At 44.2% G+C, this 140,726-nt stretch overlaps 1 protein-coding gene across 2 annotated transcripts; it reads right to left on the minus strand.

Moving 5' to 3' along the window:
- Window positions 1-18,387: 18,387 nt before the first annotated feature.
- ets1 (v-ets avian erythroblastosis virus E26 oncogene homolog 1) lies at window positions 18,388-119,796 on the minus strand. 2 transcript variants are annotated; one of them, XM_078530833.1, is made up of 10 exons: window positions 119,526-119,796; window positions 118,333-118,414; window positions 107,546-107,684; window positions 52,731-52,850; window positions 49,075-49,275; window positions 46,820-46,906; window positions 44,782-45,024; window positions 37,934-38,194; window positions 23,890-24,008; window positions 18,388-19,416 (listed from the first exon to the last, which is right to left on the minus strand). In XM_078530833.1, the coding sequence occupies exons 2-10, from the start codon at window positions 118,399-118,401 to the stop codon at window positions 19,201-19,203; spliced, it is 1,455 nt and encodes a 484-aa protein (XP_078386959.1). In that variant the 5' UTR covers window positions 118,402-118,414; window positions 119,526-119,796; the 3' UTR covers window positions 18,388-19,200. The 2 variants fall into 2 exon arrangements, with proteins under 2 accessions (XP_078386959.1, XP_078386967.1); XM_078530841.1 differs by lacking the exons at window positions 107,546-107,684; window positions 118,333-118,414; window positions 119,526-119,796 and adding an exon at window positions 87,528-90,663.
- Between the last annotated feature and the right edge of the window lie 20,930 nt (window positions 119,797-140,726).

Raw genomic sequence — 140,726 nt, forward strand, 5'->3', positions numbered from 1 at the left:
TGAGAGAGAGCGTGGGCATGTGTATGTGTGTGTGTGAGAGAGAGAGTGTGAGTGTGTGAGAAAAAGAGAGGTAATGTGTGAGAGTGAGAGAGAGTGAGTGTGGGAGAGAGTGAGTGAATGTGTGAGAGAAAGTGAGCACGGGAGAGAATGTATGTGAGTGACAGAGTGAGTGTGTGTGTATGAGAGAGTGAGTGTATGAGAGGAAGTGAGTGTGTGACAGAGTGTGTGTAAGAGAGAATGTGTGTGTGTGTGTGTGTGTGTGTGTGGCTCAGTAATCCCAGCCTCAGAATTCTCACTCACCCTCATCCCACATACTGACAGATATCCACACCCACTCACTGTGCGTGAGGGTGAGTCAATGAGCACCATGAGAATGGGAGTGAGCCAGACACATACACACACACTCTCATACTCTCACACTCTAATGGTCAACTTTATTAATTACTTTGTTAAAAATTATCAATTTATTGCTTTGACATTGCTTTATTTTGCTTAGCACGTTGTTTATTTTCTTCATACTCAACTTTTTTTGAAATTCGTGTATCTTTCCAAAATTTGCTCATTGGACCCTTGAGTGAGACAAAAATGGAAATGTGACCTCCTATGCAAAAAGAGTAGACACGCCTGCACTAGGCAATAGAGATCACAACATAATATATCATCCCTAGATTTAAAAAGTGGGATAGAACAAACTAAGCGATGTAAAGGCCAGTTAGCTTCAGGTGGTAGGAGAGATAATGGAACCCTGACTCAAACATGGAATAGCAAAACATCTAGAAACTGAAAATATAATAAAGAGTGATCATCACAGATTGCAAGGGATCTTGCCAGAGATGGAGTCAGACTGACAGTGGCTTCATGCCCAGTAGATGTCTGACAGTGGCCTCCCAGTGGCAAGCTAGGGAGCTATCAATGCCCCCTTTAAATTTCCCTATCCCAGAAGCAGATTCCCACTCCACAACGATGGCTTTACAGCTGTAGCAAAACTTAATATTTAAAATTGCAGAAGCACATGAAGACGGCCTCGCAGTCTGCTACTTACATCGGCAGCGCCCACATCTCCTTGGGGGCTTCAGTTATCCACAGCATCGAGTGGCCCTCCCACCTGCACAGCTTGCTCACCATCCCCCCATTGGACACCAAACACAGGGATGGACTCTCAACTGTCTGCAGCTGGGAAAATCCCCCTCACACTCCTCACCCTCCTCACTTTTCTCACACTCACCCTCCTCACTCTCCTCACCCTCCAGTCTCTCTCCTCTCCAGCAGCTGGTGCTGCTCTGCCTAGCCTCAGCCTCATCTCCATTCCTCTTCCAGACCAGGAGCAAGATGTCTATCACCGAGGTGGATGGAACTCAGGCAGGCTTGGGGTCAGGACACAGAAATCTTCCCAATGCCTGAGAATCTTTCGAGTCCAGAACATTCCACCCTTTTTGTGTCTGTGATGTCTCCCCTGGTTGAAGATCTGTGAGGTGTGTCTGAGATGTAAGTAGTTACTGTGAAGAATGCGATAATTGTCATTTGTGAGATTATCCACGAGTGTCAACATTCCAAGTTGCAAAATATAAAGTTTTCCTTGACTACAAAGTTGGTGATACGCAGGGTGTGGTTTCCCCAGGCAGGAGAAAGTGGGACACCTATTTGTTGAGAACCTTTCCTAGCCAACTCCCCATTTGGAGTGAGCAGGGGGTATCCTGAAGAGGACTGCGCAGTCACAGATGCTGCTGCCCAAAGACTCTGTCCCAACACCAGTGCCCAATGACCTCATGCGTCTGTCACTCGTGTGCAGACTCTTGACCAGGGACTCCCGGGTTCATAGCCCTGTCCCTGTCACCAATTCTCCATCTCCACAGGACTTGGCAAATGGACCCTGGTGGGAGCCTGCGGGTGACTTTGTTTACACAACTACTTTTTAATTCTACCCCTCTGGTAGCCTGTGTCACTTCTTTTAATGATTTGTACCCCCAGATCACGTTCACAACCTTCTTAGTAAAACGCAGCCTCCTCATGCATTGGTCTGGGGTCTTGTGAATGGGGGAGCTCCCTGCAGACCCTGCTGGATAGAGCCTCCTCACCCTCCACAACCCTCCTCCCTTTCCTCACCCTCCTCACCCTCCACACCCTCCTCCCTCTCCTCACCCTCCTCACCCTCCACACCCTCCACACCCTCCTCCCTCTCCTCACACTCTTCACCCTCCTCCCTCTCCTCCCTCTCCTCACTCTCTTCACCGTCCTCACCCTCCTCCCTCTCCTCACACTCTTCACCCTCCTCACTCTCCTCCCTCTCCTCACTCTCCTCACCGTCCTCACTCTCCTCCCTCTCCTCACACTCTTCAGCCTCCTCCCTCTCCTCCCTCTCCTCACTCTCCTCACCGTCCTCACCCTCCTCCCTCTCCTCACACTCTTCACCCTCCTCACTCTCCACACCCTCCTCCCTCTCCTCACCCTCCTCACCCTCCACACCCTCCTCCCTCTCCTCACTCTCCTCACCCTCCTCACCCTCCTCACCCTCCTCACCCTCCTCCCTCTCTTCATCCTCCTCCCTTTCCTCACTCTCCTCACCCTCCTCATCCTCTTCACCCTCCTCCCTCTCCTCAGCTTTCTCACTTTCCTCACCCTCCTCACTATCCTCATTCTTCTCACTCTCCTCACCCTCCTCACTATCCTCATCCTCCTCACTCTCCTTACCCACCTCACCCTCCTTACTCTCCTCACCCTCCTCTCCCTCCTCACTCTCCTCACCCTCCTCACCCTCCTCACCCTCCTCACTATCCTCATCCTCCTCACTCTCCTTACCCATCTCACCCTCCTTACTCTCCTCACCCTCCTCACCCTCCTCACTATCCTCATCCTCCTCACTCTCCTCACCCTCCTCACTCACCTCACCCTCCTCACTCTCCTCACCCTCCTCATCCTCCTCACCCTCCTCACCCACCTCACTCTCATCACCCTCCTCACCCTCCACACCCTCCTCCCTCTCGTCAGCCTCCTCACCCTCCTCACCTTCCTCCCTCTCCTCAGCCTCCTCACCCTCCTCACTCTCCTCACCCTCCTCAGCCTCCTCACTCTCCTCACCCTCCTCACCCTCCTCACTGTCCTCAGCCTCCTCACCCTCCTCATTCTCCTCACCCTCCTCACCCTCCTCACCCTCCTTACTCTCCTCACCCTCCTCACTCTCCCCAGCCTCCTCACTCCCCTCACCCACCTCCCCCTCCTCACCCTCCTCGCTCCACACCCTCCTCACCCTCCTCACTCTCCTTACCCACCTCATCCTCATCAAGATCCTCACCCTCCTCACCCTCCTCACCCTCGCCACCTTCCTCACACTCCTCACGCTCCTCACCTGCCTCCCCCTCCTCCCCTCACCCTCCTCCCCACCTCCCCCTCACTCTCCTTACCCACCTCACCCTCCTCATCCTCCTCACCCTTCTTACTTTCCTCATCCTCCTCACCCTCCTCACTCTCCCCACCCTCCTCACTCTCTTCACCCTCCTTTCTCTTCACTCTCTCTTCTCCCTCCTCACACTTCTCACCCTCCTCTCCTTCCACACCCTCATTACTCTCCTCTCCCTCCTCATTGTCCTCTCCCTCCTCACCCTCCTCTTCCACCTCAGCCACCTCACTCTCCTCTTCACACTCACCCTCCTCTGCCTCTTCACCTTCATCACCCTCCTTACTTTCCTCATCCTCCACTCCCTATTCACCCTCCTCACCCTCCCTTCCCTCCCCTCCCTCTTCATTCTCCTCACTCTCCTCTCCCTCCTCACCATCCTTAGCCTCCTCATTCTCCTAACCCTCACCCTCCTCAGTCTCCTCACCCTCCAGTCTCTCTCCTCCAACAACTGGTGCCAAGCTTCATCTCCATTCCTCCTCCAGACCAAGACTATGATGTCAATCACTAAGCACACCCTTTCTTCTGACGATTCCTGTAAGGCCTCCATTAAGGTGCATTACTGCAGCACGAGCTCTGCGTCCTCAAAGCGCATCTGCAAAAACTGTTGACTGAGTATTGGCAAAGTCTTGACCAGGTACCCTAGAAAGCCTCCCAATGTGTTCCAAAGGGTTCTCTTTAAACTCAGTGCAGTCTATCAATCCGCAGCGATATGACCAGTGAAAGCTGAGTGTGGTTTTCAATGGTGCTCACAATCTTCATTAATAACTTCTTTATTCATGTTCAGCTGCTCATTGCTAGGAGAGATTAATGACAGTCCTAGCCAGCAAAATGGCAGTCAGCCTCTTTAACCAGTGTTATGAGCCAATTTAATTAGTTGGGTCGATCTTTACTAGTGGGCACTCAAATTGTTTTGCCAAGAGATGTCATCTTACGCTCAAGGCTTGGCAACCAGGTCCAGCTCAGGACCCCATCTTTTCCACCTCAGAGGCCTTTAGAACCTAAACTCTCAGTGTCACAACAGCTAAACTAAACCCCAAAGATCCAGCTGGCCTTGCTGCCATCACAGTTAGAGTGCAGAACCGAAGACTGCACTCTTAACCAGAGTGGACTCTATGCCAGGAATCCATTGTCAGGTACAAAATAAACATGAATTTGGAAAGACAAGGGTTAATCAGGGGAGCTAGCATCAATTTGACAAAGACAGTCTGTCTAACTAACTTTATTGACTTCTTTAATGATGTAGCAGAGAAGGTTGATCAAGGCATATCCATGTGTATATGGACTTTCAGAAAGCATTCGCCAAAGAGTTACACAAGAGGCTTATTCAGAATATGGAAGGCCATCGAATTAAAGGGAAATTGATGGTGTGGATAGAAAATCTGCTCAGAAACAGAGGATGGTGGAGGGATGATTTTCCAACTGGGAAGTGGTTTGCAGTGGTCAGTTTTATCAGTTTCCCAAGCTTCAGTTTTATGTCTATTGCTCTTGCTAATCTTTATAACAGAGACAGAACTAAGGGTGGGCGATCTATCTGCTTGCAGGAAGCGGGTTGATCACTTAAATATTATAATGAGGCAGGCTGCCTTCATTTTAACCATGCTGCATTTGTTGCCTATGTTGTGTGCGCAGTTCTAGTGTTTTACTCCGTTATGTCACTGTGAGCGACAGAGCAGGCAGCTACCAGGAGCAAACATCGCGCTGATCAGAGCATCACGGCTGTGTTTTAGCGCGTCCTTTATTCCTAATTGAAGCAGATTGGCCGGACCGCCTGTCACTCATGGAAAGGGAATCAGTTTTCCGGGTCAGGGCCTCAGTCACGCTCAGGCCTCAAAGAGTGGATTTGGTCCAAGCTGGAGCCTGGCGAGGATTCACAGAGTAGTGGGGTGTTGGGGGTGAAGGGAAGGAAGGGGATGAGGGTGAGGAGGAGCAGGATGGGTGTGAGGAGAGCGGGATGGGTGTGAGGAGGAGCGGGATAGTTGTGAGGAGGAGGATGGCATACATGCATGGTGATTTCATTGGCGCATGCATAGAGGGTACTGGCAGGCTGGGTGACATCATTGGCTTTCTCCCCATGCACAGATGGGTATCAGTGGCCATCTTGTGTGCCTATTGGCAAAGACAAAGTGTTTTAACAATCATTCCACTTGGAACCCATTTCAGCCAGTTCTGAGGCCTCGGGATACCAGGCAGATGCAAGGAGGGGACAAAAGGTGAATACATATAGCAAGTGCCTTTATATCACTGCTTGTGCGCCAGGAGGAGCAGCAGTTTTTCCTCCAGGCCCAACCAGCTATCCAGGAAACCCACTTGTTCCCCCCAACTCCTCATGCATTGGACCCCCACGACTAACATATGCCATCCAACCACCATCAGACTTCAACCAGAGAACTCGGGGCCACCCCCTGCTTTCAGGATCCCTCTCGAAAATGGCACCCCTCTGCATGCTCTCTCTGACCTCCACTCCCCCTCTAACCCCCCACTGCGTCTACGTGATCTTGAGTGCCTTGTGAAACAGGCTTTCTGCCTAAAAGGCCTCTAGCCTGTCAGTCAGACAGCTTGTGTGTGGGATTCTGACAGAAAAATTCGAAAGGAGCCCTGTCGTTAAAAACTGTAGGACATTCACTGAACGTCTTCCTCCTGGTTTCTTGATCTTACAACAGCTCGCCCACACAGAACTGGCCTCTGGAATAACATGCAGGTTAGAGTAATAAGGCTTTTCGAAATACAATTCTCCAGTAGTTTCTTTCCCAGGCTATGAGTTGGGGAAAGGCCAATAATCCTCAAAGTGTCAAACCCAACCTCGAAAGAGAAGAAAAGAATCTCATTTTTGGATTTGGCAATTTACAACTTTCTGATCTCCAAACCTGAATTCAATTTTATAAGCATTGCTCCCATTTTACAGACAACAGCTGCTGGTAATTATTCAGTTGTTGTCATTTGCACCTTGTCTAGACTCACTCTTTTTTCATTTGACTCATTTAAAAAAAATCATTCATAGGATGTGGGCGTCGTTGGCTAGGTCAGCAATTATTGCCCATCCCTAAGTGCCCTTGAGAAGGTGGTGGTGAGCTGCCTTCTTGAACCGCTGCAGTCCATGTGCTGTAGGTACACCCACAGCGTTATTAGGGAGGGAGATCCAGGATTTTGGCCCAGCAACAGGGAAGGAACAGCGATATACTTCCAAGTCAGGATAGTGAGTGACTTGGAGGGGAATGTGAAGGTGATGATGTTCCCACATGTCTGAAGTCCTTGTTCTTTAAGATTATAGAGGTTGCGGGTTTGGAAGCTGCTGTCGAAGGAGCCTTGGCTATTTGCTGCAGTGCATCTTGTAGATGGTACACGCTGCTGCCACTACACATTGGTCTTTGTGGGAGTAAATGTTTGGTGGTGGCAGATGGGTTGCCGATCAAGTGAGTTGCTTTCTTCTGGATGGCGTTGAGCTTCTTGAATGTTGGCGCCACACTCAACCAGGCAAGTGGAGAGTATTCAATCATACCCCTGACTTGTGGATGGTGTACAGCCTTATGGGGAGTGAAGAGGTGAGCTATTCACTGCAGAATTCCTAGCCTCTGACTGCTCTTATAGCCACAGCATTTATATGGCTGACCATTAGGATTTTGGTCAATGGTGACCTCCAGGATATTGATGTTGTATATTCAGTGATGCCAATGCTATTGAATGTCAATGGGAGATGGTTAGACATTCTCTTGTTGGAAATGGTCATTGCCTGGCACTTGTGTCATGACCACAGATCTTCTCCCCACATTTCTAATGGACATATTGAATTTTTAAGTAAGACATATGTTTTTTTTAAAGGATGTACAAGCAAATGCTGGCTGAGGCTGTAAGGTAACCACTTGCTGGAAAATTCCTACGTGAATTACTTGACCAACTAATTCAGAGAGAACAGAATGTCGCACCTAAATGTGTGACATGGCCTATTTCAGACAGAGGCACTTCAATGGAAAAGATACAGTGCAAACTGAACTGTAATCTCCTGTGGTTGTGGAGATAATGGGAAATGATTACCATCTCAGCCTAAACCACCTCCTGTTGAGAACAGGGTCGAAGATTTAAAAGACCATGAGAAGGGACAAGACTGAGAATGAAGTCGGGAGTTAAAAGAGCGCGAGAAGGGGCGAGGCTGAGATAAATACAGTAAATTGTGGTATACATCCAAATTATTCTAAACTAAGATAATAATTAAATTAGCAAATACTTTCTGCACTGGAGTGCTACTTTGGGCTGTATTAGAGTGCTTCAGCTGGAGTTTGGTGAGAGAGGGATTTTTAAGTGTTAATTTCTAAGTCTAATCTTTCTTTAATTTAGCGACTATCTAAACGTTTCTCTTTGGGTTTGGAGAAGGTGAGTTTTAGTCCAGCTTCAAAACAGGGGTTATACAGGCTCTGCTTGCGGCTGCAGCTGCAGCTAGTTAATTAGTTAATTGGTTTAAATAGGTTTCCAGAAGCTAGATTCAGACAGCATAAAAGCAAGACATCTACAGTGCTGCTTTTGTCTGCACTGAAGTGCTGCTTTGGACTGCATTAGAGTGCTTAATTTGGAGTTTGGAGAGAGAGGGAAACAGGTGATCCTTTTATTTTCTACCATTCCTCAGAAAGAAGAGCAGTGGCCTTGGTAAGTAGGACCTGGTAATTATTTATTCTGACCTTAATATTCTTTAAACTATAGGAAGTAAAAGGAGTAATTTAAGAGTAAGTCACGGCAGGTCAGCTCGGCCAAGTGGAATGCTCCTCCTGTGCAATGTGGGAAGACAGGGATACTTCCAGTGTCCAGGATGACCATGTGTGCAGAAAGTGTCTCCAGCTGCAGGTACTCGAAATCAGTATTTCAGGGCTGGAGCTGTGCCTGGAGTCACTGTGGAGCATCCGCAAGGATGAGATCCTCGTGGATAGTACACACGGTGAGGTGGTCACACTGCAGGTAAAGTGTACACAGAAAGAAAGGGAATGGGTGACCACCAGACAGAGTAAAAGCACTAGTGAGGTAATACAGAAGTCACATGAGCCCATCTCCGTCTCTAACAGATTTTCCATTTTGGATACTGCTGGGGGAGATAGTTTCTCAGGGGAATGCAGCAAGAGCCAAGCCCATGGCACCACCAGTGGCTCAGGGGCATGGCAGGATTTGGGGGGGGGGTGCGGTAAGAGAGGGACAGCAATAGTGAGCAAGGATTCTGGGGAACAAATAGACTCTATTAATTGGCCAGCCAGCATGAAATTGTTGTTGGGGGCTTATCACAGGCCACGGGCCATTTCACGGCCGTTCCCAGGCCTGCCCATCACACCAGCCAGATGACCGGGAAATCCTGCCCATCATGTAGGAGAGAAGGATTTTGATTCCTGAGGCATTAGGAGCGATAATGGGGAAGATAGGACCTGTACAAGGTGGACGGGCTGCACCCCAGCAGGACCAGGACCGATATCATCGCAGGGGTATTTGCTAGTAATGTGAGTAGCAATAAATGGGTCTTTTTTGGAATGGCAGGTGGTCACTAGTGGAGTACCACAAGGGTCAGTGCTTGGGCTCTGGCTATTCACAAAATATAACAATGATTTGGATGAGGGAACCAAATGTAATATTTCCAAGTTTGCTGACAACACGAAACTTGGTGGGAATATGAGCGGTGAGGAGTATGTTAAGAGGCTTCAAGGCAATTTAGACAAGTTGAGTGAATGGGTAAGTACATGGCAGATGCACTATAACATGGATAAGAGTGAAGTTATCCATTTGAGTAGAAAAAACAGAATGGCAGAGTATTATTTAAATGGTGATAGATTGGGAAATGTTGATGTACAAAGGGACCTGGGTGTCCTTGTACACCAATCACTGAAAACAAGAGTGCAGGTGCAGCAAGCAGTTAAGGAGGCAATTGGTATGTTGGCCTTCATTGTGAGAGGATTTGAGTACAGGAGCAAGGATGTCTTACTTGCAGCTGTACAGGGCATTGGTGAGACCACACCTGGAGTATTGTGTGCAGTTCTGGCCTCCTTACTTAAGAAAGGATATACTTGCCATAGAGGAAGTGCCATGAAGGTTCATCAGGAAGAAGGGGTCACAGTCTCAGGATATGGGGTAGACCATTTAGATGAGGAGAAACCACTTCACTCAGAGGGTGGTGAGCCTATGGAATTCTCTACCACAGAAGTTTGTGGAGGCTAAGTCACTGAATATATTTATGAAGGAAATAGATTTCTGGACTCTAAAGGCCTCAAGGGGTATGGGGAGAGTGTAGAATTATGGTGTTGAGATAGAGGATTGGCCATGATCATATCAAATAGTGGATCAGACTCAAAGGGTCAAATGACCTACTCCTGCTCCTATTTTCTATGTTTCTATATTACAGATTGTGAACATAAACTGAGTTGAAAAGAAAACAGATCTCAGCAAAGACATGTTTGTTTTTTTTCTCTTCCAGGAATACACAGGGAATGGGGTTTAAAAAAGCCAACTGCAACCCTAGTTCTGTTTGCTAGTCTGGCATTCAGTTCTGGTTTGTGTGTGTGCTGTGAAGGTCATAGCTGAAGAACACCAACTAGGCATCCCTGCAGTTGCAGGTAAAAAGTCTCTCTCTTTCCAATTGCTGGAAGTAAGTCACAGGTCAGCAAAGCCACAGTCAGAAAGGAAACAGGACAACTCCTTTCAGCTAACTTGCAGAACCAAGATTCTCCAACTCAACTGCTCAACTGCCAAAGACAGCTCTACCAGAATCACAACAACTTAACAGCCACAATATTTCACTACCTACCCCTCACGGAAAAGCTAAAGGACCGACTCGTATATGTTTTAAACATTTTTTGGACTTAATTACTAATTTCTAATCTGCGTGTATGTGTGTCACGTTTCTATTATTTTTCTCATGTTTAGTAACTAATAAACTCAATCTTTCTTTGACTCAAGACAGCCTGGTTAAATTGGTTCCTTTTAACACCATAAATATATTTGGACTGGGAAAAGGTGTCCACGAGGGAAGGGATCCCTTTTAAATTAACCTTATCGCAACCAACTGAGGGGACTTAATAAAGAAAGGGAGCCAGTTCTCCCCTCCTCAGCCAGGAGCAATTTGTTGTACCTCACCCGGGATCACAAAAGATTGGGGAAATCTCATCCAGGGACTGGTCGCAACAAATGTGTGGCACAAGTGTTACTTGCCACTTATCTCCCCAAGCCTGAATGTTGTCCAGGTCTTGCTGCATATGGACATGAACTGCTTCATTATCTGAGGAGTTGTGAGTGGAACTGAATACCGTTATTATCAACAAACATCCCCACTTCTGACCTTATGCTGGAGGGAAAGTCATTGATGAAACAGCTGAAGATGGTTGGGCTGAGGACAATACCCTGAGGAACTCCTGCAGTGATGTCCTGGAGCTGAGATGATTGACCTCCAACAATCACAACCATCTTCCTTTGTGCTGGGTATGACACCAACCAGCAGAGAGCTTTCCCCTTGATTCCCAATGACTTAAATTTTATTAGGGGTCCTTGGTGCCAAACTCATTTAATTTTTAAAAAATTCTTTCATGGCACATTGATTTCACCAGCAAGGCCACTATTTGTTGCCCATCCCTAATTTCCCTTGAGAAAATGGTGGCGAGCAGCCTTGATGTCAAGGGCGGTCACTCCCACCTCACCTTTGAAATTCAACCCTTTTGTCTATGTTTGGGCCAAGGCTGTAATGAGGTCAGGAGCTGAGTGGCCCTGGCGGAATCCAAACTGAGCGTCAGTGAGCAGGTTATTGCTGAGTAAGTGCTGCTTGATAACATTGTCGACGACACCTTCCATTACTTGACTGATGATTGACCAGAGGTTGATGGGGTGGTATTTAGCCAAATTTGGATTTGTGCTGCTTTTTGTGGACAGGGCATATCTGGATAATTTTCCACCTGATTGGGTAGAAGCTGGTGTTGTAGCTATACTGTTCCAGGGAGCTTTGTTCAGGAAGTGGCCCTCTTGTATCCTAGTTCTCTTGATATAAAGGACAGCATTCTATTTGCTTTTTTGATTATTTTCTGTAACTGTTTTAATGATCTATATACCTGGACCCCTAAGTTTCTTTGAACCACCACTGTTTCAAGATTTTCAACATTTAGGAAGGAACCTGTCTCTCCTATTTGGGCCCAAAATAGATGACCTTGCATTTGCCTACATTGAAATTTATTTACTAGAGTTATATTCATTCAGTTTGTCTGTCAATATCTTTTAGTAATTCAATTCTTCCGTGTACACTGCTTAAAATGCTGTCTAACTTTATAGCATCAGCTATTTGGATATGTATTCTTCTGTCCCATAATCTAAGTCAAATAAATATAGTGGGCTGAATTTTGCTGTTGGCAAGAAGGGGGTGGAGCCCGCTTGCCGACGTGTAAAATGACACAGGATGACATCAGGGGGAACCTCCTACATCACCCCGCCCCATTTAAATCTTCAGGAAGGTGGGTCCGCAGCAAAATCAGCTGCAGGCCCACCGACCTATCAATGGCCAATTGGGGCCATTGACAGGATCATTAAAACAATTAAAGGACCTGCCCATCCAACCTTAATGTTGGCGGGCAGGCCAGGAGCCCCGGCGGCAAATAGAGAAAACATGAAACCTCATCCAGCGGCGGGATGAAGTTTCATGTGGGGATTTAAAAAGTTTAATAAAGTTTTAGTGTAAATTATAAACATGTCCCATCTCGTGTGACATTGTCACATGAGGGGGACATGTTAAGGATTTTTTTTCTATTTCTAATGTTTCTAGAACTGTCATCGATCTCCCTGAGGCAGCACTTAGCCTCAGGGAGATGTGCGCTCTGTCGTGCGCATGCGCGAAAGAGCGCACTCTCGCTTTTGGGGAATCCCCCCCCCCCCCCAGTACAGGAAGCGCATAGCGTGATTTAGCGGTGAATCTCGAGGCCCCGAGACTGGGGAGGGGTGTGGAGTTTATACCCTGAGACTGGGGGAGGGGTGTGGAGTTTATACCCTGAGACTGGGGGAGGGGTGTGGAGTTTATACCCTGAAACTGGGGGAGGGGTGTGGAGTTTATACGCTGAGACTGCGGGAGGGATGTGGAGTTTGTACCCTGAGACTGGGGGAGGGGTGTGGCGTTTATACCCTGAGACTGGGGGAGGGATGTGGAGTTTATACGCTGAGACTGGGGGAGGGATGTGGAGTTTATACCCTGAGGCTGGGGGAGAGGGTGTGTAGATCCTGAGACTGGGGGAGAGGGTGTGTAGATCCTGAGACTGGGGGAGAGGGTGTGTAGATCCTGAGACTGGCAGGGAGTGGACAGGGTGGATGTAGGATGGGGTAGTTGAGGATAGACCCTGAGGTTAAAATGAATTAAAAGCTGATGGGAATCTAGTGGTGCTCTCAAGCATACATAATGGAAAGATATTTTGGACTAAATGAAAAACGGAATAAATTCAAGTATTATTAAAACAATTAACGTTCTTGTATTTTTCAATGCAGATTGCTGAGGAGCTCATTTGACAGCTTTAAGTGTATTTGATAGCTTCAAGCGCACTCACTACCTTTGAGTGCCTTTTACCATTTGATCGCATTTGATGTCAAATGTAGCAGAGTGCTGCTCACTGTATGCAAAACTAATTCCAAGCTGGAAACTTTGATGTCAAATTATGGCTGGTTATTTTTGAGCACATTTAAACACAAAAATAATGTCAAAGTTTTCGGGTAGCAGCAGCTCAGCCAATTTCCTAAACAGGCGAGTAATTTGCCTTCAATTCCATGGGTTTCAATTTTAGTTAAGTTTCTTGCGAGGGATTTTGTCAAATGCTTTCTGGAAGTCCGTATAAATAACATCCATAGATACTCCTCTGTCCACTACTTCAGCCACCATTTCAAAAAATCCAATTAGGTTCACCAGGCATGACATACCTGTTACAAATCAATGCTGCTTCTCTCTGGTTGGCTGAAATATTTCAAGATGTTCAGTCCCTCTATCCTTATTTATAGAATCTAGTAATTCCCTGATAACAGATGAAGTGGACCAATTCCATTCTGATGTCTGGTGAAGTGGAAATAGTGCTAAATGAAATTGTGAATGAGGTGGTCCTTCCTCCCATTGCAGGGCACCCTACAGGACCACACTGCATGATGCCTGGAAGGCAATGATGGCAGAGAACTTGAGGGCACAGCTGACAGTTACTGTCCTGGTGGCACCAACCTTGTGTTACATGGTAGCTACAGTTGTCCTTACAACAGATGGTACACTCTGTCCTGTTGTTGTGGTGACTCCCAAACATCTACACACGCAGAGGTGCTCTCTGATCAAGGCACAGGAGTGCCCTGACTGTAACCGTGAGTGAGGATGCTGTCACCTGGGTACATTGACTTGTGTTGTGGCATGACCAGCATGACATCCCCACCTTTATCCTTCATCCAGAAGTACTTCCCATAAAGCAGCTCTTTGTGTCAACATTAGGAAATACTAGCAAAAAATAGGAGTGCTAAAACATGTGACACAAAACTTCTAGAGTATCGAACAAGAAAAAGATCTAAAAGTTAGACCAAAAAAGACTCAACCTAAAGCAAGCTCTTCTCATAACATAGTTCTGCAAATGATCCTGCTAATTTTATGTGGGCAGGTTCTGGAATACTGTGCTGGTTGTTAAGCAAGGCCTCATATAAATTTTACAACTGGTGCTTCCAAACCTGATTAGAACATTATTGAGCTTTAAATAGTTGGGGTCCAAAGTTAAATTTCCTAGATTTCCAAATAATTGCACCCATCTTATGCTCACTTATTGGGCTGACTAACTGTACCATGTCACTCTCCACACTTTGATTGGTTGATACAGAATTCAGATGCAGTGAAAGATCAACTGATAACCATATAACTCAAATCATTTATTTTATTAGGATGGACTTCTGATGATTCATGGTTTATTGATCTGTAAAGCACAGCTCCATGTAATCCCCAAGCTAAATATCTTTACTCCGAATCAATCCAAGTTTAATGCCACTTGTTAAAAATTATTCATCCCAATTTAACCAAAATAAATTTTAGTCTCTGGACTGATTTTGTTTTTATGCAAAATATGCTTTGAGATATTCTTGAACACTTAAATCAGTTGCTGAATTAATGGGGAGAATGCGGCAACATCAGGCTGAGTTGATGCTTCATCATAACACCTCCTGCTAATTAACAGTTTGACGAGACAATCTATTTCAGAAATAATAAACTACTGCCATTAGAAAATGGTTTCACGAAGAGTTCCTCCTGTTTAGGGGCAATTGAATCTGACCAGCAATTGGTGGAGTCACAATCCAGAATGATTGCGAGAGCACCATCACGAGAGCTGCAGTTGATTCAAGGAGAAGGTGCACATTCAGGTTCAAAAGGTCACTTGAGATGGATAACAAATACAGCCTTGTCAGAGTTGTCCATTTTCTAGGAAAAACAACAGAGAATTGGAGCCAATTAAAAAAAAAAAATCAAAAGCCAAATGAAAGGACACAGAAGGTCACAATGATTTAGGAAACAACAGTATAGGCTCTTATTGAGTCATATCTTCTCATCAGGAAACCCCAGGATTCATGCTGATGTAGGGATGTACAAACAGAGGACATAAGGGGGTAATGCAATGTTGCCATCAGAATGCTAACTCAACGTGGAATTATGCAAACTAATTCCAGCTAAAATTTTTTAAATGTTGAAAATCAGGGAGCGTACACTCAGATACCAACACATGACACGCAGGCGGTTAATTTCTCCGCAAGGCAACAACATTGGTTTGTTTCAAAGCCCAAGTGGCAAATGACAATAATTGTTGATTACTGGTCTGTATGTTCAGATTATTTTATCATCCATCGATTAAGTCACTCAGAAGTAGACTGAAAACCATGGCGACCATGCCTGTCAGCCCAGGAAAACTGCAATCACACAGTCAACAGTAGCAGGGCCATTTGAGACTTCAGTGGGTGGTTGTCTCTGCCCTTTCACGATTCACCCCAGGGCCAGGTAAGGGTCCCATGCTCAGGGTCATGAGCCATGGCCAATGGCAGAATCAGTGAATTTTCAGTGGTCTTGGCAAAAGAATTAGAACTTCGAGGGAGCATACCGTTCACAGGTGGAGGACCCTTCGGGAAGAGAACTTATGGTTCCTTTAAGAACACGTGAGGAAGGCAATGGGAAACCACCTCATGCATTCTTTTCCCTAGCCATACTGCTCATTGTTCAAAGTTGAAAATGGGAGGGTCTTACAAGCAACTGAAAAGAAAGCACAGGACCAGGAAGCGTGGAGAAATGAGCAGAGGACCACTCCTTAGCACAGTCCTTAGGCAGGTCACCACTACATATTCAGGGTAAAAATAATTGGAGGTAGAAAGACCAGAGAGAATTGTAAAGAATAAGCATTTCTTTTATTGAAATAGCTCTTAATAAGCTTCATAAAAACAGAGTCTTCAGTTCCATCTCAAATGGATATGGAGGCAATAGCAGCCTTACATTCAGGCCGTAGAGGGCAGAGTTTGGATTGGAGCTACAGGAGGTAGATTCTAACAATTTTGATGTAAAAATCATAGAATAACATTGGCACTGGTATTACATTGGAGTCAAAAATAATCCAAATTTCACAGCTCATTTCTTTTTATGAAGCATTTCCACAATTTGTAACAAAGAGTACAGTTATATAAAATATCTCCAGCAACATGATGTGCCAGCATCAGCAACTAAACTTACAGGAATCTTCACTCTGCTCCAATGAGATTGCTACCTCAGTTTACAAAGCACCAGCTTTCTTTTTGCGTTTTTGTCCTTTTAAAAAATATAAATTATTCTTAAAAAAGCTAAAAAATAAGTCTTGAACAAAATACATAAAATATCTTTTTATATCTACTATTTTAGACTTTAAACCTACAGTAAGAAACTATTTATTCTGTTGAGGCAATTATTTGGATTAGATCTAAAGATCACAGAGCCAATGGACATACAGTGGGTTAATACCTGGTCACAGCAACTCTGAAGCAGTGATCTGTGCTTTTGGATTCACACATACAATATATAATACGTGAGGACATTTAGAGGTTGTCCTCTAAAGCACTTTCCACATACTTGCAACATTCCAACTCCTTGCTCACACTACCAGTGAGACACACAAATGTGTTTAGAAGCATTTTTTTCCTTAACCAAATGAATGATGAACTGCGCTGTATTTAGTAGCAAAGAGGCTATGCTCACATGATGCAGTCAATCCAGGCAAACACTTTTGAGAGTTGGGTTCCAGTGGTAAGTCTTATATTCACTATTGGATAATCCCGAGCAACCTTATTCAAAAACCCAGGCATCACCCTTGAAATGGCTATGGAAAGTGGACAAATTGTGAACTACCTTTCCCCTAGTGCAGTAACACTTGTCATACATCCATGGGGTCATTTGTAGCCTGTCCTCCTTCACCTATTGCCCTAAGAAGGCTTGCTACATCATGTGCCTCTGGGCACCATTCACAACCAATTTATGTAATGTTGACCAAGCTGAGAATCAGTTCTGATCCCTCTCCCTTTTGTGTTCTCAAGGTAAACAATAGTAAGCACTCTATTCGGTAGCCTGTCTATCTCAGCTTTATACAGTAAGTGGAGAGCCTTCCTAAGTAGGATGACTAGCCCTGTGGTTTCTCCCTCTTTCTCTTGGAAATTGAACTGAAAGTTAGAGCTCAACATGTGGGAGAAATTATAGATGCAGATCCATGTCCAGGTCAATATTTATCATTCAGCCAACACCTAAAAAGCAGATTATCTGATCCTTGTCACATTGCTGTTTGTGTGACTGCTGTGTTACCTACAATTAAACAGTGACTACACTTCAAAGTATGCATTGGGACATTCTGAGGTTGTGAAAGGGGCTAATTAAATGCAAGTATTTTTTCATTTATGTTCTATCACTCCATCGTATTTTGTTTCCCAACATTTCTGACAGGGATGGTGCTATTGAGAATAGTTGGTAACAAAGCACAACTTGATTGTGAAATTCACACCTTTTGCCATTCCGCCAAAATTCATTTGCCCATTGCCCCCATTTTCGTCATGTTTTATTAGAGCTGCAAATGCTCATTGGGAAGGTAACATGTCCTGCGGGCCAAGTAACCATGAATCGACCAGCTGATACCTTACAGTGCAACACCTCAGTTCTTCACTGGCAGATACTTAGTACAGTCAGACTGAGCTACTTAGGTTTGTAAGCAAACTGCATGAGACGGTGCCCCATTGGCATTTCATGGATGGTATAACATCACTTACTATGGCTGGCAGAAACACCTCTCTAGCAATGTGGCTAGGAAAAGAGAGCAGAAACATGAAGTGAAGTTACGCAGTGCATTCCAGACAATGTCCAGGCACCCTGGTCAAAAATTTTAGAATAAAATTATACAACAGTCTTTGGCTCATTAAAGATGGCAAAGAACAGCCATCTTCATTTTGTATCCAGTGACCATACTTAAAGTCTCCCTTGCTCAGTAGTGACACAAAGTCACCAGTAAGACTGGCCTTTCCTTGCTTCGCCTTAACAATGGAATTTTTCCTTAACTTCAGGCAACTCTCCAATCAGGTGAATTTCCTGTCTACCTCATTTATTCCAGACTCTTTGAAAGTTCGAAATGTCCATTAATTTAAGGACACACCTGTCCTTTGAACTCTTGTGCCTGCAGATTAGACAAAGACTGCCTCAACTCAGTTCATCTGTGAGATTTCAGAGCTGTGAGGCCTCAGAAAGGACCTAGGTCTACCTCTACCTCTAGTTGGATCAATCTGGAGATCTAATTTAGAATCATATCTATCTCATTGTTTACCCATCTCTTTGGATCTCCCTGGCATAACACTAGGACCAGTGTTCAATCAACTTATCCATGTAGCTTTTTAAAAACACATTCCCAGAAGTGGCCTCGTTGCACAGAATATATCATAATACAGATTCCATATATATATATATATATATATATATATATATATACACACACATGTATATATATATATATATATATATATATATACACACACACACATATACATATATATATAGTTGTGTTACATAGTATCAGATAACAACCATAGTGCTTCAGAGCATCTCATTTCCTGTCTCTTTGTAGTTCATTATTGTCTATGTAAGAAAATAAAATGTTGTAATGGACCACACTGATTGTCACACTGGACAAAGGACAAGACACAGATTCCAACAGGCTTGACGTCATGTGATGTTTTTCAGTACTTCACTCTATTGCAGCCCCCTTTCAGGTTCTTAATGAATCATTCTTGATCTGGTCTTCCCACCTTCAACACTTGATCAGATCAGAGCTGGTAAGGTTCCTACACAATACTGTAAATACTGAGACCAATTTAGATATGAGCTTAAAACAAAAATACTGGCAAATAAGTAACATAGTAAACTACCTAATACATTAATTTCAGTCCACCAATGTGGCCAAGGCTGCCAATGGACAAGTTGCCTAAGACAGTCATGCAACTGCCCTTCAATGGCGATGATTTTCCTTTCAGGCAGCGTGTCTGTGCCCGTATCCTACAATGCTTTAGGTCTTCACAATCCTTGCACAGTCCGTTTGTTGCACTAGTATGGCAAGAAAAACGAGAGGGTACAAAACCGAAAACACAAATAAAAATGATTTTTTTTAAGAAGAAACTGGTTTTGTTTGCCTTGTAGAGCTGTGCATTGTTTTGAAATGTCTATCTTCAAAGCGATGATTCTCGGCTTTCTCTACGAAGCTTAAGCAAACAAACCATATACAAGTTCTGTGTGTGAGCACCGCTTGGAATCCAGTCCCACAAGCAGGTACTCCTTATTCATCAGCATCTGGTTTAACATCGAGCATGGCGTGTAGTTCCTCTGGTGTGTACCCCAGCAGGCTCTGAAGGTCACAAACAAACCGGTACACATAACGCTTGCCCGCTGTTTTGTGAATGATGTTCTTGTCATAATAATAACGCAGGCCTCGGCTCAGCTTCTCATAGTTCATCTTTGGCTTATTTTTCCTCTTCCCCCATCGTCTGGCAACCTGAAAAAGGAGGAGGCATTCATGGAATTACATGGTACAGGAACATGCCATTCAGCCCAAATGGTCTATAGGAAGAGGTGAGCCTCTTCCCACTTTACTTCATCTCACCCAATCAACATAGGCTTCAATTCTTTTCTCCCTTATGCTTCTCCTTGAATGCATCTAGCTGTTTGTCTCAATTACTCCATATGGTAGCAAGTTAAACATTCAAAGCACACTCTAGATAAAAAAAATCTCCTGAGTCCATCACTGCATTAATTAGGGGTTATTTTATCACCTATAATTTTCATCTCCCCACAAGTGGAAACATCTTCTTACATCTACCCATGAAGCTTTTTCATAATTTTAAAGACCTCTACCAGGTCACTATTTAGGCTCTCCAGACAGTTGTGACCACTCAGTTCCGGTATTAGTCTTGAAAATATTTTTTGCATCTTCTCCAGCGGCCCTAAATCTTTAAAACAACATGAAAACTGTACACACTACTCCAAGTGTGGTATAACCAAGAAGTTTAACATTTGCTGAGAAGATGACCTTTTAATACCAAGAAATAGTCACCTTCCTGCATTGAATTGGGTTCAGTACATAGACATTATGATGACCTAATTCACTCCTAAATGGTTTTCAATTGTCTTTCTATTGCATTTCATAAACACTTAACCATCATGAGAACTCTGCCAGGCTGTAATTATTTTTCAAAAATAATTATTTGCTGGTCTGATTGTTTCATTTATATGAAATAATTCCGTCATTTGACTTCAAATGTTGAAGAGTAAGTTGTTGCAATCTGCAGCGCATTGGAATGCTAATGGAAGCACTTTCAATAGTAACTTGCAAAAAGTAATTGGCTAAATACTTGAGAAAAAATGTTGCAGGATTATGGGAAAAGAGCAGGAGAGGGGGACTAATTTGATGGTTCTTTTAAAGTACCAGCACAAACACAATGGGCTGAATGGCCTCTTTCTGTTCTATATGATTCTATGGGTGGAATTTTACGGCCCTTCACGGTGGAGGCGGGGCCGTAAAATGCGGCGAGCCGTTCAAAGTCCATTGGTTTCGGAGGGACTATAAAATCCCGCTGGCGTAAAATTTCATCCTATGATTCTATTGTGGAGAGTACAAACAGCTACTGTACACTCTAGAATGGTAGCATCCCCAGTACCCAAGCAGAATAGAAGAACATGGACAAATGGAGTGGCCCATTCAACCCTTCAAGCCTGTTTTGTCATTCTGATCTATACCTCAGCTCCATTTATCCATGCTTGTTCCATATCCCTTGACTCCCGAATAAAAATATTTTGATAGCAGTCTTGCAAATTTCATCTGACCTATTCTTTTGAGGGAGAGAGCTCCATATTTCTACCATTCCCCTCCTGAATGGCCTAGCTTTTTTAAAGATTGTGCTGCCTTGTTCTGGACTCCCCAGCAGAGGAAATAGCTTCTCCATATATATTAAACACCTTTTAAACAATGCTATTATTTTTGCAATCTTCCAAACTCAAGGGAACCTAATCCTCACAATTTGATGCTTTTAGCCACGCTATCCTTTCAATTGGTAAGTGTACTTGTTCAATGTGGTTGAGCCATGGAGACTGGCAAGGTCCCAGTACCAGTGGTGCTCTGCGTTGCATTTGTTCATCTTGGAAGAATTCTAATCGAGTTGGAATGGAGCAACACAGAGGGAAAACAAAAACCCAGTGCTCACACTCCTCAGGAATCTACATTGGGTGAAGCTTTGTAACAGCACCACAACCATTAGGCCATCAAATATTTATGAACCAGGGTCATGCCTCTTGAGTGAGTCAGGCCACTGCTTGCCATTGAATGGAACCTTGTCCAATCACATTGCTGCTTTCAGGCTAAAGAAGGCGTGAATAACACTGCATCTACAGACCAACAATAAAGGTCGGGATCTTCCGGTCTTGTAGAAAGTCAATGGACTTTTGCCTGCCCTGCTGCATTCTCCACAGCGATTCCTGCCATGGTGGGGCCAGAAAATTCCAGCCAAATTCACTTAGGACTCCTTCTCCAGCAACTACAGCACAGAGAAAGGAGATGCTTTGATTAACTAATTAGAGTGTGGTGACTCGGAATTCTAAGCAAGTTCTTACAAGCTTTCAGAAAAGCCTAAGCAATCCACCAGCTGCACTAATACCAAGTCTGAGAGGTCCTTACCATTCCCTGGACAGCAGGAAGGCTCCTGTGGATCTGAAGTTCCAAATGCAAGATGCAAAGGAACTCCAACCACCTCAAGTGCCCAGATCTCAAATTGATCTGGGCAATTATGTAATGACAATAAATCCATATGATGGGGACATTGAGGGACAACAAGGCCAGGACTGCAGCCATTATGCTTGCAGAACACAGCAACAAGGTTAACTGACTCAAATGTTGTCTTACTGTCATGAAATACCAGGTCTAATATTATTCAGAACTAGAATGCTATCACAAAAAAGAAATAATTAAAACCTTGGCTGACAAATTAGTAGATTATTTCAAAAATTTCAAATGAAGCTCCACACTCAAGGGCAACAGAGGGTTAATCTTGAAAGTAGCATTACCATTGTTGAACGCCCCCATCCCCCAACCCCCCACACCCTCCCACTCCCTACCACTATCAACATCCTGGGGGTTACCGATGGCCAGAAACTTAACTGGACTAGCCATTGATACACTGTGGCTACAAGAGCAGGTCAGAGGCTAGGAATCCTGTGGTGAGTAACTCACCTCCTGACTCCCCAAAGCCTGTCCATCATCTACAAGGCACAAGTCAGGAGTGTTTTGGAATACTCTACCCACTTGCCTGTATGAGTGCAGCTCCAACAAAACTCGGGAGGATTGGTGCCATCCAGGACAAAGCAGCCCGCTTGATTGGCACCACATCCACCACCTTCAACATCCACTCCCTCCACCAACATTGCACAGTAGCAGTAGTGTGTACCATCTACAAGATGCACTGCAGAAATTCACCAAGCCTCCTTTGATGACACCCTCCAAACCCACGACCACTACCATCTAGAAGGACAAGGGCAACAGACTCATTGGAACACCATCACCTGCAAGTTCCCCTCCAAGTCACTCACAATCTGACTTGGAAATATATCGCTGTTCCTTCACTGTCGCTGGGTCAAAATTCTGGAACTCCCTCCCTAACAGCTCTGTGGGTGTACCTACACCACATGGACTCCAGCGGTTCAAAAGGGCAGCTTATCACCTTCCCCAGGGCAATTAGGTATGGGCAATAAATGCTGGCCCAGCCAGTGATGCCCACATCCCATGAAAGAATGAAAAAATAAGATTGACAATTATATGGATCTGTGCTGGGAACATTGTTGTTTGTTTTCTATATCAATGATTTGGATGATAATGTGGTAAATTGGATCAGCAAGTTTGCTGAAGGCACTAAGATTGGAGGCATTGTGGACAGCGAGGAAGGCTTTCAAAGCTTGCAGAGGGATCTGGACCAACTGAAAAAATGGGCCAGAAAATGGCAGATGGAATTTAATGCAGAAAAGTGTGAGGTGTTGCATTTTGGAAGGACAAACCAAGGTAGGACATACACAGTAAATGGTAGGGCACTGAGGAGTGCGGAGGAACAAAGGGATCTGGGAGTTCAGATACATAATTCCCTGAAAATGGCGTCACAGGTAGACAGGGTTGTAAAGAAAGCTTTTGGCATACTGGCCTTCATAAATCCAAGTATTGAGTATAGGAGTTGGGATGTTATGGTGAGGTTGTATAAGACATTGGTGAGGCCAACTTTAGAGTATTGTGTGCAGTTCTGGTCGCCTAACTACAGGAAGGATATCAGTAAGATTGAAAGAGTGCAGAGAAGATTTACTAGGATGTTGCCGGGTCTTAAGGAGTTGAGTTACAGGGAAAGATTAAACAGGTTAGGACTTTATTCCTTGGAGCTTAGAAGGATGTGGGGAGATTTGATAGAAGTTTACAAAATTATGAGGAGTATAGACAGAGTAAATGCGAGTAGGCTCTTTCCACTTAGATTAGGAGAGATAAACACGAGAGGACATGGCTTTAGGGTGAAAGGGGAAAGGTTTAGGGGGAATATTAGGAGCAACTTCTTCACTCAGAGAGTGGTGAGAGTGTGGAACGAGCTGCCATCTGACCTGGTAAATGCGGGCTCACTCTTAAGTTTTAAGAATAAATTGGATAGATACATGGATGGGAGAGGTCTGGAGGGTTATGGGCTGGGTGCAGGTCAATGGGATTAGCGGAATAATATTTCGGCACAGACTAGAAGGGCTGAATGGCCTGTTTTCTGTGCTGTAGTGTTCTATGGTTCCATGGTCCCAATGACTGAGCATCTGGCAGCTAGACCTCTGTCCCTGGGCTCTGTGATATGAACCTGCAGTCTGTGTAGGAATTTAAAGACATGTCACAAAACCCATGAAACCATGAAATGTTGACAATTGGCCAATGTTCATAACAAACTCAATGTCACCATGCCCTTACCTCATCAGGATCCGCAAGTTTAAACTCCCAGCCATCACCTGTCCAACTGATAAACGACTGGCAAGATTTGTCTGTCAAAAGCTCCAGCAGAAACTGCCACAACTGGATGGGTCCACTTCCTGTCAGAGAGAGAGAGTAGGATGTTCATATAAAGATCCCAGAGAGATCACAAAGTTTAGGTTCTACTTCAGTAGCCTGTACTGCTGACAGGAATGCACACACACATAAATCCTAGCCTAACTGGGTGTAAAAACTTCAGCATCTCAATCATCTTAGAGCAAAAGAAAATGCTTATATACTACTCACCACCTGCACACTTGCATCAAAGGGGGCATTTTATTGGGGAAAACTGGACGACACAGGAAAGGAGGGATGTTGCAAGAGCAGAGTGGAGGGGGAAAGACAGGAAGGGGAAATGTGGGGAGAAGGAAATGTAGGAGGGGAAAGAGGGCACATGAAACAGAACAGGTGAGAAAGAGGACAAGAGGGTATAGGAAAAGTGGGCATAAAGCAAGGTAATAGAGAAGATGGGGGGAGCTCCCAGGTAATCTCGCTAGCAGAAGAGATTCACATTACATGTTCCAACTAATGCGTCATTCAAAGGGAAATGAAACAGGGTTAATTGTGTCGATCTGCATCATGTTGAAACATAATAACTATCTAAAAAGTGTGAACACTTGCAATTGATCTGGTGTGAAAATCTATTTAAGACCTGCTGCAATTCCATGTATGCAGTGGGGCTGAGAGGCAGAGTGGAGGGTGAAGTATACGTAACATTGAAACATCAACCGCAGAAAACTGCTCTGAAAAAGAGTCAGACGGACTTGACACATGAACTCTGTTTCTTCTCTCTACAGATGTTGCCAGACCTGTTGATTTTTCCAGCATTTTCTGTTTTTATTTCAGATTTCCAGCATCCGCAGCATTTTGATTATAGCAGAAAACGGAATTCTGTCTCCTTATACGTTCAGACAGTTGGCAGAGGCCCTGCCTAGGGTCTTGGGTAAGAGAAGGTGCCCAGCTTGTGCGAAGAGATCAGCAAAAACCTCCGAGCTGAAAGGAGCTCTAACTGCAGCCCAATGGGTGATTATTGTAATCACTCATCATCGACAAACAACCTTTAAACCCACACCTCAGGCAGCTGAAATTTGGAAGTGGAACAATGAGCCCTGAAGGGGGTTCCCCTGCTCTGCTGAGCAACTTGTAGGGACAATGCCAGCAGCCTGGCTACGCATTACCATTGTTTATCCACCCATCACAGCCCATTTCTGACGTCTGATCATATCACCCTAGAGAGAGGGGCAAATTTTACACAACCGGAACTCTCAAAACCCAAACCAGGGAAACAACATTTTCCTTTGGATAAATTAGGCAGGTTTACACGGGTTAGTTTTTTTTTCAGGAGGTTGAGTGTCAAGAGGCTGACTGGGGGTAGGGGATGGAGAGGGGAAGGGGAGGCATGGGGGTGAGTTGGTGAGGGGAAGCAAATTTGCAGCATTGTCAAATTGAAAGTCAGGGCCTGTAACTCAAAGGCATTGTTCTACCCACTATACCTATGACACACATTCTCCACCAGTGCTCACTCACTAAGAAATAGAAGGCCTGATTAAAGATCTGATTGACTATCCACTAACATGGGATTTTGCACTGTACTACAAAGGAAAGACGCACTTTTCACCTTTCACCTTCTCAGGACCTGCTAAACTTGCCAAAGAGCTACACAGTCAAAGAAGTGCTTTTTGAAGTGAAATCACTATTGTAATGGAACATGGCAGCCAATTTACACAAAGCAGGTTCCCCCAAACACCAGTGAGATAATGAATAGATAATTTCTTGGTTGAGAGATAAATATTGGCCAGGACACCAGGGATAACTTCCTTGCCCTCTTTCGAAATAATGCTATGGGATCTTTTACCTTAGAAGGTAAATGGGGCCTTGGTTTAACATCTCATTCAAAGGATGGCACTTCTGATAATGCAGCACTCCCTCAGCATTGCACTGGAGTCTCTGGAGGGGGACTTGAATCCACAGCCTCTTACTCAGAGATAAGAGTGCTACCACTGGGCCAAAGTTGATACCTTAGGAAAGTATTCAAAGTCATTCACCCACTCACTCATCTCCAATAGTCAGTTAACTATGGGGAAGCCTCACAGGAGGCACACAGGCTTCACACTGCATTAACCCTGCCCTTTCCTGCGAGCAACCTAAGAATAGAGCTTACACCAGGGATCACATGCAAAAACTTTCCCACAATGAGTGCAGTGTCTGCTGAGCAAAATCCCCCTTCACCCAAAATAAAAAGTTCATGCAGAAAAATTTAAGCAGAACTCACAGATGTACGATGGCATCAGTTTATTAGAATGTGGAAACTGAGCATTAGTGTCTCTCTGCTCCCAATTGGGAACAAGGCAGAGCATTGATGGGACTGTGAAATGCAGCACAGATAATCACACACAGACACTGTCAGTGTTTCCATCTGAGATGAGGTGACAGTTCTGGACTCTTTAGGTCTCTCTATTTTTCTGCTGATTTCATTAACAAACCCTTTTATGGCAGTGATGATCCAACTTTGCAAGAATGTGAGCAAGCAGCGAGGGTAGCTCGAGGCAAGTGCCGCCAAACTTTGCAGCCAAGAAACAGTCATTGAGAGCCTTAAATCATAGGCTGCAACTCCCAGCAACACGCTCTTCAACTCCACTCATGCTCCAACCTGAAGAATGATACATCCTTATTGCTCCATCTTTAACTAAACCTGACAGCACCAGTTGTTGGGGTTGTTTTCATTAGATCAGAAGGGATTAAGTGGTTATTTGGAAGAGCTATTGCAATTTATGAAGGGCTGGTACAGAGTATATAAAAACAAACTGTTTTCAGTGATGCAGGAGTCCTGGAACATAAGGGACATACTATGTACTATTAAATGTGAGGGATTTAGGGCAGTGAGTGGGTGTGCATTACACTACCAGAGTTAGTGATTGAACCGAAACTGTGACACCATTTAAGAACAGGTTAGAAAGGTGGTTGAAGGAAAGGGGGGTGTAAAGAGAAATGAGGGCAGGGTGGGGACCTGGCATTAGGCTACTATTCGTGTGGAAGGTGAGTGTCAACATGCAATGGTTGGGTTGCAATGTCCTACTTCTATGTATTAATTTCTACTGCATTAACCCATTGATCAGGTTTATGGTCAGGGCATGGCTGACGTTCTTTTAATACCCCTCCAACTTTTGTTCTTCCATTCCTGATATTCCATGAAAGGCCCCAGTTTCAACCAGAGGCAAACCAGCAGCTTTCACATTCAAAGAAGCTGATGCAGACACTTAAGGGTTATCTTTGAGGCAACTCTGTCCTCAGCTGGTAAATACACACACATGCATGCACACACACGCACGCATGCACACGCACACACACACACAAACATGCACAAGCTCACAGATACAATGACACATATATATGCACCCTCACTCACACAGATACATACACACAAACTCAGAGAGAGAGACATGCACACACACACACCACACAAACACACACACACAAATAGGCCACCAATGGTCACCAGTTACAATGAGGGTTGAGAAGCTGGAGTGACTTTTTTGCCCCACTAGCCCATGTGGATGTGAATTTTATTAATCAACAGATTGCAACAATACAGTCAGACAAGGTCTGACTGCTAAGGCAGCTATACAGTACCACTGTGTATCAGTGTGACATTCATAGTCAAGCCATCTGGGAAATAAAACAGATGTCTAGCCATCTGTTCTAACTGCTTCTATTGATACAGTTGCCAGATGACCTCATTATGAATGCTTAGCTGATATCTAAGAACAGTTAATGCACTTTGCTGTCAACAGGCAATTGTTTGACATCTGTATTACCTTGTAATAAGTTATTCTTTCTTTAAAGAGCTTTTTGAATGCCGGTGTGTTTATTTACACAAGATTAAGATGTGTAAAGTGGATACAAGCTTTATGTCATTCATACTATTAATGATTTTGGTTGACATTTTTTGCAAGCTGTGTGAAAAGGGTTCAACTTATTCATTATGTAGCTATTCACATCTATTTAATCAGAATTGATATATTAGGAGGTCCGGGGAGTGAAAAGAATCAACAAATCTCTGCAAGCCATCTGGCCTACCGGCCTCACCATCTGCCCGCCTTCACTACCGCCTCAGGCTTTCCTCCAGAAGTGGCAGACCTGATTCCATTCCATCCCCACCCACTCCCAGAAAGAAATTATGACAGGGGCCTGCTTAGTGGAGATGGGTTTCCCATCTCCTTAGAAGCTGAAAGGCCACTTGCTCAATGAAACAAGGAAAATAGTTTATCATTTGTTACCTTCTCTGTTCCTGTTCTCTCTGGGTGCCCCTAGATGGCAATACATTAGCGGGACTGCTCCATGAAATGTTATGAAGGCTGTGCCAGTCATCGGAAGGTCTGCGGTCTGATTGCTCTCCAATTTTCTTGGGGAACCTAGTTCCACAGAGGATGCTAACTAAGCACTCTGTCTTGTTTAGCTGGTAATTTTGAGATGTATAAGCAATGGACAGTGCTGCATGTTAGCCAATGAGGTTGAAATGTGCAATCTTGGCAAGCTGGGGCGGTGCAGTAACATCCAAATGTGTTCAACCTTCTTCTTAATAGATCAGCGATTGAAAGAAATAGGGTACTATTGGTGTAAAAGGACAGATTACAAGAGGGTTGGCAATGAACCAATGGTTTATTAAATGTCCAGACACTGAGTTTGGAAATGGCACGTGAACAGACCGTAAACACGACAAGTGTCAGAGTGTAGAAGCCACTACATAAGAGATTTGTTGATTCTTTTCACTCCCCAAGCCTCCTAATATATCAATTCTGATAAAATAGATTGACCAGCTGTATAATGTAGAGTTTGAACCCATTCCACACAGCAGTTCTAATCATACCTTTCATCTCTCACAGATCCTTCAAGTGTGATACAGCAGCAGGGCTGCGGGGAGACTAAGGAATCCTCAGAGGAGACTGCACACTCTAAGGAAGCACCATAACAGGATCATGCCCACCCTTCACTTGCTCAGATACATACACCTCGGTGGGAATGCCAAGGGCGATAGTTAGGCACACATCACAAGTGAGCAGATGTTGGAGAAGCAGGCAGCATCAGAAGATGCAGGACACGCCAAGCTCTCCTCATTTAGTCACAGCTGCTGTGCCTTAGGGGTCATCCACAAAGAGAACAATTGTGGAGCACTGACAGAAAATGTGTGGGGGTTCTGTCATCATGATGCCTCCACCAATCCCTGTCCAATGCTGTGCAGTGCCTCTGCAATTTGTTTTTTAAATTCATTTACGGGATTTGAGCTTCGCTGGCTGGGCCAGCATTCATTGCCCATCCCTAACTGCCCTTGAAAAGGTGGTGGTGAGCTGCCTTCTTGAACAAGGACTGCAGCAGTTCAAGAAGGCAGCTCATCACCACCTTCTCAAGGGCAATTAGAGATGGGCGATAAATCTTAGCCTAGCCAGCGACATCCACATCCCATGAATGAGTAAAAAAATACGCTGTCAAGGTTCATGTATCCGTAGTGAGAGAAGCCTCCACAATCAGCGTCAAGATCTGTGCAATTACAATGAATATTGCTTTTCCACTTCTTCTTACTCCTGAACTGAGCAGGTCTCACTTCTAACAAACAACTTCACTCAGGGAATGAGTGGCTGAACTTTCAGGAAGTGGTTCACCAGCCAATCACTGCAGGGTATGAGGGTTAAGTTTGTATTTTAGTTTTTGTGCTTTGTAGTGCACTGGTACAACAGCAGGGAAAAACATAACAACCCAAACCAACTGTGTCAAAATAAGGGAGGGGCTAATGGTGCCTTCTGTTATTTATTGAAAAATGAAGCAACATTAACAACAGTAAATGCATGATTTAACAGGAAATTCAGACATTGCTGTGCAATAGGTTTGCAAAAATGTTACTTCACTGTCTATTCAAATACATTGAAGAGTGTGAAGTTGCTGTATTTGCACAGTCAATATAAACTAAGCTCTTGACTTGACTTATCTCAATCTAAGTCCCTTTTTAACAATGTGATAAGTCTCAATTGCTGCCAGTCAAACTCTCTGGCACTGAAAATTAACTATTACAAGTGAGGAGTCTCACTCTTTCATGTTTTAATTGTTGCTGAAGATTATTATTAAAACCTCAAATATAAAATGAAAATATTTTTGTTTTACTTTCCCCATTTTTTTCTCTCTCTCAATCTAATCTTCCTTTCCCTCTTATTTCTCTTTCTGCATTTGATTTGAAATTGAGTTCACCCATTGTAATTAACACTTGTGCTGTTAATATTCTTGGAGAGGAGAAGGTTGGGAGGAAATTTGATGAAGGTGTTCGCAATCGTGAGGGCTCTGGATAGAGTGGCTAGGAAAGAACTGTTCTCACCAGTGGAAGGATCAAGGAAAAAAGGGCACAGGTTTTAGGTAATTTAAGGAAGCAATGAAGACATGAAGAGAAGCTTTTTCACGCAGTGAGTGGTTAGGATCTGGAGTGTGCTGCCTGAGAATGTGGTGGAGGCAGGTTCAATCGAAGTATTCAAGAGGGGGTTGGGTTATTATCTGAAAAGGAACAATGTGCAGGGTTACGAGAAGAAGGCGTGGAAATAGCACCAGGTGAACTGCTCATTTAGAGAGCCAGCGCATAAGCAGTAGGCCGAATGGGCTCTTTCTGTGCTGTAATGATTCTGTGATTCTGAATCTGTGATCTGATTGGTTATATGCCCAGTATCCTCACTGCGTCATTATCAACTCACATTTTGAGCAACTTGCCATTGAAAATGTTTTTAACCTAAACATGTAAGAGTCGATCTAACTAACAGCAAATGTCATTTGATGCCCAGCCACAACGAAATATGGCCCAATACCCACTAAACAATACAGCTGTGGAGAGCATTCTGTACAGTATAGCACTGTATTGGAAAACTCACTGCACTGAACTGCACCATATCAGAGCACCCACTGTCCTGTCCAGCCTTATTTCAAAACACTCACTCTCCTGTATGGCCCTATTTTAGAACACTCTTGGTACAGTATAGCCTTATATTAGAACACTCTGCACACTACGGCCCTAAATCAAGGTGTTCATTGTACAGTATAGCCCTACATTAAAACACATTGAACAGGGTAGCTAGCAATGTATTATGTGATAATTTGGTGAAAAGCAGCCTTTAACATTGTTTCACTAAACTGAGAATGAACAAACACAGTGCCGCTCTCCTCCTGTGCATTGCACAGCTGGAAGCAGAGACAGTGATAAATGTGAAGTGAATAGAGGGTATGATATCACCGTTGTGAAATACTTTCACATTCCAATGCTGCAGAGTGGAGCGGTGCAATTGAGCAGCACACAGTATGTTCTATGCTGATGGTGTGGTTAGACATGTGTCAATACACAGCACCCTGAGCCCCAGCATAGGCCTCGCTAGAACAAGGGCAGCACCACATCTGAGAACTGGTAGGCAGCTGTACCATACACGTAACTGTGTGGGTGTGCACCATGTTGCGAGACCAAACAGTCTTTTGCATGAAGCCTTCGTGGGTGGCCTATTTACACATCAGCAAGCACAACAACCTTCGTCTTAGTCACAGTCCCAATGAAGCTCAGTAAATTGAAATTGGGTTACATAGCAGAACAGAAACAGAACATTCACCCCAACTTATACTTATATTTATGCTTCACTTGAGTCTCCTCTCATCCTTCCTCATCTACCTCTATCAGCATAACCTTCTATTCCCTTCTTCCTTATAAATTTATTCTGCTTCCCCTTCAGTATTTCTGTGCTATTCCCCTTAAGCACCCACTGTGGTAGCGAGTTTCACATTCCCACCCTGGGTAACAAAATCCCGATTGGATTTCTTGGTAATAGCAATCTTACATTGATGACCTTTCAATTTCTTTCTCACAAGTGGCAACACTCTCTCTTCAAGCCCCACAATGTGATTGAACATGCAAGCTGAGGATCAGGATGCACTCTTATACTTAATAGCTACTCTAGCCCTCAGTTGCAGTTCTGGGAATAGAAACGTTGTCCATCAGCCAGAACGCTTTGTGGCACGTCACTGGGACCTGCATGCAATTAAGGTAACTGTTGGTTGCAAATTTGAAGGAAGTGTAAATATGAACCACTCTGCCTGCTAAGCAGTGTATATAATACCGTCTCTTTAATACTTGTACACAAACACATTCACGCATACATACACACATCGGTGTGCATGAATACACTCACAGACACAGCAAATTAAACCAGAAAATAATGCCAAAACCACACAGCACGTGTTCAAATTCAATTCAGTTTGAATGAATATGCAAGAGCTTGTCTTCCAGGAAAGGATGGCTGATGCCAACTTGAAAGTACAACACTTGTTGGAAAATAAGTCCTCATGTCCTCAACTCTGGACCAGGGTTTGAATATAACTCAGAGTGATAAAATAAAAGTTTTGACACTCTCCACTGGCAATTGGAATGCTTCTCAAAATATGTTTGGGTCAGTTAATTCATTGGTGCCCCAAATTCAACACAAACTTTCTCTAAAATTAGCAATGTCAGTTCAAGTGGCTGCTCCTTGAAATAATAATCCATTCACTTCACTATTATGTGGCTGATGGAGAGGGACGGCCAACTGTGTACAGCTTAATACAGTGCAATAAGAGACTAAGAAATAGAAGCTGGAGTAGGATATTTGGCCCTTCAAGCCTGTCCTGTCATTCCAATAAAATCATGGCTAACCTCCCTCAACTGTATGATCCCACGCTATCGCCATATTCCTTAATTCTCTTAATACCCAAAAGAATTGTTTGACCTCAGTCTGAATATACTCAACAAATGAGCAACCACAGCTCGCAGGGGTACAGAATTCCAAAAATTTGATTTAAGGAATTTCTATTTCTCTCAGTCCTCCGACTCCTTAATCTGAGACTGTGGCCTCATGTTTAGATTTACCAGCCAGAGGAAACAACCGCTTAGCAATAACTCTGTCAAGCCTCAACATCTGGGTATGTCCAGCACACCCTTGATTTCAGTTAAGTAAGGTTGCCAACCCTCCAGGCATGGACTGGGATCTCCAGAAGCTGGAGATTAAACTCCAAGACACTGCCAGGAACAACTGGAGAGAAAAAGCACATTTAAATAATTGTGCTTTTTTCATTTTCTTTGAAAACTTCTTGTTTCATAGCAATAAAATATTGGAGAGGAAACAGGCTGTTGGACAGTCAAGGATCATTCAGTTTAGCAATTTGTGTTTTAATTGGATTAGGAAGGTAAAGCACCACAAGGATGCATGTGCTAGGTGACTAATGGTTGCGATGGGGGGGTGTGTGATGGAGGACAATCATGTGATGAAACATCAGGAATTCAGCCACCTGGAGTTGGGAACCAGACAGGTAGGCCACAAACACTGACAACCCAGCAGGATGGGCAGACAGGTCACTGAGTCACTCAACATGTACATGCGTGGGAATAGTGCGCATCCTGCCCTGTTGATCAGAGTGAGGTGCAGCATGCCAGTGGTGTGGGAGGGGTAAAAAGGACGATTCAGCCACCATTTTGGATAAGGAATGTTTCAAAGGGAGATTCCTTTCCATTTCTGTTCAGCTGACTGGTTGGCTGCAGATATACTCTAAAATTCATTTGTTAAAGCTAACATTAGCCAAAATATACCCTTTTGATGTATTACACTGTTTCCCATTTGCCAATCTAGAGGTCTGGCTGTACTCAGCCTATCTTCACTCAAGTTTTAATTTTACATGGACCTTCCCAAGAATCAGCCTTTAGACCAGTTCCAGAAGACCACAGTACAATGCGATCCTGCTTACCTAGACTGGCAAACACAACAATGTGCCTAAAACTAAAACAACTAAAAAGCTGCTACAATGAGGTTTGTAGCAAAAGAAGTGAGCTCACTGGCCTCTCCCCTTAACCATCCACCTAGCATTCAGTAAAACCCATGAGGACAGTAAAGGACTGACGGGGGCAGCTTTTCCTGCAGTAGTTCTCTTATCTCCTGTCGTGAAGACAATAACTCTTGGTGCTTCTAATACCTCACCCAATTGTAATGTGCTCCAGATTAATCTTCTTCTTGAGTTCTCTGTTCAAAGGCAGATTGGCTCACAGTGCCACCATCACCACCACAGGTGAGGCAAGGAGGCAGGTCTCGATTCCACCCCAGCCAAAAACAGGATCGAACACTGAGCTGTTGGCACTAATCTGATCCACACCAGCACCCCCAAGGAGTCCAAATTGCTATGGCAACATACACTTTTACATGCATGTTGTAGCGATGGAGTCCAATTTCTTTCCATCATGTGGTGGACCAGAAATCTCTCTCGCTCTTACCGTCTGCCATTGGCATATGTTGGAAGGATTTACAGGTTGATGCACAACCTGTTTGACCACACTATGAACTCACCATCAAGTCCTGGAGTGGGACTTGAACCCGGAGCTTCTAGCTCAGAGGCAGGGGTTCTACTCATTGCACCACAAGATCTCCACTGTCATATTTAATATCAGTGGCCTATTCACAGGCTGAGGGCATCCCATCTAAGCTCAACATTGACCTCATACCAGAACCACACACTTGCCCTGACTGAATTGAAGGGAGAGCTCGAGATTTCTTTCCCCCACTTCTCCAGCTCAAAGCCAAGTGCAGTTCTCTCATCACTGCTGAGATTAGCTGACAGATGATGACTGAAACTGTTCTACACCCAATGCTGCATTAACCAAACGAGTCAACAAATGAATTGAAAAAGTGTCTTCAGTCTCAATTCCAGCGAGTGGCCGTTCATCGTATTTCAGAACACAGAAAAGAGGATCAGTCAAAAATAACAGGGAGGTCTCCAAATCTAAAATATCTCTGCTGCCTTCACATTACTACAAACCCTCAACCCAGGACCACTGGTCTCTGACTCATCTGTGACAATACTGGGTTCTATTTTATTACAGATAAGATCTGGGTGACTGTTACTAGCACAGTGAAGCATGCAATCACCTGAGCTGTCATTCATTATGAAAGTATCTCAGTGCCTGTTGAACAGGCAGGGTATCGCTGTAGACCAGCAGACCCTGCACCTTTCTCTCAGTGGGATTCAGTGGCTCTTTTAACAAAGAGAGTCAGCTGGAACTGTTTTTATCTTTCTGATTTCCAGATTAAGCACAGCAGTGTCAACCCACAGTTGGCCCCAATAATGTGGTTTAACCACAGTCCAATAGCAGTGCACTGCATCACCAGTGTAACATCGCCTTGACCCACATCAACTATCTCTTGGTCTCTTTTGAGAGTGAATGCCATTTTAGTACCAGTGAGGACAGAATTATGGATCGTTTTGATAGAATCATAGAAGATTTATGGCACAGTAAGAGGCCACTTGGCCCATCGTGTCTGCACAGGCCAAAAAACGTGTCACCTAGCCTAATCCCACTTTCCAGCATTTGGTCTGTAGCCCTGTAGGTCCTGGCTCTTAAAAGGTGTCTGCATATGCACCTCAAATGAGTTGAGGATAGAGTCAATTTTAGGAACCATGTAGACGAGGGGCTAGGTTGAGGGTGTCCCAAATACATTTCACTCAGGCTCCTAACAACCAGGACTACTACCCATCCTGCCCCTCAATATAGCCTACCCTCAGCATTAGGAACAAGCTGAGAATTGATCCTGCAACTTCCCTTGGACTTAAATGTGTTCTAAATTGGCAAACGTGCTGCAGCACCCCGAAAATAAACAGAAAAATGCCTGTAAATGTGTCCATTGGGAAGGGAAAGCGTGAAGAGTAGGCAAATACACCTTCAATAGGCCAGGTATTAATGAACACCTCAGTCAGAGTCGCGACTCAGGGCAAGGCAACTTCCAAAGCAAACATATAATTCTGTGTCTTTCACTTTCTTTATTTAAAAAAAACCTTATTAGTGTGATTTTATCAGTCTCCACAAACTGACCTACTTCTACTAAAGGGTTGAGGTTTCCATGACAACCAAAGGAGGTGAGAAAAAAACAAACTAATTTTTAAATTGTCTCTTTGCAGTACACCTACTAATGTGTTATAATTGGTGGTGGGCTAAACTAGACAGGAGAATCCCAGTTTAAAAGGGAATTCAGTCTCTGGTACTTGTAGCTATGCTGGGCCCCAACATGGCCTTTGCTCCCCATCTCTAATCTCCAATCTCTCTTCACCATGGTGCTAACCACAGATGATCAATAACAAGCACACATTACCAACTGCCGCGATGTACATTAAATCTTCAGCATTTGCTCAGGTTTGACTTCAAACTATCAAAAGAAGCGCACAGCATGTGCTTGAGACTAGGTTCAAAGTCAAATCAAAAGTCAAGCAGGAGGGTTCAAGCAGGAGCAACCTTTTACTGTTTAAAATGATCAGCTCAAGATTTTTTAAGACAAAGCCTTAACCGATTGTGAACCAGGCATTAATTTATACATTACCGCATGCTTCTAAATGGATTTTTTTTCAGCTTCATGTTATTTTAAGGCTCGTTTATGTAACAACAAAGTGGTTACATTACCAGACTAGTAATCCTAAGAGTGTAAATTCAAATCCTACCATTGGCAGTTTCAGAATTTGGTTTAAAAATGAGCGGGTCAAAGTAAACGTGACCATAAAGCTGTTGGATTGTCCTAAAGACCCAATTGGTCCATTAATGTTCTTTAGGGAAATAAACCGGCCATCCTTTTACCATGATACTCGTCACACACAAATGTGGTTGACTCTTAACTGCCCTTTGAAGTGGCCTAGCAAGTTGTATCAAACCACTTGCAGTGGTTCAAGGAGTTGGTCTGACACCAGCACCTGCTCTGAGCAACTAGGGATGGGCACTAAATGTCAGCCTTGCCAGTGACACCCACTTCTTCAGAATGAATTAAAAAGTGAAGTTGCGATCAAAGGCAGCCCAGGATTCAGCTGTAATGTAAATGAGGTGGACATAGAGACCTATCAAAGGAAACAGTTGCCCAGCACTTTGAATTATAATGCTGCTTTTACCCCATTTTATCTCCATCCCAACTGGGTACTCAGCCCAACCGGAGGTTTCCTAACTCTTGATGTACAGAGGCTGGTCCAGAAATAACTACTGCGTGTCAGTTGTCTCCCGCACTGTGGAACCTCTCCGAAACATAAATTGGGCAAATCCCAAGGTAGTTCAGTTACATAATGACAGCAGCAGAGAAGGATCCACTACTCACACAATGCTGAAAGGCTAGCAAGCTGGACAGTGGGCCGTAGAACTTTACTTTCCAGCTAACCTTGTCTTAACTCAATGGTGAGAGGCTAGAAGCTCACCATTGAGTTGCTTGTGTGGACTCTTTGATACTCTGTCCAATGTCCTGCAGCACCCAACCTTATATTTCTTTTTATCTCTGTTCCCTGACCAACTCCTCAATGCTACCAATATTAGGCATGGCTCAATGGTAGCACTGTCTCTTCTGAATCAGATGGTCATAGATTTAATCCCCATTCCAGAGACTAGGGCTCAGAATCAAGGCTGACACTTCAGTACAGTACTGAGGGGGTGCTGCATTGTCAGAGGTGTCATCTTTTGAATGAAACATTAAACCGAGGCACTGTCTGAAATATGAGGTGGAAAGCAAGATCCCATGAAAGAAATGCAAGGGAATTCTGGCCAACCTTTATCCCTCAACACGCTAAAATGCTCTTATGTGATCATTACCTTATTGCTGTTTGGGGAGCTTGCTGTGTGCAAATTGACTGCTGCATATCCTACATTAAAGAGTGTCTACACTTCACAAGGGTTTTGGTATGCCCTGAGGATGTGAAATCTGCTTTATGAATGCAATTCTTTCTTTATTTCTGAAAAAAACACATATTTGTGAAAACTAGAGAACAGCATCCACTTCCAAGTATAAACCAGGACTTTGACCTGATCCACATCTCATCAAGCTATCCAGATTTGCATGCAAACATCATAATCCCTCCAGCTGGTACTCCCGTTGTTATAACATCCAGTACACAGGTCACACCTATAAGCCCAGACAGAGAGGTCAGGCCTTACCTGTATATCCAGCCAGGGCAGCAGCAGGGATCACCGGCTTGTCCTTATTTAGGTCAGTTCGTTCTCGCACATAATCCTTGAATGTCCCTTTGGGCTTGTGATTGGGCAGGTTGCTGGAGTAATCCTCTGAGTCAAAACCATCATAGGAGGGCACCCGCTGGAGGCTGCTGAAAGAGGACTGGCTGCTCCATGACTGTGTCAAGCGGTCACAGCTGTCAAAACTGTCGACACTTTCAAAGGAATCCTGACCACCAAGCTTACCTAAAGAAGCAATATGAGGACAAGTGGTCACCAGACAGTCTGAGTGCCTGGAGATGCAAATCTCTGTCTCCAATCTCAAAAAAGCAATTTTAAATTAAAGGGAATTCCCCTGTAAGTTAGCTTTCGAAATGCCTCGGTTTGGAATTAGAGGTCACAGACTTAAATTGAGAGTTAAACCATACTTGCAGGTCATGACTCAATTTGCAACATATCCTGAAAGCCTATAAGTCTCTGCTTGATTCAGTTGGCAGCACTTTGAGGCACTTTAGTTTAGGACAGATATCATGGTGATGGTATAGAAGAGATTCACTAAAATGACATTAGGATTTGAATATTGCTGAAAAGAGAGACATGTCGAAGCTTTTTGCCTTGCACTCATCAGGAACTTCGCAAGAATACCAATAGAAGGGGAATATAACAATTTATACTGTATGAGAAGAGAGTGCTGATTGGTTGGCAAGTGAACTCCAATTGGTAGAGTCGGTGCCATGGAGAATGGACCAGTGATGGTGGCTGACAGTTAACTGCCAAGCATTGTTTGAAATTTAAACCAGGCAGCTTGACCCTGATTGGTCAAGGCATTGCTCTGAGGAATGAGTCAGCGAATAGCTGTCACTTATTTTTGTTTAGTTGAAACAGGTGCAATGCGTGTGCATGCTCGTTCTGTCTGCTAAGAACAGAACCCTGTGTATTAGAGGCTTCAAGTATGAAACAAGACTCGAGACTCTTATTATTACAACATAGGAAGATTCACAGATCTGTCTGAAGTGTTCATATTATTAGGAGATTTTGATAAGATGAATGAGAAAAAATTATTTTCTCTGGCCAGTGAATCAATAACTATAGGTTAACCTAAGATCATCGGCAGAAGGATAAGACAGAGATTTAGTAGCATTTTCTTTACACAGTTTGTTAGGATATGGAATATCCAAGCAGAAATAGAAACAGTGGCGGAAACAGAACCCATAATCACTTTTATGCAGCGGGGTGGGGAGGGTGGGTAGAATATATTTAAAATAAAAAAAATTAAGAGAAAGGTCAAGGAAATGGGACCATGGGTAGACCTTCGGAGAACAAGGACATATATGATTGGCCAAATGGCCTCTTCCTGTGCTTCAAAATTCCACAATTCCCATTCATCCCAGAGTCAAGTCCAACTGTAATCATGCCAATTAGGCCAACATCTCAGTGCCACAGCAAAGACTGCTGCACTGCCAGAGATTGAGACCTTAAACTGAGGTCTCACATCTGTTCAGCTGGATGTTATAGATTGCATAATCTTCCAAAAAAGAACAGGGTTTTCTCCTAATTTCCTGCCCAACATTCCTCTCTCAATAAATGCCACCTTTCATCTCTTTGCAGCTCATAGATTTTTTTTTATTCATTCACAGGGATGTGGGTGTCGATGGCAAGGCCAACATATTTTGCCCATCCCTACATGCCCACGAGTAGGCTAGTACACAGAATGATTGTCATGTTACTCTACGGCAGAGGTGGGGAACCCCGAGCCCAGCGGCTGGATTTGGCCTGTTGCGCTTTTTCATCTGGCCCGCAGGAGATTTAAAAAAAAATATCACATGCATATGATGCTTACATCGCCACCATTTACTGAGTAAAGGTTAACACTCACTGCGGGGCTGTTATGTCAAAGTGCACAGCCAGAATGGGGGAAGTATAGCACAAACAGTTCAGGCAGGAGATTCAAGGAGGACAGTGTCCCCTTCTCTGAATAATCGATATCCGGTCTTTTAAAAAGGGTGGGCAAACCAGTCTGAGAAATGGTGTTATTGTAGTTCATATGTTGGTTATTTGATTCCTTCACTTTAAACAGAGATGCGAACTAATTTCAAAACTCCAAACCCCAGAGAACCAACCTGAGAACGGGACTGAAACCAGCAATGACACTGAGAGGCTAAAGACTGAAACTGATACAAGAGCAAAAAGTGAACCGTTTCCAGTCCAATCTCTCTTCCGTTTAAACTCCTTTCAGTGATGCTCTTGGATAGTCTTGGGTGAGAGCTGTCCCGGGATAGCCCTGTGTAGAGGCGCCCCAGTCTCTATTGCTTACTTGGGTGTGTGGCCCGCTGCTGGTTTTGTCCATGTGTAAGTGGCCCTTGATAAGAAAAAGGTTCCCCACCCCGACCTACAGGGTGACAGTGACTGCAAATAGTAATTCAAGTATGTAAGGTGCTTTGGGATATGTTGAAAAGTTCAATATGATAAAATAAAAATGAAAGCTCGTTTTGATTTCCTAAATGGTGTAAAAACAGTTCCTTGTACGTGATGGGGAGTACCAGGGGACATGAGATTAAACTGCGTAAGAGTAGGAATGGACTGGGTGTGGGGCAGCTCTTATTTTCCCAGGGGGTAATGAGCCTGTTGGATACATTGCTGCCTGATTTTCTGGGTGCTGACTATCTGCATTGTCTTCAAGAGGGAGCAGGGCAAGTTCCTGACTGAGGCAGAGATTGCATCATATAAAAAGTGAGAGGTTAAACAGATGAATTACACCTGGGCCATTTGATCTGCTGACTTGGTTTCGATCACCTAAAGGGATCAGAGAGGAATTTTCAGAACTTTTTCCCCCTTCTTGGCCCTGGGTTTCTGTCTCTCCCAGGAGTGTGGTGAAGGAAGGAAAGGGGGAAGGGGGTGCAGAGCAGACTTGATGAGCCAGCTGATCTTTCCTGCCCGTCATTTTAAAATGTAAGATAATCAGCTCATAGCCCCACTCCAGTCGAAGAATGGGGTCAAAAATACCCAGGACTCTGCCACTTTGAACAAACTGCATCTGAATTCCATGAACAAGAGAATTTAATCACGATGGGACTGGGGGCTTCCATAAGCAGACTCCCGAGTCAGGGATGTTATGTTACAGTTATACAGGGCTGGATTTTCACCGAGTTGTGAAGACTCCACGGAGCTTTAAAAATGGAGGGAAGTACCAGATCCTGGAGTCCTGCCTCCCCCCCTCCTTTCCAACAGATCCTGTTTTTGCCAGTAGGGGAAGGAGAAACAGGCCCCATTTTGGCTGTAGCCAGGCAGTGTAGGAGCTATGATGTTTTGGAGTAGATGTAAATGCCTATGAAGGACAGATAAGGTCTGTAGAACCATCAAGCTGTGAAGTTATTTAAATCCCCAGCCCTTTAAAAATGAAAAAAATAGGCTTCCTGTGACAAAATAGCCCCACAGTGACTGCTAACCTGTCACTGAGAGTTGGAAAGAAATCTGCTCTAGCAGCCAAAATTTGTTGACATTTCTCCAAGGGCTATCTTTAGGTCATAACTAATACTTGGCTCCTTTCCACATCTATGGTTAAATCAGCAGGGGGGGTTTAAATTCACAGTTTGACTGACAGCTCAAAGAGCTTATTAAAACATTAGCTATCTTTGACGTGGGGTTACAAATACAAGTCTGTTTGTTTTTATAAGGGGTTAAGTATTGAGGGGATTTAAAAGTTTTTAATAGGCTTTCATGAATGGGTGGTTTTGTTAATAGGTAAAAGCTGTAATAGTTATTTAGGCCTTTGTTTTATTTTTTCTGGGTCCTGAGGTCTGGACACTGGGTGAGTTGGCATGCAGAATGTAACGGCAAGGGTAGTGTTTGGAGAGCATGGATTGGCATTGTTATCATGGGGGCTATAAGGGGCAATGGGGGTGGCTGGGGCCATGATTGGTATGAGTTGACATGGAGGCATGGAGATGACTTGCGGGTTGGGGGGGGTAGGTGGAGGGCTTATGGTGTATAAGGGCTGAGGTCTAGAGGGCCTAAAATTTAAGAAAGCAACTGGGACAAAGTCCTATAGAACCAAGGTGGGCCTTTTGAACAGCCTGCCTCAGCATTCGGCAGCCCTGTGGCCAGATCCGATCTGCCTCCAGTGGCAGTGAGCCAGACTCCATTCACATCACCCCCACGCCACCGGCCCGGAGAGAAAATCAGGTCTGACAGGACGCTTCTGGCTGAAGCAATTGCGGTGAGGTGAGAAATTTCCTAACTCATGCTGCCTGCCTCAGGAGTGAAAATCTGGCCCACAAAGTTCTGGTTAGACCACAACTGTAATACTGTGTACAGCTTTGGAAGGGGCATTATGCAAATTCATCAGAATTGTACCAGGGATAAAAGGGTTAAATTATGAGAACAGGTTGCATAGACTTGGCTTGTATTCCATTGGTTGTTGAAGATTAAGGTGTGTTCAAATTAAGATGTTTAGGATGGTTAAAGGTTTTGATAGGGTACATAGAGAGGAACTATCTCCTCTGGTGGGGTATGCAAAACAAGCAGTCATAACCTTAACATTAGGGCAAGGCCATTTCAGGATGATGTCAGGAAGCTCTTCTTCACAGAAAGGCTAGTGGAAATTTGGAACTCTCTCCTCCAAAAACCTGATGAGGCTGAAGGACAATTAAAAATTTCAACACTGGTACTGATAGATTTTTGTTAGGCAAAGGTATTAGTGGTTACAGGACCGAGGCGAGTAAATTGATCTCAGTAAAGTTGTAACAAGCTCGAGGGTTTGAATGGTTTACTCCTGTTCCTATTTAAAACACAGTGAAGCATTCATCAGCCCATTGGAGATCTCAGATACTGTATACCATGACTTTAAAGGCACTCGAGTTTTTTGATAGGGCTCTATGATGTCAATGTTTGCAACAGTGACACGTCCTGCCAGATGGGCAGAGATAATTACTGAGAGAATTATTGACCCCATTAATCGTTAGGCTCTATATCTTAGTTGTGAAACTATAGTCAGTCGATCCTTTCCACCCAGTCTCTGGTAGTGATATGAAAGTATCTAGTCTGAAGCAAACACCTCGTCTTTCTCAATGCAGGAGAGTTCTGTGGCTTATCTCTGCACTCAACCAGTTGTCCGTGTCTGTAAATTTTCTCAATTGTCATCACAGACTTTCAATTTAAAAAAAAACAGAAGAGGCAACAAAGAAATAAAGCTGATGAGCAGAAGTGAAAAATGTAGCCCAGTGCAAGCACTCAGAGATTGGTATCACTCTTTGCTATCGCAGGAACAATTTTTGATTCAAACAAGGATTAGTAACAGGGCACAGTGCCACACTTAAGTGTTACCACCAGCCTCCAGCTATTTTCACCTTTCGCTCTGCCACAGCCTCACACAGTTTTACAGGGGCCATCAGTCCAGGTCACTTTTTCAAGGAAAGAATACATTTTACTGAATTTCAGCAAGAAGTCTCCAACCCACCACTACCCCATTCAAAAGGCAAGTCTCGGGTCACCAGCTCTTCCAGTGTCTTCCTGGGTGATACATCACATGGCCACCCACCTGGATCCGCTCTGACCCTGCACTCCTGCCATTGGTCTATCCTCTGGGAGAACCGCCTTACATGGCCAATTGGAAAGGGAACAACCTCTGTTACTCATTGAGCTCATCTTGCCTATTCTCCCTCATCGCTAATATCATCAACAGCAACAACTTATATTTAAATACAGTTACTTGGTAGTACCAAACTTGAGTATTGCTGCAAAAAGACAGGCTGCCACAACTTTTCATCTTGCACTCATCAGGGCATTTGCAAGAATACCAATAGTAAAGGAAACAGCAATTTATACTGCATAAGGAGAGAGTGCTGATTGGTTGACAAGTGGACTCTGATTGGTAGAGGCATTTATTCAGTGCCTTTAATGTACTGAAATGTCCAAAGACGTTTCACAGGTGCATTACAAAATGAAGTATGACACTGAGCCACATAAGGAGGTATTACGTCAGATAACCAAAAGTTTGGTCAAAGATTTAGGATTTAAAGGAGGCAGCTGAGAAAGAGATCCAGAGAGGTGTTGGGAGGATATTCGAGAGCTTGGGTCCTGGGTAACTGGAGGTACGACCACCAATGATGGAGAAATTATGATTGCAAATACGCAAGAGGCCAGAATTAGAGGAGCACAGATATCTCAGAGGGTTGTGGAGCTGGAGGAGATTACAGAGATAGGGAGGGGGCGAGGCCATGAAGGGATTTGAAAACAAGGATGAGAATTTGAAAACCAAGCCGTTGCTTGACTGGGAGCCAATGTAGGATTAGCGAGCACGGAGGTGGTAAGGGAACAGGACTTGCTGTGAGCTAAGGCACAGACAGCAGAGTTTATGGAGTGTAGTAAGTGGGGGACCAGCCAGGAGTGTGTTGGAATAGTCAATAGAGGTAACAAAGGCATTGATGAGGGTTTCAGCAGCAGATGAGCTGAGGCAAGGGGAAGTCAAGTGATGTTAAGAAGGTGGAAAAAAGTGGTCTGAGAGATGGCATCAATATGAGGTCGGAATCTCATCTCAGGATCAAATGTGACACAAACTAATAATTGAAAATGTTCAAAGAAAAAGGAAACAATTTTTGTTTTCTCTTCCTATAATTTTCCTCCCAGGTGTTTTTCTCAGCTGTGGTGGGGGGAGTGAATCTTTGATTTTTGGAGGCCCCATGACAATTCTGGAGAATTACACAACCTGAACCAAAGCCCAATCTCTTCTCTCAGGCACTGAAGTTTCCACAGAGTTAACCATTATCCTGGCAGGAATACCACAGGGTTCTTGGCCATCTAGTACCATGTCACCCAGTCCCACAACACCAACCTACCTCGACTGATGCGGCCCACACACATGTTGTCGGGTGACACCACCTCCTGTTTGATGTAATACTCAGTCGGCAGTGAGTCCACGGGAGGGTCACGAGTGATCACAGCCTGATAATCCGCCTCATATTTTAGAGACAGCAGCTCCTCCGAGCTGATAGGATGAAGAGTTTGGTAGGATTCCGTAATAAATCCTGGGTCAGAGTACTCAGAGGGAGGGACACACTGAGCATGCTCACTGCCGTATCCTATCGGGAGAGAGACTACAATCAATGCACATCATGGGAAATGACAATCTCAGAGAATCCAAATCAGAGCTGCGGCCTGCACAAGGATTATACAAACACAACCAAACACCTGCTTCACAGCGCTCCCAAATCACAGCCTTCCCCAGTCACGCCGCTCCCCAGTCACGCCGCTCCCCAGTCACGCCGCTCCCCAGTCACGCCGCTCCCCAGTCACGCCGCTCCCCAGTCACGCCGCTCCCCAGTCACGCCGCTCCCCAGTCACGCCGCTCCCCAGTCACGCCGCTCCCCAGTCACGCCGCTCCCCAGTCACGCCGCTCCCCAGTCACGCCGCTCCCCAGTCACGCCGCTCCCCAGTCACGCCGCTCCCCAGTCACGCCGCTCCCCAGTCACGCCGCTCCCCAGTCACGCCGCTCCCCAGTCACGCCGCTCCCCAGTCACGCCGCTCCCCAGTCACGCCGCTCCCCAGTCACGCCGCTCCCCAGTCACGCCGCTCCCCAGTCATATGACCTCTGATTCATATCTCCCAGTTTACACTATGACTGGTTAAGGCCAACGGAAAACAAAATCAGGCTCCCTGTAGACAGCACCTATTGAAATGAGGCTGACCATTCACTACGAAACCATTTGGTAGTATTAATACTGATCAATTTCATCCCTAAATTCTGCAACTCACCATTTCCTCTAATTCTTTCTGGTGCTGGTGCATAGCAGCCGCCTTACCCTAAATAAGTCATGATGGTATGAGTTGTCTGCTTATTCCACCTCAGGGGCCTGATCCTGTCCTCATGTAAATTCCACACACAACACCGTTCCCAGCACTGGGTTCCTGTTTAGTGAAGGTCAGGGTGATCTTGGCTGACTTTTCCTCCCCACAAACCAAAGGTCACTGAACTCATTCTAGCTCATTGCACTGCATGGCTGGGTTCAGCAATGTGTCATTTTCTTCCTCCACCAGTTACTCAGGAAGTCATCGACCAACGTGTGCGACACAGCCCGATGCCCACACCTGGACTGCGCCTGGCGCCCACACCTGGACTGCGCCTGGCACCCACACCTGGACTGCGCCTGGCACCCACACCTGGACTGCGCCTGGCACCCACACCTGGACTGCGCCTGGCACCCACACCTGGACTGCGCCTGGCACCCACACCTGGACTGCGCCTGGCACCCACACCTGGACTGCGCCTGGCACCCACACCTGGACTGCGCCTGGCACCCACACCTGGACTGCGCCTGGCACCCACACCTGGACTGCGCCTGGCACCCACACCTGGACTGCGCCTGGCACCCACACCTGGACTGCGCCTGGCACCCACACCTGGACTGCGCCTGGCACCCACACCTGGACTGCGCCTGGCACCCACACCTGGACTGCGCCTGGCACCCACACCTGGACTGCGCCTGGCACCCACACCTGGACTGTATCTCAAAACCACACCTAGACTGTACCTCGCACCCACACTAGACGGTACCTCGCATCCACACTAGACGGTACCTCACACCCACATCTAAACTGTATCTCACACCCACACCTAGACTGCCATATCAGATGTACTGCAGCGGTTCAAGATGACAGCTCACCACCACCTTCTCAAAGGCAATGAGGGATGGACAATAAATGCCAGTGTTGCTCACATCCCAAGAAAGAATAAAAAGAATTGTCCCCATGTACCAAGTCTGGACTGAAGCCCAGTGCGCACACGTGAGAGGAACCCTGGCACTCCCTAGGCACTGCACTCATCCTAGAGACTGGTGACCCTGGACTGACTCCTCTGGAGGTCCAACTATAACTTACCCATGGAATATGCTGTGAAGAGACTGTTCTCGGAGTAACTGGAAACCACCCCATTCACCACATAGGGCTTGATATCTTCTTGGCATTCTGTCAGAGGTGAAAGGTGGACATTCAGTAAACAACTTTTCTTAAAACAAGCTTCTGATATTTTAATCAAGTTGAGACTATGTTTATAGATGCTTGCGCTGCATAATGGAGCACTGCATTTCATGCAGCCCAGTGTCAGCATCATACACTCCCAGCCAGTTACAGCATAGCTTAATGTACAGAAAGCTCCTTCTACAGTGTCCCCATCAAACACTCCCAGAATAGGTACAGCACGGGGTTAGATACAGAGTAAAGCTCCCTCTACACTGTCCCCATCTAACACTCCCAGGGCAGGTACAGCATGGGGTTAGATACAGAGTAAAGCTCCCTCTACACTGTCCCCATCTAACACTCCCAGGACAGGTACAGCATGGGGTTAGATACAGAGTAAAGCTCCCTCTACACTGTCCCCATCAAACACTCCCAGGACAGATACAGCACGGGGTTAGATACAGAGTAAAGCTCCCTCTACACTGTCCCCATCTAACACTCCCAGGACAGATACAGCACAGGGTTAGATACAGAAGAAAGCTCCCCCTTCACTATGCAAACATCAAGTGTACTGCTTTGCTACACAAGAGTCCCACTGTTATTTTGCACATCAGCCATCTTGTACTCTTTGAGTGAGATTGTCAGTTTATTTTCCAATGTTTTCCTCTCCTTATCTGTGATGTACTGTGCAGCATTCTCCATATTAAAGGTGTGCTATAAATTAAAGTTGATGCATTCATGCTGAATCAGGGGCACTTCTGAGCCCCAGTCTATTGGCAGCTGAGTTCAGATTACCCTATTTACTCTGTGCCGAACCTTCTACAAGGCTGAAGACTGAAGTAACCTTCATCTAGCCTGGGACAGTGTGGTAAAATTATACAGAAGTTTTCACAACCAGACTCAGGTTACACTATGCACCCAGCATCCCAATATTGGTACATTTTGCCTTATGTAACCTGTGAATTACCTGCCATATCAGATGGACTGCAGCGGTTCAAGATTGCAGCTCACGGGATGGACAATAAATGCCAGTGATGCTCACATCCCAAGAAAGAATAAAAAATGCCCCCATGTACCAACATTGCACCAAACCTTGACACATCACATCAAAATAAAGTTGATTTACTGCTGATGAAACAGATGTGTGTGCGTGTGTGTCTGTGTCTATATGTGTGTCTGTGTGCGAATATATGTGTCTGTATGTGTGTTTGTGTGAATGTGAGTATATGTGCGTGTATTTATATGTGGGTGTGTGTGTGGGCTTATATGTATGCGTGTGCACGTGTGTGTAGATCTGTCTGCATGAGTATAAGCATGCATATGTGTGTGTGTGTGTGTGTGTGTGTGTGTGTGTGTCTGTGTGTGTCTGTGTGTGTCTGTGTGTGTCTGTGTGTGTCTGTGTGTGTCTGTGTGTGTGTGTGTGTGTGTGTGTGTGTCTGTCTGTGTGTGTGTCTGTGTGTGTCTGTGAGTATATGTGAGTGTGTGTTCACATTCGCACTCAAACAAATTAACTGCTCAACTTGATTGTATATTCTCCAGGTCAAATCCTACTTTCTGCTGCATAAACAAGACCAATTTTGCATACACTGTCCCACGGAATATCAGCAGACAGTGTGAGCGTAGTGTTTGGAGGAAGCCTCATCAGGGTAGGACATGCTCCCAACACCACGTGGTCAGGACAGCAAGAGGAAAAATAAATAATGTTTGAAAAGGAAATGCAAGAAACACACAGCAAGGTCTTAACAAACAAACATCTCATTATATTTAACCATGTTTATCTTTGAATACAGACGCAAGTCAGATAGGGCCTAGGAAAAATAATCATGGCAGAAATGTGCACTCCTCACCAGCAACAGTGCAGGCTAGTGCCAATGGTTTACCCTTTTTTGATCAGTGCCAACACAAAGTACGCTAACCTGCTCTTTATGGCCAATGGTCACAAAAATCTGCAGCACTAGGTCATCATAGGTGGAAACAGCTCAGTGGGATGCTGCAGGACACCCTGGGGTAGGGTCTGCAGCATAGCAGGTCAACATCCAATTGATATGCAATATATTGTAATAGAACTAACTCCATGCACTTCTATCATTTAAACTAAGTGAGAGAGCAGTTAAAAATCCCATGGGAATATCCAACACTTAGGATGGAAAGGTTAATGCCATGAATCCGTGGCTTACCTTTCTGAAGCTGCTCAAGATGTTCCCACAGGATGTCACCCACAAAGTCAGGGGCCAGCTCCAGAAAGCTGTCCCTGCCCAGGGCACACAGACTGGCCCCATTCATTCGGAACTGGTGGAAATCCACATTCTTCAAACTGAATTCATTGACAGCCCAGACTAACCAGTGAGTCACGTGCTCATCCATCCATTGCCGTGGGTCTGCGGGGAGATATAAGAAATGTGTGATGTTTCTGTATCTGATAGCAGTCCTTATGATTCTCAAAGTACAGGTTGGGCCATGGTGTGGCATTACCTATTCCCACAACACCAGAGAGTTTCACAAAAGGTTGTACTCTGGGTAGGGTTACCAGCTCTCAAGGATTGACCTGGAGTCTTCAAGAATCAAAGACCAACCTCCCAGACGCAGTCATGAGAAAACACAGGAAAGCTATATAGGGGTATTCAAAAAAAAATTGTGTTTTTTCTTTCATTTTCTTTGAACTCTTTTATTAACAGATTCGAGGGCTATTTGACTGGGTGAGGTGGTTGGAGGATTAAATGATGTGATGAAGCCTCCAGATATATATTCAACAGAGACCCTAACTTGGAACCAGGTTGCCTGCAGTAGCGCAGACACTGAACTGAGCTGTGTTGATCACTCTGAGTGATGGCTGGTTGATTCCTCCTGTCAGATAGTGTGGGCACGATTAACTAACACCATACAAACTAACTCACCGACCAAAGGTTGGGGCTGATGGGACTGCATGTGGGAAGTAGTGGCTAGTAATCCCTAAAGCTCATAGTGGACATTGGATTTTTCACGAGGGACAAAGTATTTGGGACTAAAGGCAGACAGGTCGCCAGGACCTGGTGGCCTGCACCCAAGGGTTTTAAAGGAAGTGGCTGCAGAGATAGTGGAGGCATTGGTCAAAATATTCCAGAACTCACTGGATTCCGGGAGGAGTCCCAGTGGATTGGAAAACCATTAAGGTGACGCCCCTGTTCAAGAAGGGTGGGAGACAAAAAGCAGGAAACTATAAGCCAGTCAGCCTAAAATGCTAGAGTCCATTATTAAGGAAGAAATAGCAGGACATTTAGAAAAACTTAATACAATCAAACAGAATCAACATGGTTTTAGGAAAGAAAAATCATGTTTTATAAATTTGCTAGGGTTCTTTGAGGATATAACAAGCAGAGTTGACAAAGGGAAATTGGTAGATATAGTGTATTTGGATTTCCAGAAGGCATTCAATAAGGTGCCACATGAAAGGTTATTGCACAAGATAAGAGCTCATGCTATTGGGGGTAATGTATTAGAATGGATTGAGGATTGGTTAACACACAGAAGACAAAGGCACAGGGTTAATGGGTCTTTTTCAGGTTGGAAAGACGTAACTACTGGAGTGCCACAAGGATCAGTCCTAGGGCCTCAATTATTTACTATCTGTATTAATTACTTGGAGGATGGGGGCAGAATATAATTTATCAAAATTTGCTGATGACACAAAAATAGGTGGGAGGGCATGTTGTGATGAGGACATAAGGAGTCTTCAAGGGGATATAGATAGGATGGGCAAAAACTTGGCAGATGGAGTTTAATGTAGGAAAGTGTGAGATCATGCACTTTGATAGGAAAAATCAAAAGGCAGGCTATTATTTAAATAGAGAGAGGCTCCAAAAGAGTGCAGCACAGAGGGATCTGAGTAATCTTGTGCATGAAACACAAAAAGTTAGCAAGCAGGTGCAGCAAGTAATTAAGAAGGCAAATGGGATTTTGGCCCGTATTGCTGGGGGGTTGGAGTTTAAAAATAGGGAAATCTTGTTACAACTGTACAGGATGTTGGTGAGGCCGCACCTGGAGTACTGTGTATTTGGTCTCCGTATTTAAGAAAGGATTATACTGGCATTGGAAGCAGTTCAAACGAGAGTCACTCGGCTGATTCCTGGGATGAAGGGGTTGACTTATCAAGGACGGCTAAACAGATTGGGCCTTTGTTCATTAGAGTTTAGAAGAATGAGGGGTGATCTTATTGAAACGTACAAGATTCTGAGGAGGCTTGACAGGGTAGATGTTGAGAAGATGTTTCCAGTAGCGGGGTAATCTCGAACTAAGGGAAATAGTTACAGAATAAGGGGACACTCATTTAAAACTGAGATGCGAAGGAATTTCTTCTCTCAGAGGGTAATGAATGTCTGGAATTCTCTATCCCAGAGAGTTCTGGAGGCTAAATCACTGAAAGTATTTAAAGAGGGGGTAGGTAGATTTTTCAAATATCGGGGAGCTGGCATGAAAGAGGAGCCATGATCCTATAGAATGGTGGGGCAGGAGCCCACACCTGCTCCTATTTCTTATTCTCTTATGTTCTTGTGTTCTTATGTTAATATGCTCAGTTGGTTATTAATTTAACATTGGAGGTAGCCTGTTTGTTTCAAATTGACTAAAAATAGGTCACTGCTAGCATGAAAACAAGACCAGAAATCTTAAGCTCAATAGATTGATATTTAGAAACGCAAGTTCATTTTTCCACACATGCCACTTGACTTTGAGACATGAATTAGGAATTTTCAGTTATGTCAAAAGCAACGGTCAGGACTCAAGCCAGGATTCCAGCAGCTTCATCACAATTGAAGCAATTCAGAAGGCCAGCCCGACGGCAGCCTTTTTCAGCAACATGGGATGGGCAATAAACACCAGTCTCGCCAGCTGCAACCCAAGGATCAATGAAAAAAGGCCCCTACCCACAGAAAGTTAATGTAGTGCCAAAATAGTGGAGAATTTGAATCAGAACTTCACTGATTTGATTGTCCACCTTCAGTCCACAGACAACTTCCCCCAACCCACTATCTTCATTCCAAATCCAATATCAGCTCCCAATTTTGATCCAAATCCACAATTAACAAACTTCACTGCTAGATTCAAATAGCAAGAATTTAAACAAATGGTGCAACCATAACTCATTCTCTACCTCAGAAATGATGTTCATCCACCTTTATCCTGGAAATGTCTGAGCATTATATAAGAGATGTCCCTGATTAATACACAAAGGGTCTATGTTATTTGATTTTGGAAGAGCTGGGTGCCTTTGAGGTTAAACGTAAGTATAAATGGAATATTAACAATGTCAATAACATCATTTGCTGCTTCTGAAGAGGGAACAAAGCCTCTCTGACAATGTGAGAGAACCCTTTCACAATTGCATTACCTATGCCACAACAGCTTTTGACTGGAGGATACCCAAGGTGAAATCAATATATAACCTTTAAGGTCTTGACAGGGTGGATGTGGAGAGGATGTTTCCTCTTCTGGGAGAATCTAGAACTAGGGGCCACTGTTTAAAAATAAGGGATCACTTGTTTAAGACAGAGGTGAGGAGAATTTTTTTCTCTCAGGGGGTCGTGAGTCTTTGGAACTCTCTTCCTCAAAAGGTGGTGGAAGCAGAGTCTTTGAATATTTTTAAGACAGGGCTAGATAGATTCTTGATTAACTAGGGGGTGAAAGGTTATTGGGGATAGGCGGGAATGTGGGGTTGAGGTTACAGTCAGATCAGCCATGATCTTATTGAATGGCGGAGCAGGCTCGAGTGGCCGAGTGGCATAGCCCTGTTCCTAATTCGTATGTTCGTATGTTCATATGTATAAGGAACTCCGCCATGGCAGTGAATTGTAGTGTTTACCTTTTGGGATTCCCAGTCTCTGCTGTTCCCTGGTGAATTCGCTAAATGTGGCCTTGAGGGCTTGAGACATCATTTTGTTGCTGCTGGGTGTCAGTAATGGTATATCTCCACATTCCAGATCTGAAAGGAATTTAGAAAAAAACAGACACATGTTACACTAAATCCAGAAGTCAAAACACATTCTTTTGGATGAGTGAACAGATGAAAATGTATTTGGGGGACGTACTAGTTGAGTATGGGACATGTCTGCAAGATCCACTGCCAAGCAATAAATATTTTGGGTGTGATGGTTCAATTGTGGGAAGTACTAGAAATAAACATCTGAAGACTAAGAGTTGTCATTGGCTGCTGACAGTCCATTATCTATCCAATCCACGCACATACCTGTGAGGCACCTTTAGATAGAAGTAACTGGGGAATAGGAATTGGACTTCTGCTTAGGCTGAAGACTCCGGAATCATCTAATATTTTACAATAAAACAAAAAGCAAAATACTGCGGATACTAGAAGTCTGAAGTGAAAACAGAAAATGTTGAAAACACTCAGCAGGTCAGGCAGCATCTGTGCAGAGTTAGGGACCTGAAACATTACTTCTCTTCCTCGCTCCACCAGTACTCCCTGGGTTGAGTGTTTCCAGTATTTTCTGTTTTCGTTAACATTTTACGATGCCTGCTGGCAGCCCCCCTCCACCCCAAACTTCTCTTCCGAAGGCACAGGTTGGTGCCGGGGTAGAATTTGGTGAAGATCCATTGTCCCCTCATACGTTATCCAAGTGGGATTCTTCATGTGATTATTTTTCTCTTCATTATTGGAAACTCTTGCCAGGCATGCCATTGAATTACTAATACCAATAAGATGCACACATTCTGGCACAGGTGTCCAATACCTAACTTACATCAGAGACTGTAGCTGATAACTCAACTATCAAAGGCCAGTTCTGTATTATCAGTCCATTCAAGCATGGATGGGTAAACAGGAGTAGAGCAGAAACATGGAACAGTGAGGAGCAGTATTATGTCACGCAGGAGTCAAGGGAATGGAAAGAGATAGTAAAGCTGACAAATCCTTAGTCATATCAGAATGCAGCAATAGGCAATCTGCTCCGACCTGCATTAATTCAACCACAAAACGCCCACTTTCAGTGCAGCCAGAACAGAATGAAAGCCAGAACTGAGCCATTCCAAAGTAACTCAGGTGATTTAGTCACGCACACACACCACCAACTTATAATGCAGCTTTTCAAACCTGTGGCTTACACACTAAAATAAAAGCAAAATGCAACGGGCAGAATTTTTTAGCTTGGCATGTGGGCCCGCGCCGACCTGCTTGAGTGTCACATAGCGTTGGGGTGAGCGTCCTGACGTCATCCCACGCTCGCTCGATATTTCGGTCGGCGGGCACACGCGGAAGTTGGAAGCGCACCCACCGGCAAGGGGGCAATTAAACCCATTCGACTTCCAACTGACTCCAATTTTTCGTGGTCCGTCCAGCCTTACTGTTGGCCGACGGGCGAATGTGCCAGGCGGACTTTGCATTTTTGATCAAACCTCATCCAAGGGCGGGATGAGGTTTCAATTATTAAATTTAAAAAAAATGTTTGGGAAGAATTTTCATCCCCTATATGTTCAGGTGATTGATTCTGACGCGTGGACATTTTTTTCCCTGGACTTTAAAATCTTTATTGATTGCTTTTGAATACTTCAGCTCCCTGAGGCAGCTCTCTCCTCCCGCCCTCCTCCCGCCCTCACCCCGGCAGCACTGAGCCTTTCACGCTGAATGGCCATTCCCAGGCCCTCCGATCACACGTGCCCGCCAAACTAAAAATCCTGCCCTATGGGAGTCTGAAGAAGGGTCACGTTTGAATTTAAAGTTAACTCTCTACAGATGCTTCCAGATGTGCTGAGTTTTTCCAGCACTTTCTATTTTTACACAGCTTGTACACTCTTAGCAAGGATTGGCTTGACACAGAGTATATGCTATATAGTAAGTTACACAATGTTCGAAAGCTACAATGAGTGCAGGTCAAATTCGCAGCTCTCAATGTGTTTCCCATCTGGGAGTTACGAGTAAAGTGTGGTTGAGACAGGCACAAGGCGAGCAGCTGGTCCAAGTTGAGTTGGCAGTTAATACACTTTTTTCTAAAGGCATATTTCAGTTTGTAGCAATACTATTGGTGGGCCTCACCAATATACTGATCCACAAATTAATTACACCAAAACAATGAGATGGTAATTAGAATTCTCACTTCACAATCCTCACCTCAATAGAATGAAATCCTGGAACTGACTGGCACTTGAGTCTACCCATCATCATCAGACTTGTTAGGGCTGTGTTTGGTATAAACCATTCAGTGAGTTGCTATGGATACAGACAACAGCAGACCACACTGACCCCCCTCTCCTGCTAACAATTATTAACAGCCCTAAATGAACACCAACCAACAAAAAGTTTTAAACTCACTACAAAGGGAGGAGCTTTGAAAGAGATCAAATTAGATGCCACCTTGCTGCAGGGTAATGGTTAAGGACAGAGAAGAAAGGGATGGGGTGGGAGAGGGGATAAGGGGGCAGAAGAGCAATGATGGGGAGAAGAGAAGGCCAGGGGTTGCTGGGTGAAAGATTGAAGGACGTGGAGATGAAACCAAAAGCAACCCACCAGAAAAGTTGAAAGAGCAGACCAGAATCACAAAATGTAAATTCTCTCAGCGTCAATCAATGGAAAAAAATACACAGCTCCACATTTTCATCAGGCTGTGTGTGTCTGTGTGGGTGTGTGTGTGTGTGTGTGTGTGGGTGTGTGTTGGGGTGTGTGTGTAGGGGCGTGTGTATGCTTGCGTGTGCGTCTGTGTGCGTGTGTGGGTGGGTGTGGGCTGGCGTGTGTATGTCTGGGTGTGTGGGTGTGTGGGTGTGTGTGTGTGGGTGTGTGGGTGTGTCGGTGTGTGTGTGTGTGTGTGTGTGGGTGTGGGTGTGGGTCTGTGCGTGTGGATGTGTACGGGTGTGTGTATGTGTGTGTGTGTGTGTGTTTGTGTGTGGGTGGGTGTGTGTGTGTGTGGGTGTGTGTGTGTGTGTCTGTGTGTGTGCGTGGGTGGGTGTATGGGTGTGTGGGTGTGTGTGTGTGTGTGCATGGGTGTGAGCGTGGGTGTGTGTGGGTGTCTGTGTGTGGGGGGGGGGGATGTGGGGGGGTGTGTGGGGAGGTGTGTGGCCGTGTGTGGCCGTGTGTGGCCGTGTGTGGCCGTGGGTATGTGTGGGTATGTGTGGGTATGTGTGGGTATGTGTGGGTATGTGTGGGTATGTGTGGGTATGTGTGGGTGTGGGCATGTGTGGGTGTGGGCATGTGTGGGTGTGGGTATGTGTGGGTGTGGGTATGTGTGGGTGTGGGTATGTGTGGGTATGTGTGGGTGTGGGTATGTGTGGGTGTGGGTATGTGTGGGTGTGGGTATGTGTGGGTGTGGGTATGTGTGGGTGTGGGTGTGGGTGTGGAGGGGTGTGTGTATGTGTGTGTGTGTGTGGGTGTGTTTGTGTGTGGGGGTGTGGGTGTGTGTGAGTGTGTACATGTGGTTGTGTGTGTGTGCATGGGTGTGGGAGTGGGTGTGAGCGTGGGTGTCTGTGTGTGTGTGGGGGGTGTGTGGGGGGGGTGTGTGTGTGGCTGTGTGGGTGTGGGTGGGTATGTGTGGGTGGGTATGTGTGGGTGGGTATGTGTGGGTGGGTATGTGTGTGTGGGGGTGTGTGTGGATAGGGGGTGTGTGTGGATAGGGGGTGTGTGTGTGGGGGGGGTGCGTGGGGGGGGGTGCGTGGGGGGGGGGTGTTGGGGAGGGGCGTGGGGGGGGGGCGTGTGGGAGGGGGGTGTGTGGGAGGGGGGTGTGTGGGAGGGGGGTGTGTGGGAGGGGGGTGTGTGGGAGGGGGGTGTGTGGGAGGGGGGTGTGTGGGAGGGGGGTGTGTGGGAGGGGGGTGTGTGGGAGGGGGGTGTGTGGGAGGGGGGTGTGTGGGAGGGGGGTGTGTGGGAGGGGGGTGTGTGGGAGGGGGGTGTGTGGGAGGGGGGTGTGTGGGAGGGGGGTGTGTGGGAGGGGGGTGTGTGGGAGGGGGGTGTGTGGGAGGGGGGTGTGTGGGAGGGGGGTGTGTGGGAGGGGGGTGTGTGGGAGGGGGGTGTGTGGGAAGGGGGTGTGTGGGAGGGGGGTGTGTGGGAGGGGGGTGTGTGGGAGGGGGTGTGTGGGGGGCGGTGTGTGGGGGGCGGTGTGTGGGGGGGGGTGTGTGTTGGGGGGGCGGTGTGTGTTGGGGGGGCGGTGTGTGTTGGGGGGGGTGTGTGTTGGGGGGGGTGTGTGTTGGGGGGGGTGTGTGTTGGGGGGGGTGTGTGGGGGGCTGCGGCCATAAGGAAATGCTCTAGCGACGGCCCTATCACAAGAATGAAAAAAATGACTTTGCAAAGTTCCTTAATGTCACCATTGGGAAGAACATACCACCTGATTCTCTACTTTATCATCCAGTTGACCAGCAAATGATGGACAATACTTACTGAACACATGCAACCTTTCTCGTGTTTCATCCTGTAGACTTTATTTAGAAGCAAGGTGAAGGGCCCAGACTCGAGGCCAACATCATGACTAGGTGACCTAGTGACAACAGGCTTGGGTTTTCAAGCCTGTCAATTGTCTGAAGGAGAGAATCCCAAAGCATCGCACACTTGCATGGTTCTGGCACAGAGCATGATGCAGCAAGAGTGCAATGAGTCTGGAATACTTATTAATCCAATGGAGCAATAGAAAAGCAAGTTGGATGATGTGAATCATGGGCAATTGATCTACCAACACCTCTCTGCCCTGCCAGTCTGAATTTTACACCAATGTTTTGGATCATGAACTCTGAGATTACAAAGAATAAGAGATAGTAGTGTTGGAGGACAGGAGAGAGGGGGGAGGGGGAAAGGGAGAGAAGTGGAATGGAGAATGGGGAGAGAGAGGTGGGAGGGGGAGGTTTGCACTTAAGATAATGGGGAGAAAGAAGAAAGACAGGGGGTAAAATAGAGTATACCACACAGCACATCGAGCCTGCTCTGCAATTCAATACGATCATAGCTGACCATAGACTCAGCTCCATTTTTCCGCCACTCCCTATATCCCTTAATTCCCTGAGAGACCAATAATCTATCCCAGCTTAAATGTATTCAATGATGAAACATTCACAGCTCTCGGGGTAGAGAATTCTAAAGATTCACAATCATTTGAGTGAAGTAATTTCTCCTCATCTCAATCCTAAATTATTGGCCCCTTATCCTGTGACCGTGCCTCTGTGTTTTAGATTTCCCAACCAGCAGAAACAATCTCTCAACGTCCACCCCATCAACCTCCTTCAGAATGGCCTGCTGCAATGTTCCAGTGAAGCCCAACGCAAACTGGAGGAAAGCACCTCATCTTCCGACTAGGCAATTTACAGCCTTCCGGACTTAACATTGAGTTCAACAACTTCAGACCATGAACTCTCTCCTCCGTCCTCACCCACATCTTCTAATCTTTTAGAATCTTTTAAAGTGACAGCTTTTGGTTGTCTCCGCCTATCACTGGCTGCTTGTCCCAACAAACCTCCCCCCCTCCCTTAAACCAGCTTATATTTCACCCCTTTCCTATTTTTACTTAGTTCTGTTGAAGGGTCATGAGGACTCGAAACGTCAACTGTGCTCTCCTCCGCCGATGCTGCCAGACCTGCTGAGTTTTTCCAGGTATTTCTGTTTCTGTTTTTGTTTCACATCTTCTAATCCCCTTTTTTCTACATGAGGGATGGAAATCTGCCGTCCTTACCTGGTCTGGCCTACGTATGACATCAGACCCACAGCAATGTGGTTGACTCTTAAATGCCCTCTGAACATGGAAATTAGGGATGGGTAATAAATGCTGGCCTGGCTAGCGAGCCCCACTTCCCATGAATGGGAAAATAAATTTTAAAATGCCTTCCTAATGTTTGTTGCACCTGTATGGTGGACGGGATAAAATTGTTTCCCTTGGTGGAGAATTCTAGAACCAGGGGATATAGATTCAAGATAAGTGGCAGAAGGTGTAGGAGGGACATGAGAAAGAACTTTTTTACGCAGAGGGTAGTGGGTGTCTGGAATTCACTGCCCAAGTTGGTGGTAGAGGCAGAAACTCTAAACTCTTTTAAAAAGTACCTGGATCTGCACCTTAAGTGCTGTAAGCTGCAGGTCTATGGGCCGGGTGCAGGAAGGTGGGATTAGAAAGGGCACCTGAGTGTCCTCGGGCTGGCATGGACAAGATGAGCCGAATGGCCTCCTTCTGTGCTGTAGCTTTTCTATGGTTCTATGGAATGCTAACTTTCTGCATTCCTTGTACAAGTACACCCAAGTCTCTTTGAACATCAACACTTGCAAGTTTCTGAACTTCTACAAAATATTCTGCTTTTTCATTCTTACGACCAAAGTGAATGACTTCTCACTTCCCTATATTGTATCTTGTTGCCCACTCACCTAACCCAGTCTACAGGATGGAGAGAGAAAGGAGAGCGATGGGGAAGAGTGGGATAGAGATGGAGATAGTAGAGTCATAGGAGGGAAAGAGGAAGGGAAGAGGAGAAACAGAGAGAGGGAGAGAGCTGGAAGGAAGAGAAAATGTGAAGGCAGAGAAGGAGAGAGAGGATGAAGAGAGAGAGGGAAGAGAAGAGGAAGGGGACAGAAAGAGAGCGAGAAAGAGACAGAAAGGCAGAGCGAGGGATCGAGAGGGGAATAAACATATATAAATTTTTGGCAAACAAGAATTTTTGGTTTTAATTTCTTCAGACAAGACCTCTCTCTAAAACTGGCCAATGTTTACACAATAAACTTGGGGTTAATGGCAGTTTTTGTTTTAATTGGAGAAGCAAAGACACACAGGGCAGCACTCACCAGCAAACACCATGCAAACCTCTCACTAAGCCATCATCACCAGCAGCTCTCCTTCCGACTGCAGCAATACTGCAAGCTTGGGATTTGAACTAATGTCAGCTCAGCATACACTGATTAACATTCTAACTCAGAGAGAACGCAGGCAGATGATGAGTCAGGAGACCTGGCTGCTCCAGATTGTTGAGCTGCCGGTCATTCACTACTCATCCTCAAAGCAAAATAAATCCCAAACTTGGACATAATTACACTTCAGGAATGCAGATATTATGGACTATCGTGAGCTCTGTTGCTCTGCCTGGGAATGGAGCCAGCCAGGCTAAGTCAGGGATGATGACCTCTTTCCATTATCACAGTTCAACATCCAAACTGGACATGGAACATTTGGTCCGATCACTTAGAAAAAACTTAACTGCAAATTACACAAGATTATGTTAACAATACAAGTTCATGCAGGTCTCTTGTCACAAAATCACAATATAATGCAAATTGGCCATTGGTTTGACTGCATGCAATAGCACACACTGTTCCCTCCTATAAACGTCTGGAGTTTCAACTCTGCCCAATCCTGTAGTTGGCCCTGTCCATTCTTATTGACATCTGGACCCTCAGCCCTGTCCACTTCCAATAATTTGACCGAGTGTGGCATCAAGGAGCCCCAGCAAAACTGGAGTCAATGGGAATCAGGGGGAAAACTCTCCACTGGTTAGAGTCATATCTAGCACAAAGGAAGATGGTTGTGGTTGTTGGGGGTCAGTCATCTCAGCTCAAGGATATCACTGTAGAAGTTTCTCAATGTAGTATCCAAGGCCCAACCATCTTCATCTGCTTCATCAATGATTTTGCTTCCATCATAAGGTCAGAAGTGGGGATGTTCACTGATGATTGCACAATGTTCAGCACCATTAGCGACTCCTCACATACAAAAGCAGTCTGTGTACAAATGCAGCAAGACCTGGACAACACCCAGGCTTGGGCTGACAAGTGGCAAGTAACATTTGCACCATATAAGTGCCAGGCAATAACCATCTCCAACAAGACAGAATTGAACCGTCACCCCTTGACATTCAATGACATTACCATCACTGAATCCCCCACTATCAAAATCCCAGGGGTTACCATTGACCAGAAACTGAAGTGGACTAGCCATATAAATACTGTGGCTACAAGAGCAGATCAGAGGCTAGGAATCCTGCAGCGAATAACTCACCTCCTGACTCCACAAAGATTGTCTACCATCTACAAGGCACAAGTCAGGAGTGTGTTGGAATACTCTCCACTTGTCCAGATGAATGCAGCTCCTACAACATTCAAGAAGCTTGACACCATCCAGGACAAAGTAGCCCCCTTGATTGGCACCACATCCACAAACATTCATTCCCTCCACCACCAATGGACAGTGCCAGCAGTGTGTACCATCTTCAAGATGCACTGCAAGAATTCATCAAGGCTCCTTTGAAAGCACCTTCCAAACCCATGACCACTACCACCTAGAAGGACATAGCAGCAGATAGCTGGGAACACCACCATCTTGGAAGTTCTCCTCCAAGCCATTCACCTTCCTGACTTGGAAATATATATCGCCGTTCCTTCACTGTCGCTGGGTCAAAATCGTGGAACTCCCTCCCTAACAGCTTTGTAGGTGTACCTACACCACATGGACTGCAACAGTTCAAGAAGACAGCTCACCACCACCTTCTCAAGGGCAATTAGGGATGGGCAATAAATGCTGGCCCAGTCAGCGAAGCCCACATCCCATAAATGAATTTTTAAAAATCTGGAGTTATGGCCGTGTCCACTCCAGTTAATAGCTGTAGCCCGAACAATTTTAGACATTCTGTGGTGAAAGATTGGTTTGTTTTGGTCGGAGCCCATCAATATCAAACTATCACAGACACTGATTACTTGGATGATCTGTTTCAACAGAACTCGTTTTGCTGCCAACTTGTTTGTTTGCTCAGAGCTGGACAGGTACCAAATGGTAGTGATGTGGTCAAACTGTTTCGGACATGCTCAAAGGAAGTTACTGTGAAGACAGTCTCATCAACTAAATCATCCGGCAAGTTAAACAGGGAGAGACTGATCTGACACATGTGTTAACCCCAGAGAAATATCAGTGGGTATTATTTAATGAGGGATGAATGACAGGAAGAGGGAGCCGCAATGATGGTTAATGTGCACAAACTGAACATGCCAAAGATTTCAGACTTCAAACACAAACCAGAATCTCTGCTCAAAGCACAGCCCTTCAGATCACATTCTCTCTCTTCGAGGCTATTGGGAGAAAAATGGAACACATTTCCTTCTTCCCCACTGAAACCCATCTTTTTTCACAAAACATGCAAGATTGGTCAGAGCGCCAGATGTTACTAGGAGTGAACAGGACAGAGCTACAGATGTGACAGGAGTGGACAATGCAGAATTTCAGATGTAACAGGAGTGGACATGACAAAGCTTCAGTTGTTATTGGGAGTAGATGAGACCAATCTCCAGATATTACCAGGAGTGGACAGTACAAGAGGTCCAGATGTGACAGGAGCAGACATGGCAGTGCTCCAGATGTTACTGGGAGTGGAGTGGACATGGCAGAGCTTCACATGTGACCAGACTGGGTAGTGCAGATCTCCAGATGTTACAGGATTGGACATGGCAGAGCTCCAGATGTTACAGGATTGGACATGGCAGAGCTCCAGATGTGACAGGATTAGACAGTGCAGAGCTCCAGATGTGACAGGAATAGACAGTGCAGAGCACCAGATGTGACAGGATTGGACAGTGCAGGGCTCCAAATGTCACAGGATTGGAGAGTGCAGAGCTCCAGGTGTCACCAAAGTGGATAGTGCAGAGTTCCAGATGTGACAGGATCGGACATTGCAGAGCTCCAGATGTGACAGGAGTGGATAGTGCAGAGTTCCAGATGTGACAGGATTGGATAGTGCAGAGTTCCAGATGTGACAGGATCGGACATTGCAGAGCTCCAGATGTGACAGGATTGGATAGTGCAGAGTTCCAGATGTGACAGGATTAGATAGTGCAGAGTTCCAGATGTGACAGGATTAGATAGTGCAGAGTTCCAGATGTGACAGGATTGGACAGTACACAGCTCCAGATGTGACAGGATTGGACAGTACACAGCTCCAGATGTGACAGGATTGGACAGTACACAGCTCCAGATGTGACAGGATTGGACAGTACACAGCTCCAGATGTGACAGGATTGGACAGTACACAGCTCCAGATGTGACAGGATTGGACAGTACACAGCTCCAGATGTGACAGGATTGGACAGTACACAGCTCCAGATGTGACAGGATTGGACAGTACACAGCTCCAGATGTGACAGGATTGGACATGGCAGAGCTCTAGATGTGACAGGATTGGATAGTGCAGAGCTCCAGATGTGACAGGATTGGATAGTGCAGAGTTCCAGATGTGACAGAATAGTATAGTGCAGAGCTCCAGATAGGATAGGACAGGTTCAGGCGTACACATGCTAATGGGAGTGAACAGAGCTGGAATGAGACATTAACAGGAGTGGGTAGGGCTGAGCTCTTGATGTTAACAAACTCGGGCTTGCTAAGCCAGCTTTAAATGATAATACTGTCCAAACGATCTGTTACGTGAATATTTAAGGCAGTTTGGATTAAAGGATTTGACACAAAAAATGGTTGAAATAATTTCCCTGACAGGTTTCCTGCTGTGTACTGGATATTACTTAAACTTCCCAATATAATAACTTCACAGGTACATCGCTATAAACAATTATATAAAGATATATCACTATAAATATATATTTCTAACTTCTCAGGTTTCCTGCTGTGTACTGGATATTACTTAAGAAACTTCACAGTATATCTTGCAAAGTTTCCACCTGACAGGAACAGTATCTGACCACTTCCTTTTTTGCAGTGTTGCAGTCAGACCTGTCCCAGCGTTCACTCACATCAAGCAGCATTGCAAGGTTTATCAGTATGTCATTCCCTTCTCTATCTATCACTCCTCCTGTGCACGCTTCACTGATTAAGATACTGAAATTCTTGCAGCATGATTCCTTTACGATAAACATCCTGCACATTTCTTGATACCCCAAGTGTTTTTCCTGAATCCTCGTATCTTAGGAGACCCAAGATCCATACAAGGAGGTGAGGACATGCTAGCCATAAAGAAGCACAAAGTTGTGGGTGTGGGATCGGCTACATTGGAGGGAGGGTGGGTGCAGGACTGATCTTTCTTCCCTGCAATCGATTCCTTTCGAAGAGAATAATTATTGGTTTCTGATATAAACAAGACCTGTTCTGCTGTCTCCTGCTTAAAGGGCCTTTGTTCAGCTTCACAGTATGGAGCACATCCCCACCCCAAGGGACAATCTCCCTCCCCAAACTAACACCATACCTTCGGCTAAAGAAAGAACAGTAGCTTCAGTGTAATAAGATGTGATTGAGGGCAAAACCCTTGCAGTCCCTGACCCAGGGTGACTTGGCCCTTGTAACTGAGTCAGAGACAGGCTGCAGGTCACGCTCTGATACATTGCAGGCTCTGTTTCCAGCAGCCCCCCTCGGACAGTGAGTGGCTGGTGGTTGTCCTCAGTGAATTGGGATCAAAGTGCTCCTTCTTTGAGAGCTGTATAAAATCTCTTGGAAACACAAGGCTAAAATTTCGATGCATGAACTGCATTCGTTGTGCTGCAGCAGTGTGAGTGCATACATTTTCCTCTCTCACTATCTCCCATTTCTCTTTCCCTCTATTTGTCTCCTTCCATCTCTCTCCCTTGTTTTTTCTCCCTCTTCACTTCTTCCTCTCACTCAATTTCATTCCTTTCTTTCCCTCTCTCCATGCATCACCCTCGATCTCTCTCGCCCTCTATTTCTCTCCTTTGATCTTTCCATCGCTTCCTATTTGCATTTCTCTCCCTCTCTTTCCATCTCTCTCCCTCCACTCCCTCTCTCTCTGTTCCAAACCACATCTGCCTCATCTCCAAACTCTACTTTTAATACATCATTTCTCTGTTTCCGTTTAGCAATATCTGTCCCAAAAACAGCAAAAAGAATCTTCAGGTAAAACATAAAACATTCCATTCAGAATAGCAGAAATCAGCTAGGAACTGCCCAGATTTTCAAACATTGAAATAATTGCGACTCACATCCCAACAAAGCCCTGTAAGTCCCGGCACAGCGTGTGGGTGAAGGGGCAGCGTGCGGGTGAGGGGCAGCGTGCGGGTGAAGGGGCAGCGTGCGGGTGAAGGGGCAGCGTGCGGGTGAAGGGGCAGCGTGCGGGTGAAGGGGCAGCGTGCGGGTGAAGGGGCAGCGTGCGGGTGAAGGGGCAGCGTGCGGGTGAAGGGCAGCGTGCGGGTGAAGGGCAGCGTGCGGGTGAAGGGCAGCGTGCGGGTGAAGGACAGTGTGCGGGTGAAGGACAGTGTGCGGGTGAAGGGCAGCGTGCGGGTGAAGGGCAGTGTGTGGTGGCTCGGTTGGTGAGCAGGAGTTCCATTTCCAATCCCCTGTTTCATCCGAGATGGGTGAGCTCAGTCTGGCAGTCTTTCAGAGACTATGATGATCTCTGTAGAACTGGGTTATGGAGACAAGAGGAGGGAGGGAATCCAGGATTTCAACTCCTGGTCTCTCTTTTTCTCAGTTATCCTTACTAGAAAGTAGAAAAGTGCGGCAGAGAGTGAGGATTAAAGAGAGCTCTGGTGTGATGATACATGTAGTTGAATAGGCTGCTGCCACTTAATCATTAGCCTCACACTTGGGCGATGCCAATTATGAAACTCTGTCAGAAACATTATAAATCAGCAGTATTTGCTCTGTTCGTACAGATCAGTGATTTGCTTCAAACACGCTATTGCTGTTACAAGATGGTTGAGGGACATTAATTTTTTTGCAGGAGCCTCACATGCCCCTGGCTTGAAGAGCCAGCTCTCTCTTTTTCTCTCTCCCTCTGCCTGCCTCTCTCTCCCTCTGCCTGCCTCTCTCTCCCTCTGCCTGCCTCTCTCTCCCTCTGCCTGCCTCTCTCTCCCTCTGCCTGCCTCTCTCTCCCTCTGCCTGCCTCTCTCTCCCTCTGCCTGCCTCTCTCTCCCTCTGCCTGCCTCTCTCTCCCTCTGACTGCCTCTCTCTCCCTCTGACTGCCTCTCTCTCCCTCTGACTGCCTCTCTCTCCCTCTGACTGCCTCTCTCTCCCTCTGACTGCCTCTCTCTGCCTCTCTCTCCCTCTCCACCCCTCTCTCCCTCTCTCTCTCTCTCCACCCCTCTCTCCCTCTCTCTCTCTCTCCACCCCTCTCTCTCTCTCTCTCTACCCCTCTCTCTCTGTCTCTGTCACTGCCTCTCTCTTGCTGTCGCTGTCTCTCTCTCTCTCTCTCTCTCTCTCTGCCCCTGTCTCTCTCTCTCTCTCTCTCTCTCTCTGCCCCTGTCTCTCTCTCTCTCTCTGTTGTCAACTTCCCCGCTTCCTTCTGTCAGGAGATGTGATGTATTTCAAGGTGAGAGCTCCTGAGCAATGCTCCCTTCCCATGTTTAATACATAGCTGATGTGCAGTCTAGTTAACAAACAGTGGTTGTTTCTCTCAACTGGTATACAGAATCAGGAACAGTTAACTGTTCACACTTTAGGAGATGTCTGTCCTATTTCTTAGCTGAAATTCACTCCTTTTCACTGCTCGGTTTTATTGGTTTTTTTGCTCGTAGTACAGTACAGTCAATATCCTGAAGCATGCAGATAACAGAATGTGTGCTGGATGTTAAGGTCCAGAGGCTCTTGCAGCAGGAGTGAATCTAGCTGGCAGCGCCAAACAGTTGTCCAGCTGGTTAGGAGAGACGAGTGACTGCGGTCAGTGTGACCTTCATAGAATTAACGAGTGGCTGTTTGACCCTCTGGCTTCAGCCCGAAGGAAGAAACATTGAGTTTTAATAAAATGTTGGTCCAGGTCTCTCAAGGAGTAAATAGCAGGAATAGCCCAGTGCCAACACTGTGACAGTCTGGAGCTCAACAAGTGCCTAGTTCTTTCTTCAATGCAGGGATGCCCTCAGATCCAATGCCAATCCTAAATAGTGTCTTCACCAAAGAGACAGTAACTGGTACAAAAAAAGAATGCATTGTATTATTGGCCTGTGCTGTGAGGTTAACATCATATCCACCGCCCCACAAAATCACCCGCTACTGTATTCCCTCCCCCAGTAGGCTGTTAGATCTCTGCTCAGATCGGTCTCCCTCCTACTCCAGTGTGATTTTGCACATTCAAGAAAAATTGTTCAAAAGTCAAAACAAAGACAACAAAGGGAGATTTTGCTCACCCTGAGCAGTCAGATCTCAAAGAGTGTCCACAGATAGACTCCAGTGTGAATATCAGCCAATAATTAATGGAGTCTCTCTGTGTTCCATCTCCTGCTCAGACTTAACCACCGCAAACCTGCTGGGGCAGGGTGAGCATCTCCATCAGCAAATAGCTCTGGACACAGGAAATCGCCTGAAAGGGATTCTTGGAAAGCAGTGCTGGATTGTAGTGAGAGGTGGAAAGAATCCTGTGATGGGATCCAACTTGACAACAGATCCAAGGGAACTCTGCCTTCGAAACGGCAGTGCAGTCGGAGCATAGGACTAACTTAACATCAAAGAGATTTTATGATCCAGTGTGACGCTGGGGTTAGATGTCTGATTCTCAGTTTGGACTGAGCCGCCTAATGTACCCGGACTGGGCGAGGAAAATCTGCCAGGGTTCGCGCTCTTGCTCGCTGAACTTTAAACATATGGCGTGGATAGCATAACACTTGCCTACAATGCTTTCTTCGGTAAAACAGTCTGTTCACACCCACTGGTTAAGCTCACTCATTAAGGATGACCACTTTGGTGATATGTGTAAGTGTTGCTCTTGTCTCGGGAAATTTTCCCAACAATTGGCAGCACTTGCAGAAGAAGGGTTGAAAGCTGGAATGAGCTGAGAGGCTTCTCACAGGAAGCACGGGGTAGGTGGGTGAGAAACTCTCCTCAGGTGTTCCTGCCAGAACATCATGGAGCTTTGTCACATCTCAATGGAAATAGGTAGACTTTTATCCTCAAGTTTTCTGCTCTGCTGCCGTTGCCTCTTCCTGGGTTGCAGGTTGCACAATCTCAGGGCCTGCCAGTACCCAACTCCTTTTTGCTTCATGAACCTTGACAGTGAATGTCAGCAAGCTGTTCAACCATGTTAGCATGTGATAGCTGAACCCACTTAGCTCATGGTGAAGAATGCTGAATCACCATCAGAGACAAGGCATATTTTTCTACATCCCCAAAGGAGCTGATGCAACTACCTTTACCTTCTATTTAGCCCTATCATTCACACCCTCTGAGGAATTATCAAAGTATCAGCGGCAATTGGACTGAAACTAAAATAAACAAATGCCGTGGAGACTGAGCTGAAACCCTTAAATCCTCCCTTTAAATAGGAGAAGCAAATAAGGGATAAGGGGAGGGGAGAGAATGAGAAGGGGTAATTAGCGTGAGGGGAGGCTGTGTGGTGTATAAACACTGGCTTAGACCAGTTGGGCCAAGAGGCCTCCTTCTGTGCCTGTCACTTCAATGTTTAAAAATTGGTGTCATTGATACCAATGGTGACCAGCCTGAATCACCTCATACTTTAACTCACAAAATCCCACTTTTGAGGGGCCGAAACCAAAAATGGGCATTTGTCACATTTGCTGTAAAAACAAGATGAACATTCAGGCAGGTCAACAATCTTTCATCAGGTTATTGACCTGAAAAGTTAGCCCTGTTTCTCTCTCCATAGATGCTGCCAGATTTACTGAACATTTTAAATTTGTTTTTAGTTTTATTTGAGGTTTTCGGCATCTGCAGTGTTTTGCTTTTGTACCGTTGCGGTAATAACAACTATTGCGTTTCACTGAAATCCCAAAAATAGCAATGCCCAGGCTAAATCTGCAACTTATCATGTTGAACATTGACATTTTAAAATATCTGCAGTGTGCAATTATCCCTCTCATTTATCACTCTCAAACATATAATATTGACAAGGGGCCTTCTGTGCTGCATAAACTCCAGTTTAGACCAGTTCAGCAAGGTGGCCTGTTTCTGTGCAGCAGATTCTGTCATTCTGTGTAAAAACACAACAGCAAACCAAGCAAAAGAGACTGATCACCCTGAATTCTTCAGCACCAATACTGGTTCAATGTTTTTAATGATACAATGTTCTAATTATAGGCTGAACACTGCACATTACGCTCGTGCTCAATTCACTGAGATGTTCAAACAGGCAGCAAACACCAATCAATCGGACTCTCCACCTCAGCAACGCCACAGAGCTCCCCCACCAACAGGCCAGCTCCAGATGGAGAGGGGAAGCAGGGATTTTTAAAGTTGCAGCGAACAAGTAAAACAAGGCCAGGGCTTAAACAGGAGCAGAACCTGCAGTGGAAATGGAGTGTTAATTAAACTGAATCATAAAGCTGAGGGTGGTGAGAAAGTCGGAGCCTGGGTTAGTATGGGGATAGAAAATCATAGACCTCTCCTGTACTGTACAACTCTTTACACAGATCTTGATCTCCCTGAGCACATGAAAAACTGCTGTGTGTGTTTAACCCAGTTAAAAATGAGGCTCACGGAGGCCATGGCTTCCTGCAGATTAAAATGTACATGACATTACGGCTAACCAAAGCTTTCATGTGGCCCAAGTGTGAATGCCCTGACCTACAAAATGTTGCACAGATCCCATCTTTGCAATGCATCTGAACATTATTCATAACTCAGCCTCTCTCTCAGTTTTACCTGTGGTCAGTCATTATTAGTAAGGTTCCAACTTAGCTCCTTTCTGCTCATGATGGGAATGGGCAGAGGGAAAGTAGAATAGATCGTGAAATCCTCCTAATGGGGCCAAGATGTGACAGTTTTTTTTCTGCAGGAAAAGGAGTGGTTCCCATGTTTTTTCAGGCCCATTATGACCTTCAGTTTCTCACCCAATAAATAGAAACACCACATGTCCATGAAATGGCTTCTCTACCATCAACCTTTAACTGAAAAGTACACTTCAACTCTAAAAACTGAGAACTCCACTCTTTCTATGTTTACTCTTGAATCCTAGTTAAAGCATTTTACACCCTGATAGGTTCAACAAGCTGAGTCGCTATACTTTATAGCATGGACACGAACAATGATTGTGTCTAATTTTATAGGGCAATGCATTTGTGTGGATTAATTATTTCAACTGAATCGTTTATGGAGGATACAGGGAATCTTTTACAAGTTATGTAAGGCAGAATTAGCTATATGATTAGGAGGTTCCAGAGAATAGTGGGTCTGTAGAACAGGTTGTCATCTTGTGTGGTGAACACTGATCTACCAGAACAAAAGCAGAATTACCTGGAAAAACTCAGCAGGTCTACCAGAGTTCTTCAAGTGAGAACTGGATCTGTTGCTGTTAGGCAAAGATTGCTTTGTACAAGTAATGGATATCCATTAATAAAGTCCTATACTCATTTTGATTACTTAAGGGGATCACAGAGGAATTTTCCTGATATTTCCCCGCAATTATTCGGAGCTGTTATTTAGTTTTCCACCTCTGCTGGTGACTGTATGGTTCCAGCTGGGATGGGCGGTGTAAGTATTATGTTTTCAGTTTTGCGGGCGTCATATGCAAGGCCAGCATTTATTGCCCATCCCTAATTGCCCTTGAATTGAATGGCTTGCAAGGCCATTTCAGAGGGCAGTTAAGCATCAGCCACGTTGCTGTGGGTCTGGAGTCACAGAGCAGGTAAGGATGGCAGATTTCCTTCCTTAAAAGGATTTAAGTTCCATCAGCTGCCATGGCAGGATTTGAGCCCACAGTCCCAGAGTGTTAGTATGGGTGCCTTGATAATCAGGCCAGTGACATTATCACTGCACCACTGTTTCCCCCCAGTTATTACAGACGTGTGGGACAAGCTAGATGGACCAATGGATCCTTGCGTGTCTTTCATTTTTCATATGCTTACAGCACTACAATACCAATAATCTGTCTCACTTGCCCAGCCGCTATAGTCTGGGTTCAAGATTTCATCAGCCATTTAGTCTTTTAGCTATGCCTGTTCATCAAAGCCTACCACAGGATAGAATACTGTTAATAAACTGAGGTCAATGAATGGAAAGATATTTTATGTGGTACAAGAGGGAGACAGTGGCATAGTGCTAATATCACTGGACTGGTCACCCACACCATCACTCTCAGCACGGATTCAAATGCCATCGTGGCAGCTAGTGGAATTTAAATTCAATTAATAAATCTGGAATTAAAGTTTAGTCTAATGGTGACCACAAAACCATTATCGATTGTCATAAAAGCCCATCTGGTTCACTAATGCCCTTTAGGGAAGGAAATCTGCCATCATTGCCTGGCCAACATGTGACTCCAGGCCCACTGCAACGTGGTTGGCCCTTAACTGCTCTCACTCAGTTGTAACAAACCGCTGAAAAGTCAGAAAAGGAATGAAACCGGACAGACCACGCGGCATCGACCTAGGCACCGGAAACGACAACACCCAGCCCTGTCGACCCTGCAAAGTCCTCCTTACTAAAATCTGGCTGGGGGCTTGTGCCAAAATTGGGAGAGCTGTCTCATCAACCAACATCTGACATAGTCATACTCACAGGATCATACCTTACAGACAATCACCATCCCGGGGTATGTCCTAACCCATCGGCAGGACAGACCCACCAGAGGTGGCAGCACAGTGGTATACAGTCAGGAGGGAGTTGCCCTGGGAGTCCTCAACATTGGATCAGGTGAAAGATGGACAAGGAAACCTCCTGCTAGTTACCACCTACCATCCTCCCTTAGCTGATGAATCAGTACTTCTCCATGTTGAACACAGCTGAGAGGAAGCACTGAGGGTGGCAAGGGCGCAGAATGTACTCTGAGTCAGAGACTTCAATGTCCATCACCAAGAGTGGCTTGGTAGTACCACTACTGACTGAGTCCTAAAGGGCATATCTGCTAGACTGGCTCTGTGGCAGGTGAGGAAACCAACAAAAGGGAAAAACCTACTGTTGTTAATAATGCTATCAAGTGGCACTTACTCAACAATAACCTACTCATTTGATGCTGAGTTTGAGTCCCACCAGAGCCACTCAGCTGCTGACCTCATTACAGCCTTGGTTCAAACATGGCCAAAAGAGCTGAACTCAAGAGGTGAGTTGAGAGTGACTGCCCTTGACGTTAAGGTAGCATTTGACTGAGTGTGGTAGTAAGGAGGCTTGGCAAAACTGAAGTCAACAGGAATCAGGGAAAACTCTCCACTAGTTGACCTAGCGCAAAGGAAGATGGTTGTGGTTGTTTCAAGCCAATCATCTCATTCCTGGGATATCGCTGTGGGGGTTCCTCAGGGTAGTGTCCTAGGCCCAATTATCTTCAGCTGCCTCATCAATGACCTTCCCTCCACCATAAGGTCCAAAGTGGGGATGTTCACTGATGATTGCACAATGTCAGCAACATTCACGACTCCTTAGATACTGAAGCAATGGCAGCAAAACTGGACTTCAGGCTTGGGCTGAAAAGTGGCAAGTAACGTTCGTGTCACACAAGTGCCAGGCAATGACCATCTCCAACAAGAGAGAATCTAACCATCGCCCCTTGACATTCAATGGTATTACCATCGCTGAATCCCCCACTATCAACATCCTGGGGGTTACCATTGACCAGAAACTGAATTGGACTAGCCACATGAATACTGTGGCGATAACAGCAGATCAGAGAATTCTGTGGACAGTAACTCACTTTCTGACTCCACAAAACCTGTCCACCATCTACATGGCACAAGTCAGGAGTGTGATGGGATACTTTTCACTTGCCTGGATGAGTGCAGCTCCAACAACACTCAAGAAGTTCGACACCATCCAGGACAAAGCAGCCCGCTTGACTGGCACCCCATCCACCACCTGCAACATTCACTCCCTCCACCACCAACACACAATGACAACAGTGTGTACCATCTACAAGATGCACTGCAGGAACTCACCAAGGCTCCTTGGGCAGCACCTTCCAAACCCATGACCTTCACCTAAATGGACAAAGGCAGCAGATAGATGGGAACACCACTAATTGCATGTTCCCCTCCAAGTCACTGACCATCCTGACTTGGAAATATATCGCCATTCCTTCACTGTTGATAGCTCAAAATCCTGGAACTCCCTCCCTAACAGCACTGTGGGTGTACCTACATCACACAGTCTGCAGCAGTTCAAGAAGGCAGCTCACCACCACCTTCTCAAGGGCAACTAGGATGGACAACAAATGCTGGCCCAGCCAGCGAAGTCCCACATCCCATGAATGAATTAAAAAATGATGGTGATAGAGCTGGGGGGACTTCAGAAACTTGCTCCGTAGAATCACCTACTGGCCACAGCCTCCAGTCCCATCCAAACAGCTGACTTGGCAAGTTATGATCAAAAATGTTGACAGCAAATCATGTCAAAAACAATGCCACCAAGAAGTGACGTTGGGGACAGGAAGTCTATGCACGGCACAAGATTTTTTAATCATTACACAGATGGCCCTGAAAGAAGTCTGTACAAAGATAGCCCGGACATGCTAACCAGAGCTGGGTTTTCAGTTCTTGGTCTGTAACCCAACCACTGGTTCAGTTCTAGGTCCCGACCCCATACAGCATGTTCCAGGCACACCCACTGGAGGTTTAAAGGACCAGGCCAATTAATGGCATAGAATGGGCTCTAGGCCAATGGGAAGCCTAGCAACACTGATATACCTGCAGCCCCAGCACTGAGGGTGATGGAGAGAAAGAGGGAAGAGGTCAGTTTTACTGTCAGTTAAAATGGACACGGCTGCCTGGCAGTGAATCATGGAGGGACAACCCCCTCCGTGAGATAGCCAGTGACTGCAGCTGTGGCGCAGCAGCTGTTAAGGTTCCCGGTGTGGGGGGGTGGTAGATGAAGTCCTTGGTATAGTCCTTTGCCCCACCTTCACTTCCTGCCCTGAATCCACCATGTTGGCCTTGATATGACTGCCTCCATTGCCAACTGAAAATCTCAATCCACATGGGAACAGTGCCTACTAACATTAAATGCCCTGAATTGGCTGTCCTCTGGGAAATGCCAGGTAGCCTATCTGACCCAGAGCCGCCCTTATTAAAATGACTTGTGAGGCAGTGAGCTGCCTTCTTGAACTGCTGCAGTCCATGTGCTGTAGGTACACCCACAGTGCTGTTAGGAAGGGAGCTCTAGGATTTTAACCCAGCGATAGTGAAGGAAGTCACCATCCAAATCAAGATGCTGTGTGACTTGGAGGGGAATCTGCAGCTAGCGGTGTTCCCATATGCTTCTGTCCTTGTCCATCTCGGGGGCGTCAATGGTGGACAGGCTTTGGGTTGTCAGGGGATGAGTAACTCACCATGGAATTCCCAGACTCTGTACTGCTCCTATGGCCACAGAATTCATATGGCTGGCCCAGTTTTGATTCTGGCCAATGGTAACCGCCAAGATTTTGGTGGAGCAGGGTGGGGCAGAAATTCAGCACTGATAACACCATTGAATGTGAAGGGAGGTGGTCAGACTCTATTGTTGGAAATGGTCATTGTCTGGCGTTTGTGTGGCCCTAGGTATGATGGGCATTCAAAAACCACAACCATCTTCCTTTGGGCTAGATATGACTCCAGCCATTCGAGAGAGTGACCCCTAGTTCCCATTGACTTCACAAGGATTCCCTGATGCCACACTTGGTCAACTGAATTGTTCACACCGTATTGCTCGCAGAACAGTGATCATGCAGCAGTGTTTGAAGTAGACAACAAACAGAAACATCCTCAATAAGTCTCTCCAATTTTGTTCAATAATCAATGTGACAATGAAATTCCAGCACCGGGTTGCTATCAAGTTTAGTGTAATGGGAGTTGCATCTCTGGACACAGCATTGAAAATTGGTTTCTTGCTTCAGCATAAGAGCACAGAAAAATTCAGTCAAAGAATGTTACTGATCTCAAATTTAAAAACAGTTAATCTTAAACTTTTGAAAGATTGCATGTTGGAAAGGTTACAGAAATTTCTCGTCTTTCAACTGCCTACAGAACGAAACTCATATCTGTTGCTTTATTTGGAACTTATTATGTTGAGTTTTGATGAACTTGTGAACCATCTGGAATGGGACCGACTCACACACCCACACAAGGAACTGTTTACTTTACGTCAATCCCTATAAACCCTTCTGCAGACTGTGCTAAGAAATTGCAGCGTGTGTGAAGGGCTGCGGTTCTCGAACTTTATACACAGAGTCCTCCAAGGCAGCATCACATTCCAGTTATGTTGTTGCTACATTTGAACCAGGATTACATGCCCACCCCTCGTTCTTTTTCCTCATTCACCCTTCCATATGAACCCCTCTCTCCTGAAGATGGTGCCTTACTCTACCCCTTCTTAAATTGTCAGATTTCACTCGGGATGCTGGCCATAATCTTCTTTTCAGAGCTGAACCTGATCCTGTTACACTCGACACCCACATACAATTTCCGGCAGGGATTAATCAAAAGCAAGATGAGGTTGGATGTCTTCCCTGACCTGGAGCACTAAGGCAAATCGGTAACCCGCTAACTATAGTTGAGTAGCACAGAAGTCGCAGGTGTAAACATGGGCTCTGCAAGTCTGTATGGCTTAGTAATTCACAATGTGATGTATTTGATTAGAATTTTAGTATCAGGGAATATGTAGTTAAGGTGGGTAAATAGAGGTAAGGTACAGGTCAGCTATGAACTAAATGAATAGCGCAGTAGGCGCAAGGGGCTGAATGGTCGCCTCCTGTTACGATGTTCCTCTTTCGCAGGCTGAGGAAGGAAGGTGGGAGGGCAAAAGGAAAGGAATTGCATTGAAGATGCCCTTCCTGGCTACACAGAAACACTGACTAAACATCATGGTTACCTTGTCACCAGCTGCCTCATTCTTTTAGTCTTTCAGTCAGAAATGACAATGCAACTCCAGATCTCACAGCAAGTAGGGCTCATCAACAGTGCTATCAAGCAGCACTTATTTAGCAATAACCTGTTCACTGATGCTCAGTTTGGGTTCCACCAGGGCCACTCAGCTCCTCACCTCATTACAGCCTTAGTTCAAACATGGACAAAAGAGCTGAACTCCAAAGGTGAGGTGAGAGTGATTGCCCTTGACATCAAGGCAGCATTTGACCGAGTGTGGCATCAAGGAGCCCCAGCAAAAGTCGAGTCAACGGGAATCAGGGCTAAAACTCTCCACTGGTTGGAGTCATATCTAGCACAAAGGAAGATCGTTCTGGTTGTTGGAGGTCAGTCATCTCAATTCCAGGACATCACTGCAGGAGTTCCTCAGGGTCGTGTCCTCGGCCCAGCCATCTTCAGCTACTACATCAATGACCTACCTTCCTTACTTCATAAGATCAGAAGTGGGGATGTTCGCTGATGGTTACACAGTGTTCAGCACCATTCGCGGCTCCTCAGATACTGAAGCAGTCCATGTCCAAATGCAGCAAGACCTGGACAATATCCAGGCTTGGGCTGACAAGTAGCAAGTAACATTCGCACCACAGAAGTGTCAGGCAATGACCATCTCCAACTAGAGAGAGTCTAACCATCACCCCTTGATGTTCAATGGCATTACCATCACTGAATCCCCCACTATCAAAATCCTAGGGGTTACCAATGACCAGAAACTGAACTGGGCTAGCCATATAAATACTGTGGCTACAACAGCAGGTCAGAGGCTAGGAATCGTGCGACGAGTAACCCATCTCCTGACTCCCCAAAGCCTGTCCACCATCTACAAGGCACAAGTCAGGAGTGTGATGGAATACTCTCCACTTGCCTGGATGAGTGCAGCTCCCACAACACTCAAGAAGCTTGACACCATCCAGGACAAAGCAGCCCATTTGATTGGCACCACATCCACAAACATTCACTCCCTCCACCACTGACGCACAGTAGCAGCAGTGTGTACCATCTAAAAGATGCACTGTGGAAATTCACCAAGGCTCCTTATACAGCACCTTCCAAACCCACAATCACTACCACCTAGAAGGACAAGGGCAGCAGATAGATGGGAACACCACCACCTTGAAGTCCCCCTCCAAGTCATTCATCATCCTGACTTGGAAATATATCGCCGTTCCTTCACTGTCACTGGGTCAAAATCCTGGAACTCCCTTCCTAACCGCACTGTGGGTGTACCTACACCACATGGACTGCAGTGGTTCAAGAAGGCAGCTCACCACCACCTTCTCAAGGGCAACTAGGGATGTGCAATAAATGCTGGCCCAGCCAGCGAAGGCCACATCCCATGAATGAATTTTTTATAAGTAATTAAGAAGCCTAATGGAATGCTATCTTTATTATGAGAGGGATTGAACATAAAAGTAAGGATGTTATGCTTCAGTTATACTTTGGTGAGAGCACACCTTGAATACTGTGTGCAGTTTTGGTCTCCTCATTTAATGAAGAATGTAAATACATTAGAGGCAGTTCAAAGGAGGTGTAATAGATTGATACCTGGAATGAATGAGTTGTCTTATGAGGAAAGGTTGGACAGACTGTGCTCGTTTCCACTGGAGTTTAGAAGAGTGAGGGATGATCTGATTGAAGTATACAAGATCCTGAACGGCCTTGACAAGGTGGATGTGGAAAGGATGTTTCCTCTTGTGGGTGAGTCCAGAGCTGGGGGTCACTGTTTTAAAATTAGGGGTCGCCCTTTTAGGACTGAGATGAGGAGAAATTTTTTCTATTATTCAATTATTTTTCGATTATCTCTCTGCCTCAGAAGGCAGTGGAGGTGGGGTAATTGAATATTTTTAAGGCAGAGGTAGATAGATTCTTGTTAGGCAAGGGAATTAAAGATTATCGGAAATTGATACACAAGAAGATCAGCCATGATCTTATTGAATGGCGGAGCAGGCTCGAGGGGCCAAATGGTCTACTCCTGTTCCTATTTCTTATGTTCTTATGTCCATACACTTTAATTATATGTTCAGCGAAAAGCAGAATCTGATCTGCAGTACATCCCCATGTTGTATTAGTTTAACAGATGTCTGAGATGAGCTACAATGCTTCATCGACTGGCAAAGTTCACATAACAAAGTGTGAAAACACAGCGGAAACAATGAATTGATAACGTGAGGTGACTGCACTATGGATACCAGCTAAATGCCAACCCTATATAATGGAAATGTTCCAACCTTCATGCCACAAAATGCGGATTTCACGTCCAAGGTTGGCATAGAACACAATTTGGCTTCCCGTTTCCACTGTCGTCGTGAATCATTTCCTGGATAGGCCAGGCTAGTTAGACACAGAGAAAGCTCCCTCCACATTGAATCACATGTCATAGTCCCAACCTCATCTATCTCTGGCCAAAGCACAAGAACATAAGAAGTAGGAACAGGAGTAGACCATATGGCCCCTTGCACTTGATCCGCCATTCAATATGGTCATAGCTGATCTTCTGCCTTTCCACTTTCTCCCTCACTCCCCATATCCCTTGAGTCACTGAAAGATAAATGTCTTTCCCAGCCTTGAATATACTCAACGCTGGAGCATCCATAAACTTCTGTGGTATAGAAACACAAAGATTCGCAACACCAAAAAATTTCTCCTCATCTCAGTCCAAAATAATCCAGCTGTCATCCTGAGGCTGTAGACCTCTGCTCTAGCTAAGGGGAACAACCTCTCAATGTCTGCCCTGTCAAGTACCTTCAGGATGCTGAACATTTCAATGAGGTCGCCTCTTGCTCTTCTAAACTCCACAGTGTACATGCCCCAATTTACTCAGCCTCTCAGCGCAGGACAGCTTTCTCACTACCACAAATACAAGCATATCCATTCTTAGAAATGGAGACCAAAGTTGCACACAGTATCCCAGGTGTGGTCTCACCAAAGCCCAATACAATTGCTGTAAGACTTACAATTATAGGGCGATTGCAGCACAGAAGGAGGCTGATTGGCTCGTTGCGTCTGTACCTGTTCTTTGCAAGGACAACCCAGCTGGTCGCACTCTCCTGCCATTTCCCCATAGCCCTGCAAAGTTTTTCTCTTCATAGCATTATCCAATTCCCTTTTGAAAGCTACGATTGAATTTGTTTCCACCACACTCCCAAGTATTGCATTCCTGCTCCTAGCCACTCATCGCACATTTTTTTTAAAAGTTGCCATTGGCCAGGATTTTATGGCCCCTCTTACCCCACGGGATATTACAGCCTCACCGAACTGAAAGGAGATTTAAATGGCTCGCAGCATCCACCGGGAGAGACATGCTGCAGCAAGGCTATAAAATCCTGGCCATTGTTTCTTTTACCAATTACCATAAATCTTCTGCCAATGCGAACAGTTTCTCTCTATCTACACTATCCAGCCCCCTCATGATTATGAACTATCAAATTTCCTCTCAGGCTTCTCTTCTCCAAGGGGAGCAACCTCAGCTTCTCCAATCTATCCACATAACTAAAGTCCCTCATCCCTGGGAACATTCTAGTAAATATTTTCTGCATGCTAATATCTTCACATCCTTCCTAAAATGCAGTGTCCAGAATTGGGCACAATACTCCAGCTGAGGTTGAACCAGTGTTTTATAAAGGTTCATCATAACTTCCTTGCTTTTACACTCTGTGTCTCTACTTAAAGCCCGGGATCCCATATGGCTTATTAATCACTTTCTCAACCTGCCCTACCACCATCAATGGTTCGTGCATATATACTGCATCTGCACCCCCATTAGAATTGTATCTTTTATTTTATATTGCCTCTCCTTGTTTTCCTACTTTCTACATTCTTATTTTTATCTCCAATCTTTTACTCCTACCTTCCAAACTGCATCTAACTGACGCCCACTCTCCAAGAAGCCAGGGGACGCCTGGCCCATGAAGTGGAAAATGTCACACTAGTGTATTTGGGCATGTTCTGGTTGACATTGCATTCAGAGGGAACTTTAGTTTGAATTTACCATTGTACCTCCCCAGTGGGACGCCACAGCAAGAACTTTACAATGTTTCAAACCTGTGTTGCATTCTTTCCTAGTAGTTTTTAATGAGATAGCATAGAGGGAGCTTTCCTCTGCACCTAGCCCGCCGATGCTGCCAGACCTGCTGAGTTTTTCCAGGTATTTCTGTTTTTGTTCTGTGTTGTGCCTGCCTTGGGAGAGTTTGATGGGACAATGTAGGAAAAGTTTTACTCTGTAACAAACCTGTACCATACCTGCCTTTGGAGTGTATGACAGGACAATGCAGAGGGAGTTTGTTGTTGTATCTAACATGTGGTAAACATGCCCTAGGCGTTTCTTGGGACATTGCATGCCTGAAGTGGACAGTGCCACATCAGCAGAACCAACACCTTGAGGCCAGATTTTACCTCTGTTTTGAATGAGTTAAAATCTCACCTCTGTGTATAAGATCCACAAAAAGGTTAGACAGATCCATATGTAAAGGCTTGTGTGTAAAGTATTGCCTGTCATGTTCCCTATGTGACTTCACTTCAAAACATACTTCATTGCCAATTGCAGGGGCATCCTCTGCTCATGCAAGGTACTTCATAAATGCATGTCTTTTCTTTTAAGTAAAGAAATCCAGTCATTTAAAGCTGGATGCCTCTGACCTGGAGCTTGAAACTACATTTTCCAACCACAGTGCAATTAACAATTGAACTCTAATTGACATGAAGCTGTGTTTACTTAACAACAATTAGACTTTGTGGCCTTAGAAGGACATTGCTCCACCTTAAAAGCAAAATGACACATTGTATACTACATGACACAACACCTCTCCCTATTAAAGAATGGTGCATTCAACTTACTGTAATGCCACCTGAAATCAATTAGTTTCCTATGAAATCAATGTCTACAGTTCCGCTACTTTATCCACTCGAAGTTACAGCACAATTTCTACTCACTTAGAATGTTCATCCTTTTGATTCTCTAGCCTGCGGTAGCCTTAGAATAGGCCCAAAAAATCAATGAGAAGTAACCTTCTGCTCTCCTATGAATAGGATAAAATACAGAATTTACATCTGCTCCTCCAAGATCTACTCATAACTTACAGGCTCTTTGAGCATCTGAGAGGCCAGGGGTTGAAGAGTGGTCGGGTGTGACGCCCTCAGAGCTCCACCCAACCTGGAGGGGGAGAAGGAGATGACAAGCACCAGTCTTGAGATTGGGAACGTGTTTGCTTAGAAAAGTAGTAAGTCCCTGCCTGCCGTTCAGAGGAGGCGGTCATGAAACTGAGAAAAGGAGAGGCCTAACAATATCTATCGGCTCACTTCAGTTATTGTGACGATACCTTCTCAAAACATGTTATCTCACAAACAAAAGCTAAGAATTTGATATACACTCAATCAATTTAAACCACGCTGAGGAAAATCTCACCTTGCTATAATAACCGCACAAATAACCTAGTCATTTCCCCATTGTGTTTCAATCAGTATGACCCTCGCGAGGTTTATTAATGATAATAAAGAACTGGCATTTGCATCGCACTTTTCACAACCTCAGGATACTCCAAAGCATTTTACAGTCAATGAAGTACTTCTGATTTGTAGGGTTGCAATGTAGGAAAATGCAGCAGCAAATTTGCATACAGCAAGGCCCCACAAACAGCAATGCGATAAGTGGCCAGATAACCACAAGGAATGGTTGATATGAATATAATAGGTGCTTGTTCACTGCCGATTGAAAGCTAGGTAGGTACATGAGGGAGAAGGGAACAGAAGATTGTGTTGATGGGGGTCAGATGAAAAAATGCTCGTGTGGAGCATTAACAGCAGCACAGATCAACTAGGCTGAACAGATTGTTTATCTGTTGTAACTTCTTTGTAATAATCTGGTTTTAGCCATGTTGGTTGAGGGGTAAATAATAGCCAGGATACCACGGAGAACTCCCCTGCTCTTCTTTGTGCAATGCCATGGGATCATTTATGTCTATCCTGGGCAGTCAGATTTCCATTTGATTGCAACATGAATTACTTTGTGAGTGTTGAAAGTTTCTATTGAAAAACATCGCCTCTTCAATAAGGACTACGATTACTCTCAGTTTACTCTTGGTTTAATGTCTCATTTGAAATATGGCACCTCTAACAGTGCAGTATTCCCTCAGCACATAAAAAACAATCAGTCAAGTATACTATTCATGTGAGTACAGGATTTCTCTTCCATTCCACTCCAAGTCTGTAAGACTTTTTGTCATGAAAATGGTGACCCCTCAACCTCAAGTGAACAGCCCAAGCCTCCCCGCCATTTATGAAAAAGTCACGTTTCAAGCTTCAGACCTCAATCACTCTGACAGTGAGCACAGGAAACCTCCCCCAAAAATAATGAATAAAAATATTTCATTTTTCTTTCCCCTTAAAGAAAAGAAGAATGAAATGAGTAATGTCGCTCTTCTTCGAAATTGTGGTTTCATGGAATCTGCCTGGGCAGGCTGCATGGACAGTGACATTCCAGCAGAATTATGTCAACTAATCAGGAACACATGATTCCCGTTCACTAAATAGAAGTTTATTAAATTTGAGCCAATGAATTGAGAGATCACAGTTAGAAAATAATGTAATTGCAATAAAACACTACGCCATTATTTATAAAGAAGACAAAAGTAGAACCCAGAACACTCAGCTGGAAATTCATCCAAACAAACCCATCCAGCATTGCTGTACTGGCTAATAGATTACTGGTACACTGGTACACCGGTACACTGGTACACCAGTTACTCATGTACTGATCAATGCTGTACTGGTGAATTGGTTATTGGTATATTGGCTATTTATGTACTACATACTAATGTACTGGTGAACTAGTGTACTGGGTACTGGTATGTTGTTCAACATATGGTTTCACTGACATCAGAAGCCCTGCCAATTTACTCAATATCACTCCAGAAAACTGGGACCACTGAACAAATTATAGAACCAACTCAAACAGTCTCTATCATACTATGAGATCCAGAAGGACTACTTTACTACCGAATAAAGCTCACATCTCATTGTTTTGTTATCAGACTATTATGAACAGCAGATAGAGTAGACAGGCAAAGTGAGGTACAGAGAAGAGCTACACTGAGCTTATCCCAGAGCTTATGGGAAACAATGCATGAGAAAAGATTGATTACCCAAGGTCTTTTCTCTCTTGAAAAGAGAAGGGTGAGAGGGAATATGCTGATATTTTTTGAAATTCTGAAAGGTTTGGATAAATTGGACACATCTAAGCTGTTTTACAGAATATAAACCCAAGGGGTTTTAGTTACAAACTAACGACATCAAAAGAAAAGAGTCAATGCTGAAGGGCTTTTCTTGACTAAAAAGGACACAGATTAAAAGAGGAACAGATTACAAGCACAGGATTAAGAAACATTAATAGATTTCAAGAAGGAATTAGACAGGTTCTTGTCAACAAATGAGATTCAGGGGTTCTGAGAAAAGTTATTGTGGATAAGAGGGTTAGATGGACTTGTCCTGCCTGAAACTGTTTCTATGTTACAACATCCAGATGGGTTTCCACTGATCAAAGTAACTCTCAACACTGAATGTTTGTGACTTAACAATGTTGAATTTGTGTTAGGTTAAAAACAATTGGCCGTCTCAAACCAGTGTTCATAACACAAAGCTATCCTTAAGTCAACACTAAAATTAAAACAGAAAATGCTGCAAATACTCAGCAGGTCAGGCAGCATCTGTGGAGAGAGAAACAGAGTCAACGTTTCAAGTTGATAACATTTCAACAGAACTGGGAAAAGTTAAAGATGTAATAGGTTTGAAGCAAGGTGTGGGCGGAACAAGGACCAAAGGAAAGTCTGTGGTAGGTGGGAAGAGAGAAGAGATTGAATGACCATAAGAGTTGGTCTTAACAGGGCCAAAGGGAATGGTGATGGAGCGAGAAAAGAAATAAAAGATGTGTCTCGAGCAGGTGCTGCTGACTGCAAATGGCAATAAGAGTAAAACCAAAACTTGCAAAAGAAAGAAAACAAAATTTGGTTGGTGGGGGGGAGGGGGGGGGGGGCTTGTTGCTTAATTCAACACTAATTGGCTCTCTCATTCAGAGATGAGAAGTGTTGCTGCTGCTAGATATTTCACATTGGTGCAGTAGGGAGCTCACTTGGTCAAAGAGCAGTGACAAGATATTGTGGGAATCTTAACTGAAGGCAATAGCCGATCAGTGTAAAGAGAGCATTACTCTGGATCATACCTGCCCTGTAAGTGTTTGATGGGGCAATGTAGAGGGAGCTTCGCTTTGTATCTAACCAAGGGAAAAATGTCAAAGATTTTTCTTTTAAAATTCTCTTAAGATTTAAAAAGTTTGTGGTTATGAATATCTTTGCTCATTCAGTCTAGGTCCAACGTACACTGTGAAACAGCTGTACATATTTGGACAGCATCAGATACAGGCAGATCCAGGGGATCTGTTGACTGGAGGCTGTGGTCAGGAGGGAAGCCAAGCCAGAATTCACATCCCTCACTTTGACACGCACAAAAAAAATTGCGGCTTATTTTCAGAAATTTTATGTTGGCTCCGAATTTGATGTTTCATTTGTGTTCAATGGAAATAGGGGCATGGGGAGCAGATTGCGAGAGGGGGGCTGAGGGAAAAGAGGGAGGGTGAGGGAGCAGGAGGAGAGTGAAGGAAAGGCAGGGTGAGGTAATGGGAGCAGACGGAGGGTGAGGGAGATGAGGGAGCAGAGGGAGGGTGAGGGAGAGACAGAGTGAAATAGAGGGAGCAGCGGGAGATAGAGTAAAGGGAGGGTGAGCGGTGGGGAGGGTGGGTGATGGAGAGGGAGATAGAGAGCAGGGAAAGGGTAAGAGGTAGGGGGCGGAGAGAAAAGGTGAGGGAGAGGGAAGAGAGTAAGGGAGAGGGAACAGGGGGAGAAGGAATAGAATGAGGGTGATGGCAAGGGGTGAGATAGGGGGAGAGGGTGGATGAGGGGCAGGGACCAATGAAGGAACGTGTTAGAGATGTTTTATTATAGATGTTTTATTATAGATGTTTTATTTGTATTAATATTTTGAAAAGCTTATAAATAAGTGGAAAGTTCAGGCGGGGGTGCAGGTGTAGCCCAGCCAAAGGCATCAATGATTAGGATGAAAAACAAGTTGCAATGCATCAGCCAAGGCCTCCCCCTATCCATCTGGCTGCAGGTGTGGGCTGAGCATAAGCAAGGGTCTGCATCCTCACCCATTACAGACCGTGGGGCACAAGTTTGAGAGATTATGATAGGAATTGTAACTGAAAGTACGGAATAAAGGGATTGAATTTCAGATAATAAACACCACACATTCCATCCAACACATTAAATGTTCTTGTTAACTTTATTTCACACACCCACATCCCCATGAAATCAGTAAGACGCCAGCTATCTAGAGGGCTAATCTACTCAGCATAGCATTGAGGCACAAAGTAACCAACACCGCGACAAGCTGGTCACTCATCTCACTCTGACGTACATCACTTACTGAAGAATCATTGAACACTAAAGCTGTTGACTGATTTGACATTTCTGAGAGAGGTTATGAAGCACTGTATAATGGAAGATGAGGAACGGGCCTGTTCTACGTTAGCTGATTTGAGATAGTATAGCTACTAGAATCACCATATAGCTGCAACAGGGTGCAGGCAGAAGAAAGTCAACAGGGTTCCCATCCCTGGTCTATATCCATTGACCTTTAACCATATCCTACATCTGTGAATGTTGGGTGAGGGGATCAAGCCTGATTGCCCCCACCCACCAATACAAGAGACCCTAATATCGGCCTCCCCTTTAAGTTAGGAAGCATTTGTGAAGCTCGATTTGGCTAGTGCTCCAGGCTGCCCGCACCCACTCAACACAGCGAGGTCCAGACGCCCAGGGACAGATTGTTCAGACCAGCCAACGGATAGCAGCCCAACAACAATCCTCTCACTGAGGTTTGCTAAAGGGTGAGCTAGTTAAACAGAAAAGATACGTGCGGTGAGATTTAGCGTGGGATGGCAGCAGCCCGCAATCCGCTTGGAAGAACAAGCAACCGTTATTTTAACTGCATTTAATTCGCCCCCATTGGCGCTTTCCCCGCAGTCGGAGTCAGCCTGCAGTCCAATGCTATTGTATGCTAATGAGCCCGGGGTTGAGCCTTTTTTTGGATCGCGTATTAAAGCTCGGATGTGATGTCAGCAACAAGACAGCCAGAAATGTTAGTGAGCAGCCAGTTTCCGTGGCCTCGCTTTGCCCTGAAGCTGCTCTGATACAGCTGCTTCCCTTCAGAGCACTGGACAGATCCTTTACCATATGTACATTCAACGAAAACCCTTGTTTGAAAACTCTTGTGCCTGGACCTTGAATGTTAAATAAACTCTCTTTTTTCATTTTTAAAGAAGTCTGTAGCTGTCATTAGAGTCCAAGTTAATCTCACTCCCTGCCTCCCTCCCTGATTGAAATTGGGCTGCTGGTTTTAATGACTCTGAGCTGGGGACTGCACTCTCAGATAAAGGAGACTTTGTGTATGTTTTGCAACAATAAGCCAAACACGTTAACTCCCACAAAGTGGTGGGCAGACTATAAAACACAGCAAGAGTAAGGGGGGGCGAGTTCCTGGAAATCTTGTTAAAGGAAAAGCTTTAGATAGAGAGAGAGAGAGAGGGAGAGAGAGAATTTCACAAGTGACGAACGAAAGCTGCGTCAAACCGGATTGAAACCTGAAGTAAAATGGGTTCAGAGACAGTAACCGCAACCCTTTCAAAAGCTGCTAGTAACATCGCTGCTCGTCACCCTCTGCACCTTCAGTGCCTCTGAGAGTGTGCTCTCTGGGTTCCAGCTCTGAAGCCTGCTCCATAAGAAGCTACAGTTCTCAAAAACAGTAATAGTCGGGAGAGACATTCTGATAGCGTGTTTCAGGCGTTATATAACTATGTGAGTTTATTATTTCCGACAGACATTTACGTTCTGACTGAGTGAGGCATTATCACCCAATGTGTAACATTTTTTGTACTCGAATGCTATCTTGGAGTTAATAAAACCACCCCCAGCCCGCCTGAACCAGAGGCTGAATGACTGACGTCTTGGCACAAACCGATCCCTCTAAGTGTGGCCCCTTGCACCTTGTGGATTTACGCATTTTATTATAGCTTGGAATTTTACAATCAAATCCCAGGGAGTTCATCCTGAACGTGGGTCCATCGTGACCAACCCCCAGCGGCTGTCAATGTGAGATACACCTGCATCAGGGATACTAGGAGCCCTATCAGTAACCGCTATAACACAGACCAAGCTGCACTCAGCCCCATGCACCACCATCCCCCGCCCACACACACACACAGACACACACACACACACACAGGAATAAATCAGAGACAGACAGGAAGAGGTTAATGGATAAGAACACGCAGTTAAATGAAGGCTAAGTACATTGTAACCCACTGGACCTGTGTCCATGAGAACTCCAGTTCAATAGACATGAAATGCAGAGTTTGGGGCCAAGGCAGTGATCAGTGAAAGCACACACTGGGGGTTAGAAACTACAACAGAAACCGAACAAAACTACTTAAAACGGGAGAGAGATTCGAGCCCGGATCAGGGGTACCACGTCCGATCACTTTTTCAACTTTAAGGGAGAGCAAGCAAACTGTCACTTAAACAAGGAAGAGACTTGCTCTGGTACCTAGACCTAGGAGTTAAGGTCAGAGTGACAGTTCACCAGCTCATCACCAACTTCAACCTCACGCAGCCAATCTAGCCCAACAAACAAAACCCGCGGCAGGATGAACTCATTTCTTTCTCTAAAGAATAAATACTTTTAAACAGGAAAGCAACACGCTGCCAGATTGAAATGACAAGCTCGGCCTCACAGGATACCCGAACCCCCAAACCTAAAACACCAAACACAAGCCAACATTATAGCCAAAGGAAAAGACGTTCTCAATCTGTCGACACCGAATGACAGCTCGCAGTCTGTACTGAGAGAGAGAGAGAGAGGGGGGTGGTGGTGTAAATCCGCACTCAAACTCACCATCAGTCTTCTCCGTCTTAATGATAGTCAGGGTCGGCTGGTCTACAGCTGCCTTCATCTTTCTCGCCTCAGACCAGGATTGGCGATGTAACAAAACTCAGTCAAGTTGGTGCAGAAACTTTTAGGCGCGTTGCTGGTTTAGGAATCGGATGGTGTTCTGTTTTTTCTCTCTATTATCTGTGTGTGTGTGTAGCTGAGATCTCACTGATCGAGTCTCAGTTGTTCGCTCATTCAGGGCGTCTCTCAGTATGTGTGTTTGTGTGTGTGTGTGTGTGTGTGTCTTGGGTGGGTTTGACTCGCATCGAACTCCAGTTCAGCTCACAGGCTGCTCCAGCACTCAAAGTAGGTCTCAATCTCCCAAACACTCAATTTTTTACTGTCAGGGTATCAGTGAGGACTCCCTTCGCTACAGCCTGATAATTAAATCTCCCCCTTTCTGCACTGGATCAGGCGGATGTGACGCCAGGCTTGTTTCTGCTTTTTTCTCTCTTTTTTCTCTCTCTGTCTCTCTTCTGGGGAAGTGTGTGCGTTTTAACAGATTACAATCGCTGTTTCCTCTCTTCCCATAACCTCCCAGACCTTGAGAGTCGTGTTTATACTGAAGTATATTTGAAAAAAAAAATGACTGCAATCTGGGAGCTCTTCCCAGCTGTAAAACCCACAGCTGGCCGGCTGCAGCCCAGAGAGAGAACAACATTAAACAGAAAGCTCACTATCCCTGCTATCAGCGTTTTATAAACACCACACATCTGTACACATGCTTAATCCTTCCACACTACCCCCACTTCAGCCTCTATTGTGATAATCTAGCCATTTTCACACACCTTGCAGATTCCTTTATTCTCTACTCTGTTTTAACAAGACCCTAACTTTCTCCCAGTCTTCCAGTCGCTGGAAGTTTTATCAGTTTTGGATTTACCCTTACTCGGACGTAGTTCCCAGGTTATCTCCTTATCAGTGCAACTGATGGACGATGCAGCAGCCTAGCGAAGCTGGGTGAAGACAGTAAGCCTTTACAATTCAGTCTCTCCCCTGAAGCATTGGAATTCTCTCAGGTTCCACAGAAGTTGAATGCCCCTCTGCACTTTGCTCTGAAGGCTGTGCATCCTATGTGAATCCAAACAGTGGGTGTCACTATTTGTCTGGAGGAGGCTTCACATCCAGTCCTAATTCTATCTTCATTTAATGCCCATTTGTGAACTTCCAATCGGGAATCAACAGGAGTAGAAGCCCAGGTTAATTTTCCTCTCAATGGCCCAGCGGTACTGAGGACAATTATAGTATCCAAATGACGCCATCTAGGTCAGCAATGGCACATGGTTGGATGCTGGAACATTCTGAAATTGGATAGCTCCATTACAACTAATCCAAAAGCAGATGCTGGTAATCTGAATAAAAACAGAAAATTCTGGAAATACTCAGCAGGTCTGGCAGCATCTGTGTGGAGAGAAATAGAGTTAATGTTTCAGGTTGATGATGAAAGATCACAATCCAAAATGTTAACTCTGTTTCTCCCTCCATAAATGCTGTCAGACCTGCTGAGTATTTCCAATATTTTTTTGATTTTAGCTCATTGACTTAACAACTGAGTCACCAGGGGAGCAAGAAGCACCTATTTTACACTAATTACCTTCAGTGTGTTGCTCATGGTTAGTCTCATATCTGGGGTGTGGTTTTGACATTCAGTTTCTAACTTGGCCTCTGCTTTAAGGCAACTGCTCTAATTGGAATATATAAGTGATTGGAGCTGCTTCTCAATTTCTGAGGTCAAGGAGTTGAAACTGCTCATAGATCTGAGGTTCCAGGTCAATGACTGGCATATACTGTGCTTGCAGAATGTATTGGCTCCCAGTCCCTGAACGCTTTGATTTTAATATTCTCATCCTTGTGATCAAATGCCTCATGGCCTCATTCCTCCCTCATCTCTGCAACCCTACGATCCTCTGTGAACTCTGGGTTCCTCCAATTCTGGCTTCTTGTGCATCCCTAACTTTCTTGTCTTACCATTGGCAGCTGTCCCTTCAGGTATCTAGGCCCTAAGCGCTGGAGTTTGCTCCCTAAACCTTCACAATCTCATTTGCTTTCTAATGTTCCTTAAAACCTACATGGCTGACCAGGTTTTTGGTGACTTGCCCCACTTTCTCCTCCTTTAGCTTGCTGTCAAAGATTACGCTACTGTGGCGTGTCATGGCATGTTTTCCCATGTTAAAATTACTATTTTCATTTTTGTTGGTGGGACCTGTTAGGTTTGGGAGTATGTGATGCAGATCAGGAAGTCCGAGGCTTGATTTGTAGTTTGTTTGGCATTAGCTGAGAATTTATTAGGAACAATTTTCCACTTGTGCGCTGTGGTATGCCTCTCTCACTCGGAGTATGTTGTGAGGAAAACAGCCCAATCACCAAAGATCATGGGACAACATTCAGGAGAGGGCACCACAGGTGATTTTCTTTTCCTTAGCCCAGATGTGCCTTAGTCACTGACTGGAGTTAGACCAGTTAACACAGTACTCAAGCCTTCCAGTTTCTGTGGCTTAATATTGATCAGCCTTTATAAGACAATATGCTTTGCGGGTAATGACACTGAATCATATTTATAAAGTATTATAGAGGGAAGTATGCTGATGGTTGAAAATTTGCATTAAAAAGTTCTCTAAAATTAAAAAATACTTGGCAATGTTTGATATTGGTCTAAAATTGGATTGATTAGGTGACAGCTGAGGCACAGTGTTAGTAGCAATCTTCCCCACTGAGTCACAAAGTTGCATGTTTAATCCCCTCACCAGTTACTTAACAGTATAATCTCAATTAATACCACAGTGCAGTACTGAAGGAGGGCTACACTGTCAGAGATTGCACCTTTTTGTATAACACGTTCAATCAAGGCCTTGTCTGCCTTCTCAGATGAATGCAAAAGATCCTAAGACACTATTTGAGGAAGGGCAGGGGAGTTGTCTTCAGTGTCCTGTCCAACATTTATCCAATCAATTAAAAGCATTAAAAATACAGACCATCTGGTTATTCATCATATTGCTCTTAATGGGAGTTTACTCTGTAAAAATTGGCTGCTGCATTTTCTACATTACAGCATTGATTGTGCTTCCAAAGTACTTCATTTGCTGTAAAATGCTTTAAGTCATTCTGAGATGTACTGTAGAAATGTAAGTTATTTCTATGGAGCCATTGGAATACTTCAAACCACACCCTCAAGAAGAGAAATTCAGATGTTCGGGGAAATAGGTGTATTTCAGAAGCAGGAGTGGCAACAACAATGCCACAGAAAGATCAAATGCAATGTTTGCAGTCACAGCACACGGTGACTCAGCCAATAGGGTAGAAGGTCAATGCGGAGGATACAGAACGGAGGCATTACCAATGTAGCACATACAACTCAAGCCACAAAGCTTGCAGAAACTGACCAATGGATTCAAATCGGTAAGGAAGAAGGACCTTGGGGTATATGTGGAACTGATTGCATTCAGAACATTCCAAAGTGCCTCACAATCATTAAATAACCTTTAAAGTGGAGTCATTGTTATGGAGGCACAAATGAGCTGAGTCCATTTTTGGTGGTGTTGGCTGAGGAAAAAATGTTGACCAGGACATTGAGAGAACACCCTGTTCTGCTTTGAATAATGGTGTGGAATCATTTGCATCTGCCTCTACAAAAAGACAGGTCCTCAGCGTCACAATGTTGATTTTCAGCTTGCCACCTGGGCACAAGCCCGGCATTGTGGATGAGCTGTCCATGCAGAAACCACCTGAATTACATTCAATGGCGCTATGAATTCAGTGAGTCAACGGAAATGAAAATTACAAGGAGCTCTGAAGAAGAGTCATACGGACTTGAAATGTTAACTTTGTTTCTCCCTCCCAAGATGCTGCCAGACCTACTGAGCTTTTCCAGCAATTTTCTGTTTTTATTTCAAATTGACATCTGCCTGTTGATGCTGCAGACTGTCCGCTGTCTGAAGTTAAAATCGACCCTGGAAGGCTGAACACTGCGGAACGCTAGATGCTGAACTTTAACCTTCGGACCAGGGTTCAAGAAGTATTGGTATGAAGCTCTCACTCATCTACTCCCTGAAAGACTTCAACATGAAATGAGTTTTCCACAACTCTCATTTCAGCTCCTCGTCTCACAGAGAAAACCTCATCCTGAATGGTTCTAATTGGTAATCTCGCTGAACGAGGAAATGGAAAATCAATCACACTGATTCTGTAAAGGATACTTGTAAAGTTAGGGTTGAGGAAGATGATAGGGATATTTTAGTAAGAGATTTACTCTCTACATGCCATGGAAATGTTCGATGACACCAGTGTGGAGAGAGCTTTACTCTGTAACTAACTTATGCTGTGCCTGACCTGGTAGTACCTAAAGCTGACGAATTGGAAAGTAACACATTCCACAACACAGATTTTTATATAATGTAGCTTTTTCATTTAAAATGCAAAAAAAAAGTATCACCTTAAATGGAACAAAAAACAGGCCATTACCTTTTTCTCCCAAGTAACAAAATCTCAACTGCAGTTTATACAAATGACCCTCCACCAACCAACACCTCCCCACCCCCCATTCTCTTAAATATGCAGGTCAGGACAAACCTATTAAACTATTTGCATGGCTCAGTATATTTTTAAATTTCACATATCAGTAATGGAGCATGTCATGACAGCAGATCACAGCCCAAATTACTTAAAGATATATTGAACTTTTTGAGGAAGACGTGCTTTTTCAGAAAGGACATACAAGCAACCAAGGGGGTTGAATAAAGAAGGGGAGCCAGTTCATCCCTCCTTACCCGGGAGCATAACAATTTGGGGTATCTCATCCGGGATCATAACATATTAGTGGACCTCGACCAGGCACCAGTCGTAACAAACAAAAGATACAGGTGGTGGCAAACAGATGTGACGGGGTAAGGAAACAACTAAGGGAGATACAAAGCTTGACAGGTCTACCTTTGCACTGGGGCAGGACTATATAATGACCTGCATCAAAATAAAATGCCCTGTGGCTCTCCTTTACATATATTTGTTAAAGACTCACACCTGCAATTCCTGTTGGAGTTTACCCGATCCTGCCCTAACTTCGTTGGAACATCACCAAGAATCCCGGAGAAACGGCATAAATGGTCATTGTTGCTGCTCCTCCACTGACGTTATGGCACAAGTTTAAGGATACCACCAGCCTCCCCAACCCCCCACAACCCCTCCTTGTGGTTCCACCTCTGGACAGGAGCCTCTGCTGTTCTGACTACAATAGTTGAGTCATACAGGCCAGTAGCTCAAAATTAACTTTCTGGTCTGTGTGAATTAGTTGGTGTCAGTTGAAATGGCAGTGGAAGCATTCAGTCAGGCCAAAGCACTGGTGAGTAAGAGAGGGAGAAAATCCCAATGGAAGCCCAATGAACCCTACAGACATTTCATGGGTGGGGGTTGTTGGCTGCGGTGCAAGACCTGACTCGACTTGGAATGCGTATAGTTGAATCATCTGCCAACGTCCACTATCTGAATTCACATGGGCAACTCACTCCAGCATTAGTCACTACATTTTTGAGAGGTGAGAAAATTAGAAAAAAAACCAATAAATATAATGATAGGTGTGTCAGGTTCCACCTGATGAGAAAATTAATATCAATAGCCCCCTCACAGGTAACTCCCAGTCACAGATAAACACACACTTACATATCATACCCGCTTACATTTAACACCCATTCACTGGGCACACCCCGTTACAGGTCACAGCCCCTTACTGATCACCACCCAATTACAAATAGCACCCACAAACATGCAGATAAGATCCTGCAGAAAACACTTGCACACAGATGACATATTCCTTTGTCTAAGTGTTGTGCACTTGGTAATATTTACCTGCAGTTAATATGTGTGCACGGGTAACATATTACTGAAAGTAACATTGACAGACAGGGAAGAACCACAGCTAACACCTCCCCACGGGTAAGGCTGCACACAGGTAATTCCCACACACAGATTACATCCATACACAAAAAGCTGAAGTGTTGCTTTGAAGCAACTTAATAGGGTTACAGTTTAGCCCTGTCAGGGATGAAATAAATTCCCAGTTTCCAAAGAATGATATAAGGTTACAGTATTGTCCAAATGCTGAGTAAACACCCTCTAATTATAAGCAGTCTCCACCCTTTAAACAGTCCAGCTCATCCTTGCCAATGAAGAACATTATCATTCCAGTTGCCAACTCTCTAACTGGCTTTCAGACTCTGGATTTTAAAATATTTCTTCACCAGAAACAGTCAAATATTGTCACTTCAGCACTGAAATGAGGCCAGAATAAGAGCTGAAAAATTTCTTTCATCTCCCATTCAAAGTATAATCATTGACAGGTCTGACAAATTTAAAACCAAGAACGGCTCTCCAACTTGATAGTTACAATACTCTGTCTCACTCCACCTTTAATCCTCCAGCGTGTCTATCTCGCCCTTTCTATTCCATGTGTATCCAGCCCTCTATCTCCAACCTGTGTGTGTCTATCTTTCCATTTACCATCCCTCAGTGTGTCTCTCCCTCCATCTCCCATCTCTCAGTACGTCTATTCTTCCATTTTCCATCTCTCAGTGTTTCTCTCCCTCCATCTTTGATCTCTCAATCACAATCCATCTATTAGAATCCCTCTATCTCTTCCCATTTGTATTAAGTATAACAGCAGCAATGTTTCTCCTGAGCAGAATTTGTCTTCTCATGGGTATGGACGAAATCTAAGTGTCCTGATCAGTATTGTAACGGTGGGAGTGAAGAGGGTGGGTGACTTGTGTATTTAGAATGCTAGGTATTTTCTTCACTTGACAATTTCACCCCCCACCCCCTCCAACAACTCTTACTCTTTGATGGGTTACATTTCCCTCCACCGATTGTCAGGTGACACCTCATTCAATTGGCAATTATTCATGAAGCTGAGACATTGAGTGACCATAGCTATTAAATGGGGACTATTGCAACCAAATCCAATCTTGTCCTCAGACAACTTCAGAAACCTACTGGACTGCCTTAAGTAGGAGAAATATTAGTTAATTTTCTCTGACCTACCTTGAAGCAACTGTAGAACCTAGGTGACAACTCCAGAGGACATCAGCTAACTCAGAACTGGGCTCCAAAACTGCAATAATGCTAGTTAATATGGCCCAGCCACATGATGGCTGAGCTTTGTTGCCAAGACAATATGTCAGTAAAATTAATACTAAAAAGATAGAAGAATAATGACAGGTTAAAGAATTTGAAAATCACATCACTCTGAAGTTGACTGATATTTACAACATTACATTGATTGCGGCACTATGGAAAAAGCACAGGGTGAGTACGATATGAATGAGAGTGAGATACCAGAAGGAAAAAAGCTAAAGTCCAATTGTTAACAAGTACGAGACCCAAGTTAGTGTCAAGGTCTCACCAATTCTTCAAACTGTTTGTATTAACTGTGTGACTTGCTCACAATCGATGACAGTTTCCACACCATTTGTTGGAACCAAAGATTGGAAACTAAAGGAACAATGGAAAGTTATCAAGTCTGTCTGAGTTGAAACTCTCCAATCAATGGTGTTGTTGGTGTAGTTAAGGAGATCCCTGCTCACCATCGTTACTCACTCTCATGCTTGTCTACTATCCTGGCCACAGGGGAGGGTGCAGTTGAGGCCAGTGGTAGGATGCAGCACAGAGAGTTCAGCATTGTCACAGATGTTGCATTTCAATGGAGATGTTATCTGCATGTTGAGGTTGGCGTTAAAGATCCCAAAAGACTGTTCCTCAGAAGAGCAAGGAATTTTCCTGGCATCTTCACCAACATGCCCTAATCTAACAAAAAAAATTAACTGTCTAATCATTTCATTGGTTTTAAGGGCCTTATTGTACAAAGTGATTGTTTTACTGTTTTTCTCTACTTAACTGACCCTTCCTTTCCTGACCCACCTTTCCCCACAATGGATTGAATGGCATCCTGTTGTTCAACAGGTGCAACCATTGAGGGGTTGAGGGGTTGCCCAATCTCTTTAAATGAATCTGCCCTATTACCTGCCCTTACGACCACTCTCTCAAATTATTATGACTGTTCTTTTTTAATGTTTTTACGTATTCTGTGAAGATAATTATTGCAGCTAACAGATATCTAACCAATTAAATCACAGTACCCAGCTATTATTCTGTAACTGAAAGGTAACATATGAGACCAATGCCATGTTTTGACTGGGCAATATTGTTGCATGACAGAAGATATGAATTAAACAATCAGTGTTGGTCACATGACAACGTTCATATGGCCAGCTGCCAAATATATTATCTGGTAAAATCAAAAACTTATTTGGGTTGAAGAAAGAATTTATGTTTCTTTTTATTTTATGACATGGTGTCCCGTTCCTTTTCCCAGTTCCCAATGAAGCCAGACTCATGCTAAAATGTAGAGTAGAAATGAGCTGGAACCATCAGAGTCATTCTACCTTACTGCTAGGAGCTAAGAATAGGAGCCAGTTGGGATATTTTTGTGATTAAGGGGTTCTGTTGATGCTTTGCTAGCCTTAGCAAAACCCCTGTATCCACGTTGTATATTCAAGCAGACCAAAGAGTCACGACCACATATATTTTTAAAAGCAAAATGCCACTAAGTGCTTATTTCCCTTTTTTTGTGCCCAGGTAAGAAATGTTATTACCGGAGAAAGGAACATTTTCTATTTCAGGTGTTCACTGTTGGCATCAAGTGCTGCCTGGTCGGACAAAGCAATTGCAGACCATATGATAGGATTTTTAAAGATGGTTTATGACTTATTGGCATTGATCCCATGGTTTATAATCCCAGGGTTTAAGAAACATTCAAGTTACATCCAAATCCTAACCTGTTTGGTGGAGGTAACAAAAAACAGACATACCCCTTAAGTCCCTTTTAGTTTCACTTTCTTGCATTCTTTAATATTTATTGGACAATTACAAATCTCAAGGGCAATTAGGGATGGGCAATAAATGCTGGCCTAGCCAGTGACGCCCTCACCCCATGATGAATAAAAAAAAATTATTTATAGCAAAAAGAAATAATATATCAAGAATTATCAGCAAACTTTATGACATTGAAGAAATTTATTTTGAACAATTTATATCTATCTCAGTAGGAATGAAAGCTGTAATGTTGATGATAGTTATCGCTAACAAGCTAATAAGAAAATTGCCCTAATCCCATACCTCTCGATGTTAGAGTAATGAGAACATAAGATTAAAAGTTTAGACCCAGTGATTTAGCGAGGGGCACATAAAATATTTCGAGTGGTCAGCCTACCACCTTTCCGCCCACCTCCCACCCAGTCTCCAAAATATGGAGAGTGAGTGAGATGCCCACTAGCCAGCCTGCCCTTAGCCTATTGAGGGCCTCAAGTGACCAATTATTGCCCAGTTAAGTCCCTCAATTCATTCCACTGCCATAAGACGCTGGGTAGTGTCAGGCAGGCAAGAGTGAGAAGGACGGTTTTTAAACAAATTTGTTGAAAAGGCAAGAAGAAAGAAGGGGGGGCACCTCATTCTTTGGGGTGTCTGTGTGCATCGGGGGCACTCCACCCCCTACAAAATGATAACCTCCCATTTGTTCCTCCCTGCCTGGCCTGAAAAAATCAGCCCCCCCACCCCATCCCTCTCCCCACTCACCCCCCTCTCCCCGCCTCAGCCCAATCCTTAGACTCCCTGATACCTTCCCGTCCAAAACCCTGGACTTACCTCTCTCTGATGGCCATGTCCTCTTCATCCCAGGTCCTCCTTGTAGTACCAGCAGCGTCCACTACTGAACTCATGCACTGCTGGGACTGCTAGAGCTGCCAGCCAATCAGATTGGCTGGCAGCTCTTGACAGCGAGACTTCCTCCCACTGAAAGGCAGAAGTCAGGCCCTCAGTTTATTTAGCCCACCTCCAATCGATTATTGCTGCGGATCAGGATCGACTTCCTTCCTGGTGGGAGAGCAAGCAGTATGTCCCTCTCTAAAATCCAACCCATGATTTTACAAAGGAAATGAATGGTTATAATCTGTAGTTAGACTTCAACCTAGCTTCAATATTTCCAGTTAAATTTACAGATATCAAAGAGAAATCCCATTATTGAACAGCAATTTCTATAGCTGTTGACTGTCTTTATTAGTGTACAATAATGTAACTCATACAGGGGAATGCAAAGAAAGAGTGGAGTTTGGAAATATGTCAGTTATTGATACCAAGCAAACCATAATCCAGGTCAAGTTTACATCAGGACCAAGAATAGGTACTTACTTCACTCTGCCTCAATATTCAGCAGAACTATTTGTCTTCTCCGTTTTTGAGATAGTCCTACTATTTGAATTTCTGATTGACCACATGATGCAGATTCAGTGAAAGAAGGACTAGGTTCTTGATGATCATCAATGATGCCACGTAGTGTAATGAATATGTGTCAACTCTTTATGCAAGTCACAGATCTGCATATTTCATGCAATCAACGAGCATGAATCTTTTAGAGTTGAAATGCTGCACCAGCAATAAAATATTTTATGAAGTTTTCTACTGGTTTCTAATGTGAATTTAGCAATAACAAACTTAGTGCTAAAGCAACAAGTGGCAGTGTTGCAACAGGAAGTCATAGCACAGGCTCATCTAACACACAAAAACAAGAGTATTGGCAAATACTGCCTCTTTAAATCGAAACTGTTATCATATTAATGAATATGATCAAACCACTCAGCCCCCTACTCAACATACAGACTTGAGTCAGAAGTAGAATAAAACTACTTTGTCTCAACGGTGTGTTCAGTGTTAACCTCAGAAGACTTTACTACTTTACTGCACTACTGTGACATTTTTCCATTTCCCATACCAGCCATTCTGTGGTTTCTCTGAATGAGCTTGCTAAACACTGCAAAACTAGATCTGTTCTGCACTGTGTGCTGCCTCTCACTGGTAATCCCAGTTCAGTGTGTGGCTAATGCAGTAAAGCAAAAGAAATATCATTCTGCAAAACTGCCTTCTTCCGATAAAATGCAAAAGCAACTCCATACTTTGTTCGCGGCCTTTTAAATTAACCACACTGACAGGGGCCTTGGCTCCATGCAAGTGAGGGCAATCTCCAGGAGAACTCTGCAGAAAACCTCCTCAAAGCCCTAGCACAATATACAGATGGCACAATATACAGAAGGCATGATATACAGAAAGCATGGTATAAAGAAAGCATGGTATAAAGAAAGCATGGTATAAAGAAAGCATGATACACAGATAGCACAACACACAGCAATGCTGAAAATGGCAAATAACATCTTAAAATGCATAAGCCAAGAGAGAGTACAAGCCTTGAGAAGCGGCCATTAATTTATATGAAACACTGATTCACCCACAATTTATCTTGAATATTGTGCAGTATTCTGGGTAGATAGCATCTCGGCCTTGGGGAGGTGAGAAAGAAGAGCAACCAAGTTAAAAGAAGCATAAACAAAGCTGATTGATGGCACTGGGATGCACCAGTATGAGAGAGGATTAAGGCTGTTATTTTCCTTGTAGATGCTCCTGTTCTGTCACTGTAAATTTGCCATAAATGCATTGGAAACTCCATTTCTGCACACCAACAAGGCTTCTGCCTCGTTTCTGGCAAAGTTACCGCAACAGGAGCACCTTTAAATAAATTCTCGGCCTAAGTATACAGGAGCCAAATAGCTTGAGGTGATCTTACTCAGGTATTTACAATCAGAAATTGGCACTACATAAGTGCCCATTACACACTAGAAAGAGCCCCATCCCATTATTTGGATCACCTAAGTACGCAAATCAATGGAGTAAATGAAGGGTAGAGGGAGAAATACAAATCTTGAGACAGAAAACACATTAGCAGCTATACATTATGAGCTGTGGTATCACTGTTATATATTGCATATGTAAGATTTTGTAAGATTTCTATGTTTACAGATGGTGTCTTCAATTTGGGGCAAAGTGCAGGAATGAAGGGGGTCATGTGACTTGCTCTGAATTCTGCTAACAGTAAGCCTGGGTGGCTTCAATGTTAAAGATTAAAGGGAGGGGTGGGGGGGTTAGGGAGGTTATTTTACTGGGAAGAAGGTGCAAGGTATTTACACCTGTAAACAATGACCCAAGCATCTGTGCAGATGGACTGTTAGTCTCCAAAGTTCGAGGAAGGTGTTAGGAATGTCAGGGTTTGTAAACAGTTACACTTTAAACTGTCTATTTAGTTTCAAGATAGAATGAAGTTAGCAGTCTAAAGGATAATTAATTAGTATTTCTACCTGGATACAAGGTCCATGTGATTCACATTGGCATGGAGATGGGCTTTGATAGGGAAGGGTCCACAGGAACCCTCTGTATGGATTGGCTCACAGGGTGTTTTTTTAAAATATCGCTGAACCTCACAGACATGTTTCAGTCTGCCAGAATCGGAGAGAGAGAGCTGAAAGTTAGAGGCAGCAAGTCTCTATGGTTCACCATGCAAGAATGCAGGTAGGGATCCACCCTCAGATTGAGGAGACTGAGTTCGTAAGGATTTAAACAAGACTGGAAGATTCACCTAGTTTGGCTAGGGGGAGGAATCTCCAGAGTAACCCTCACTATAAAAGCTAGTTTGGGATTTAAAAGCTATCCAGCTGTGAAATGAAAAGGAAAGCAAGCCCTCAGGAACTATGAACTGGTTCTAGGAGAATAGAGTGTCCACTTAAGGGACAGAGTAAAATATAACCAAAAAGGAAGATTTTCTGTTGTGTTAAAGCATGAACAAGATAATTTTTCTGTAGTTTAGAGTATGAGTTACCTACAAAATAGTCAACGTTGCTTTTAGTTTGTTCGTGACAGTAAAAGGTTTAGAACTTGAAATCTGTTGTGCAATTCTTTTAAGTTGGCCACTTGGAGTTCAAATTTAGTTTTTAAAGTTATCTATGGGGATCATAATAGATTTGTATTTCCAGAGTTTGGGAATGGTTTATGTGGCAGGTAAGGCAGAACTTACTCAAGTTTGGATGGAGTATTTCTAAGTGAAATGTGAGAGGCCTTAGCACTAAGAGCTGATCTTGAAACTGATCCCACTGTATTGGACTATTTTCAGAAACTTGTAGCAATTTCTTTAAAAAAAAAAGCATCATATTGCTCTGTAGACATTACATCCAGAATAACTCTAGTCATTGCAATGTGGAGTCAATGTCAGTCTTGCTTCAGTGCCATATGGAGACAATTGGAGTCTTGGCTCTGCCGGAAGTCAGAAGGCTGAGAGTTCAAGCGTCACTCCAGACAGTTACATACATAATCTAGGCCAAAGCTTCAGTGTAGCACTAAGGGATTGTAATACTGTTGAGGGCGCAGTCATTTGAATGGGACATTAAACTGAGGCCCTGTCTGCCATATCAGGTGAATGCAAAAGATACCATAGCAATCTTCAAGGGTCGGGGAGCTCTCTTGATGTCTTGACCGCCATTTATCTCTCAATCAATATCATTAAAATTGGTTAACTGGTCATTTATCTCATTGCTGTTTGTGGGACTTTGCTGTATCTTAATTGGCTACTGAGTTTACTCATGAGTACTTCAAAAATACTTGATTAGCCATGAAGTAATTTGGGATCTCCTGAGGTCATGAAAGGTATAACTAATTTGTCTGAGTAGGGGTTAAAAGGATTGGATAAATTAGATCTCAGAGACATGTTCAATACTAACTCAAACTTTGGAACAAGGTGGTATAGATTCAAACTTAGACCAAAGTAAAATAACTATTTACACAGAGGAACTGATATGTGTGTTATGACTGATTTCAGGAGGCAGTGAGAGCGCATAGAGGAGGTTATACATTTCAAGATGGTAATCAGTCAATCTTTGATAGAATAAGAAGAGTTAATGAAGAACATGAGAGATAAAGTAGTGTAGGAAGTTTAGCTCATTGAATCATCAGTGGTTACCTAGAGTTTGCTCAAGTGCTTATAGATTGGTTTGGAGATTTGTTGGAAATTAATGAAATTTTTTGGAAACATTTGTTGGTGATTTACCTAAAATTAGTCAATTTTGTTTCTATGTATCTGTCTCCCCTAGGAGCTAGGATTACTGATAATTAAGGATAGTGGAGAATGTGGTTACCTGTCTGATAGACAGGATAAACACCGAAGGGCATTTTCTCCCATTTCTGTTCATGTGTTCATATACAAACATTTTTGTCAAATATTTTTGTTTGTTTTAAGTCTTTTGTTTCCTCTACTTTTGCAATGTTTCTTTAACCTGACTGCTCATTACTTGTCTATTGAGGCAAAACAGTTAAGGTCAAGAAGATTCTATTTAACCCATTGAAACTTATTCTTCTAGCATTCAAACTTTCCAAGACTACCTAATGGTCGTGACATCTTTATTCCAGTTATCTGGGCTGGCAGCTGAGCCCCTGCATTTGCCATCATTTGTTGTCTAAATTTATTGTACCACCACTTACAGAAATGCTATTCAATATGTAAGTATAGGGCAGGCCATTAGTTAATGAACAATACTCAACCAAAATTAAATGAGTTGACACTTTATACAGGACAAAGCACTTGCCACAAACCACAAGTTTCTGTGCAGACGATTAATATGTAACACTTCAGTGAACCAAAAACTGGACTTACAGCAGATTTTTTACAAAGAATCAGTGGAAGAGAGCTGCTCTTTCAGTGAGTAACTGCACCATTGGTTATGGTACTGAGCCCTGCTGCTTAAGGAAATGATACACTTGATCCTTTATCTGCACTGGGTTTGCTTATCTCAGCCAGTTGCTACATATATTCATAGCCACACCCCTTGACCAGCAAGAGCTCAAATCCATCCAGTGAACCTGAAAGAAACTGCCTATTTATGGATGTTGGGTGAGACAAAGGGACAACCATTGCTTGGGATGCTCACGAAATTCCCAGCCAATGATTTCCTATTGCCACTCCACTTCCTTATTTCAAACTCTTTCTCCCTGTTTTATCTTCGAGTCTTTCTTCCTGGCTGATTCACAGTTCCCTTTGACTGCCTCATCTCTATGCTGGTACCTGCACCAGAAGCTTGCAATGTTGCAGGATTTAGAATAGATTTAAAGAATGAGGCAAAAGGAAGAGCATAAGAGAGGAGAAAATTGAAATCCAAAGCATAAGAACAGAGAGGGATGGAAAGTGAAAGAGGGAACAAAAGTGAGGAAAGAGAAGGATAAGTGAAAAATGCAAAGAGAAAAACAAACGGTGAAGGAATGAAGGAGGAACCAAAGTGAAAACAGAGAGCAAAACATTGAAGGAGGAGAGAGGAAGAATTGGAGTGGAGGATCAGAAAGAGATAAAGAGAATGAGAAAAGGAAATAGTGGCAGTGTTTTCAGGAAAAGGTCAATAAAAAGGTAAAGGCAAAACTTCCCTGAAATCTTAAAGAAATCTTCCGGGGTTTCAAACATTGCCATATCCCCCTTGATTTGGAGCAGAATTGAGCACTTGGGTCCATAACGAACATGGAATATAGAAACTGCTTGGTGGATTAAGTGGCAGCACTGGATAGATTACTGAATTATTCCATTAGTTGACTCCAGCCTCCGTGATATTGTGGCTCTCAAAACTAGAATGGTGGGACAGGCCACGCACTGGAATGGTAGGGCAAAGTTCATAATCACATTTCTCAATACCCTGAGCTCATCCTTGTATTAGAGGAACCAGAGAGTAGAGGATGATATTTTCCAAAAGAGCAAGAAAATCATAGTGAGACATACGAGACTCCACCATAGACCTTCCAGTATTTGTGACAAAGTTGCATTAAAAGAAGTGTGGGAAAAGTTTACCAGCCAAGCCTACTGAATGGGATGGGATGGAATAAAAGCAAGTGTCACAGAGTGACAGGAAGCAACAAATGATATTGAGGTCAGGGATCATAAATTCAAAGTCCTTCTAGAGACATTTTTGTTAAAAATTTAAAATCTGCAGATACTGTGCTACTTTAGAGTTGATAATGGAAATGCATCTTGGTTTGGTTTACTACATTGATAAGAGAGACTTTGCATTAACTGTGTTACAGGGATTTAGAGTTTGTTTGACATAGATGTGTAGGTGAAGGTGAAGGGCCAAAGTCTACATTGCAGGACACCGCCTAGGATGAAAACGAATAGGAGTAAAGGTGAATTAAGAATAGTGATTAGGTCACATAAAATTTTTAGGGAATTTTAGGAGGAAGGGAAAATTGCTGGAGGTGACCATGCATTGTTTTGAGGGACTCGGAAATGAATGAATTAGAGCAGGACATGGCACAAAGATGCTCGGATTCAACTTGATCAATGTGAAAGAAGGAAGAATGTGAAGGGTAACTTACTTCAAATCTATAGAAGGAACAAGAGTGAAAATTTGGGGAAAAAAAGCACTAACCTTCTTGATAAAATAGAGAGACACAAGAAAAGTCCTGATAGAGTTGCTGTTTTGGAGGTGAAGACTCCGAGTGGTTAGTGATAAGGCTCAGATCAGATGTGTGATAACTCTGCATTTGGTGCACAGGTTTGCCTTCCTGTTTGTAGTTCTCTGTTGATCACCAGGCATTATTATTGTGTTGGCTTGTGGTGCATAACTCTTCTCTCTAGAATAAACGCTTTACCAATTTTGTTTCACAACATAACACGTTTTAAGTGAATGCCAATCATAAGCACTTAATTATACCATCTTCTCTCCATTGCTCTGCTCACCAGTGTCGGGAATGCCAGTGACATTTTTAGTGCAAAACTAAGTGCCAGCTGTACTGTTACCTCTTTATTAACAGAAGAAATTGGATGGGCCTTTTTAAACGTTCAAATTGAGCCTAAATTTGCTTCAGATGCTGTTACACTGCAGGACCTGAGTGATTTGAGACTATCTGCTAATGACAGTCTCACACCACTTGCTAACTATTCAAGCCATGGTCAGATTGCAGGCCTCAGTCTGAACTTTGTGTTTCAATCAACACACAAATTGCAGTTTAATTGTCCTTTAACTTTGTTGGGTGCTGAGAGCAATGGGTGGAAAGCTGGGCTGGAAAACCAAGGGAAGGGTGACGGGGATGGGAAATGCTAGGAAGCATTCCCCAAGGGAAATGCTGGGACGAAACCCAAGAAGATAAACTACTGCACTACCAGCACATTTGCAGCTCCTTTCATTCCTTTCTCAACTACCACTAAGAATAACAATAACCTGTGTCTATGTGGGTCCAGATTTTCACATAGTTGGAATGACTCCGGAGCCATCCAGTAGGCCGAACCCAATTCCGAGATTCCTGCCCAATTCCCGGTGCTCCAAATTTTCACTGGTGCGGGATAAATGTGCGGGTAGTGAGTGTGCACACTGCACTTATGACCTGGCTGGCTGTATTGCTGGGTTGGCATCTCCTATCCCCCCGCAATTTTCTGGACAATTTTGATGAGGACGGGTGTAAGAATTATTTCAGCAGAACTGGATACCCTCATTATGCAATTTGGTTGAGAGCCCAGACTTTCAAAAGGGTTTTCTCAGCAGGGGTTCTGTTTTGACAGCTGTAGAGAACTGTTGACATTACTTGACTGATATATTTAGGCAGTTATAATAAATTATTCTTCCTGTGATCCCTTTTGTCAATGTCTCAATGTTTATTTGCATAAGATTAAGAGCAGTGAAGTGTTTGAAGCCTCTGTTATTGATATGTTAATGGTCTGCTTGACACTTTTTAATAGGGGTTGTAGGAATAGCAGTTTTATTTCCAAAAGAAGATTTGTGAACAGGTGTTTTTTTTTTCTGAGCAGGTCCACACGTGTCACTGTTTGTATATGGTTTATTGCTTCTATACATTGTGTATACTGGGTGAATGGACAAGGAGAGCCCATGAGTTGGCATGGAAGGTATCAGAGAACATGGATAGGTGGAGGGCATGAGTTGGCCTGGGGCTTTATGGGGCCATGGGGATGGCTGGGGAGCATCATGATTTGGCACTGGGACGTATGGGTCATGGAGAGTGGGCGGGAGGTGAGCGGTAAAGGGACTCACATCCTTTAATACAACTGGGTGAAGTTCCAGAGAACTGAAGAAGGCCTTTAAACCAGCCCACCTCGCCACTCAGCTGCCCGTGGCCACCTCTGGCCTTCATCTGGGGACAGCAGGCCCAACTCAATCTCGCACTTGCCCCTCGGAGCAGGAACTGTGCCATTTGGGGGGCCTTTATACCAAGTGGACCTGAAGAGTCAGGAAGACTGGTAGTGGAAATCTGGGCCATAGAGTCTTTAATGTAATAAAATGTTCCAGGAAGCTTTGCAAAGACATTATAAAACAAAAGGACACTGAGCCAAATAAGGAAATATAGGTCAGATGGGCAAAATGTTGGCCAAAGAACCACGTTTTAATATGTGTCTTAAAGGAGGAAAGTGAGGTGAAGAGGTTTAGGATGGAATTCCAGAGCTTAGGGCCAAAACAACTGAAGGCACCAATGCTAGAACAATTAAAATTGGACATGCTAAATAGTTGAGTTAGAGGTCTTCAGATATCTCCGAGTTGGAGATGGCAAGGTCAAGTGGGTGGCTGTGAATATGGGTGGGGAGCTTATATGGAAAGTGAGATTAAGGGAGAGTAGGAGAAGAATGATTTCAGAAGGCAGGCAGAGAACATGATGAAATGAGGTGGAGGTTAAAACCATCTATGATGGGAAGTTGCTCAGCCCAAAGGCTGAGGGAGGAAAGCAGTGTAGATATCTCATTGAGAAAATTGGCATGGTACTTGGATGGCCAGTAGAGAACAGGATTTTAAATGAAACTTGAGAGAGGTGGAACAAGTTGAGATGTTCAAAGGAGGAGAAAGTGTCATAGGAATATGGGTCAGACCAAGGTGAGATTTGGTTATAAGAGCCACACCACTACTGTGCCAGTCTGGACTGTCACAGATACAGATACAGTTAGGGGGAAGGTGGTAGCAGCTCTCAGCCAGGGTTCCATCAGCCATGATGTCGATGCAATCATCCACAATAAGCTTACAGATTACAAGGGCTTTGTTAGCGAGCGAAAATACATTATAGAGGGAGGTGCGGAAAGGGGCGGCAATAGCAGGGCCACTGGCAGAGTCTACAAGATCACCACTGGGAAGGTGGAGTTGAACAGTGAGTAGATTGTCAAGATCGGCCCCCAACAGGTTTGCTGGAGAGGAAGGTCGATGAAAGAGTTGGATGGGCAGTTGTGGTTGCCGTTTGTGAGGAGGCAGTGACGGGTGCCTCAACAGACCCTTTAAAGAATTCCAACAGAGGCTTAGAGTGAATCTGGAGGCTTATCTAAGAAGAAGCCAAGCCTAGGATGGCAGGAGGTGAGTAGGATGGTGATGGAGTACTGAAGAGTTGGGGCAGGGATTTGGGAAGGCAGATTAACTGAAAGGGGAGAAATTAAAGGAGGCCTAATGATAGGAGAGAAAGGTTGAGGAATGGTAAAGAGAAAATAAGTAAAAAGGAGGAAAATGATAAAGTGGAAATGGAAGAGATGAGCTCAGGTCCAGAGCAGCAGCCAAAGTACACACACAAATAGACACAAGAAGCAGCACTTGTAGGTTTCACGCCATGAAAGAATGGATTAAACCAGGTCAAACTGACCTTACATCATTTACATCAGTTTTGATGAAGGCTTTCTACTCAACATGTAAGCCTTCGTTTTCCCCTCCAAATACCAATGGAATTGCTATGCATTTGAAGTATTTTCTTGTATTACTTCAGCTTTCGTTTATTTATCTTTGTTTATATCCTTAATCAGAGAGAGATCATCTGACAGAGATAAAAAGGATATAATAGTCAAGGTCAGGGCACCTTAAATGAAAAGGCAGAGTTTCACAGGAGAGATAAGATCTTCATCAGAGAGAGAAAATCTTCATCCATGTGAGTAAAACTTCAAAGGTTCGATCTTCGGATGACCTTCCTCCTTCTGATCAGTTTTAATTTGAACCCATTTACAAGGATAAAATGCCACCTCCAGATACATTCAGCACTGGAGTTGCAACGCACAGATTTTTTTGGGAGTGGGGAGAGGGAGGGGTTATTGATGTGCTGTACTTTTTTCTCTTTCTTACCTGGGGTGAAGTACTCGAGGCCAGTAGGTACCTCCTGAGCTGCAAGCTCATCCTGCTGTTGGTAGTAGAATCTTTGCTGGTAGTAATCAGGAAATCCAATCATGGGTGGGTCCCCACACATGTCAACAGGGACCTGCCTCTGAAATAGAGAAACAATACAGTACCACATGATATGGAAGCCCACTTCAAATACATACAAACATTAATAACTAAATTCTTTATATCAGACATAATGCCAGCCAATATCTTGGTTGATGGGTTCAGAGAGGTTACACATTGCTCTCGTTTGAGCATGGTCTGATTCAGAACAATGAGAGATCATTTGCAGACAACATTACCACATTAACCACTCTCAATTCAGGTACAGCAGGCTAGGTGTAGACTACATCCCTCTATGTAGTTCCATTAACCTAGATTCTAGATTAGGTGTAGCATGAGTTAGATACAGAGTAAAGCACATTCTACACTACCCCATCAAATGCTCTTAGGGCAGGTACAGTGCAAGTTAGATACAGAGTAAATTTCCCTCTACAGTGTCCAGTGTTATTTTCCCCATGCAAACTGTAAACCAAAATAAGTAGAAATTAACTGAATGACCCCCAAAAGAAGAAATTACCAACAAGACTATTTTTGTAACTTTTACTTAAACCAAATTAGAATCAACCTAAATTAAACATGAATTAACAGGCAAATGATACTTCCAATAAAAAGGTAAATTTCACTTCAAATAGTAAATACAGCAGATATGTCTTACACAACCACAAGCATTCGCATCACTCCGCACAGACATGTGGCGCTATATGGCTACACAGTTCCACAATATGCTGTTCTTTATTCAAAAAGAGTAGGTCTGGAGTCCTATCTGACAGCAGCTTTCACCTCTGAGTTTCACAGGTATGGCTATCATCAGTATGACACACTTCTTAGAACTCTCTCTGTCTGTCTGTCTCTCTCTCTCTCTCAGGTCATGATGGTCCTGATTGTGTAGCTTTCCAGAGTTCCTTTTCAACCAATCAATAATTTCCCAGTTTATGGTTTGGCCACTTCTGATGAAATACCTAGCTCTTAAGCATCTCCGATCTATTCACACAGCTTTCCAGCATTTAGACCTTTTTAGCCTGCTCACACAATACCTCCAAGAGCTCCTGTCTCCTTTTCTGCCAAACAGTAAAAACTGAACTCTTCCTGAGAGAGATTTGCATATTCTCTCAGGAATTTGATGTATTCCTATTTCTGTCTCTGTCCGTTTTCTCTTCGTACCTGCATCTGTGTTGTGATCGTTTTATGCTTCTAGCTCTCCTCTGTGTCTCACATTGGGATTCCATATCTTAACTTTCTTCCTGTTGGTTCTGCTTCTAGGTCAAGGGTCATCAAGTCACATGGACCAGTTTTTTTTTTATTCTCCAAGAAAAGTACAATTGATCCCTTTACAATTGATGCAAAGTCTTAGAGATACTTTTCAATATTCTTAAAAACAATTACAGATTCCAGAGATATTTTCAAGAAATTATAAATTTTCCATACTGTACTGCTTCTGGGTTAAAAGTTGACTCACCAGCCAGAGACCCACAAGGAAGTCACAGCATGGGTTACATCCAGAGGAAAGTTCCCTCCACTCAGTTCTTACTATGTGCCTCAACCTTGAACAAGCTTTTCCTACTGTACTAGTGATACTTCTTTTTTTCCATTCTTTATTTGTTTTTGGGATGTGAGTGCCGCTGACAAGGCCAGCATTCACTGCCCATCCTTAATTGCCCTTAATTGGATATACTCTGTTTCAGGTTTCACAAATGGAGTCTATGGGGATAGATCTGTCAGGGATTGTGGTTCTTCCCACTCAGATCGGGATGGCCCTGTATTAGGCCAACAGTTAGAACCATTATTCCACTATGAACCAAATACTTCAATAAGTGCCTATGTGTGGCAATATGTCCAAAACATGGACTGCAGCCATGCGGAGTAGGAAAGTGGAAATCATGTTAAAAATACATGTTCTAGCCATCTTGTGCTATGTATTAGTTTTCCAATGTACCACGCTGTCTTAATGTTGCGTTTCATCTGCAATCAGAAACTAAAGGAAACATATCTCAGTCTATGCTAATAATAAATGTAATCTGTAACAGGAAAGACAAATTAATATTTAACTAATTTAATAGTATTTAATGAATAGAATTTACACCACCGAAAACAGGTGATTTGGTCCAACAATATGCCATTGTTTATACTCCGCATGAGCCACTTATTTCATCTAATGCTTTCATTCCCTATTATTCCTTTTTCTGTCATATTCAGTAGTTTCCTCTTAAACACATCCATGCCATTTGCCTTAACTGCTCAATGTCTTAGCAAGTTCCACATTCTAACTGCTTAAAGAAGTTTGTCCTAAATTCCTTATTGGATTTATTAGTAACAATTTGTCCTAGTTTTGGACTCCCCACATCACTACCTCTATCTTATCAAACACCTTCATAATTTTAAAGACCTCAATTATTTCTTATTCTTTCATGGCAAGGCCAGCATTTGTTGCCCACCCCTAATTGCCTTGAACTGAGTGGCGAGATAGGCTATTTTGGAGGGCAGTTAAGAGTCAACCACATTGCTATGGGTCTGGAGTCACATGTAGACCAGAACAGGTAAGGATGGCAGATTTTTTTCCCTCAAGGGCATTAAAGAACCAGATGGGTTTCCACGACAATCAATGATAGTTTCAAAGTCACCATTCCTGAGACTAGCTTTATATTCCAGATTTATTAATTGAAGTTAAATTCCACCCATTGCCATGATGGGATTTGAATCCACGTACCCAGAGCATTAGCCTGGGCCGCTGGATAACTAGTCTAATGACATTACCACTATGCCACAGTCACCCCTCTTCGGTCAGCTCTCCACCTTCCCTTCAGCTCTATCTTTCCTGGTACTTGTACTGTCTCAGTTTGTGAATCAGCTTTGTCAGAGGTACTGCACTATGCTCCAAATGAGGTATTAAACCTATTTCTGGTGATTCAGTAGACAGTAAAATCCCTGTGCTCTCAGTGTTTTAACCAACATTCACTCTTCAATCAAAATCCACCAAACAGATTAACTGGTCATTCATCTGATTGCTATTTGTAAGATCTTGCTGTATGCATAATTTCTGCTCTGCTTGCCTAAATAGTATCACTATTTCAAAGGAATTCACTATACAGAAAGCATTTTGAGATGTTTGAGAAACATGAAGCAGTGCTTTTTTCTATAATAGTTATTATACACATTTTAGAATCTGCAAAATGACTTTCAATGCTCAAAGCTTAATAATTATTTCCTACTATATTGTAATACTTTATCATTCTCAAACCTAGATTGAAAAATTAATGTGATTGCAGCCAATCAACTCAGCAGCAAACTGAGCAAATCAATGTCACAACGAGAGTGACATGGATCAGAGGATTACTAACAGTTCTGCAGATAATAGATAGCAATGCTGCTTCTTACCATATCTAGTATTGATGGTGCCCTCAGCTGAGAAATCCTCAGAGTTGGTTTTAAAGTTTCATTTATGGTATTGTATAAAAAATAACTCCAGTTTTTCAATGCATAGAGAAGTGAGAGACAGCCTGAGGCAGAGAGGTTTATCACTGATCACCAGATGCAGTGGCTGGCATCTGCTGTTTCTTACCCATTTGCCTCTGGCATTGACCAATCCCTGTTCTAATCACAGAGAAGTCAAATGAAGAAAGCTGTGCTCCAGCAACATCATTAAACCATTTCAATTACCCAAGCCCACTGTCATCTTCTAATTAATGAACTCTCATTGAAAATTGCCACCCACCATGTCTCCATTAATAGGGTCATGTGTAAAGAGATCCTTCCTTTCCACCTTTCTTCTTCCTCCAACTGAACCTTGCCAGGGACCCAGAAATCAACTTTAAAACTCCTGGTTGGCCTACCTCAGTGCTACCCTAAGAGATCACTGGAAAGCCTGAGTATCACAGTGGCTATGTTCCTGGACTAGAAATCTAGAGGCCTGAAAAATTATTCTGACTCGGCACTTTACAGCCTTTCGGACTGAATATTGAGTTCAAAAATTTTAGATCATGAACTCTCGCCTCCATCCCCACCCCCTTTCTGATTATTCCCCCTCCTTTTTGTTTTTTCCAATAATTTATATAGATTTTTCTTTTCCCACCTATTTCCATTATTTTTAAATGTATTTCCATCCATTGTTTTATCTCTACCTTTTGGCCTTTTTCGATTCCTTCACCCCACCCCACCCCCACTAGGGCTATCTGTACCTTGCTTGTCCTGTTTTCTATCCTTAATTAGCACATTCCTTTAGATAATATCACCACCTTCAACACCTTTGTCCTTTTGTCTGTGACATCTTTTGGTTGTCTCCACCTATCACTGGCCCTCTACTCAGCTCTCATGTCCCAACCCCCCCCACCCTTAAACCAGCTTATATTTCACCCCTTTTCTATTTTTCCTTAGTTCTGTTGAAGAGTCATGCAGACTCGAAACGTTAACTGTGTTCCTCTCCACAGATGCTGTCAGACCTGCTGAGTTTTTCCAGGTATTTTTGTTTTTGTTTTCAATTTCCAGCATCTACAGTTTTTTGCTTTTATCTTTGGCCTGAAAAATTTATTGGGAGACATGAATTTGAATCCTAACAAAACAGTTGAGGAAGGATTAGGCAACTTACAGCCTTCTGAACTTAACATTTTGAATTCAACAACTTCAGACCATGAACTCCCTCCTCCATCCTCACCCCCTTTTTCTAATCCCCTTTCTTCGCCATTCATTTTTATTTTTTATCCACTTATTTTATTTTTATTTTTATTCATTTATCTGTAGTTTTATCCCCATTTTTATCCCATTTTCTACCCTTTTGTTCCCCACCACCATGCTCTCCCCCAACCCCATCCCCTACAGGGCCATCTGTCACTTGTTCCAAGTTGCCCTTTTACACAATGCCTGTTCTGCAATAACCACATTCTGCTTTCTTACCTTTATGCCACTATTAGCACCTTTTTTAGCACTAAACACTACCACTAAACGCTCCCTTTATCTTTTAGTTTATGACATCTTTGTCAATCCCTCCTTTATCCCCACCTATCACTGGCCTTCTATCCAGCTTCACCTGCCCCACCCTCCTTAACCAGTGCGAATTGCATCATGTTTCCACTTCTCTTCAGCTCTGAAGGTCATACAGACTCGAAACGTCAACTTTGTTTTTTTTTCTCCACAGATGCTGTCAGACCTGCTGAGTTTTTCCAGCATTTTCTGTTTTAAAACGGTTGAGGATTTTAAATTTAATTAACTAAATCAAACTTTGGAATTCCAAGCTAATATCAGTAATGATGACCATGAAACGACTGATGGTTGAGGTCGCAGTCAGATCAGCCATGATCTTATTGAATGGCAGATCAGGCTCAAGGGGCCGATTGGCCTACTCCTGCTCCTAGTTTGTATGTTTGTAAACGGCCCAGCAAGCCACTTAGTTGTACTCAAGGCTCACCACTTTTCTCAAGGGCTATTAGGGGTATACAATCAATGCTGGCATTTCCAGTGGTGCCCACATCTTGTGACTGAATTTAAAAAATTACAACTGCCTTTTGAGACATTTCGAAGAGATACTTCATAAAAAATGTCTCAAATGCAGGACATAAATCCCATGAAAAGAAACTAACTGCCCACAATCTGGTGCAAATAGTACAGTATTCTCCCAAGTTTCCTCCCTCTTCAAACAAAGTGAGGTTTTGGTCAAAGTTTTCTTTGGACAATGCCCCTTTAACAGCACAAGAATTTCAAATAATAAAAATAAAGAAATCCCTCTAGGGTATCCTAACTCTCCCATTGAAGCCGACATCTCCAGTAATTTAAATTTTCTGTAGAAGCCCATCCTTCCAGTACCATCAATGGACCATTAAAGCTCATCCCCCCCCACAGCTCTTCGACAGAAGCACATGCCTCTAAGACACTGGGCCAGAACTTCCATGGAGTGGCAATCACATTGGATTACGACTCTGCTCCTATTCACTTCCACTGAAATGCAGTCGCACCTTCCTCACCCGACCTTTGACTCAGGCCGGGTGAAAATAGTGCAGTACAGCAGCTTCACAAGGCTTTCTGTCAAGTGCAGCGGCATTGCGGGAAGGAAGACATAACCCCCTTTTTTTTTGCAGCACTAGTTGCTGTAAAGCAGGTAGATTTAAGATCCAGCCACTTTAAGAAGCCAGGGAGAAGGTAAGTGCATAAGGTAAGTGGGTAGGATGGGGGGGAAGGTGTGTGGGTGGAGCATGGCCGGTAGGGGTGCAGTGGGGTGGTGTTCAGTGGGGGCTTGTGGTCGTGGGTAAGTGTGGTTGGGGTAGTGGTCAGTGGGGAGGGAGGGATAGTTGTGACAGTGGAGCAGACAGGTGGTCACTGATGGGGATCGGATGATCAGTGGGGTTGTCGGAGTGGGGTGATCAGGAGGGTATTCGGGGGTGGGGTGGTAATCAGGGTCGGGACGGTGGTCCATGGTTCGGGGGGAGGTGAGGGGTTAGTGGGTGGATTGGGACAGTAGTTGGGAGATCCAATGGGGAGTCCCGGTGGGGGTGGGGGCGGGGCAATACTATACTTATGAGGAGTTAGAAGTGATTTTAATTCTTCTAACGCTTCCTGCGTAACTATTCCTGTAAGAGAATTGGAACCATCCAAAATTGATCAGAGTAAATCAGAGTTTCGGATGTGTTCCCATTGCAGAGGAATTTCCCAACAAGCAATCCTTGGAAGTTATGGCTGACTTGCTCATTGAAGCCATTGTCTGGTACCCCAGTTCTCTCACTGAGAGCCATATTTCTGGTACACTAAGTCTTCCAGACAATCTCCTAAACATGTGCACATGCACTCATACAGTTGCACACACTGAGTAACAACTCACCCAGTTGCATATATAGTCAGACTCTCCCACTCACATTAACACACATACACACACTTAGTCACATAAACAGGGTGGAACTTTCACCTCTGTGGTGAAAAACCGGGTCCAGGGACTGTTCCAGGATCCTGAATCTGCTCCCATGAGGAATCAGCCACCAACCTGGAATTTTGACCCAGGTGCTCCCTTAATTGGCATGGAGACAGGTTCCCTTGTCCAGTTAAGAGTGATGGGCATGGTCTCAAAGCTAGTGGACCAATCAGTGGCCTACAGTGGCCTTTGGTTGCAGTCCCTCCAGGCAGACAGGGAGGGCCTGAGACCTGTCCAGAGTGCTGGGCACTGTGGCCTGCCACTGAATAAGCACTTCCCGGGAGCTTAACTGGTCCCGTTGTGCCAGGAAACTGGAGGTAGACTAGAAAAACCTAGTCAGCCTTTATTATTTACCCTTAACTAAGCTTTTAATGAGACTAATTGCCTGGGGCAGCCTTGCTGGGCCCCAAATTTTGGCTGGCATTTAGAATGGGGTTGAGGAGCAGCATGCTGGTTGGCCTTGTAACTTTCAGACCGTAATTTTTGGACCCTATCTGCCTCCATTCCCAACCTCGAAAGGGTGTGAAAATTCAGCCACAGTGTTACACAGTCACATATACTCATTTCCATATTTAAATATCGACAGCTTTTGGCCTCCAGTCTTCTTCACCAGGTAAAGTTCTGAGACCAGCTGAAACAAAAATAACAAGAACACACTGCACTTATAGAATGTCTTTCATGTGGAAACACTTCCCAAGGCACCTCACAGGGATGTAAGGAAGCAAATGGACACCAAGCCAAAGAAGAAAAACCAAAGCTGGATCAATGATTTGGGTTATAAGAGAAAGTGTAAGGTGTATAAGAGTATGGATGTATTTCCAGAACTTGGGGCCTAAGCAGCTCAAAGCACAGCCACCAAAGATGGGCCAAGGGAGAGGGGGTGCACAAGATACCAGAGTTAAAGAAATGGAGAGTTGATAGGTGTTGCACTGGGGGAAGTTATAGAGGTAGGGAGGAGTAAGGTCATGAAGGGATCTGAACATGAGGACAAGAATTTTAAATGGGTGTCTTGGAGTGATTGGATGAAAGCTGGATTGACAGGTGAAAGGGACTGCAGTAGATCAGCTGAAATTTACAGACAGTAGGGAATGGGATGCTAGCCAAGTGAGCAATAAATAGTCGCACCGGAGGCGGCAAAGGGTTTCAGATGTAGATGTCAGATGGGCTGAGGCTGGGGTGGTGACAGACGAAGTTATGAAGGTAGACGTAAGCAGTCTGGCTGACAGAGAGAATATCGGCTCATAAGCCCAATTCAGGATCAAATGGGAAACCAAAGTTGTGAGCAGTCTGGTTAGCCTGAAATAGTGACTGGAGAGGGGAATGGAGTAAGTAGCAAGGTTTTGTGATAAGCAGCTGAAGACAATGGTGTTGCTCTTCCTGCTGTTCAACTGGAGGAAATTGCAGCTCACCCAAGATCAGTTGAGAGAAGTGGAACTTTAGAAGACGTTTGACTGCTACAAGTAGATCTAGATATGCTGAGGATTTTGGCCAGAATTGGTGAATGCTGCTCATCTTGGATAAGTACAGTGTTCTACATGCGGGCATGTCAGATGCTGAACATGCATATATCCTTCAGGGGAATAAAAAAAACTAAAGCCAGGATGAAAGAGAAAGATCTGGGGATTTTAGCGCATCAATCTCCAAAGATTCATGAGTAATGGTATTGAGAGAGGAACTAGAGACACGCATTCAGGATGAAGTGCAGGAGAGATGGTGGTGTAGTGGTAAAGTCCCTGGACTGATAATCCAGAGACACAGGCTCACACTCTGGGGACCCAGTGGAATTTAAATTCAGTTAATAAATCTGGAATTGAAAGCTAGTCTCAGTAATAGTGACTATGACAGCTATCATTGATTGTTGTAAAAACCCATCTGGTTCACTAATGTCCTTTAGGGAAAGAAATCTGCCATCCTTACCTGGTCTGGCCTACATGTGACTCCAGATCCACAGCAATGTGGCTGACTCTTAACTACCCTCTGAAATGGTCTAGCAACCCACTCAGTTCAAGGACAATTAGGGATGGGCAACAAATGCTGACCTTGCCAGTGACACCCAGATCCCATGGAAGAATTTATTTCAAAAAAACACCAGAGAGGGTTCACGTGTGAGGAGGTTTGGCTTGGATTGCAAAGGGAAAGGGAGGGGGCAGCTGAATGGTCTCTATAGTGGTAACAAAAGAGTGCTTGAACTTCTTGCACTTGTTTATAAAGTTGAGGGTGGAAGGGGTGGGGAGAGTCATTTAAGGGGATACCTTGTGGTGGAGGAAATAAGTTGGGATGGGGAGCATTGTCATTGTTCTCCAGGATGAACCTTGAGGAGCTGATTGTTTTGAAGTAAAGTGTGGCCTGGAAGAGCTTGATGTAGCCCAGCTGGAGCTGGCAATGGATGGGCAGGCCATCTGCGCATCAAGACTGCATATTTTGGTCTAAAGGAAGTGAAGTTGGAGGCTGTACCAGGGGGAATGGTCAGGATGAGAGACAGTGAATGTTTCATTGTAGATAAAGTCATCAAAGGTGGAGGTGAGGGAGTGCTTAAATAAATCATCAGTTGTCTCAGTCTTGTAGTGAATGGAGGATTGAAAGCAGGGCACTTGGGAATTTCAGTTGTGTCCATAGGAGCAGGTCACTAGTCCCAGGGGCCACTAAGATTGGTCAGTTTAGACACTGGATAAGGGTGTTAGGAGAGGCAGAGGATGTGGGGAATGTGTGACGGTTGTCAACAGCAGCCCACAAATTTCTAAGTATTCACATTTCTATTTCACATGGAAGTCTTCAGCAACCAGTTTAAGGATGGTTAATTTGAGCACCAAGCAACTGAAGAAACTGACTGCAGCATGTGTGGTACATGCTATGGCCACACGCAAACAATTTTAGCAAAGTAGGTCTCAAATATGCAGTTGGACCTCTATTTGCACCTACGCTGGATGCCTACAAGGGAACCTTTCCCAAGCAACACGTAGCACAATTCTGGCACAGAACAAGAGCACACAAGCCATCCATCATATTGAACCCTTAGGATCCTGTTTTACATTTGTAAAACAAGTACAAAAATAATCAAATTTCTAAGCCTGTTTGTTATGCAGTAAATTGTTTAGTCGCCAAATTGAGTGACTATATCAGACATGGCAACGCCTCTTTCACTTTGGTACTTTAACACACTGTAATAGCTGAGAACACGGAGTTTTCTTCTCTGTTGTATTTCGACTTTCAGTGTTTCTTTTTGCCAGACCTAACGGCACATTCTAATGATTATGTTGGGTGGTTGTAAGCTTTCTTTTACTCCACTTGAATACTTAGAAATTTGTGGGCTGCTGTTGACAATCTTCACACATTCCCCACATCCATTGCCTTTCCTAACACCCTTATCCGGTGTCTAAACTGACCGATCTTAGTGGCCCCTGGGACTAATGACCTGCTCCTATGGACACAACTGGAATTCCCAAATGCCCTGCTTTCACTCCTCCATTCACTACAAGACTGAGACAACTGCTGATTTATTTAAGCACTCCCTCACCTTCACCTTTGATGACTTTATCCACAATGAAACATTCACTGTCTCTCATCCTGACCATTCCCCCTGGCACAGCCTCCAACTTCACTTCCTTTAGACCAAAGTATGCAGTCTTGATGCGCAGATGGCCCCCCCATTCACTTCCCCTGTCAACTATCCTCCAAATCCATGCTGGGGCTGTTACAGGGTGAGTAATGTTTCCTTTTGCTCACACCTCTGCCTAGGCTGTGCGATTTTACCATTTCCTGCCTCTTTCAAGGCTCCAAGTGCCTGGCTGTCCATACAACTTACCATTAAGCCCCTGTAAGATGGAGAGTAGGAGCTGCAGCTTCCAACCATTGCTTCAGGGTAATAATTCATCTTCAAGATCTGCCTAAAACCACAAGACACAACAAACAGCCTGTTAAATGTTGGATCCACTGACAGTCCCCAGGGAGGGGAAATGCTAAACTAGTTTATTCCCATTTCACAACTTGTATCTTTATCTTGGTGGATTTCTCTTAATCTGTTTTACACATTTATATCAAAATTAAATTTAAAGTGTGACAGGTCACAACACCTTGCTTCCTTTCCAAACACAAATGCAGTTTAACAATGGCTGAGTGTTTAAAATGTTAATGTGACGACTGTAATACAGAGGTCTCTATGAGGTTGGCACTGATCTATCAATTTATTAATGGTGCTAACATGAACAGTGGAGTACACACCACTGTGGTACACAATGAGGGTTACTGTTACACACCGCATTGTACACACTGACTAATATATAATCTTGTACACAATGACTGATATACACTTGCACACAGTGATTAACACAATATGTTGTGCCCAATGGTTCATATACTCTACTGTGCACACTAATAGATGTATACACAATAAATAATGCACATTCTTGTGTAGAATGATTGTTCACACTGTGCACAATGAACATTGTTTAACACTTATTAATACATATCTGCGCATAATGATTGTGCACACATTAACAAATGACTGTTCACAATGATTAATACACTTTCCTGTGCATTATGTTATGAACATTCATTGGTACACACACTCTTGCTGTGCAATGACTGATCGTGTGCTGTGCGGGACTGATACAAATGTTGCAGTGACCAATGCATTCGTGCACAGTGACCAACCCCTAGACATTGTTATCCAGGACTTATTACACACCCTGGGACACACTCAATACACGGAGTAGCACGCCTATACTGAAAGAGTTCAGGGCTGTAGGCTAAGGGAATAAAGGTTAAATCTGATTTTTTAAAATCTGATTTTTTTTTCCCCCCAGAAAAACAAACTGATTTGTAGAAACTGAAGCACTAATTATCTTGCTCAGAATTGCGAGTTCTCACTGATAATACCAAACCTCGAGACCATTCCCTCCTGAACCTTAAAGATGTTTTAGAATGAGACATTTTAAATTCAACCACGACGTGTGGCAATTGCATAGAAAGACGGACAGAATCACAGACAGTATTTACCTTGAGACTCAGTGCAGGGTTTCTCAGTGACTGGATTCCCTTCTCTCCAGGCACTCTGTTCTCCGACTCCTGGTCCCAGACCAGCTCTCACTCCTTTACACCGCTACCTTCTCCTCACTTAGTGCAAACCCTCAATTCCTCGGGGCTGGATTGTCAGAGACAGTGAGTGGACTCCACCTATTTAACAGCCCAGTGTAATTTACATCACGTCCTACCGGATCCCAACCTTCCTGAAACAGGAATTGCGAGAGGTCGCCCGGGACTGCTCTACTTACAATTATAGTCTCTCTCAGCCGAAACAAATCCTGCCCCGGGAAGACTCTGCTGGCTGACCGACATTGGGATAGTTGTAAAATTTAGGGTTTAGGCTGGCAAGAACATATAGCAGCCCTGTGCACACTAGGCTTAGTGTGGCTGGCGGCAAGGATATGAGTCCAGGGACATAACGACTAGAGAGGCAGTGGCCAGAGGGACACAGCCCAGACGGATACAGACCAGGGTGACAGTGAGCAGAGTGACAATGACCAGAGAGACACAGTGACCAGAGAGACACAGTGACCAGAGGGACACAGACCAGAGCGACAGTGAGCAGAGACACCGTGACCAGAGAGACAAAAACTAGAGAGGCAGTGACCAGAGACACAGTGGCCAGAGACACAGTGACCATGGACATAGTGACCTGGGACACTGACAAGGGAGACAGTAACCAGAAACATACTGATCAGGGAGACAGTGACCAGTGAGACCCAGAGAGACAGCAACCAGGGACATAGTGACCAGGGCATAGTGCCCAGACAGACCGTGATCAGGGACACAGTAACCAGAGAGACAGTGAGCAGGAATACAGGATACAATGACCAGGGATGCAACAACCAAGGACACAGCAACCAGGGACCCATTGACCAGGACATATTGACTAAAAGAAAGGCTTGCACTTAAACAGCAACTTTTACAGCATTCCAAAGCACTTTACAGCCAATGAAATGTGGTTACCATTGCAATGAACAAAATGCAGCTGCCAATTTGTACACAGCAAACTCCCACAAACAGCAATGTGGTAATGATAACATAATGACCGGAACATTAGGGATAACTCACCTGCTCTCTTGGAAATAGTGTCATGCGACCTGTTGCATTCAATTTAGTTTAATTTCTCACCTGAAAGTCTCGACAGAGCAGCATGACCTCAGTACAGCTTTCAGTGTCAGCCAAGAACTTATTGGTCAAGTCCAGGGGTGCAACTTAAACCTACCACCTGACTCAGTGGCAAGAATGCTATTCAGTAAGCCATGGGTTACATTGGCAAGGGGTAAGTAACCAGGGAATCAATGACCAGAGATACATTGGAACAAGAATAGACCATTCAGTCCTGTTTTTAAGTATATGCTGTGTCTCAGTTGGTGGCACACTCATCCATTAATCACAAGGTTCTGGGTTCAACTCCCACTACATGGCTTGAGCACAAAATATTAAGGCTGACATTGCAGTACTGAGAGAGCACTGCACTGTTGGACGTACTGTCTTTCAGATGAGACGAGACCCATCTGCCTGCTTGGGTCGAAGTTTAAACAGGAGCTTGGGATTATTTCAAAGTGAAGCCGCAGAGCTCTCCCCAGTGTCCTGGCCAATATTTATCCATCAACCAACATCGCAAAAAAAGATCATCTGGTCATTGTCACATTGCTCGTTTGTGGAAGTTCACTGAATGCAAATTAGCTGCTGTGTTTCCTACATTACAACAGTCACTACACTTCAAAGAGTATTTCATTGGCTGTAAAGTACTTTGAGATGCCCATCAAAGTCACTATATAAATGCAAGTCTATTTTTTATCTTTGTTCCACTGTTAGATCATGACTTATCTGGATCTTAACCCCATCTGTCTACTTTGGTTCTGTGCCACTTAATATCCTTACATTTTCATTTTATCCAATCTCAACAGATTTTGGGGGGATTGAGTTCCAGATTTTCACAATTCTTTGTGAGAAAAGTGCTTCCTGACATCACCCCTGATCTGCCTAGCTCCAATTTTAAGGTTAGACTTCCTTATTCTAGACTCCTGTGTCAGAAGAAATAATTTTTTTGATCACCTCAATTAGATCACCTTTAAATTTTAAAATTTAAGGGAATACAAACCTAGTCTATGCAACCTGACCTCACAATTTAAACCTTTTAGGAACATAGGAAAGTAGGTCCTGGTCTGCCATTCATTTAGATCATGGCTGATCTGCATATTAATTCCAGCCATCTGCTTTGGATCCACATCCTTTATACCCTTGTCTAGCAAAAATCTATTGATCGCAGGTTTAATATTATTAATTGAACCAACATCTACTACTTTTTGAGGAACAGAATTCAACACTTCTACCATCCTTTGCATGAAGAAGTGTTGCCTTCCATTTCTTCCTGATGTCCTGGCTCTGGCTTTAGATTATGCCCTCATCTTCTAGACTCCCCACCGGTGGAGCAAGTTCCTCTCTATCATCTTCCTAAAACCCTCAATCAAATCACCCCTTAATCTTCTATATTACAGGGAATACAAGTCCACTTTATGTAATAAAAACAGAAAGTGCTGGACAGACTCAGCAAGTGTGGCAGAATCTGTGGACTCCAATATGACTGTTCTTGTCTGATGACAGAATACAGTCATCAGAGAAGCTACGACCATAACTAACCTTTTCTTCAGTAATCACCATTTGACTGTTTTGCAGAAGCATCAAAAGACATAGGCTTCCCCAATTTGCCAACTTAGCTTTACATTGCATAAAGGATGACCATGTAATAGGGTAATAATTATATTCTTATCTATTGCCTGTAAAGAGGCAGACATCCATGAAGGGAGTAAATTATATTCAGAGACCCTTAAATATCTGCAGGTTACATACTGGATGCTTTTACAGAATTTGCAAAGGTACTGTACAGATCAATGTCCATAAAAGGCTGTTAGAGCTGAGCAAATCTTACATCTTCTTAGGACTGTGAAAAGATTACTGCCCCTTCACCTCCCTGAAGTCAGTATTCCTGAAAACCCAAATGTCGACGCCCTTCTAGCATTCCAGAATGGAGTCCTTCTGGTTCTGCGATTATCAACAAAACTGCTTGCAGAAAATTGGCAACAAATGTGCACCAGGAAGGAAAACAGATCAGTTTAGGGTTAAGGAAATAGATAAAAGAGAAACATGCATTTATATAGTAACTAGTGTTCTCAGGATGTCCCAAATTTAGAACCAATTAATAACAAGAATTTATATTTATTTAACACCGTTCATGTAATAAAAGGTACCAAGGAGCCTCACAGGGGCATTATAAAGCAAAAGTAGACACCAAGCTAAATAAGCACCAACAGGAAAAGAGACCAAAAGCTTTGTCAAAGAGATAAGTTTTAAGGAGCATCTTAAAGGAAGTCAGTGGGGTGGAGAGTCGGAGCGGTTTAGAGAGGCAATCCCAGAGCTTAGGGCCCAGGCAACTGAAGGTCATTAATGGTGGAGCAAATAAAGTTGGTGACGTTCAAGAGGCTAGAATTAGATAAGCATAGATATCTCAGAGCATTGTGGGGCTGGAGGAGATTATCCAACAGGAAAGGGCCAGGCAATGGAAAAATAGGACAAGAATTTTAAAATCAAGATGTTGCTTGAATGAAAGGCAGGACTTGCACAGTAGGTGAACAGGACTTGGTGCGAGTAAGGACACAGGCAGCAGGGTTTTGGATGACCTCAAGTTTACAAAGGGTAGAATTTGAAAGATCAGCCAGGAGGGGATCGGACTGGTCAAATCTAGAGGTAACAAAGGCATGAATAAGTGTTTCAGCAGCAGATAAGCTGAGACAGGGACAGAGTTGGATGACATTATGAAGGTAGAAATAGGTGGTTTTAGTGATGGCGCAGAAACCTAGTTGGAAGCTCATCTCGAGGTCAAACATGACACCAAAGTTGCAAACAGTCTGGTTTAGTCTCAGACAGCTATCAGGGCAATGGATGGAGTTGGTAGCGAGGAAACAGCTTGGAGCGAGGACTGAAGACAATGGCTTCAATTTTCCCAATATTAAATTGGAGCAAATTCATACTCATCAAGTGCTAGAAGTCAGATAAGTAGTCTGATTTTTTTTTATTTGTTCAAGCGATGTGGGCACCACTGGTTATATATTGCCCATCCCTAATTGTCCTTGAGAAGGTGGTGAGCTGCCTTCTTGAGCCGCTGTAGTCCATGTGGTGTAGCTATACCCACAGTGCTGTTAGGGAGGGAGTTCCAGGATTTTAATCCAGTGACATTGAAGGAATGGTGATATATTTCAAGTCAAGATAGTGTGGCTTGGAGGGGAAATTCCAGGCGGTGTTCCCACATATCTTCTAGGTGAGAGAGGTTGTAGGTTTGGAAAGTGCTATCGAAGCAGCGTTGGTGTGTTGCTGCAGTGCATCTTGTAGATAGTACACATTGCTGCCACTGTGCATCGGTGGCAGAGGGAGTGAATGTTAAAGGTGGTGGATGGGGTGCCAATCAAGCAGTCTGCTTCATCATAGATGGTGTCGAGCTTCTTGAATGTTGTTGGAGCTGCACTCATCCAGGCAAGTGGAGTGTATCCCATCACACTCCTGACTTTTGCCATTTAGATAGCAGACAGCCTTTGTGGATTCAGGAAGTGAGTTACTCTCCACAGGATTCCCAGCCTCTGGCCTGTTCTTGTAGCCAAAGCATTTATATACCTGGTCTAATTCAGTTTCTGGTCAATGGCAAACCCCAGGATGTTGATAGAGGGGATTCAATGATAACAAGTGGATATGGTTAGATTATCTCTAGGTGGAGATAGTCATTGCCTGGTGCTTGTTACTTGCCACTTGTCAGTCCAAGCCTGTGTGTTGTCCAGGTCTTGCTGCATTTGGACATGGACTGCTTCAGTATCTGAGGAGTTGTGAATGGCACTGAATATTGTGTAATGTTCAGCAGTGAATGTCCCCATTTCTAACCTTATGATGAAGGAAAAGTCATTGATGAAGCAGCTGAAAATGGTTGGGCCTAGGACACTATCCTGAGGAACCCCTGCAGTGATGCCCTGGAACTGAGATGATTGACCTCCAACAAGCACAAACATCTTCCTTTGTGCCAGTTATGATTGAAACATGGAGAGTTTTCCCCCTGATTCCGAGTGATTTCAGTTTTGCCAGGGCTCCTCAATACCCAACTCGGTCAAATGCGATCTTAATGCCAAAGGCAGTCACTGTTGCCGCACTTCTTGAGTTCAGCTCCTTCGACCATGTTTGGACCAAGGCTGTAATGAGGTCAGGAGCTGAGTGGCCCTGGCGGAACCCAAACTGAGCGTCAGGGAGCAGGTTATTGATGAGTAAGTGCTGTTTGATAGCAATGTTGATGCCCCCTTCCATCACTTTGCTGATGATTGAGAATAGACTGATGGGGCAATAATTGGCCGTGTTGGATTTGTCCTGCTTTTTCTGGACAGGACATACCAGGTCAATTTTCCACATTGTCGGGTAGATGCTAGTGTTGTAGCTGTACTGGGACAGCTTGGCTAGGGGCGCAGCTAATTCTGGAGCACAAGTCTTCAATACTATTGCCGGAATGTTGTCAATATATGTGCCTTCAGCCATTTCTTGATATCATGTGGAGTGAATCAAATTGGCTGGAGACTGGCATTTGTGATGCTGAGGACTTAGGAGAAAGCCGAGATGGATCGTCCACTTCGCATGTCTGTCTGATGATGGTTACAAATGCTTCAGCCTTGTCTTTTGCACTGTTCTGCTGGGCTACCCCATCATTGAGGATGGGGATATTTGTGGACCCTTTACCTCTGGTTAGTTGTTTAATTGTCCACCATCATTCATGACTGGATGTGACAGGACTGCAAAGCTTAGATTTGAACCATTGGTTGTAGGATTGCTGAACTCTATCCGTCATATGCTGCTTCAGCTATGTGGCTTGCAAGTAGTCCTGTGTCGTAGCTTCACCAGTTTGACACCTCATCTTTAGGTATGCCAGGTGCTGCTTCTGGCATGCTTTCTTGCACTCTTCATTGAACCAGGGTTGATCCCCTGTCTTGATGGTAGTGGTACAATTATGCCAGGCCAATTTAGCAACAGTGGAGGAGTTGAAAGAGGCCGCGGTGAAGTTGAACTGGACATCATCAACAATCACTTGAAAACTAATGCTGTGACTTGGGATGATGTCGCCAAGGGGCAGCATGCAGATGAAAAATCAGAGGAAGCCAAGGATAGATCCTTGAGGGACACCAGAGATAACATGCAGGAGAGGGAAGAGAAACCATTGCAAGTGACAGTATAAAAGGGAATCTGAAAATCTTTGACAGACATATAAATAGTAAAAGAATGGTAAAAGGAGTGGGGCCAATTACAGACAAAAATGGGATTTACATGTGGAGGCAGAGGCTAAATGAGTATTTTGTGTCTGTCTTTACCAAAGAGAATGGTGCTGTCAAAGTCATACTGAGGGGGTTGTTGAGACACTGGATGGACCAACAATTGATAAAGAGGAGGTGTAGAAAGGTTGGCTCCACTTACAGTTACTAAGTCAGAACCAGATCAGATGCACCTGAGGATACTGAGGGAAGTAAGAGTGGAAATTGCAAAGGCACTGGCCTAATTTTCCAATCCTCCTTAGATACAGGAGTGGGGCCAGGTGGAGAACTGCAAATATCATAAAAGGGTTGAAGGATAAGCCCAGTAACAACATCCCAATCTGTTTAACTGTAACAATAATCCAGGACAAAATTAACAGTCAATTAGATAAATGTGGATTAATTAAGGGAAACCACCATGGATTTGGAAAAGAAAAATTGTGTTTAACTAATTTGATTGTTTTTTGATGAGGTAACAAAGAGGGTTGATGAGGCTAATGTGGTTGATGTGGTGTACATGGACTTCCAAAATGTTTTTGATAAAGTGCTACATAACAGGCTTGTCAGCAAGGCTGAAGCCCATGAATTAAAGGAACACTGGCAGCATAGATACAAAGTTGGCTGAATGACGGAAGCAAAGTGGTGGTGGATGATTGTTTCTCGGACTGGAGGAAGGTATACCTCAGTACTATAGGACCCCTGCCTTTTTTGATCTATATTAATGACCTAGACTTGGCCGTAAAGGGCACAATTTCAAAATTTGCAGATGACACAAAACTTGGAAATATTGTGGGCTATGAGAGTGGTAATTTACAAAGACATTGGTTCTAACACTTAGGCCAGGATTTTTCGCTGAGTGGGCAGGTGCATGATGACGCATGACAAGTGATGATGTCAGGCGAGCGTCTGACATCTTCGCACACTCGCGCGATATTTCGATCGGCGGGCACGCCCACCAACAATTAAAAGGCCGATTAAGGCCATTAACAATCCAACTGATTTCAATTTTTCACTGCCCGCCCAGCCTTATGGTTGGCCAGGCGGCCGTTGCATTTTTTGTGAAACCTCCTCTACCGATGGGATGAGGTTTTGATCCGACATTAAAAAAAAATAAATTTCATCCTAATTTATAACATGTCCCTGCTCATATGACAGAGTCACATGAGGGGACATTTTGTTTACACCTTAAAATTCTTTATTTTTTATTTTGAAAACTGTTCATCTCCCTGAGGCAGCTCTGTGCCCCAGGGACCTTTACCAGCCAACACCCATGTGCATGCGCAAAGTTTCTGCTTGCCCTCCTCCCACACACACCCCCCTCCCCACCCCACACAGGCAATGCTGAGTGCTGAGCGCTGCAGCACGCGACTCACCCTGGGTGGGCCTTAATTGGCCCGCCAGAGTGAAAATGCAGTCCGGCTCGATCGCGAGTGGTGTTATGCTTCCTGACTGCCCCCACCTGCCCCCTCCGAGCCCGCCCAATGAGGGCAAAATCCTGCCCTTAGAGTTTTTGAGGAGAGAGTTGATGATGGTAGATTTAAAAGAGAGAGACGTAGAACCTGAAGAGAGAGAACCATTAATAATATTGGCTAACTTGGGAACCAGGAGGGGAACTTAGGTGGTCAGTAGTTTAGTAGGAATAAGGTCGAGGGAGCAAGAGGTGTGTCTCATGACCAAGGTAAGCTCAAAGAGAAAATGGGAGGAGATAGGAAGCTAAGTGCAGAAAGATGCCAGTTCAGGGCCAGACAGGGGAGTTTGGCCCAGTGGGCTGGAGGAAGGGAGGAACGTGGCAGTCGCAGCTGAATGGATGGTCTCGATTATAGTGGCAAAGAAGTACTTGAACCCCTTACAATTCCTTATTATTGGAATTGAGTAGAGGTGACAGAGGAGAGGGGTTTAAGACAAAATTAATTCATTACTTTTTGAAAATGTACTTACTGTAGGAAATGCAGCAGACAACTTGTACACACCAAGCTGTCATAAACAGTAATGTGATCATGAACAGATGACCTGCTTTCTGTAATGTTACTTAAAGGATAAATATTTCTCCCATCATCTCCTGCTCTTCTTTGAATTAGTGCTGTTGGGTCTTTAACATGCACCCTAGACAAATTAAGAACAGTGCCAAAGTTAACATTAGGTCAGAGCAAATAGGATTGTTATATTGAAATTAGTATTTGGGTTCAAGTAAATAGGAATATGGTTATAGATAGCTGTGGGGTTAATGTGAATGGGAATGGTGTTCATTCTTGGGTCAGAGCAAATGTAGCGCTGGTGGTGGAGGGTGTGGTGGAGGGTATTTAAGGTGGCGGATGGGGTGCCAGTCAAGCGGGCAAATGGATGGCGTTGAGCTTCTTGAGTGTTGTTGTTGCTGCACCCATTCAGGAAAATGCAGAGTATTCCATCACACTTCTGCCTAGTGGATCATAGAATAATAGAATGGTTACAGTACAGAAAGAGGCCATTCATCCCATAGTGTCTGTGCTGGCCCTCTGAGGGAGCAATTCACCTAGTGTCACTCCCTCCCTTTTCCCCATAGCCCTATAAAGTTTTCCTTTCAGATAATGATCCAATTCCTTTTGGAATGCCTCAGTTGACTCTGCCTCCATCATGCTCTCAGACAGTGCATTCCAGATCCTAACCACCAGCTGCATGAAGAAATTTTTCCTCATGTTGCCAGAGCTTCTTTTGCAAATTACCTTAAATCTGTATCCTCTGGTTCCCAATTCTTCCATCAATGGGAACAGTTTCTCCCTATGCACTCTGTCCAGACCCCTCATGATTTTGAACACCTTTAACAAATCTCCTCTCAACCTTCTCTTCTACAAGGAGAACAACCTCAGCTTCTCCAATCTATCTAGGTAACTGAAGTTCCTCATCCCTGGAACCATTCTCATGAATCTTTTTTGCACTTTCTCTAATGTCTTCACATTCTTTCTAAAGTGCGTTGCCCATAACTGGATGCAATGCTCCAGTTGAGGTTAAACCAGAGTTTTAGAAAGGTTCACCATAACTTCCTTGCTCTTGTACTCTGTGCCCCTATTAATAAAGTCTAGGATATTGTATGCTTTATTAACCATGCTCTCATCCTGCCCTACCACCTTCAATGTCTTATGCACATACCCACCCAGGTCCCTCTATTCCTGCAACTGCTTTAGAGTAGCGCATTTTATTTTATATTGGTTCTGCATTCTTCCTACCAAAATTAATCACTTCACACTTCTCTGCATTAAATTTCATCTGCCACTTGTCCGCCCATTCCACCAACCTGTTTATGTCCTTTTGAAGTTCTACACTATCCTCCTCATAGTTCACAATACTTGCAAGTTTTGTATCATCTGTAAATTTGAACTTGTGCCCTGTACACCAAAGTCTAGGTCATTTAATATACATCAGGAGGAGCAGGGCTCCTAACACCGACCCCACTATAAAGCTTCTTTCAGTCCGATAAATAATCGTTCACTTCTCTGTTTCCTGTCACTCAGCCAATTTCGTATCCATGTTGCTACTGTCCCTTTTATTCCATGAACTCTAACTTTTCTCACAAATCTGTTGTGCGGCATTTGATCAAATGCCTTTTGGAAGTCCATGTACACCACATCAACAGCATTGCCCTCATCAATCCTCTCTGTTACCTCTTCAAAAAACAGAAGCAAGTTAGTTAAACATGATTTGCCCTTAACAAATCTGCGCTGGCTTTCCTTTATTAAACCACTTTTACCCAAGTGACTGTTAATTTTGTCCCAAATTTTTGGCCAGGATTTTCTGGCCCTGCCCACAGAAACTTTGACCAAAATTCAAGATTCACCAACCAGAAGGAAACAGCCTCTCACCATCTACCCATCAAGTCCTCAAAGAATTTATGTTTCAATGAGATCACCACTAATTTTTCTAAACTCCAGAGAATTCCACTCAATCTTTCCTCATAGGACAACTCTCTCATTCCAGAAATCAATTCAGTGAACCTTTGTTGCACTGCCTCCAAGTCAATTATATATCCCTTCCATCAAATGCAAAAACTTAATCAGCTAAAAGCCTTGTGCTTTGCCATCACAGAGCAGTAGTTTCCACTTGTCCAGTTAGCATCAGCCTACCAATTAGGGAGCTGGCCTTCAGGGTTGATCTGGAGCTGAGTAAGAAAAATCCCAGCCCCCAGTGACAGGTTTACCCTCCGGGTTCTATTAACAAGCCAGGCTGGCTAGCCAATCATTAGCAAAGCCCCGGAGTACATGGCCCTGCCTAGTTCATGTATCAAATTACAGAACCAACCATGGGGGGGGTTGACACTTGAAAATTCCATTGCCAGATGTGTCACCCCGGCATCACTTTGACCCCATAGACTCACATGACAGCCTCAATCAGTTCTCTGTGAGAAGAAACTGTTAGGTTAAATAATGTAGACTGTTGTAGTGTTAAACAGATACTCATGCTTTTTACTCCATTATCCTTTGTTGCAGCAGATTCTGTTTTCAGGACTCAGTGTGAATGAGCGATGTGAAGTCTGGAAGAACAGGTTGTTCACTGTTTTGGGAACAACTGTACAAGAGCTAGTTTGGCTAAATTGGTAGTTCACTTGCTTCAGAGTCATATGGTTGTGGACCATCATAGACTTGAACATAAAACCTAGGCTGACATTTCAGTGCTACATTGAGGGACCAGGATTTTAGATGGAGAAAGTGATACCGCCCACCGGCCAGAAAATCAGGAGGAAGCCTGGCTTCACCGGTCCTGGAAACTCTATTTTTAATTGAGCAGGCAATTAATCACCTGCAGTCATAGCTTTCGCCCCATTGATGCAGGGTGACCCATCTCCAAGAGCTGCTGGCCAATCAGAGGGTGGCAGCTCTTCAGTCCCAGCAGTGCCACGGGGAGGGGTGCAGATCAGCCACAATGAAGGAAGCCGTGGTGCAGGGAAATGGGGTTGGAGCTCACAGGACTAATCAGGCAGGGCCTGGTGAGTCAGGGGTAGTTTGATTGCGAGGGGGACGTGTGGGATCTTCTAGCAAGGCAGTCCTTGCCTCTGTGGGTGTGGGCCCTCCATGGACCACAGGCTGCTTGAGCAAGAGTGACTCCTGCATTCCCTGAGCCCTGTTTTACTTGGCAACCTACCCAGGTGACAAATTTCCCATCTACCTGTTATAGAGTTGATTTTCCAGGCAACTCTTCTTGGTGGAAACATTGAACTTTATTTACAAGACAGCAGCAGCAGCTACATGTGTGCATCAAACTCTCTAACTAAAGAAGAACATTCTCCTAGAGGTTCCCCGCACTGCTAACTCATTAGTTTATACAGATCATGTGATCTTACAACACAGGATTATTCTTAAAGCTAAAGTCCTACGTTTATCAGAGCTATAATGACTACATTCTTCCCCCTTTAACTTTTCTGTACATTTTGTATTTACAAGGATATTTATCTCATGACATTACAATATTTACACAGGTCATGAAATTACAAGTTCAGTCTTTCAGGTGGTTTACAGATCCATGAAGGACAGTATCTCCCTTCTTTCCAAATGATCCACATGCTTATGGGTGGTACGACAATGGCCCAATCACAGAGCTCACTTTACCAGGTAAACACTTCGGTCCTCCACCGAAATTCCTTACATATACTGTTTTTCCAACAATAAATTGTTGCCCGCGACTATGTAAATCAGAGTGACTTTTTGATTCCCTTACCTTTTCTCCACCTTCCCCCCCAAATTGGGAAGTATCAGGCTTAGTCTCGTTTGGAGATTGCTCCTCATCAGTAACTCTGCAGGTGTTGGGGGCGGGGGTGTGGTGGGGGGAGGGGGGGGGTGGGTTGGGGGAGGTGTGGTGCGGTGGGGTTGTTCTGTAGTGAAATAGGAAACGAGCAAGTCTAGTTTCCAATAATTCACCTGTTAACTTTTTCATTCCCGCCTTAAAAGTTAGTACTGCTCTTTGGCCAGTCCGTTAGATGAGGAAAAGTATGGTGCAGTCTTCACGTGGTTGATACCACTTAGGCTGGCAAATCTTTGAAATTCAGCACTAGTAAACATAGTACCATTATCTGAGATGATTACTTTTGGCAATCCTTGGATAGAAAAACTTTGGTGTAGTTTTTCTATAGTAGCGCCTGACATTGGCGACTTAACCTCATAAACATCCAACCACTTGGAATGAGCATCTATAATCAGTAGAAACATAGTTCCAAGAAAAATACCGATGTAATCTATGTGCAATCTCATCCAGGGTCCAACAGGCCACTCCCATGGCTGTATTGAGATTGCCACCGGCAACTTTTGTAACTGTTGGCAATGCACAGTGTTTGACCACCTTCTCCATGACACCGTCCATTCCCGGCCACCAAAGATAACTTTGCACTATTGTCTTAATTCGTGAGATTCCCAGATGGGCACTGTGTAGCTCCACTAAGAATGGTTCTCTTCCTTGTGAAGGAACTATTACTCGTGCACCCCATAATACAATACCATCTTGACTGCTCATCTCATGTCTTCAGTTGAAAAATGGCTTCAATTCATCAGAGACTGGTTTCTGAGACCAACCATGTAACACTTGGTTTCTCACTTGAGACAGGACTGCGTCACGATTTCGTCCAGTTCCTTATCTGCCTGGCACATACTGGTGAGCAAACCAGGAAATTCATCACTAATACGAGCTCTTGGGAAATTGGGACATGGTCATTGTTGTCTTGCAAAGGAAGGCGACTTAGGGCATCGGAATCCCTGGTCTATGCTTAAAGGTGTATTCATATGCCACCGAAATTAAAGCTCATCTTTGAATTCATGCAGAGGCAATGGGAGGTATAACCTTTCCCTCTGATAGTATCATGAAATGTCGCCCATGCATGTATTGGTGGAAATTTTTTACACAAAAAATAATCAACAGACCTTCCCTTCTGATCTGAGAATACCCTTTTTCAGCCTGTGGTAAGTGTCCTGGATACATAGCCTATCGGCCTCTCTGTGCCATCGTCCATTTTGTGAGATAGAACCACTCCCACTCCATAGGGGGACGCATCTCAGTTTAGCACCAATTCCTTTGTCGGGTCGTAGTGCACTAACAAATTAGAGAGTGCAAGAGCTGCTTTACTTTCATGAAGGCTTCTTCTTGGGGTGACTTCCAAACCCAATACTGTTTTTTCTTTAGCAGTGAATTTAGAGGGGCTAAAACCGTTGATAAATTTGGTGTAAATCGGCCGTAACAATTTACCATCCCTAAAAATGATTTTTAAGTTCAGAGACGTTCTTAGGTGCAGGTGTCTGTCCGGTTTCTTTAACTTTCTCTCCAACAGGGTGTAGCCCTTGGGCATCTACCCGGTGGCCCAAATAAATGACTTCATTTGCCTGAAAGGTACATTTTTCCTTCTTTAGGCGCACCTCTGCTTCTAAAAATCCTTTCAGGACTTCCTCTAGATTGGCTAAGTGTTCCTTTTCCGTGAATCCAGTTATTAGTACATCGTCCAGGTAGATGATGTAGCAAGCTCTCCATTGTCCTCTGAAAAATGGCACAGGCCGAATAAACGCACTTTGTGGGTGTTTATGGTCACAAAGTCTCGAGCGGCATCATGCAGTTCCGGTCGCTGAAATGCATGACTCATGTCAAGCTTTTTTTTGGCATAGAGTTCTTCAGTCTTGGGAATAGGTTGCCTGTCCAGTTTGGCTGCTTTGTTGACTGTTGGTATACAGTTCCCACAGATCCAGACGGTCTGATCTGGTTTAAAGACAGGAACTATGGGTGCTGCCCACTCTGAGAACTGAACTGCGTTTACGACACCCAACCTCTCGAGTTGGTTCAGCTCAGCATCAACCTTCTCTCTCAGGGCATATGCTTTGGTCTTGAAGCTGGTCTTGCTTTCAAGAAACAAGGAATTGCTTCTGGGTCCATGTAAAGGCCTGTAGGCCTTTGATTTTTCCCAGATCACCCTTGAAGACGGTGTCATATGTTTTTAGCAGCTCTGGCAGTCCTCCTGTTTACAACTGGAAGATTTTGGACCAGTTTAATTTAATCTCTTTCAAACAATCACAACCTAGAAGGCTTGGTCCTTCACCTCTACCATCATCACTGGTAGCTGTGCTGTTTGGTGTATATAATAAACAGTTACTCTGGTGATATCTTTTACCTGGATTTCTTCGCCTGTGTACATTTTCAACTTGGCAGAAGTTGCCCCAAATTTAATTGTTGATTACCTTTATTGAAATATCTGAAAGTGTGCTCTCCTATTACAGTGGTAGAAGCAACCGTGTCTACTTCCATTTTAAGGGTTTACCATTCACTTACACTGTGACAATAATTGGCTCTGTCTTCCCAACTTTCATGTTGGATAATGAATAAATGTCAGAATTGGTTGTTTCTGGCTCTTCCACACCATAGACTTCATTGGATTTCGTTTGTTACCTGGAAGCCTGTTTTAATCTCGCTTTGCACTGTTTCAATATGTGTCCACTTTTGTGACAAAAATAGCACTGTAAATTGCCAATTGTTAGGAGTGTGATTGTTTCCACGCCAATTAAAAATTAATTTTCGACTTTGCTGCTAAGCTGCTTCCTCTAAATTTTTGGTTAGCGGTGTCTGTTTCTCGCTTCACGGCAGAGTCTCGAACCATTTTCAGCTGACCGTTCCTGTCCAACTAGGAAAACGGTGCCATTTTGCGCACCTTGAATCGCTTGTGAGTCCCTTACAGTGCTTTCCATCCCAAGTGTTATTTCTAACGCTTCTTTAAAATCAAGATCCACTTCAGCTGGCAATCTTCACGGAATAGCATCCTCCTACACGCCACATACCAAACGACCCCTGAGCATGTCATTCAGGGTTTCAGCGAAATCACAACATTCCGTTAGTTGTTTTAGTTTTGCCACGTAGGCCTGCTCATTCATTCATTTACTCTTCGAGGGACTTTGTTATGTACAAGTCAGTGGCTTGGACCACACTGCACTTCAACAATAATCCAATGAAGTGTGAAATACATTGGGACCTTCTAAGGGCCATATTCTTGCAAGTTCTTTCTTACTAACAATCTTGATGTGAGTTAATTTTACCTGAAATGTTTAATTGTTCTCCAGCCTGCAATGTTGTGGATACTGCCAGGGTTTTACCTAAAATCCTACCTTATAGCGGGAAATAATGTGACCTGAGTTATTCACCTCAGACTGACCAGTTTCATATTGAAGAGTTCAATTAGTGAAAGCTTGTTACTGGAAACGGAATAAACGTTGGCAGTAAGGGAGCTGTACAGAATCGGATTGCAGAGCGGATAGACTGAAATGCCAGAGACTGGGAGAAGCCGAGCCCTTTGCCCTTTGTGTTCATTCAAAGATTTACATGTGTGATTGAGGTTCTAGCCGATGATGGCTGAGAGCTGGTAACAGAACATCTGAGGGCCTGGTGCCATTCTCAGCCATCATTTATAACGCCCGCCTCCTTGCCCCTTCCAGCAACTACTTGACATCTGAGCATCAGGTCTGGAAAAGGTAAAAAAAAAAGCAGCTGGATTTTATCGCGGAAGTTTGGAACTGATTTGTGATTATTGCAGTTCTGTTCTGTGGGATTAGCTGCCGTATTTAAATCAGGTACAAACGGTTCAGGAAAATGCTTACACATAATTTGACAAAATGTTTAACCGCCTCTGGCAGAGTAAAGGTAAATGTTCTGACAGAGGTGTTGGGGGTCTGGCAGGCTGCACATGGTACAATATAAAGTGGAGTCAGTTTTCTCACTGAGTGCCTGGAGAGCCCTGGCCTGAAATGGAATCTGCCAAAGTGGTAAACTGCACTGACAAACAGCAAAAAAAAAAAATTGCAGACGTCAGAAATCTGAAAAGTTAAACAGAAAATGCTGGAAACATGCAGCTGGGCAGGCAGCAGCTTCTCCGGAGAGATAAGATGGAGCACAGCCTCCATAAAAACTGAGGGTTATTACAGGTGGAAAACATCTAAAAAGTAACAAAACAATGGAAGGAGAGTACAAGACAAGGTACAAAATGGAATGAGCTGTAAAATGCTTAATTAGACATGTGATGTTTAAATACCTTGTTGGGAAAATTGGGATCTGCAACCCCATATTTGATCTGCTTCCCCTTCAACACCTGTCATTGCTTCACCCCCACTCCCCCTCCCACCCCACCCCATCCCACCCCATCCCCACCCACCACTCCCCCCCACCACCACCAGACCCCGGCCCCAAACCTCACACCATGGAGGTTAGAATATTCTGGGCTCCAGCGAATGGCTATCTTTGGCCATTGTATCAGGTTTCAATTTTTACACACCTCCATCAATGACACTATTCACACGTCCCCTCTGTTTCTAAATGTCTTTCATTTCTACCATTTCCTTCCATATTTTTTCACCATGCACCCAGCTATTTCAAGCTAACGTTATTCTTCCAGTTTTCCATCTCTGCTATTCAATAAAACATTTTACAGGTCATTCAAGTTCTTTTGTTTGTGTGAGTGAGAGCACACTCATGGTGACTGTGCATGCTCGCAGTGACTGTGCATGCTCGCAGAGACTGTGCATGCTCGCAGTGACTGTGCATGCTCGCAGTGACTGTGTACGCTCAGTGAATGTGTACACTTGAAGTGACTAAGTACACTCACAGTGACTGCACACTCGGAGTGACAGCGCACACATGCAGTGACTGTGTGCACTCAATAGACACCCACAGTGACTGTGTACGCTCAGTGACTGTACACTCACAGAAATTGTGTGCACTCACAGTGACTGTATACACTCAGTGACTATGTACACCCACAGTGACTGTGCACACTCACAGATGGCTGTGCACACTTGCAGTAACTTGTGTACACTCACAGTAACTATGTATACACACAACGACTGTACAATCAGTGACTGCATACACCTGCAGTGACTGTGTACACCAACAGTGACTGTGTACACTTGCAGTGACTGTGAACACTTAGTGACTGTGTATGCTTACACTGACTGTGTGTGCTCACAGTGACTGTGTACACTCATTGACTGTGTACACTCACAGTGACTGTGTGCACTCACAGTGACTGTGTACGTTCACAATGACTGTGTATACTCAGTGACTGTGTACCCTCGCAGTGACTGTGTACACTCACAGTGACTGTTTATACCCATAGTGTCTGTGTGTACCCGCAGTGACTGTGCACACACATGTGTACACTCTGGGTATGCATTGTGAATGTATATGGTTTCCTCTCCCTTCCCTGAGTTCTTTGTCTTTCTAAATGCCATTCGTCTGTAATATTCTCCAGATCTGATGAAACAATAGTGTCTGTCCAGATACTATTAACTGTGAAATGTTTTTGGCATGAATTCAGATTTGTTGTGGAAACAAAATAGGATACAAGGACACATTTTACAGCTATTTTAAAAAAAGACATGCATATTTATGTAAGAACAAGGGACAAACTCCTTTTGGGGAATGAACCCAACCTCACCCTTCAATATTCGCAAAGCCCTGAGTGCATTGACACTATTTGTATTAGCAGAAGGATCCAGGAAAACAAGGGTCAGAAAGACATTTGTGCTGGAGAATAAGGGCCTTCTTACCCTGATACAGATCCCATGGGCTCCTGGAAGGTTAATGGGGCCGTATCTGACAGCCTGGAGCCCCTGCACTGGAACTCTGAGTAACTTAGTCAATCAATCAATTAATAGAATGAATTGTTTCAGAGTGACACTGAAACAGCCCCAGGTCTTAAATCACAAGGTGCTAATGTGTGAAAGAGCAGACTGTTCTATCAGCCATGTGATGAGTGTACTTGCTCTGCTAAGGATAAGATTGCAACAGTGTCAGATTTTCTTACCTCTCTGATTCTCAGATTGTCTCTGGCAGGGGAGATAAGTTTGTTTTCATGTCCCGTGAATGTATTTTTGTTTCTGTTTCTGAGTGTATGGTGCAGGGCTGGGCTCTGCTCTCTCTCTCTCCCCCTCCGGAACTGCCTTTATTTTTAGCTCAGGTTGACGTGTGGGATGTGAGTCCGTCTGTTGTTGGAGGCTGTCAGGAAGCAGCAGGGAAGCTGGTTGTAATTTTCAGAGGGATCAGAGTGAGCTGTGTCAGCACCTTGACATTCCTGCTCTTTATCTCCAGTCCCCTCACCTCACAGACTATCTCCCTAGCCAGACTCATTCATAAAAAAGTGCATCTAAACAGGCAAATCTCTGCTGCACAGAACCTAATCTCTGGCGCTGCAACATTTCCTACAATAACCCAGTAACTAGAAACACACACAGCCCCAGTTTTACTGCTCCAATACCATTCGACTTGCTTCTTGATAATATTAATTTAACAGAAAACCCCTACTGAATTATGTGTGAAGTGATTAAAGTGAACAGCCCAGCTCTATAATCCAGGCAGAAAATACAAATTCTAATTCTCCTGCTGCCACACGAGTGAGCGGCTTCATCCGATGTGTGTCTGAGCCCTACAAAGCAATTAGGCTCCAGGATTGATTCTTCTCCTGCTCTGAATTAACTGACCAGTCTGAGTGTCACACTCACTGTCAGCATCTCTATATTGGACAGGGGAAAAGCAGCCTCGGATTTCCATGCTGATGGCTGCCCTGTGATACCCAGCTGGAAAATGTGCTTGAGTGCGTTTGTCAACTGAGGAAGGGGTCGGTCCTGACTGCTGTAGCCAATGTGGTTGAATAACCTGCTGGTACTCAATGACCTGAATAATAATCACTTCGGCCAGGTACATGGGAACCTGTGGAACCAGCGAGAAAACCAACATGAAGTCATGGCTTTGGGAATATTGGTAAGGCGCAACAAGCTGGAGAAATAAAGACACTTTACAGAAAGAATCAGGCTCTGTATAGCTGGCCCTGGTTGCAATTTGTTAGTTGAGTAATTATAATATGTAAAATATTAACTATTTAAGCATTGGTAAGTAAATATATTCAGTTCACCAATAGGATTTAGTTTGACACTTTGGAGCTTAACATTCAAACATGGTAAGGCCACGTAGATAACAGGGTATTGGATATCGGGGGTGGGGGGATGGGTGATTGCCAAGCAGCCAGCATCCAGATGGCACCATGAACCATGAGTGTGGAAAGTTGATGATTTCTAATTGTTATTTAAATGCAAAGGTTAGATTCTAACCCTTCAATCAATCCAGGAGCAGGGCATTTGTTATAAGAAATTGAATGGAAGAAATTGTCACTACAGGAACTCATTCCAAATCTTTTCTGTCAATCCAAGTAATGCATCAGCAGTACTGTGGCTATAAAGAAGTGTCAGCAGTCCATCCTCAGGGTCAGGTCTGTTGGTGGCAATTGTATAATTACTTTGGGGTTGAATTTCCACAGACCTTCTCCCAATCGATGGGATGATCCTCAGAAACATCTCTGCCATTTCTCTGGGTTTTTCACGGACCTTCCCCTGGTGTTAAAACTGATTATTGGGAGGATCCCAGCAGAAAGTCAACCTCTTTCTGGGTTTTATAATACATCGCAAGGAAGCTAAACACTCACTGATCCAGCAAAACACAATTACGTGATGAGTGAAACTTCGTCTACCCCATCCAAACAATGCACCTCAGTTCTAAGCTCAGAACAGTCTAATATTCACTTTTTCCTCCTTCCACCAATTTTTTTTCCTTCCTTCTATGAGGCACATAATCCTTGCTTATGTACTTTTCATAAGCGGTAATTAGAGTTTGGTATCTTGCCCATATGGTAATTATCAACCATGATCTTAGAAGCAGGCATGAAGGGCTGAATGGCATTCTCTTGCTCTAATGTTGAAAAGCCCCTGCTGCATCAGCATGACAATCATTCAGTCCCTATATCATTGAATTGCGTTCCTTCTCTGAGTGCAATTTCCAGACTAGTGTTGGATTAGTGGTAGTTTTGTATGGTGGATTTATTGCACAGGAGGACTGGAATGCAACTGGTGCATTTTCCATTTTGTTAATGATTGGAGCCAACTGCAAGAATAAAGCTTTCAAGGGTGAGATCAGTAAATTTTTGTCAGTGTTACAGTCCCTGCGGGGGGAACCTAAATTACCAAACAACCCCCAAATGATGAAATTACCAACAAGGTTTTACTTTTTGTAGCTTTTTACTTTAACGCGAATCAGAACCAATGCAAATTAAACACGAAATAACAGATAAATGATACTTCAAATAAAAAGGTAAATATCATTTTAAATAGTCGACACAACAAAGATACGTCTTATGTAACCCACAAACACTTGCAACACTCCCTGTGGACATGTTGCACAATGTGCAATCTTACAGTCTGTCCAACTCAATTGATTCAGCCTTCAAGCTGCATTCACCAGCAGGCGTGTTCCATCTAAGGTCCCCAGATATGGTTAGCACTGACGTGGCTCATGTCTACCAACACTCTTTCACTTGGGTCCCCTCAGTCTTGATGGCATGGCTTTCCAGAGTTCCTTTTCAACCAACCAACCAACAACAGACGGTTCATGTCTTGGACCTCTGATACATACTCTCATCTCGTTCGCATGCATGAGCTACTTGTTTCCCTTTTTGTTTTAGGGTTCTGCCCCTTTTAGCTCACTTGCACATCACTTCCCCAAGAACTTCTGGAATTCTATTCTTCCTCTTACTGCCAAACAGAACAGCAACCTTTTCTTTGAGCTTTGCTGGCTTCTCCTCACACAAATTCTGTGTTCTTCTTTCTGTCTCTGTCTGCTTTCTCTTTGTGTGTGCATCTGTGTGCTGAGAGCCTTTGCCCTCCAACTTTTCTATTTGTAGCTCTTCTTTGTGTCTGGTTACATGACTTCATCCTTCCTGCTGGACCTTCTTTCAGATCAAGGGTCACCAGGTCACATGGACCACTATTGCTTATTATCCAAGAAAATTACAATTGATCCCTCTAAAATTGATGCA

This window comes from Cetorhinus maximus, chromosome 2 (assembly GCF_964194155.1).
Source record: "Cetorhinus maximus chromosome 2, sCetMax3.hap1.1, whole genome shotgun sequence".
NCBI classification, from domain to species: domain Eukaryota; kingdom Metazoa; phylum Chordata; class Chondrichthyes; order Lamniformes; family Cetorhinidae; genus Cetorhinus; species Cetorhinus maximus.

Excerpts from the sequence above, each read along its gene's own strand:
- ets1 (XM_078530833.1), bottom strand. The coding sequence starts at position 118,401 with ATGAATTATTACCCTGAAGCAATGGTTGGAAGCTGCAGCTCCTACTCT. Across the intron at positions 49,276-52,730 it reads GAGACTGGGAATCCCAAAAG|ACCCACGGCAATGGATGGAT; the intron begins GTAAACACTACA and ends ATCTCCCCGCAG. Across the intron at positions 46,907-49,074 it reads TCTTGAGCAGCTTCAGAAAG|AATGCCAAGAAGATATCAAG; the intron begins GTAAGCCACGGA and ends CACCTCTGACAG.